The sequence below is a fragment of the Poecilia reticulata genome, linkage group LG9, assembly GCF_000633615.1.
Source record: "Poecilia reticulata strain Guanapo linkage group LG9, Guppy_female_1.0+MT, whole genome shotgun sequence".
NCBI lineage: Eukaryota > Metazoa > Chordata > Actinopteri > Cyprinodontiformes > Poeciliidae > Poecilia > Poecilia reticulata.
In genome coordinates, this window is record NC_024339.1 from 5163383 (window position 1) to 5282634 (window position 119252).

Genomic DNA, 119252 nt, shown 5'->3' on the forward strand with positions numbered 1-119252 from the left:
GTGTGGCTCCAAATCCAGGCCTCCATTGGTTAATAAATTTGATTTCCATTGATGATTTTTGTGTGATTTTGTTGTCAGCACATTCAACTTTGTATAGAACAAAGTATTCAATGAGAATATTTCATTCATTCAGATCTAGGATGTTTTATTTGAGTGTTCCCTTTATTTTTTTTGAGCAGTGTATTTCCCACCAATGACAAAAAAAGTACTATTCTGTAAAGTTCACCAACTGCACAATTTTTAAGTAGTAAGTAGTGTAAGATATTTCAAAAGAGCAGAAGAAATGCAATCTTTTTTGAACAATAACAATATTTGTTGTTAATCTGTTGCTAAGAGATGATTGTGTTTTCTAGTAACCAAGTGCCACGAAGCAAACGTCTGATTTTTACTTCTGCAACATTAAACAATTGTAAATTTTGTAAATTTCTTGATTCTAAGCAGATAAACAGTATTTCAAAATAGCTGATGTTTTATATACAATAGTTAATTTTGTTGCTAAAAGATGAGCGTTTTTTTTTTGTTTTTTTTTTGGTAGCAAACTGCCACAAGGTGTAAATCAGATTTTTACTTTTGTGACGAATGTCTGTTTTATCATATATTTACCACTAATGACAAAAAAGTACTATTCTGCAGAGTTCACCAACTGCACAATTTTTGTTAAGTAGTAAGTAGTGTAAGATATTAAAAAAGAGCAGAAATGTAATGTTTTTTGAACTATAACAATATTTGTTGTTAATCTGTTGCTAAGATTACTGTGTTTTCTGGCAATCAAGTGCCACAAAGCAAACGTCTGATTTCTACTTCTGTAACATTAAACAATTGTAAGTTTCTTGTTTCTAAGCAGATAAACAGTATTTGAAAATAGCTTATGTTTTATAAACAATAATTAATTTGGTGCTAAAAAGTGAGCAGTTTCTTTTTTGGTAACTAACTGCCATGAAGTGTAAATCAGATTTTTACTTTTGTGACGAATGTCTGTTTTATAATATATTTACCACTAATGACAAAAAAAATTACTATTATGTAAAGTTAAAAAAAACTGCGCAATTTTTGTTAAGTAGTAAAAAGAGCATAAGAAATCTGTTTTTTTTTTTAACTGCAACAATATTTGTTGTTAATCTGTTGCTAAGAGATGACTGTGTTTTCTGGTAACCTAGTGCCACGAAGTAAACATCTGATTTTTACTTTTGCAAGAGTTACCAACTGTAAATTTCTTGTGTCTAAGCAGATAAGTAGCATTTCAGAAGAGCTTTTGTTTTATAAACAACAGTATTACTTCTTTGGTGTTAATAGATGAGCGTTTTTTTTTTGTAACGAACTGCCACGAAGTATAAATCTGATTTTTACTTTTGCATTGAATGTCTGTTTTAATATATTTGCATAACAACAAAATAATAACAAAAAAAAATTGCATAATAACAAAAACAAATTACTTTTCTGCAAAATTCACCAGCTGCACAATTCTTGTTATGTAGTAAGTAGTGTGAGATAAGTAGTATTTCAAAAGAGCAGAAGAAATCTTATGGTTTTTTTTTAACTCCAACAATATTTGTTGATAATCTGTTGCTAAGAGATGACCACGTTTTCTGGTAACCAAGTGCCACAAAGCGAACATCTGATTTTTACTTCTGTAACATTAAACAATTGTAATTTCTTGTTTCTAAGCAGATAAACTGTATTTCAAAATAGCTTATGTTTTATAAACAATAATTAATTTAATGCTAAGAGATGAGCCTGTTATTTTCTTTTTGGTTTCTTTTTTATTTATTTATTTATTTTTTTTGCTAACGAACTGCCAAAGTGTAAATCAGATTTTTACTTTTGTGACGAATGTCTGTTTTATAATATATTTACCACTAATGGCAAAAAAAATCACTATTCTGTAAACTTCACCAACTGCACAATTTTTTTTAAGTACTAAGTAGTGTAAGATATTTCAAAAGAGCATGAAGAAATGTAATGTTTTTTGAACAATAACAATATTTGTTGTTAATCTGTTGCCAAGAGCTGAACGCGTTTTCTGATAACCAAGTGCCACAAAGTAAATGTCTTTATTTTCTTTTGCAAAAGTAAAAATCAGAAGGCAATGCATTAACATTAGCAGTAGATAATGCCCATATTAGCAGTAGCCTTTTCCCTAAAATAAGCTTTTTAGCTTTTTTGTGTCTTTGTTTCCTTCTTTCTTTCCTTTTCTTTCTCTTTTTTATTAACCACGTTTACCACAATGAATGGAGGAAGTCAATAGCTGTGTCCAAATGGGGTCCTTCGAAGATCGTGAATACCACCAACTGTCCCCGCCCCCACCTCAGCGTAACTCATGTTGCCTAGCAACCGTGACAGCGTGAAGCAGAGAGGGAAGAAGAAAAAAACAATGCAGCCAAAGTTTGTTTTTTAGTCATGTATTACTCTTGATTTTTGTATTATTCTTCGCCTTTTGTAGTAAAGGATGTTTCATAGAAGAAAAAAAAATCTGTTAGTTTGATGCTAAAATATTCAAACATGTATTGCACTTTTCTATAAGGAATAAAGCAAATTACACATTTTCAAATAATACTCTCCAGATCTAAGATAAGCCATTACAGTTAAATAAAAGTATTATGTTAAAGGCTTAACTTTAATCAATCAAACCAATTTGTCCGGGAATAAATTAAATATTTTAATAAACCAAACATTTTGCAACTAGATATTACTTGTCTGAATAATATCTAGTGGTGTTTAACTTCCACTCATTGGGGAAAGCTAGAGGGAGTTTATGTAACAATGTGCCGGGAGTTTGGTCCCAGTATACTGAACCTGAAGCGCTCGGCCAACTGACTGTTGGCGAGGGGAGCTGGCTGTTAACGCAGCGGAAGAGGATATCTCCGAAAATGTCAGAGCAATATTTCAGTTAGGTGATGAACAAGCAAATATTTGAGACTTACTATGTTACATTCTCACCTAAAAATGTTGTAAAAAATCATGTTGTGTCTCTTAAAGTGCAACAATAACCTGGTTTGGACCTGCAATGAATTTTGGAATATGGTGGGCCGTGAAGGATACACCGGACCCATCCTTCAAATCTGGGGAAAAGAATGACGTATTTGAAGGAGTCTTCAAATTCAGACTGGCCTTGTTGCCACACTATGATGTAATTGGCCTACAAATCCATCCTTCGAAGGATGCAGACAGCACTAATGTAAGACAACATGCTAGTTATAGCCCACATGCCACTGGTAACATTTAGGCTAACATTAGCATTTTGGCTAATTTTATCCTACACACTACTTTTAACATAGTTAATGGAGTAAGACCATGTTACTCAACCTGCTTGTGATTCTCCACATGCTATTGAGTACATTGTAGCTTACTTCAGCATTGATGCTAACCTTTAAACCAAACCAAACCAACTTTATTATAAAGCACTTTAAAACAAAAACAGCTGATACAAAGTGCTGTACATTAAAACACAACATAACACTTCTAAGATGGTATCTATTTTTTATAACTGACTAACTTTCTTAAAAATCCTTAACTCAAAATGTACGTGCTTTGTTATATATTTCTTTCATTTAACTCCAGGGCATTTCAGTATCCTCTATAGATTATTAACTTAATTTCATAGATTGGAGATGCGACACGTTGTTCAATGAACCACGGTCACAGAAAATGTGAAATAAGGAGAAGTGTTTTACATTCAGTAACTGCAAACTGCATGATGACCTGAGTAAAAATGTTCAGAAACTATACAAAGCCGGCAGCTTCTTTCACAAACACTTTGAGTTCAGACTCCGATGTCTTTTTTTCCTGTCAGAGAGGAGAGTCACTGCGAAGGCAAACTACCATTGTTACGTCTTTCAGCCAAAGTAGTTCAACCATTTAATAGCCGTCCTTTGTAAACTATACCTGACTGCACTTGTTGAGAGCGAATTGTGGTGGAATCATGTAATCTGTATGACTAGCAGACCAGAAAGTTTACAAAAATAAAACCACACACCAAGACTATATGTAACCGTTTCACACTCGGCAGAACTTGTGGTTTGTTGACATCAACACACAACGGACGAGTCAGACTAAAGTGCGTATAGAGGGGTCAGATCAGTGCCCTTCAGTCACAATGGTTCTGTTTATAATATAGCAATTTGCAAATTGCTATATTTGCAATTTGCAAATTGATGTAGTGTGGGCATGATTGACAGCACTAAGGCCCGCCTCCTTGCTCTTACTGGTTATTTCCAGTTTGCACTGGGAGAAGGCAGAGAAGCTTAATTTCTTTCATAAATTATCTGTCACAATAGTGACAGTTTCAACAAATATGTAAAAAAATATATCTATTTTTATAAAAGTTACATACTTCACACAACTCACAAGGCATAAAACTTTGTAGCACAATATAATGTGACCAAGGCAACACCACTGCTCTTTAGATTCCTTCGGATATCGGAAGCAATGATCCATTTATATCATAAACACTAAAATCACAAAGTACTTCACAATGACAGAAACGCACAAAAACATTTTAAAAATTGTGGCAGTTTAGTTAAAAGCCTGTCGGTGTAAGTCAGTGGAGTTCATGCAGGGACAGGGGCAGATGGTTCCAGAGTCTCAGGGTCACCACCAGTTTTAAAATGACCTCTGCTCTGATTATCTTAAAGTCCAAAAGGAACAGTAAGGCTCACACAAATTCTGAATATATTCAGGAGCTCTGCCACAAAGTACCCTGAACGTGACGACCAATATTTTTTAAAAACTGTATAACATATAATATGCAGGGAGCCAGAGCAACGTCAGTCCAGAACAGGACTGACGTGTCTTCTTCTGTTTGTCCTCATTAACACACTTGCTGATGCATTCTATACAGTCTGAAGAGAATTTAAATTTGATTCGTCAACACAAGTAAAAATACTATTACAACAGTTCAAATGAGACAAAAGCGTGAAATACCATCTTGATTGTACTATTGCCTCTTACTCTGTAACATAAACAGAAATCAGACTGGTAGAGGAATAGAGTTTAAGAATTTGATTCCCCACCTCCTCCCGATAGTTTCTGTTTCTGGACCCAAAGTTTCCCAATCATATGCGGACAAATGAGCCTAGACTTTTGACCTCAACAAACTTTTACAAACATAACCACCAAAACAGTACACACTAATACACTCCTCCACCCCCGTCTAACATTCGTAGTCAGTCTGCAGCCATTAAGGAATAGGCAGCAACAAAAACTGGAAAAAGTCAGCAGGCCCAGAAAGTGTCAGCACCTGATCCTGAAACCAGGGGCGATGTGGGAATCTACCATGTATTTTCAATCTGAACCAAAGTTTTAACCCTTGTGTTTACAAATGGGGTTCAAGCGACCCCACACCCGTATCACTTGTATCATTTGCCTCAGTCCTCGTACGTTTGCCTCAGTCCTCGTACGTTTGCCTCAGTCCTCGTACGTTTGCCTCAGTCCTCGCACGCACAAGGGTTAAAAGGATTCAGTTGTATCGAAGGCGTTGTGCCTCGTCGTTCCCAAATAATTGAGTTGAAGACACCATTGTTCACCCGGTTCATCGACCATGCTTGTGTCCGACCTACGAGGACGAGAGGATTGCGTTCTTTGACTCATAAAAATGATCAAAAATGGATCAGAGGTGCTCCAAAACTTCCATAAGATGCAGATGGAAGTGTTCAGTGTTTCTCAGAGGGTGGTCTGCAGCACAGCAGGGCTTTCCTCTCTCAACCTTCCTCTAAAGCCCTACACCTAGTCTACAAAATTAGGTGTAGGGCCTAATTAATCTGCCTCCCAGGGCTGACGAAACAAAATTACATCATATTTTTCACAGCTCTTGCAGTTTGTTCCCGATCCATTTTACTGGGTAAAATTTGTTTATGACGTCAGAGAAATAAGAAAGTGGTGTGCTCTGACGGAGGAGATCTAGAAGTCCTCCATATTGAATTCCAACTTGAAGATCGAATTTTTGTTTTCTGAAAGATAAGATTGCAGCTTGTATCATGATTCCATCCAAGAAAATCAGTCTAAAAAGATCATTAAAATTGATATTCACACCAACTTCTGATTAGAGGTTGCGTTCCCATTGACCAATAAAATTATGCAAATTATGATTAAGAAAATATATTAGTTCAATGGAAAAATGCACATTTTGAAAAAACTTGTTTGTTTTCTTTTACAAAAAGTTTTCCCATTGTGATGAGGCAGTTTTTTTCTGCATCGCAATAGATATATTCAGTAAAGCCACAATGGAAACACTGTTTTTCCGCATCGAGTCACATGATCAACAGCCGGATGTTACTACTGGCAGAAATAACAACGAAGACGACAGGAAGTGGCAGGAAGAAGATGTTTTCTGATGACCTGTCTCGTGAACAAACTTCATTCTAATTTCATTTCTTATTTAATAAAACTGTCGCAACTGAAATTTTTCAACATTAGTGGAATGTCGATAAAGTTTGCCGCACATTTGTAATGGAATCTAAGCTCTTGTATTTTATTGTTGACGACGTGGACAAAAACATTGGACTCTGAGTCTCTACCACACAGAGAAAACTGGTTCTGGGATCCCAGAGAATGTTTGTTAAAACGCTAAAACAATTTCTAACTCTTGAATGTTTAAACAAAACAGGAGTCCATTCCTGCAGAAGTTTATTTAATTCCTGTAGGTGACAGAGGAGAGACTGCAGGTTGAGATAAATAGGTCGGTGGCTGCGATCCAAAAACTCGCTAAAGGAAGAAGCTCTGTAGGTGATTCATTAATATTGTCCTGACCTACAAACACATTGCACAGCCAGTTCCGTCCGATTTTTCACTGTTACACAGACCTGTACTCTGTTAACAACCTCCGGGTGGAGGTGACAGTGAGGGAGGCGACACAAAACATTTGTTTCCCAGGGGTTTTACCCGCAACTTTTTTTCTTTCTTTTTTTTATATCAGGATGCATTCGACTCGGTAGACTGCAAGAACTGTCTCTAAAATTATTTACAGTTTCACCTTAATGATGCACTGGTGTTTTTTTCCCCCTCCAAGCTGAGTTCATGACAACAGTTGAGCTCCTGTGGATGGAACCGGGGACGAAGCGCTGAGGCGTCGCTAACCGACGTGCGGCTGAGTCTGATGATCCGCAGTCATTCATTATGGATTTCTGACATCATTTTATGAGCACCGCTTTGTTTTTCACTGGTGAATTTAATTAACAGAAAACAGCGTTACAGCTGTATATTTATTGTAAATACTTTTTTTTTTTTTACGTTTCCACAAATATCTCATATTTCAGAACAAAATGTATCCATCCTCTTTTTGCAAAAATGTTATCTTTTTCTTTATCTTAAAATCCTAAAAAATAGTACTGAAACTGTAGTTTGAAAAATGACAACTCGTGTAGACATTTCTCAAAACGTTTCACTTGTACTTTTTCCAAGAGGTCATGTAACGCTTGCAGCTTTACTGGTTTAGAGCTGGACTCTTTGGATCTGTTTGTCTTTCCCATTAACTGAGTAATAATTGTATATTTCTTCATACTACAAGAAATCTGTTCCATTGACAGATTATTTCACGTATAGCGATGTGTGTGACGAGGTTTTCCTCCAGTCGTGATGAGTCGGATCCTTTTCCTCTCATCTGTGCTCGGCTCTTTCCAGGAATTTGACTCAATCCGATTTTCTGTAGAAATCGTCCGTCAAACGCTTCAAATTCACCGGTTTCCTCTCTTGCTTTTCCATTGTCACACCTTGTTGATATGAATATTGTTCATCATTATCATCATCATCATTATTATGATTAAAATGTCTATGATCAGGTTGTGCGCTGGGGCATGATGCTGCCACCCCTGCATCCTGCCTATTATTAAACAGCAAATTTCAAAATTACAGTTTCCTTCCAGCGTTTTAGTTTGGTCAGTCAGTTTCAGAGGGGTCAGCAGTTAGAGCTCCCTCTAACTGCTGACAGGAGACTTTCTGCTGTTATATTTCACACTGTGGGAAAAAAAGATTCTCTTGTTTTAACATGAACATTTTCAAACTTTACTTGACAAACACAAGTTTTTCATTCAGCCAGTCAGGACAATGGAGTCCAGATGTTTTGTGCAGTGGCTTGAAGTCACCAGGTTGAAAGCAGACAGAGGACATGTTGTTGTTTTTTTCATTTGAAAATGCTAAATGATTTCATTTTAAATGATTTTTGTTTTTTTTCTGTCTCTACCACTGTGTTAAAAAGTTGCTTCATAAATCTCCTTGTATATCCAAGATTATTTATTGAACTCTTCAATAAAGTGGAATATTTCTGAAAAGCCATTTTATTTTAGGAACTTTATCACTACGTGAAACATTGTAAGCTTACACACACAGATTGATGCTTTCTGGCTTTTATTTCTGTACATCCTGATGATTTTCCACCTGCACGTAATGACAACCTGTCATTAAAAGTGAGTATATAACACCAGACAGAAATAAACAACTATTTTTAGGAACAGAAATGTGAGCTTAATGAAACAAATGAAGTTTTTAAAAGGTCTGATCATCTGAGCTCATATTCAAATTTACTTAATATGACTGGAGTTTATGACTTTTTCACTCATACTGCCATGTAACAAGCAAACTTACATATAGTGAAACTTGGTGGTGGCAGCATTATGCTGCGTCGGTCTCCTGAAGGCTGAGAAACATAAAACAAACAAATAAAACATTCCTCTCAGATTTTATCTAAGAATTTAAATAACCGGTACAAAGCCATACAAATGCAAGACACACTTTTCAGATTTTTACCTGTTAAATAAAAGGTCACTTGTTTTCTGTTTCTGCTCTTCCCTGTGTTGGTTTGTTACCAGAAATTCACACAAACTACATGACGTCTTATAAAACAAAATATCTATGAAGAAAATAAGAATAAAAAAAAACTTTTCCCATGAATCAGAGGGTCTGGAGGCCTTCCAGAGCTGCTGCACGGCATGTGAAGAGGCCTGAGAGAGAAACGAGCAAGAAAAAAAAATCTGCAGCAGAAAATCTCACTAAGTAGAAATGAAAGGGATGAATAATTTTGTCAATTAACGCTGAATAAACCTCCGCTGTTCAAATATTTGCATTTATATATATGTTGTACACATAACAGCATATATATAAGAAATGGTCTATAAGATCATCTCTACAGTGCTGCTGAAATAAAAAGGCTCTGGTGATGTGATATTCTCCAGCATGTGAAAAAAAAGAAAAAAACACATTAAAACCAGATAAGAGGATTCTCACTGACAAAACTAGTGATCAGGTCAGTGGGTGGATTTTAGATGCTGCTGCAGGCATTTCCTCCCCCTGGACTATTTTCTCTCCATTCAAGGCTAAGTCAGATCCATTTCAGTTCGGGTGACACAAAAAGCTTTTGAGGCGAAGCTGTGAATGTAGGGAGCTGGGGGGAGGATACTCCGTCAGCTAAACTTGCTTCACCTCAGAACCCCCAGCCCCCACCCCCCGCCCCCCAAACAAACAGCTTTTCCTGTCTTCCTCCTAGTACTGCTGCATTAATTTAGTCACTCAATATGAAAACCAAATAAACATCATCATACTCTGTCGCTGTGTACGTAGGTTTGGAATATACGTAGCTTGTATGAAGAGAAGAGTGCTTTTTGCAAATATTGTGGGACATTTTACCAGCAGAACGAGTCAGATTTGTGGCATGTTTCCATGTGGACGTTTAAAACAAGTGTAAGGGTTCAAAAAACATGGAAAAGTTTGACTTTTGATCCCCGTGAGGCTTTCACACACTGGATGGGAAGGAAACTATGTTACCAAGAGAATTTCCATCGTCTCCATTTTGAGAAAAAAGAGCTTTGATAAAATCCTAATCTCAATCCATAAAGGCTGAAAATCACGTCGGTCTTCCCTTTGTAGCTACAACAGCTCCAACTCTTTATTGAGGCGCCTATAACTGTCATGTCGGATTCTAATTTTCTTGCCCACATGCAGAACACAACTGAGAACACCGGGAATATTTTGAGTGGTTTATTGTAAGGAAAACAGAACAGGGAGATGACAGGTATTAATTAGATCCAGGATCTCGTCACTCGGCCCACGTCAGCTTTGTGGTTTGGAGCGGGTCCGAGCCAGGAGGGGGGAAAAGGACGTCTGGGAAGTCCAGGGTAGATGGAAGGGAGTGGAAGGCTGGAGAGGCTGCGTCGGAGGGCGGACTGGTAAGTGGGGAGTTCCACTGCTGGGCGCACCGGCAATTTTCTAGATGTGGTCAGAACAGAGGTGAAAACTCTGCGGCCTGAAGTACTGAACATAGGTGACACACAGTGACTCCCTCCTAATATAGGAGCTGAGGAGATTGGCATCAGGTGCGTCGGAACCGGAGCTGTAGGCCAACCCTCCAGGCAAAACCCTCAGGACGCTCTCTGGTGGACAAAAGGGGAGAACGCACACCCACCATCCCACAACCCTGAATCCCAACAATAACAAAGTTTTATAAGAATTTCAGAGCATTTTTTTCAGGAGAGCATGTCTGAGGTCAGACACTGACGTTGGGTGAGAACCTCTGAATAATCCCAAGAGTTGAGGGGTCAAGAGTGCAACCCACTCGGTTTCCTCCACATCAGATTCTGTTATCCATATGTAGAGATCTTCCTTTGTCTGATTGAGCACAACTGAAGTATAGCCGTCTTTAACATGCTAATTTCAGTTGATTCATTAAATAATAGCAATGTTGATCGCATTCTTTTTTGTTTGTTTTTTGTTTTGTTTGTTTTTTAATTACTAAAGTCCCAAACGGGAACCTTTGAAATTAGCATGTTTCTGTTTCCAGGTTGGTAAATCTGATGTGGATGAAGCGATGGACGACACAGCCGTTTCTCTCAACCTCCGGTGGACCAACGTCTTGTGGCCAACATTTTTGTAGATGTTGGCCACAAGACGTCATGTATTTTGTCTGGATTTCCTGCTTCAGAAAACAGATTACAATCTGATTGGACGCCGGAGACGACTATTGTTACGTTCAAGTTGTGCTAAAATGAGCTAGCCTAGAAGAAGCTATTCAAGCCTCAATTAGCATATCAATGCTAAACATGTAGCAGCATCACAGACGTCCCCAATGCTAATGCCGGCGTCCACAATCCACATTTCTAAAGGATTTTTTTTTTCATAAAAGTTACACAAAGGATCAGAGGAACTAAGTATGTAATGCAACTTCCTGTCGCCCAACTTTGAGAAGACGCCACCAAACACAAACAGACAAACACAAATCTGTAAGAGGGCAAAAACCTTTTTCTAAGCGCTCTGAGCCGAACTGAAATGAGTTTGAACTGAACTTTTTTTCTGTATCACGCACCGGGATGACTCCGGCTGTGAACTGCTGCAGTTTACATGGACAGCACTGAATTGAAATCGATTGTTGGCGGCGCAAAGCTAAATGTTTATGACATGTAAACAAACTCTGTTTACTGAAATAGTGAACCTTGACGCACGTCGAGGTTCACTCGCTCAGTCAGAGAAACCTCGTGCAGTTGTTGAAGAAACTTTTCTAGGACAGAGCTTCGTGTTATTTCCTCGTCAGTAAAGCTGAAAAATGTATCGTTGGACAATTTCTCACGGCCGATGGAGCCGCGCTGAACATTTGCCAAGAAGGAGAGGCTTTCTGACCGTACGGTTGCATAACAATGATCTTTTGTCAGTCAAGCTAATCTGCATCCGGCTCCACAACCCACTACTTTAACCTTCAGCTTTATCTGCTTTCATCTATTCAAATCCAAGATGCAGGCAAATACACAAAGTACTCCATGCATTTAAGAAAGCCTCGGGCTACAATCACAGATGGAGTTGGTTTCTAACAACACCACTGCAGAAGAGCGAAAAAAGGTTGATGACCCCAGATCATGGTCTGACCTGACATTCAGTCAGTGTTAATCCTGAAAAAAATTTTAAAAAATAAAAATTGGACACCGAGACTTAAAGGAACTGCTGCCAAACCTTAAACAAGAAAGAATGCTGCGGTTATGCAGAAATACTTGGGGAATAAGGTATTTCACCTTCTATCCTTTCTAAGATACATGTGCTTTGATATTTTCTGCAACCAGATAGTTGAGTAGCTCCTATCAAACTCAGAATATTTTTTAACCATCAAACTAGATAAAGTTGTTTTTTTTTAACTCAATTTTTTTCATGTGTTTTGCTGAAAGAGAGAGTCTGAGGAGATTCTGAAGACTCAGGACATGGCAACCCAAATATCAGCCCAGAAGAAAAAAGTCCTTCATCTGAGAATGTCTGTGTTTCAAAGCAGCGCTCACATGGATTTTTTTGTTTTGTTTTGTTTTTTTAACGACCAAAAAGACATCTTTTAGAATTTGTGCAACACATTATGTCGCTCGCTTGCCTGAGTGTGATAATGGATTTATAAGAAAAGTTGACTTGGTCCTTGTGTTTACTGAAGAGGCTCATTCACAGATCAGACCTTGAGCCTCGTTAAAAGCTGGCGTTTGGTTCTGAAAAACCTGTTTGTTCCAATGCCATGAAAGGAAGAGAAACGAAAAGGCATCAACCTTCCCCTTTCCACTGTCTCCCAGACCTCCACGGGTTTCCTTCATATATATTTCCTTTGTTGCGTTTTTTCCTCGCTCTTCTTCAATGTAACAGTAAAGTTTTTTCCTAAAACGTGCAATAATTGGTTAATTATTCCAAGTATTTGATACATTGGTTTAACAGAAGTTAACACAGTGCCGTCTATGGAAACGTTCCTGTAAGTTTCTTTTGACCAGGTTTGCTCTAAGGCACAACTTTTGATCCTCTCCTCCATACAGACCTTCAGCAGACCTCTCAGGTTTTGGGGTTGTTGCTAGGCTGTTGCTAGGATGTTCTATTGTGTTCATTGAAACGTTTGTATAGAGCCACTTAGTTGTTGTGTTTTGGCCCGTAGTTATGCTAGAAGATCCAGCCTTGACCCATCTGAGGGATGGCTGTGTTGCCAAAAATCTTGAGAGAATCTTGTGCTACTGGGATTGTTCTTCTTCTTCTTGTTCTTCTTCTTCTTCAAATTATGTCAAAAGTTCTGTTTTGGTCTCATCTGACCACATGACCTTCTCTCATCCAGATGGTCATTGGCAAACATCCTGCAGGCCTGGAAATGTAATGACTTGAGCAAAGGGATGTTGGGTGTTACTATGGTAACCCTTGAGCCTGTGATCCCAGCTCTCTTCAGGTCATTGACCAGAGTCATCCTGTGGAGTGTTGGGTTGATCATCATCGTCATCATCAAGGTGAGATCTAAGACGGCGCTCCAGTCTGAGGGAGATCAGGCGTTTTTTTTTCTGTTTTATGATAGTTATGTTGTGGTCAGGTGTCTTTTGAGCAGGTAACAGGTTCAAACTAGTGCAATTAATACAAGTAATGACTGGTACGGTAGGAAGATTTCTTAAAGAGGAACAGATTTCTTCCTGGTTGGGAGGTGATCAAATATTTATTTCATGAAATAAAATGCAGATTATTTAAAAATCATAGTGTGTTTTTCTGTTTGTTTTGTTAGATATTCTGGTTGAGGTTCATCTATGATGGAAATTCCTCTCTGTTCTTTATTAGTGGGAAAAAAATTGAAAAGTTGGCACTGTATCAAATAGTTATTTTCCCCATTGTATATTTATTTCTCTTTGCTGAACTGGTTTGTAATACTTTGGAATGGTTTTACTATTAAATCCTATTTTTTGTTAGATTTTTTTTAATGAGATATATCAGACATCTAATTACTGAGCATTCTTTGTCACTAAACCATCCCATCTTGTTCTTTTGGATCACTAAAAATGTATTTAAATTCATATGACATTAATGTGTTTGTTTACATATTTTCTTTGTCAAGTCAGGATTAGTAGAGCTAAATATGCTTCCAAACTATTTGATATTTGGCAAAGCTTTTGTGTTGTGCTATCTTATTTTTTTGTTGTCTTGGTGTCTCCTTTGTTTTCAATAATAAAAAAAGCACTTGTCTAAAACTAGATCCTTATGTTGCTTCCACCCTGTGGTTATTCATCAGAGTGCAGGAACCAAATCGGTGACGTGATGCATGTTTGGCTAAAGCCGGAGCTAAACGCCCGGCTCCTCATTGCTAACCATCCCGGCGCTGTGATGCTCCAATTAAAACAGGAATCGGTTCCAGAATGAATAAGAAATGAAGCAAAAAAAACCAAAAAAACATTTCACTTTAATATTTTTTATTTATCGCGCAACATAAAACAATATTGTGGGGTTTTTAACCACATACACTATGTATTCACATGATACACCATACAGCTACAAAGAGAGGGAGAGAGAGAGACTGAACAAAAACACTTCTTCTTTTTTTTACATACTGCATCATTGACATAAAAATAAAGAACCAAGAACAATCCTACAAATCAAAAAAGGAATGTAGCTGCCACTTGTGTAGGTTCATTTTCATCTTTTCATATGGGCCAGGGTTCAAGTCTCTGTTCCTACTTTGGAGAGTCTTCAGTAAATCAGGTGTTTATAATTTTTCAAAGTCGGGCCATAGATAATGAGATGCATTTTTTTTTTTTATCTATATTTGTGTGGTTCAGAACATCAAACTATACAAGGTTTAGAAGTAAAAGATGGGCGTGAGTAAAAAGGAAGTGCATGACTAGGGAGTAAAAGAGGGAAGCAGTACACAATTCTGGGATTGTTCAAATACCTTAGCATTCATCTAACATGTACATTTACAACATCCTCAAAAAAGATTATTCTAAAAGCCTTTGGTACTCGCTGTACCAAATATAAATCCCCAGATAACAGTCCTTATATATTCTGATTCTACTTCTCATCCTAGTTTTACCAGCTTAAAGTATATTTATGGAATGAGTATTAATAAAGGAAGTGATCTGCTGTCGGAGAGCCCCTCGAGCCCGGCAGAGAGAGATGTAAAAAACGTGTAGCGTTGTAACAAGACTTATTCATAAAGTCAGCACCAGGGGGCAGCTTCGCGCACTTCGAAACTGCTTGGATTAAAAATACAGTTTTATTGACATTCGAGGAGCTCGGAAAACAAATATTCATTTTGCATTTTTTTCCTATGATTTTTTTTTTTTTACACAGTGAATTTTTAATGTGTTAACATTGTAGCACCGCCTGTCTGACCTGCCCCTACACCCACCCCTGCTTTTTATTCCCCTCCCCCCCCAACAACATCTCAGAGAACCCCCCAAACAGAACATTTAGAGATTTACAAAGTCAGATGAGAAATGTTGGACACAACATCCTCAGCACCATTAAGAATGTATAACTGTGGGTTATGTAATATGAATATCAAAAGGTAAAACAAGCTGCACCAGTAGAACTCCTGCTAGCATCATGCTAACTCTGCCGTCTGGATCCTTAAATAGTAAACGATACAATAAGGAGTTAGTTAGCGACACGTCTACACAAGCAGGGAAGCAGATGGTCTGCAACTCAAGTGGGAATGATTAGCTTTAGCTTTAGCTTATCTCACCGTCTTCCGATTTAGCCTAGCTTGACTCTAGAAGCTAAAGTAAGGCTTTCACTCGTCAATGTCGCTAATTGTCATGTGAAAATGTGGGCACAGAACTGCAACCCAGGGGTTCCAGTTTGTTGTGTATCCTCTTAGTGGAGTGACTGAGTGGAGTCGTGGGGGGAGAGGGGATGACGGGGTGGCTCCATGGTGAGTAAGCTATCCGTCACATACCACACATCAGATACCTGGGCTCATGAATGAATTCTCTAAAAGCGACAGCGCTTTTGTCGTCTACAGGCTGACATGGGGTACAGTACTTCTGAAAGCGAAAAACAGCAGTGTAACTGAGCAAAAAAGATTACACACAACACATTGAGACCAAGTGTTGCAAAGGGCTTTCTGAGACTTCAACACCCCCCGCCCCAACCCCACCCCGTCCCATGTCATCCATGGTTTTAGTTTACTATCCTCACCAGTTAAATAATCTTACCTAAATAGTTTAATATTTACATTTTTTTACCTCTCTCTTGAGAAAATGAAAACAAAACAAAAAAACAACTAAGCTTCAAGTTGTCAATAATCGGCTCTTTCTTTTGTCGTTAAAATCAAGATTAAAAGTGCTTTTATAAATCTTTTCTTCTCTATTTACAATTTGTATTAGCTATATAAAAAAGATGAAAAAGAAAATAACATCAAAGACAATCATCATCATCATCATCACAATGTAGTAATAAATAAGAGTAAAAAAAACAAAAAAACAAAAAGCAAGTTAAAATGAGTGTAGAAACCTAGAGCACACAAAGGGACATGCGGGATTTTCTGCCCTCAGTAGCAAGTCGGGATGGTTACCAGTGTCTCTACGGCGTGAGGTAGAGAGCTGGAGGCCTCGCGGGGCCCGGATCGCGGTCCTTCGCCCCGGGCCTTGACCCAAACAACCACTTCTATAGAGTTGTCAGTCGCTCGTTTTTCTCTTTTTCAACAAGCAAACTACAGGATTGTGAAAGAAGTAAAAAATAATAAGTGATTAAAGTACTGAAAATGCTCATCAATCAAGTAGTCTCTCTCTTTGGTTTTTGGGTGAAAATGTGTTCTTTCACACAACACACACCTCCTCATACACTTATAGAACACAAAGCGAGAGAGTATTTGATGTTTTGCATTTGGGCGCCTACTCCCTGAAGCTACGGTAACGTCCGATGGTTTGCCTTTTACCTCTCAGTACTGTTTTTCCTCAGTGGAAAGCGCTGCTGATGTGTTTACTAAGAGATGTCATGACTGACTGTGCTTTCTCTGCCCTGGACAGTGGGCTCTGTTACCGTCTGCCAGCATAAACACTAAAAACTCCTCAACGGGAACCTGTTCTTGAGCCCAGTGGCAAAGCTGCGACCCCCAAAAAAACCACCAATTTGATTGGCTGGCTCTGTGGTAGGAAGGCGCCTGCAGTAGCACATGCCTCGCTCTGCCCGAAAGATGACAGCACCATACAGAGGAAAGGACCGGGCCCTCTGTAGTAAATCAAGTTTAAAAGGACAGCACCAATGTATGTATAGGAGCACCAAGAGCACTGCAGTCCCAACAACATTTTCCTTCTGCTAGAGCTCAGGATGAACTTTCCAGATGCATCTCCAGACTTCAGCCTGATGAGCTGCTTTATTGAGTCTTACCAGTGGCCACCAAACGGGGAGTGAGGGCTCCCTCTGCTGGCCTTGGGTGGTTAGAGCCTGGTTTCTGAATGGTTCTCAAGTGCTTGTTTGAACAGGCAGTCACTGCTGCCCTCTAGAGTTCACTCTGGAAAGTTTTCATTGATAATAAACAGATGTAGGAAGATAAAGAGCAAAACCCATGTGGAAATTGCAGATCTGACTCGAAGAGCATTTGCAAGTTGTTTTCTTTTTTACTTCTGTGAAGAAATAAAGTGATAACTCAGTTTTAAGAGTAGGAAATTATGTCAAGCAAAAAGCATTGTCATTAAACGTGCCTTCTGCGCGACATAATTATCGCCCAAGGGTCTTTTAAGACAATGAAAGCCTCTATTTTGGTGCCCCATCTGTGTCCAAATAACAATAGTTACCCCTCCCACCCCCTTGCAAACACTACTCGAGCCACTTTTGAGCACCAAAATACAGCATCAAGTGCCACGAAAAAAAGCTGATGGAAAACCGATCGGAAAGAGAAGCTGAGCACCAGTCGAAAGTTGGAGGAGTGCAGATAAGCAGGAGGAGCGCATCACTTAGCCGCAGACAGCCAGCCACAGAGTTTTTCACCATGCTCTTGTTTCAAATGGATTATTTTCATGATTGGTTTCATTGTTCATGTTTGTCTTATTTCTGAAATGTTTCATTAACCATTAGAAGAAGAGACTAAGCTAACTCTCTCCATGAAACCTCTTAGGATTCAAAGATTATTCTTGGACTTTTCGTTGAGGTATAATTTTCTGATAAAAATCTTAGATCAAATCTACTTTTTTTTGCATGGAACCATGATTAACATTTCTGTTACTTTTCTGTCTGACTGGTCAGATTACTGCTCCTCCTGCAAATAGAGTTAACACGGAGAAAGGAAATCAAACAGAAAAAGGGAGTACAGTTTTTCCATACTTGGAAAAAGCAACGGTCTGAGTGACTCAGACTGATTGATTAAAAAATAAATTTTAAAAACAACAAAAAAACAACTATCCCATTAATAATAACATTAATGAAAACAGCAATAATAAAAAAAAACAAGTGTTCATTATAATAATACCTGTAATAACATCATTGACAGTAACAATAGCAATCATAATAATAGCAATAATTAGAATCATTAAAATTTTATAAACAAGAAAAAGCAATGGAGTTCCTCTCCGGAAACAAGAGAGGAAGAGCACCACAGGCAGTGTGTCTGCAGCCCAAACCACTGCCTGACATGAGGTAAAAAACAATAAAAATGTCCCCCACTCCCCTTCCTCCCTACAGACTATGGAGGAGGCTGGATGGAGAGATGCTAGACTGTGAAACAGCAAAGAGACATTTCTCCTGCTCATTGCCTTCTCTACTTGTCCACTGCACCACTTTGGTGCTTTCAGTCTTTCTGTGTCTGTCTGGCCTCAGACAAAGTGGCTGTAGGGCCCAGTGACGCGAGTGAAGGCATAGGGAGACACAGTAACCATAGAGGTGGTGTAGAATGTGTGAGATAACCGTGTCACTGGCCCGTCTTTCTTGTCTTTCGACTGTCCAGGTCCTGGACTGGCGCCTGTTAACAAAGATCCCCACTTGCGTTTCTTGCCGAGTGCCTTGATGTCTTCCTGGGAGAGGCCAAGGAGAGCTGCTTCCTGCTGCCTCTGCAGTGCTCGCTCTGCCAGCAGCTTCATTTTGGCCTCCCACAGAGCCAGGCCATGCATCGGCTGATTGAGGTTCTTGTGCTGGTAGAAGACCAGGGAGATGCGGGTGGGATGAGAACGATCGGGCTTCTTAAGCGGAGTGGTGGCGTGTAGTTCCCGCCGGGCGCATTCGATCAGGACTGAGCCGTGAGCTGGCGCTACTGCTACGCCTCCAATTGCAGGATCCAAGAAGTTGTGTTCGCTGTCAGACCACACCTCGTCTTCTTCACGATGCTTGAAACTTTCAACATCGCTTTCGGCTCGGCAGGGATCGCAAAGGACCTGATCGGACTGTTGCAGCGCATCAGGAAACAGGCGACCCTCGGGAGCGGGGGACGGGGTGCTGCCTGCCAGAGAACCTCCACAAGACTTCCAGGCCTTTTCTTGGATCCCGAGGGGAGTGGAACACCGGTTCTCCCCAGTCTTGGACCAGATCTTGTCGGGATAGGCTCCTGCAGGATTGCTGTGCTTCAAACCAGGGCTATATGCAGCAGGACTGAAGCCCCAAGGATTTGGCTGGGGGCTAGGAGCAGGACTTGCCCAGTGCCTGGGGGTAAGTTGTCCTGGAGTCAGTGGGCCTGGGGTGGCTGGGCCAGGGGTGGCTGGGCCAGGGGTGGCTGGGCCTGGAGTGGCAGGACCTGGGGTGCCAGGTCGTAGAGTGCCTAAACCTGGGGTACTTGGACCTGGGGTTCCAGGTCCAGGGGTGGGTGGACCTGGAATGCCAGTGACTGGGGTGCCTGGACGTGGAGTCCCAGGTCTTGGAGTTACTGAGCCTGAGTGAGAGGTAACAGGTTGTGGTGTACCTGGGTACGAAGCACTGTGACGTATGGCGCCTCGGTATAAGTTACCCTGGTGCCCCGTGCCAAGGTGAGGGGATGGAGGTGGAGAAGCAGGTACCTGGAGTGCTGGATTGGTGGAAGCTATTTGGGGGTTTGAACATGGATGGGAAGTCCACTGCTGAGGGTACGGAGAGGACTGGCGCTGCTGGGCATGCTGGTGAAGCTGCAGCTTGTCTGAATTTAAAGAAGAGACGTCAGAACTTTGTCTACGGTTTAGGTGGCTGTCCCAGTTATTTGAAATAATGCTCCCGTTAATCTTATACCCAGGCCACTGTGCAGGCTGAGGGGTGCTGCTTGATGTGTTTGCACAAGCCTGGCTTGGCAGTGCCCCTTCATAGACTGGTACATCCATAGGCTCTTGTTTGATGAGCGGAGTGCCTCTGTTGGATGGCTCAGAGGAGACAGAAGAAGGACGGGACAGGCTATAGTTGGCAGGCTGGGCGTAAGCGCTGTTGTTTGGTTGGTTGTGTTGCTCTGGGTGGCTGTTGGAAGGCAAGTGGCCCTGAGGGCTCTGAGCATCAGACTTTCTTTCTGCCTGGACAAACTTACTTCGACCTTCATAGGTCTTCAACTTAGGACGGAAAAGAGCATTGGGGGGGTAGTTGAAGAAGCCGTAGGGCATTGCAGGCAGACTGGGATGGTAGCCATTTACTGTGTCTGCGGCAGAGGGCTGGCCGGCTGGGGAATGGCCCCCTCTTGCATAGTAGGCAGGATTTTGATAGATGTTATTGAATGGGTCTGTTGCCTGCACAGGGTATCCATCTATTGATCCGTTAATGGGCTCCCGTTTGATGTCCGGCTTCATCTCCTGCTTTATGATTTCTGAAAAGCAGATTGCAAATACATGAAAGTCTTTCAACACCAGGATACATATTCAATTATTGCTATCCCTTTCACTCTACACTTTTGCTAATGTGTCATACTGATAGGTAATTACAAATAGGTCAAAACTTTAAGTTCACTTCAGGTCAGATGATAACCGTACCATTACATCTTCAGTTTTGTACAACCAAATTCAATTTTGTGTGACAATCAAAAGAATCAAAGAGAATGACTAACCTTTAATGCCTGGGGTTTGGGGAGAGCTCCTGATGCAAAGTTCAGTCTTGATCACCGTTTTCTCTGGTGTCTCCCCTGCCTGCTGTGTGAGTTTACTTTTCTTCTTCTCTGAGGCGGCCTTCTTGGCCTCCAGTCGGCGTTGCCGGCAAGATTTAGCAGGCTCGGGCAACTTGCGTACCTCGCGACGGAAAGCTTGAAGTACCTGGATGGCTCCGTTTTGCATCTTGCGGCGCTGGGCCTCTGCACTGCCAAACTCATCTGTCAGTGAGACGGTGTACAGTGGCAGCACATGGAGCTGCTCATCTTCAGGGATTTCCCCCACTTTTCGGTTGTCCTCCTTAGTCAACGTACACACCTAACAAAGCACAAAAAGTAAAATGTGAGCTAGGCAAAAACTGCTTATGAAGTTTTTTTAAGCGCAACATATATTTGGTACTTTGCAAAAGAATTGATAATCCTTAAAATGTTTCACATTTTATCATGTTGCCACCATAATTGTAAAGCAGAAGAAAATTTGAATACGGTTTCTGAAAAGTGATATGGGCATTGCATTCGGTCCCTTTAACCATGATACCAATTACAAATTCATAATTGCCTTTAGAGATCACAGAATTACTACATGAGGTTCACATGTGTATAATGCAAATTCAGCATAAATACAAGTGTCAGGGGTAAAGTTGTGGAGAACTTCAATGAGGGATAAGTTAAACCAAGCTTTGGACCATGAAATGAAAACTGAAAAATCTACCAAGACATAGCCATCCATCTGAACTAACAGGACAGGCAAGAAGAGCATGAACAAGAAAATTGCCCAAAAGACCATACAGTAGTAGGGTAAAAGGTGGGAAAACCTTTTGACAGGACCAGTGGTTGTGCACTCTACAAATCTAGATCTTGGCACAAGAAAACCAAAATAAGTTCCATTTGCAATTTGCCGCAGGTCATGTAGAGGAAACTGCAAATGTGTAAAAGAAGGTGTTTTAATTAGGCCAAAACTGAACCCTCTGGCTGACACTTTAGCCTAAAACTGTCAGCCAGATTGTTACAGGTTTTTCATTAATCCAAGAAGTGTTCAGCAAACAAAGCCCCTTTTCTAACTGCTGACCAGCGTTTTGCATGTTTCTACTGGTATTTTCAATTCAACTCATATTTATTTAAATAGGATTTCATATTTATCCGGGGGGGGGGGGGTGATTTCAATGCACATGAATAATATAAATAGTCTCAAAAGTGGAGGCTCAGACATCCATCCATCTATCCATTTTCTTTACACCCTTGTCCTTTAATGGGGTCGGGAGGGTTGCTGGTGCCTATCTCCAGCTAACGTTCCGGGCGATAGGCGGGGTCACCCTGGACATGTCGCCAGTCTGTCGCAGGGCAGCTCAGACAGTAGAATTCCTAAAATTCACTCATGGTAATAGATACAAGTAGGCAGTAAAAAGTGCGGTGTGATTTGTGACTGTGTAGTGTTAAGTAATTATCTGGCCTAAGTGCTACTTAATGTTATTCCAGTGGAGAAATTCACCCAAATCTGCCAGGTGTATGAATAACTAAACAGACAAAATGTGACCAGTGAAACATGGTAACGTCATGCTAGCGGGAAAAAAAAAAAATCATGAGCAGGGACAAGGAAGTAAAACAGACGATCCTGGAAGGAAGTTGCAAAACACTCAGACAGTAGAATTCATAAAATTCTACTGTCTGAGAATTTTGTTTAGGGTCAAGCAGGACATTGACCCTAAACATGTCATCGTCCTCACTTACAGTCACTTAAATTCCACTGTCCTGGAGTTTATGAATGTATCCCTTCTCTGGCATGCCTCACATAATTAATTGAATTACAATCTCAGCATGTCATCAAGTTCTGCAGAGGCCTGGTAGTGAGCCAATCAGTTAATTCAGGTACATTTTAACAGAGATGCATCTAAAAAATTGAGAGCAGGGACTTTTGGGAACTGGAGACAGAAAAGAAATCATATTGATATGTAACAGTTGTTTGCCACGTTATTTTTCTTACACTTCACAATGATGCACTACTTTGTATTGGTCATACTAATGTTTATAACGTGACAACTGTTGTGCCTGTGATTTGTGCTTTTTACTGCTTTAAAATGAACAATAGATTCCAAAGGAATGCTGAGTAGGTTTACCACTGTGCAGCCATTGTGCAGGTTGTGCTGGTCCTTATGAGCGTGGGCACAGAAGTCCATGCAAGCTGTAATTCCAGAGAAGGGACGGCCTTCCTTCAAACCCAGCCTGCACTCTGGAGCTCGCTGCTCTGCTGCACACTGAAGTGGAGGGAGAGAAAAAAACAACAACTTATAAACTCATCATAGAAAGGGACCATTTAGTGAACCTAAGTTTCTTGCAGTATTGAGTTTGGGTCCTGGTTAGTTATCGTTTTAGTTTTAGAAGTTTGACAAAAAAAATTAAAATCAACCAAGATAGAATTGGATTAGTACAGCACAAGCGAAACACTTGAAGAAAAGGTGTTTGACATAAGTTGGTGATCTGCCCTGTGCAAACACACCTGGTTGCTGTATGCCTGTGGAGCCAGTCGCTTGTACAAAGGAGCCACCTCAGTTGCCAGATTTTGGAAGTTGTCCCTGAGTTTTTCCTCCTGACAAGGAAAACGCATTAAAAACATCAGAAACTCCACAGATTTCCAGGTTTGCAACAGCATTGCTTTGAAATTGGTGGTTTTGATTCGATGTGCACCTCTTCGGGATGATCTCCTTGTAGCCTGAACTTGCGTGGCGTCTTGCTTCGGGCGTACTTACAGCCATTAAAGTACATGCTCCAGGAGCAGCCAAATGAGAAGGAAGCTCCACACTTTTCAGAGTCTTTTCCCTGACAGGCACAGGTACGACTGCAAAGGCGACAGAGACCACAAACTCTCAACTTCACTCATCACTGTTAGTATCCAGTGAATTATAAACTTATTTTTCACACTTTAAACATGTCAGTGGAGAACATCGGGCTGGTGCTGGTCAGTTTTACTGCAGTATTATAAAAATGTTTGCTGTAGAAGTCTTTTGCACAATGAGGTGCCATTATGAAAAACGCTGTGCAAACAATGCTGATTTAGAGAAGTATATTTTCTTTATTTTTTATGGTATGACAGTGAATGTTTCTATGTCAACTATGTAATGGATGCCTGCCTATAGACTGTAGTCTAGAGCCCAAGTCGATTCAATATCAATAACAAACCTGATATAGATGTCATTTCTGATTCAAATATGTGGCTAAGGCCACTGATCAAAATGTCCTGTATCGTTGAAAGGTTATGTTTGAACTTACAGCTAAAACACACATAAACTACAACCTCAAAAAATGAATAAAAACAATTCTTACAGTATTTATAGACACGCCTTTTCAATTTGTAAGATGACTTAAAGTCTGCTGCCTTACAAAACCTTCTGAGATGTTATCAGTTAGCTATGCTAATGATACTAGCACCACAAAACAGTCAAAATGTCACCAGAATGTGTTTTTGAATTTCTTTCACTGATATTGCAATCATAAACTATATTTTTAAGTTATGCCAAACATTTACAGAAAATATACTTGCTCAATTATTTTTGTTGCTGGGTGTAGCAGCTTTTTACATCATTCTACCAACATATTAAACCCCAGTAGAGTACAAAATTTGAAGCTTTTTTTGAACTTCCATAATAGTCAGAAGCACACTGAATCAGGCATTTACAATATTATGAAAATACAGAACTGCAGTGTGGTGTTTTCACTTTTACAAGCGTTTTCCTTCAGCCTACTCACTCGTCATTAAGCCCGCAGCGCCGGCTGGTGGGGTTGCCATATTTGGTGAGGGTGTCTGTCACCTCGTGGTAAAGCTTGTCGGCCAGGGATCTTGGGATGCCTTCCCAGGCTAAAATAACAACGATGATGACGGCGTTGGCACAGTGGTGGCCGGCACGCTGACGCACCAGACACAGCAATTTCTCTTTTTCGCTGCCTCGACGAATCACCTGGCGAGAGATTGAATTCGGCATAACTTTCATTCCATGTTTAATCAAAAATAAAGCACACAGTAAACCCTACAAGTTAGTGTTAGTTTTGTAGTTGCTTTGTTTGTCCAGCAGATGTCCAGCACACATAAATTATCTACTGAGGAAAGAGTAGATCACAATTGCAAAAAAGCCTCTACCCTAAATATGTACAGTCATTTTACCCAAATATTTACATACACTGTGTACAAAAACGTCGCCTTTTTTTTCACACTGTGCAACTTTAAATCAGATTAAACTTCACCTACTTCAGATAAGGTAGAAATACTGAAATTGTGTCAATTTGCAAAATGTCAGAATAAACAAGATAAGATTTTAGAGATTTTTTTCAGAGTGGAATGTGCGTAACGACAGTATATAGGGTCATTCAACATCTTTATGAGGTTTTTTGCTTTTCATCTGATCACACCAATATATTTTCACCCATTTCCTATGTTTTCTTATTTGTTGTCCTGTGACTGGATATTCCTGTGGTCTCTGTGTTTGTAATGTAACTGATGTAATTGTTTGAACAGATGTAAGTGGGACCTTCAGGCATTTGGATGTTGTACCTAAAGGATGACCCAGACTTCTGCAGCTCCATAATTCTCTTCTTGAAAACTTCCTGGATTTTGTTAGATTTTTTTCCCACCATGTCACACAAAGACACATGCAGCATTTAAGATGTCGCCTTAAAATAAATCCACAGATGGGCCTCCATTTGGCTTAGTTGTTGTGAGTTAACCAATCAACCTTTTATGAAGCTGCAACTTCATCTACTGGGCTTTTCAGAACGGTTCACTTTATGTGAATTTCACACATAATGTGAATTTCCTCTGCATCCTCCAAAATATGCACAAATACACATTCCTTCCACACAAATCACAAGTTAATTTCCTGTCCCAGTTGCTAAGTGGGGCCAAACATTCCTGAACACCTCTGCTTTTTCAAATGTTCACTGGATTATAAGACTATCAGAGCAATATTCAACAGAAGATTTTGAAAAACTTGAGTGTTTTATGAAACGCTGACGGTTATCCCACAGAGATTGTGTCCTGGTTTCTACTACACAGTGGAATGATGCAGTTCTACTTACCCACTTGGCAATAGGACAACCATGTGAGCTCTTCCCCTCTTTGCCTGTGTACACCACCTTCTCAATGCGAATCGCTTCTCCCTTCTCTCCGTATCTGCAAAGAGGAAAATAAACAGTTTAGCTATAGTTTGCAAACGAACAATGGAAAAGTCAATGTTAAGTAGAACTTCGTCACCTGCATTTGATTAGGGTTAGCCTAATGGATACCAATGTTTTGAAGTGTCATGTTTTTAAACCACTAACGTTAATGTATAGTATTTCTTCAGTATGAAATAGTTTTTATACGAACATAAAATAACTTTAAAATAACAGTTTGTAACATTTTTAGATGGGTTGGAAAAATAACATGAAATGTGTTGTTTGCCTACAGGAGAAGCAACCAGTAGTATGCCAGGCTAATGCTATCTTGAAATGATTTAAAACTATGAAATTCAAGGAAGCAGTGAGTAGAAAGTATGCCTGATGTGATGTCACATGGCACTGCTATAGACGAAGCTGACGTTAGCTTTTTCTGTGTTGCATCGTTACAGTAAATACAGAAACTCGTGTTAGCAATTGACATTAACAGAAAAGCTGCAATCCTCTGGTATCATTTAATAAACATTCTTTAAATAAATAAATTCAAAATGATAAATGTTTAATTAAGAAGAATCTGTATTCTCTTTTATTTGCTATTCTAAACAATGAGTGAAATCTCATTGGCTAGCTCAGTAAGCACACCGGATCTGATAGGTAGTTCATCATGCATAATTGTATATAGAAGCAGTTTACAGAATGATTTCCTTTTAAATTACTTGTATGTATTTTATATTATTTCACTTCAGAACTCTTTGCTTATCACATTGTATTACAGTCAATACTTCCATGGGGATTATTGAAGGATATGATAATGTGAACAGCTGAATATGTGTTGTTCAGTGTTCAAAAAAAGAAGAGTGAATGTTGGGTAATGTGTTTTAGCAGCAGAAAAGTTGTATGAATGTCTACAAATGTGATCTAAAGTGTTTTAACTCTGATGACAAATTAGGTAGATTGGCAAAACATATCAACCAAGGACAACTTAAATAACTTGATACAACAAATATCACAGGTTGTTTCTTTAAATTTAACACAAAATCACTTTTAATGACTAATATAGCCTCAGAGATACTCATCACCCCTACCTCCCTTATCTCTTTGCACTACACAGGAAGCAAAGCTCCCACAGAGCTTCACTGACTCACCACCATGCTTCACTGTAGATTTTCTGTTCTATTCAGGGTATGCTTCATTCCTCCTCCTCCAGACATGCCACTGATCTAAAGTCCCCAAGAATTCCTGTTTTTATTCACAATTCCACTACAAAATCTTAAAACACCCATTTGGCTCATTCAGACAGTTGTAATCTAATCTGAGCTGATGTTATTTTTGGCTCAGTAACGGGGTAGCTCTTGGGGTGGAGGTATGGAGCCCTTCAGTCTTAGAAGGGAAACTGAAAACTCAAGCTGCAAGTCTGTAGTGGTCAGTCAAGGGTTTCTGACAACCCGAGTGGCTTGGAATGTGTACTTAAGTCTCACCTCTGAGACTGATGGCTTCGAGTTTGCTGTCATGTCCACATGGTGTAGTCACAGTTCCTGGAAGTTTAAAACTTGCAGGTACTATGCTTCCAGGTTATTTTAGGCTATCTTTACAGGAGACTGCTGCCTGGAAACTGTTTTTCAGATGTTGTTTGGGGAAAGGTTCCACATTTGTCATCTGCTGTTGTCATGCCAGGCCACTAGATGGCACTGTGATTTTAGTATGTCATTGAACGAGACGTTCTTTTGTTAACAGCGACCCATCTCCAATTCCCATTGATGTAGTGCTCATGTAACACATATATTCTTAGTCAGGAAGTGTGTTGAACTGGTGACGTTAAGTAACACACAGCACAATGCTAGCCATGGTTGTTTTTGTTGTTATCTGCCAGTAGAATAAACCCTGCAGCTGTGCTTTCTGAGCATGTGAGCTTTCACACCTGCAGAGTACTTCTCACCTCTGCAGTGAGTGGTACAGGAAAGTTTCACTGGTTTCTAAAAGTACTAGAGTGAGAGACTCCAGTCAGCGGTGTCGTGTAACAAAAATGTTACGGTTTAACTGAAGAATGGCTCCGTGTAGACGGGTTCTCAGGGTCTTTTCTATCTTTTTGTTTCCTTATCCATGTTTGTGAGACTCAACAATCACTTCTCTGAACTTCAAAAAGTTCAGAGAATATGACTAAGATATCTGTCTTAATCATATTTCTAACATGCAATGAAACACTGCCATGAGCACTACAAATATTAAAGACTTACAGTAGTTTTTTGAAGTAGGATTTTAAAATGAATTTGGATAAAATATTAGCTATATTAGTTTCATTTAATTATTCAAATGAACAATTGTAAATTTTGTCAATAAACTTAATTTGAAGTGAGAAAATAAAACCCTGATGTTTGTTGCCCATGTCTGGAAAACTGGACAACAGTGGTGTAGAGGCATACAGCCACTGTAACAAGACTGAACTCTGCTACAGTAGCCGGCGTGAAGTGTGTGTTCACAGGACTCTGAGATATTCACACAAAAACGGCAGAGTTACCCAGAACCCACAGGTTTCTGCACACAGCCAGCATCAGGCCTAACACATGGAGACGTGTCTGCGCTGATTTCAGTGAGTATAGCCGAGTATTGTTTCCGGGGGGAGGGTAGTGTTCTCCTGTTAGGTGCGCAGGAGGAGGAATGGAGGTCGGAGGTTTGTTCTGGGGTGGGGTCAGTTCATCAGAACCTGTCACATGTCCGTTCACAGCTCATATCAGGTCGTCCCCCACTCCCACGCCACCCCCAGCTGGATACCTGCCATTGTGAAACCCGCAGCCCTGAGTAGATTTGGCGTGACAGTGAGGACAAGGGGCTCCTGCTGAATAGGAGTCACCCTGCAGTAGCTAAGAGGGCCTGGGGATTAATGGCCGTTACCACAGGGATGGTCCTGCTCGGTTCAGAGGTGGGTCAAAGGTCGAGGCAGGGACAATGGGGTCTGTGCATCTTGCGTCATTTCTGGAACAACAAAGAGTGGGCTCTGGTGTAAACCCCCCCTTCCACCCGATCCTGAAAGTTAAAGGCTGAAATGAACCCCTTAACCTTTTGAAAAGTTAAACTGTGTCATCATTTAGATGCAAGACAACAGGCTGTGACCCACAGTGTTCAATAATAATGCTATTCCTAACAACATAGGACAAGGTGAATACACTGCATGTGACACTAAAGTCATGGTTTGTTTCAAAATTATGTAATAATCACTTCATTCAGTATCTATCCTTCTTCTTGTTCTTGTTCTCATTCTCAGCTGTGCGTCACACAGTTCTTGCTAATGCTGATGATGCTTATATCTCCCATTCCACCAACGAGATTCTGGGTCATGGATTCCCCTGGGACATAACAAGAGGAGGCGGAGGGAAAGAGAAGCGAGAGAGAGAGAGAAAGAGAGAGGCAAAAGCATGTAGGAGGAAGAGGTAGAAAGGGAGAAATGGCACACCTCATCTCCATCAAACTTCGTATGGAGGCTACTGTAGGTCCTGATCCCAGGTGATTGTAGTACGGCCCTTCATCTTTCTCCAGGATATGTTCTTGGGAGAGAGAAAGTTCAGGGTAAGGTTTATGCACACACAAATATATCTAATAACACAAGAAAATACATTTAAATATAAAAAAATATTCCCAAATGACAACAATTAGTTTTTTTACACTACTGTGAACAGCAGAGGGCATTGCACTTTGCTTTATATCATTTTTCTTATCATTTCTTTTCTATACGTTACTTGAAATAATATTTTTGTATGAAAACTTTTTTTTTCTTTCAAAAAATAGAAAAGGGATATTTCTAAACTTTAAGGGAATAATGCTCTTCTGCATAGAAAGACTAGAGTTGATAAAAAGATGGACAGAGGTAAACACAGGGTAATCCTCAAAGAAAATCTGTGAAACTGCGACATACTCTTCCTTCCAGCAGGACAGCAACCCTCAACAATCAACCAGATAGGATGGATCCGTTTGATTAAAGCATAACCAACCTGACTATAATTGAGCTTTTTGTTTTCACAGCTGTAATAACTGAAATAGTCGTGTACTGTCTTTACTGTTCTGCAGCTGGTATGCCTTAAAAAAAACTCAATGGCATCATCTTTGAAGCTGAGGCTGAAATAGTATGTGCATGATTACAACATCTAGTTCATACCAACACACAGGAGGATGTATATATACTCCCCCATGCAAAGATAGTGGTGTGTGAATGTAGGGTGTGGTCTGCTGTTTGATACTTTGTAAAGCAGAAGCTTACATTGTGTGAGTGTGAATGACATGTACTGCTGTGTTTGATCCTAGATCATCCAGGTGAACTTCTACCTCAGACTCTGCTGGAGAGTTCTGAAACGGTGCTGCATGTGGGAACCACTGCCTTGCTTTCACCAGTGTGTCGATTGCATAGCAGCTAACTCTATAATTTTGTCCAAATGTAAATTCTTTATCAGATCACTATCTGAGCAATGTGCAGTTCTCAGATATGTGTGAGTGTTTCTGGTTAAAAAGGCAAAGTGAGGTCACATTCTCTTGGCAGTACATGGAGGAAACAAGGCGTGGCTCATGGGAGGGAGTGGAGGAGTCATACCATATTCTTGTGTGAAAATACTAGAGGTGTGTGTGTGCTCAAATTATGGTTTTAAAAGCTATAACTATGTCTCCAGAAGCTGTTTAATTCTGGTGTGGTTGCATCCTGCAGAGAGCTGATTAGATACTGGATCAGGAAACTACTGACATGCTTAAACTTTGATTAGTGTCAGTAAAATGCTGTAAATTTCTTTATACCTTCCCTGGGAATCCTCTTCTGAATGGCTAAGTTATTCAGACGGTAGCTACGGCTACTGTCCTGATGAAGAGGCTGCATGATTTTAAGAAAACCTCTCAGAATGTGAAATCAGGAGTTGGAATAACTACTCAACTGGGAAAATGTATTATTGGAATGATGAGTGTCAATACATGACTTCTAAATCCAATGGCAAAACGTAGAATCCAAAGTAGTCTTTTGCAACTGCGATTCTGCTCTTACATTGACATGATGACTGAGAATCAAAATATTGTACAGCAATATTTTAAAAAGCCAACTGACTTAAACTGACCTGATTGTAATACAAATATTAGTATTAATTCACATTATTCGTTTCCACTGTACAGAAACATAGTCTTGGAAACACTGTAAGCAGGATGCCAACCAGAAGATAAGACTGAACTGCTCTCTGTTTAACAAAGGTTTGGATCTGCTTGCCTGCCAGCCCCCCCCACAAAAAGCTCCTTCTGCCAACACAGCTATTGTTCCTGCCTGCTGCCTTCAGTGCCTCACTGTCTGGATGATCACAACTTTAAACCACAGCAACACACACATTCTCTGACACCAAGTATCCAGGCAGGAGCTGGTGTTAAGGTGAATCACTTATGCAGACCAAGAACTAAAGGTGGCTGCAAAACATGTATGCTCCGTAGCTTCAGATTACATTTCTAACTTAAATGTACCTCCGCACCTCGATGTCCCTCTGCAATACTTTAAAGGGGTCTGTCCACAGACAGAAACCTGTCAAAATCTGTGCACACACTTACCCACACAGGTACAGGTTGGGAACTCTGACTGCGGGTCCTTGATCGGAGTATCCAGCAGGTTCTTGGTAGGGGTGTCTAGGTAGCGCAAGGGGGAGTCGAGAAAGCCTTTTAGAGATGGTGAGGAATTTAGGCCATCCTTTACTGGTGTGCCCTCCTCAGAGTAGCATGTGGTGGATAGTACCGCTAATTCTCCTGAAGCTTCAATTTTAATTCGCTTAGGCAGTGGAGAGTCTTGCATGCCCAGTGCTTCTTCTAACATTCTTTGCTGCAGCTGCTGCTTGTCCAAAATAGTCTCCTGGTTCTGAGAAACATTGACAGGCCTTGTATGTTGACTGCCCTCATTGGAAGGCTGACTAACTGTTAATTCACTTTGGGTATCTGAGTCACTCTTGCTAACTTCCATTTTCTGATCGTCTAATTGAGGTGTGGTGTTGGCTTGAGGAATAGGGACTGAGGAGACAGACTGGGTGGTGTTAGATGATGCAAGACTGAGGTCTTGAGGACTGATCAGGGATTGATTCGCTAGTATAGGGGCCGGTGTGGTCTCCTCCTTTCGCGGACTTGGGGATGTGTCTGGGGCTAAGTTTCCAAATTCAGCCTCGAACTGGCGGATCAGCTCTTCGTACTTTGGATCTATGTTAATGAGTTTCTGCAACGATGAGGTGTTGGATGGAGCTGTGGAGGTCAAAGGTGTGGCATTGCTGGTGTTGGTGGAGGTTAAACTGATGCCTGCTTCTTCTGATTTTGAGATGGCTGAAAGAACCACAGATGTGGACGAGGGGTCCGTGACAGCTGGGGCGTTTCCCGTTGTAACACTGGAAGGAGTTGGAGAGGTGTTGGAAATGCATACCTGAGATTGTTCTGGGGCAGGGAGACCTGCTGCAGAAGCCTGAGCGGCGTTACTGAGGAGGGCCAAAGGGTTGAGAGAGCATATTTGGGAATTGGTCAAGGATGGGGATGTGTCCATCATGTGAACTGGTGGTTTTTGTATAGCAATTTGAGCCTGAGGGAGGAAGGTTGGCATGGAGGCTTTCTGCTTGTTCTTCTTGATGATTATCTGTTTGGGTTTGGGAAGAGCAGGACCTATAGCCATTCCACCCACTGATTTCATAACAGGAGACCCTTGGGTGTTTTTCCTCCTCTTGGGTTCCTGTTTGATTGGCAGAATTGACAAACCTTCAGCATCCATCTGGGGCCACCATTTTTTCAAGTCTTGACAAGTCATAGGTGCACGTGGGCTTGGTACTCCAAAGCCAGGTGGGTGGGTAGAGAACAGGTTCCTCCTGTGATGGAGGTGATGTTGAAGAGCTGCCTGAGTGGAGTGACGTATGGCTGCTTGGCCAGGAGACATAGGATTTCCAGGGTAATGCTGACCCTGCTGTTGACCATTAGACATTTCATAACGTCCAGTTGAGGAAGTGTGATGATAATGCTCACCAGAGTCTGGCTCTTGTTTTATTCTGCCCTGGACTTGAATGCCACCATTCTGATTCAAGCTAAGCTGCTGTGTGAGTGGAAGCTTAAAAGAAGCATTTTTCAACTTGGTGTCACCGAGCAGTTGTTTAAGCTCTGACATGGGGTCTGAGTTATTTGGAGGCGCAATTGCAAAGTGAGCATGGGGCTCAGGCTTTCTGAACATCCATGGATTCCTCTGTTCTGGATCTTTGTCAGAGCCCTGCCGCCACTGCTGTGGATTAGAACTGAAACCTGGAGCTTTTCCCTGACCTGGAAATGGAGAGGTAGAGGATGGGAGAGGAGAAGCACGGGCTGGCTGGCCCTGGGACTGGGGTCTATGGTGTTCGTAAGACGCTGCACCCTGCTGGTTGGTATGCAGCCCTGGAGGGACAGACTGGGACCGTGATGATGAGTTGTCATTAAGAGAGGAAGGGATCAAACTAGGTGTGTTTTGGTGGTTATGAAAGTTGTTTCTGAAACCCTGACCTGGAGCAGTGACTGTTTGAGGACTGGATAACTGTGTGAGTGCATCTATCGCAAGGGCAGTCTGAAGACTGATGTTTTTCTCCTTGGCTATGGAGAGCACCTGGGGGGAGCAAGGAATAGGGGGTTTGGAGGAGGGCACTTGGTCTTGGTGAGAGTACTGATTAACTTCCTGTTGCTGTTGCAAACACGAAGTGGGCATATGGTGGGCACCATTCACTTGTTGGTACATCTGATGTTGATGTGGCAAATGGGGTTGCTCCAAATGTGGGGTCTCATCACCCATTTTGTGAGATCCTTGATCCCTTCTAGTTGCTAATTTAATTTTCTTTTCCAACCACTCCATGTAGTCTGGACAACCATGCCCATCACAGTTGCAATTAGGGGGCTTGTGCCCATGTTTAGCTTGGCTCAGTGCTGTCTGTAAGATGTCAAGGTCTTCCAAAGGTTCGCAGCTTGTTTCAGGAGCACCTGCAGAGACTCTGGAATGAGCACCATCAGCACATGTCTCTTGGGTGAACTTCTCATATAACTTGGCTGTATTAGGCTGCAGGACAAGGCAAGATGAAGAGGAAGAAGGAGGCAAAGAGCTAGCCGTAGCAGAAAAAGCTACCAGATTCTGGGCATCTTCTATATCTGCATAGTGGACTCCCTCAGCAGGGGTTGTACCACTACTGCTGCTCCAGCATGATTGCTGCTGTTGGGTCTCATTGACCTTGCTGTGTCCTGGCACCCAGCTTTGCCTTTCAGGCACACCTCCTGTCCTCTGCTCGTCTGTTTCCATAGATGCCTCATCGTTGTTGTGGTAGGGGTTCACCCCATTGGCCAAATCCAGGCTCAACGCGCCTTCCTGGAGGCGCTCATGTGAACCAATTTCCATCTGGCCTCCGTTTGTGAGGCCATCCACTGTAGTGACTTTGTGAACAGTCTGAAAGACAAAAATGCAGAGTGGTAAGTAAAGCTGTACAAAGCAACATTGTACACGCACAAAACAAGTGGTGCAAATAAGAGGTAATGAGCTGAATATGTTCAGTTGTTTATATCACAAATATGGATATGAAATTTTTTTAACATCTTGTACATCAACAATAGAGACAACCAAGTAAAAGAGTAATTCCATTTTCTCAGGATCAATCCAAGGTTTCATTGGAGCTTTTCCCTGACTTGATCTTACATATTTAATACTTTCAATATTACATAGTACCTCACGATCAGATCAGTGAAGACTATAAAATATGAGATAAATTATCCACCATAGAGTGGTTTTACATCAGGCATAAGACGAGTCCACACTCTGACAAGTAGCACAACAGTTTCACAGTTGGACACTGTGCTTTAGATCGGTTGGGTTATGCAAAGCAGGCAGCTGGAGTGCCTAACTTCTGCTGATTGTGGCAGAGGTTAGGCACTAGATACACAATGATAAACGGTGAGGACTGAAAAGTAGACGGACACTACCTGCCTCGTTTTTTATTTATAGGAAAAATATTTTCGGCCCAAATTTATTTGTACCCCTGGCAGATTAAGAACTAAAAATATTTTTACTCAATCAATAGATCTGTTTCAGCAAGGAAATGAGATGAGCATCTACAACAATGTAAAAGAAGTATTCATTTTTGAAAACCTATTTATACCCGTCTAAAGAATCAATAGGAAACTTTTACTTACTCTCACTCTCACAGCTATCAAACCAGGACTGGACTTTATTAGAAAAAATATGTAATTGCAATAACTATACCAGTTATGATCAAAGCTCATGTGTATGGGTCTAGTCATGTATGGCCATTAAAGCCAGTTAAACTCTAGTCAACTGCTCAAATACATCATGGTTATGCAGTGAGTGAATGCACGACACATAAATTATAATGTCTGACTAAATATTGCATCCAGTGAGTCTTTGGTGATTGCATTTCAAAATACTAAATCAAGCTCTAAATCAAACTATTCTCCACCAATATTTTTGATGTTTTATCCCAGGTTGCACTGATTTCAGTTTTCTGGCTGATCATTGATCACCAACCTGCTGATTTCAATTTTAGCCGATCCCAATTATTTTAGTTTCTAGTCTCCCCTCTAGTGCAAATGTCGCAAAGTTGACAGAAGGTAGATGATCAGTTTTTCATGTATCTCCTGATCACTAATCTTCCAAAATTAAGGAAATTGAGGAAAATTTATTGGCACTTAGCTCCCTCCACTGATTCTCTATCAGTTTGGATTCTCTCTGCATTCCTCCTAAACAGTAATACTACCTTTAGTAAGAAGAAATATGTTAAAATAAAAAGATTGTTTTGATATCAATGATGTTAGCCTATCAATAATAATACATAGAACAAAAATAAACAATACAATTTTCTTTGCATAGTTTTTGAGCTTTTAATATAAACATCACATTAGTTACAAAGCAGCAGTGATGGCAGTCTAACATACTTTTCAATCTGAGATGACAGGTTGTCTGTAAAACAAATGAACATTTTGTCCAAGCACAGTCTTGTGTTGAAATATTATTGTTACTCAGTCATGACAGTCACATTAAGGGATTATCCATTCGTTGAACAATTATCCATTCACTTGATTATCTCAGTTAATAAATATGTTACCTCAACTTACAAATTAACAGTGATAAAAAAAAATTCAGGTGTTACCAGCCTAGTGGATGTAATAATGACAAAAAATGTAATAAGTTCACTTAAAAAAAACAAAAAACAACCCTGATAAAAAAATACTAGGAGAATCAGATAAAGTGAAAATGGTGAAGTACATGTTGTTGCATCACTTGACCTAGAAGGCCTCCTCTTCTTCAGTCAAATTTGACTGGGCCAGATTGTTTTAGGAATAGCCTCCTTTAACAGCAGGGGGAATTCAAAGGGTTATTCAAACTATAATATTTATAAGGATAAATAGTTGAGAGTTTTGCTCATGTAAAGCTCATTTTTCACTACTGTAGTGATTGTCCAGGAAAAGATCTGCTCTGTGTATAAGTACTAAGAGACCTGTTGCTTTTTCCAAGCAACAGGTCCAAAGCCTTTTTACAGCTCAGGCAGGTTCAGCTGGTATTTCCAGGTGTGGACTCATCATGAGCTGACAGTACAGCCACATATCTAACTTCCCCTGCATTTGAAAACCAGTAAGTCACCATGTTGGTAGCTCCAAATTTCAAAGTATTTCATTTGTATCTGTTTCTTGCAGTGTTCAGCCCAGTCTCACTTATTTTACATTATTATCTACAAGTCTCGAGAGCCAGCAAACAAATATAATTCAAGGCTAGGTTCAGAAATCATTGACAGAGTTCATGTTGTGTCTAAACAGTGTTTTCTAACATGCTCAGTGGCCCTTGTGAAAAGGAAACACTGGCAGTGTTACTAGTTACTTTAGCACTAACGCAGAAGGCCAACAGACGGGAGTGTTATTCAATGTTCTGGAAAATCTTGTCATCAACTTTTAGGTTTAATAGCTCTGGTGTCAGACCAGTCGGAAACTTAAACCTACGATGAATTAATGTACTGCCAGGTCATGCAAGCAAACACTCTATGGTGTGGAAGTTGGTACTGTGGGAAGAACACTCCACATTAGCTACTTTACGTTTTACTGGGTTGTTTAAAAGAAATATGTATCTTCTGCAGAGGCATGTGGACAGTTCCTTCAGGTTGAAGAGAGCTAGACTTTGGCAGACATCAGTCATTTTACTCCTAAGCCGCCTTGTTCTGTCATAGTTGTGTACAGAGATCAGATTTTAGCTTTATCAGCTTATAAAGACCTGCTGTTGTCACAGCAAGTTGATTTCTCCATCCGATTTGTTGGGCAACATACTTCTGAAAATTGTTTTCTCTCTTGCTGCTGAAAAATGGGCTGCACAGTGGCGTAGTTGGTAGAGCTGTTGCCTTGCAGCAAGAAGGTTCTGGGTTCGATTCCCAGCCCCGGTCTTTCTGCATGGAGTTTGCATGTTCTCCCTGTGCATGCGTGGGTTTTCTCCGGGTACTCCGGTTTCCTCCCACAGTCCAAAAACATGACTGTCAGGTTAATTGGCCTCTCCAAATTGCCCCTAGGTGTGAGTGTGTGTGTGCATGGTTGTGTGTCCTGTGTGTCTCTGTGTTGCCCTGCGACAGACTGGCGACCTATCCAGGGTGTACCCCGCCTCTCGCCCGGTACGCTAGCTGGAGATGGGCACCAGCACCCCTCCCGACCCCACTGAGGGACAAGGGTGTAAGAAAATGGATGGATCGATGGATGCTGCTGAAAAATTCTTGTTCTGTACCACATTTTATTAGAGAAGGAGTCTCAGTGGAAACTCAATAAATCAGATTTGATTGTCTAAGTATGCGATTATTTTTAATGTGATCAATATATTTTGACTGATGTTGACAGTTTCCCTGTTAAACATAATTTCTTTTGTGGTAAATGTACATTATAAAATTCCAAAAGTCTAAATCATTAACTCTGTTTCCATCTAATTGTCATAAGAAGTTTGAGCAATCAGTCATGTGAGATAAAAGTTTGCTACATCAGAACTTTTTTTTTTTTTGGAAAAGCTAAAAAAAAAAACCACCTCAAGCAAGTGTAAAAACTGTTTTGTAAAATGGAGGAAGCTATTTTGACCTTTTCTAGTGAGAAACTTCAAAATACGCATTGTCCACAAAAAACTGATTGAAACATGTCTTTGTTTTCAATTGCTATTGACATGTTTTACAGTGACTTCTGTCTCACACAGTGTGATAATTCTGCTAACACAAATAAACAAGAACGCTAAAAATAATATTGTTTTATTGACCACAAATCTTTGATCAGTACACATATATCATCACTCATAAAATACACTAGAAACTGCCAAGATACCTTAGACTCCTACTTCTCACTGAAGGTCTTACCCTCAATACCAATGTGAAGTGATATGGAGCAAAGTGAATCCACTAGCATCCTTCCAAGTCCTGTATGAAGGTAGAAGAGAGTCTAATATGCAGCGCCTCCATCATTTGAATATTATTGAAATGAGTCTTTGAAGTGGGTAATTACTGGGCAGGCGGTGTGCTTGTGCCTTTTGAATCCACCTTCTGTGCGGGGGGTTCCTGGGTCGGTGAAGGGGTGGCGTCAAACAGCCGGCATGTAATACGTGAGAGGCCCCATGTCTGTACTATCAGCGGCATCAGATGGGAAAGAGGAAGGCGGGGGGGAGGTAGTGTGCGGCAGTTATGAGAACTGCAGTGTGTTGAAACAGGCTGACTGCAACACTGCACAGTCTAACATCCCACAACCATGCACTGTCAGTCACACTGACACTCTCCTTTCCTGTTTTTCTCAGTTACACACACAAACCTGTGGGGGGTTCACTTCTCTTAAGTTGGAAGCTTAGAATGAGTGTGATTTAGAGAAAAGGGTACACCTCACCAAATATTATCCAATGCATGCTGAATTCTCATAGTCTGAGCTTTAATTGTGTTTGAAGGGACTTTTAATTGAAAAGTGCTGACATCTGCTCTAGTTTTCACCTATGGTGCTCCTTAACAGACTGAACAGACCATGTGAAAAATATTTATACCATGACAGAACTGAGAGCCTCCGTCCTTTCCTAAATGCCTCCCTTTATTTTACTTGCAAACACACACAAACCATTGTGCCGACTTGACCCATGGCACAAAGTACCATGCACGCATATATTTCCATCCAACCGGAACAAATCTAGTCAAACCTGGTACACCAGACAGACTGGGTTGCCAGGTTTGTTTGGGAAAGAAACAAGTGCAGTTTAACTGACTCTCCACAAAAAAATGGAGGGAGGAGACAAAGCACTGGAGAATACTAGTTGTGGCACTGAGGGGGTTAAGTTCAGCTTCTGAGCAGACAGCTGAACCTAAATCCCACATACACAACGCCACCCCATCCTCCCTCCCCCTGCCTTCCCCCCACCCTTTCCTCGGCTGGCGTGACGAGCAGGAACATGAAGCAGAGCCCCTGACAAAATTAAGCCGGCTGCGAGCCTCGAAGATCCACAACGCATACTTACGCTGTCCGAGGTGTCCAGACGGGCTGCCGGGAAAAAAGAAGAGACCAGAGGAGGAGACGGAGAGGGGCATGAGACTTGCTTGCCGGTACGGTGATCCACAAGCAATCTGTCCTTGCAGGGTTGTATTCCCTTTTTTTTGTTGTTTTATTCCTTGTCGTCTGTGCGGCACACAGACACGGCGAGCACCAAAACACGCATACACGCAGTCACGCGCACACACGCAGTCAGCAACGCACGCAACCCACACCTCCCCCCGGCACGGCACACACGTTACTCATTCTCTTGGCTCGTCTTAAAGCTAAAGCTTTCTGTTCTGTCCTTTTTCCTTTCTCATTATCTATGTCTGCTCCTCCCTTCCCTTTTTCAATATCCTCTTTCTCTCACTTGACTACACATGCAGTCGGCTTCTCTTCGCAGCCCCCACCTTCCCCTCTCTTTGCTTCCCTCCCTCCGTACCTCCCTCCCTCTTGTGCAGTCTCCCCCTCCATCTCCTCTCCTCTCTCTCTCGTCAGTGTGTGCTTAGTGAGAGGCCATTATCTGAGCCGCGGCAGGCACGTACGTACAATGCAATGGAGGAGTGTGCAGTGAGCAGAAACACAGAGAGCAGTGGGGGATAGTCGCTGGTAGCAGCAGCCTAGGAAACAGCTTGGTGCAGAGGAGCGCTTACCAATGAGAACACCTCTCTCAGACTATATCCACGCCCTTCAGCACTGCTTCCTCTGCTGCATTCGATGGTGTTACATTGCAGGCTGTGTCTATCTATCTGCTAAAGCTCCAAAAAATGACCATTTTGGTTTCGTCCGAGCACCTCTGCTTTCGATGGAGGAGGCGAAACGGTGGCTGCCGAGCGAACAGATGATCTCAATTAAGAGGCAAAAGGGAAAAGAAGCAAAGAAAAGCAACACTATTTTCTATACGCGCTGCAAACATCATTCGCTCTTCCTCACTGATTTTTTTCCATCCCTTGTCGGAGCGTTTAGTTTCGACAAAACTAGAAGGTGCCGGTAGCGTCTTGATCATTCAGCGATCATATCAAATCCCCCTTTCTTGCAAACTCTTCCGTCTCCCATTTGTGGCTTTAAGCAAATCCTACTAATTGACGATACCTGCACAAGAGGGCTGGTAGATAAAGGGCAGGCTGTCTTGCTGGCCCATCTGCAACAATCCAAAGGATGCGGAATGGGTTCCTTGGAGCATCTGATGTTAAGACCAAGCATCAAAACTCAATGAGGTCAGCTAGTCCATCTATGCTGGGGGAAGAAAATGGAAACCCGATGAGAATCGTACAATCAGGTAAAAGAGCGAATGCACTGGGCAACGGAGAAGAAACCTTCAAAAACACTCTGACAACAGCGAGTCGGGGAGAAGGATGATTCTGGAGGAAGTCAGGGAGGGAAGTCTATAGAGACAACCTGGTCAGATATAATTTTGACTTTCCCTAACTAGAAAGAAGAGCTTTGCAGAAAGAGGACATATAGACAGGATCGTCAGCTTGCAGCCAAACGAAGATAGTTGTCGCCAGTAATCAACCCACTGCATTCGCATATAGAGACAATCCAAAGCTTCTGTCTTCGCCGGTCTTCCAGTCTACAATAACACACCTCATATCGCTATGCCTTAGCTTCACTGCCATTATCATTAACAGCCTCGTCGTGATAGCAGACTGTTTCCTCTCGCTCACTTGCTGGCTGACAGGCCTTGTCGTCCTCTCCTCTCTCCAACACTGCCGGAGTTTAGAGAACCGATTTAACCAGGTAGACGAGGTGGAGGACAGAGAAGGGACATAGCTGTCTCCCCATGCAGATCGCTCAGAACCCCTGCTTGGTGTTTCTCTTACATTACTCAGCGTGTCAGCCAGCCACACTCTGCTATGACTGGATTAACTTCAGATGTCTATCCCTGCTTCACTTATTCTGCTTTTCCCCAGCTCTCTTGGTCTCCCCAAATTTCTCATTTTCTCGTGCTTTTTCAACAGCCTCCGACTGCCTTTCTCGCTCAGTTCTTCTGTTCAGTTTCTTGAGTCTGCTCTCCTCCTGGTGCAGCTCACTGCATTACAGCTCCGACATTTTCTGAGGCACCCGATCTAGACCGAACACCGCCTGCCTCCGTTTTTGCCTCACATATTCGTACAAACGCACGCAGATGAGCACCAAACCAAAAGAGAAACACGGCGCAGCCGAAACTGTCAAAGACAAGGGGAGAGGAGAAGTAGAGCGCTGGGTCATGTGACGGCTGTTCACCAATCAGCAAGAGGGAGAGCAGAGAGTAAGAGAGGTAGGAAACACAGACAGTGATGACGCAACCGCCTCATCATCGATGTTTCCCACCAGGATGTTGCCTCCACCACTGGGTGGGCAACAGTAATATTGGCTCAACTAACCCTTTCCGTGCTATCAACAAGCCCACACACCAACCGACACTTGAGTACACCCAACCGGTTCGTGTTCACTCGCTTTGCTCGCTCACTCCCTCAGCTGCGGTGACACAGCGTTTCTAGCTCAAGGCTCAACCTCACGCTCTCCGCCCACACCGTGCTGCGCACACTGAAAACAACAAGTTCATTTTTCAGTCTGGGAATGCTTGCGTTCTTATCTCCCGTTTTGTTATTTTACAGTTTAATTGGGATAGGAAAAAAAGGACTTCAGCTGAGATCAAATGCAAATAAGAAAGCCATTAAAAGAGAATAACATCATGTGGCCGAGTAACACTAGAGGACTTTCAACAGCATGAACCCCAGAAAACCCGTCTCTGCCAATGCCTGGTGACAAAAATGCAGACCAAAATATTAACATAAAGGGTGATGTCTCAATGATAGGAATGTGTTTTCTACCAGCCCACAGAAGATCATGAAAGACTCACACAACAAACAAAAAGATTGTTCTCCTTCAGCTGTGTACCAGCATGTGTGTATCAGGATATGACTTCATCTGATGAAGGTGGTTGTTGTGAACTACAGACATATAATTGCGCTACCCTTTACTGCCCGTTGCATTTGTGCTTGAAACTCACTTTTAAGTAGGAAAGGGATTTCTCTGCTGTGCTGACAGGATTAGGAATTCAGAAAAAAGTGATCAGACCACAAGTTTTCTTAACTGACTTTGATAGTAAGGCTGCATATTACATTATCACTGACAAATATATCATCTTTGTAGTACTGTTTGTCTTTCTGCCATCCACCTATTTAATGATAATTAATGAAATGTTACAAAATAAACAATGAATAAATAAAACACATTAACATATAATGTGAAATGTTGTGATAATACTTTGTTCACATATGGCGAGGACATATGTTCAATTTAATCTTTTTGACCGCGATGAATATAAAATAGAAAATGTTAGCGATTATGTGGAACCTGAGAATAATTGCACCTATTTCCATGATGAATGGAAATTAGGATAAATGAAATAAATAAATAAATGAAATTAGTCTCATTTATCGTTGGGACTAATAAAATCTTATCAGATGTTCTCAAAAATCCACTTTAACTGTTGCGGCCTTCATACAAATTTAACAAATGTAAAGAAGTACTTCCATCATTTCAATACTACATTTAGCGTCCCAGGAATGTCAGGAGCTTTAATTAAAAATGACGAAACAGATCATTTTGCAACAGATGGATACGAAATATATAAACGAAACAGAAAAACAAAAAATGGAGGAGGTGGGGCATTATGTGTAGATAGAAAAATACACAGGAAACAGGGACATAGCGCGACAATAACAACAGACGACATAATGGCTAATTAAATTAGAAATGGGAAAAGGAAATAAAAATACTGAGTAGTTGCATTTATAGATCTTCTGGATTGATTGTTGAAATATTAACAGAATATATTTCTAAGTCATACAAAAAATGATTCTTATCTGTTGATTTTAATATAAATCTGTTAAACACAAAGACTCAAACACAGAAAACTTCAAAAATTGAAGGTAAATTAGCAGTTCTTATGAATTTTAGTTGGCATGTTAACAAATTAGCTTAAAGTGTAAAGATTGCAGCATTTCATTTCTTACCATTAAAGTTAATTGTTATTGTTTTAGATACTCTAAAAATATTGAAAATGAAGTTCCTTCAAAGAATCAAAAAAACATTTTTTAATGCTGTTGGCATTTTTATTTGCTTTTCAATCTGACTATTAACTAGATGTAACTACAACTGGACTGAATGAAAGGAAACAGATAGTAAATGAATGCAACATTAAAGACTTGGACAAAATCAAAGTGTTTCTCCTAAAGGGCCTAAAGAGTCTGCAGCTCCTATAAAAGCTGCCGATCATCCTGGGTGTCAAGCTCCCACAGTAGTGTGAACATTTTGGGTTCTTATCAGAACGTGGTTTTAGTGACAGATTGACAGACAACATAGAAATGATTTAAAGGGAGTGTGTGAACACACTGATGAGTAAAACCATTAGCTGCTAATGACGTTACAATTGGCGTCTGATTAGTAGCTCTCAGGACCGCTTTTGATCCTCTGCTGTTCAAACGTGTAAACATTCAGACTTATTAAACCATAACAGAATAACTCTGTTAGCAGAGATTCAGTAAAACATGCTTTCAAAATACTCAGTTGTGAAGCAAAAAAACAAACAAAAAATAAGGATTCTAATGTTTAAAAACATATAGTAAACATCTTACATCATTCTTGTGTTTAATTTTTGAGCTGGGTGCATCGTCTCACCCAGAGTTAATGTCTAACTGTAACCTTGCCCTTTTCAATGCCTAATGTAAGCAGTTAGGGTTGTAACAATAATACACAGCTGCAGAGAGCAAACACCAGACAAACCTGACTGAGATCCCTTCTAGTCAGTCCAGTAAGTTACAAAGGTAACACAGACAGTTTATGATCTAAAACTCAGATGTAGTTAATGTTTATGTATAGGGTTAAATAAGGGTTAGCTTTAGGGCATTATATAGGCACATTCTTCAACTGCAAAAGGCTCTAGAGGAAAGGTTCCTACACAATTAAGTTCCCAAAGACTTTTAAGACATTTTAAAGTATATAAACAAGATGCAAGCTTACGTATTAAAAAGGCAACAAGCAGACAATACAATCTATAAAATTAGGGATCTCATTGCAAATTCTTCATATTACAAGGTAAAAAAAGGCCCAACAATGTTCTGAAATGTTTTATATACATCTATATAGTCAACCCAAAACAGATGGGGATGTGACCAAACTTTTAATTGGACTGTGTAAGGATTTTCAGGATGATGTCCGGACTTCAGGAGATTATTAAAACAATAAATGTCACTTACATAAAACAAAAATGAGACGGGGAATCCAACCTTTCAGGAGACACCTGGAAGAAATACTGTGAAGGATATAATGTTTGTACTTATGCAGAGCGTTTTGGGTGGAAGTTATCGCCCCGGTTCAGTAAAGCCACCGTACGGGTTCTTCCTGCTGCTGGAGGCTGCGTCATTCCCAGGAAGTTATCAATTATTTTGGGAATGTCCAAAAATAATTATTTTCTGCCAGCATATCTGTGCAGAACCAGAGACTATATTTGGAACTCTTACATTTAACTGGGAACAACGCATTTTGGGTTTATACACTCAAATACTGTAATGTTAAAACTAAATATTTATTTGGAAACTGACTTTAGCTGGAAGAAAAGAAATTTTTTAAAAAATGGCTTAGTGTAGATGAATAATATAGCATCTATAATGTATTTGTGATGGAAAGAATCACTTTCTCAATGAGACTTTAGCAATCCAAATTTGAAGACGTCTAGAAAAATGGAAAATTTATTTTTCCCTGAGATGCTCTTCTTTTGTTTAGGTCTCTCTTTTATCTTTTCCCTTTCTTTCTGCAGTACAGAACGGTCACGGTATTTTCTTTTTTTTTGTCTAAATCATCTTTTGGCAAAACATGACGTAGACCATTATTTTAGGAAGGTGACATTATGAGATTTAAATAGAAAAAGAAAAAGATTTTGGCATAAAGTGGCTAAAAAAATGAAGGAAAAATGAGATTCAAATTATTTCCTATGTTCATATCCAGGTTGGAATTTTGTTTTGTACTTTTCTGTAAAAAAAAAAACTTTTTGCAGAACATGTTGAGGCACATTTAAAGGAAGAACGAGTAAATTACATATCGTCACCTTCCTAAAATTAGTGGCATAAATCATTTTCTGGCCTAAATTATCATTTGGGGGGAAAAAAGGTGATGATTTTTTTTTCAGAAATCACTTTTGGCAAATAATGACGTAAGCCTTTATTTTAGGAAGGTGACGGTATGTTAAAAAGTTAACAAAGGAGAGCTAGCAGAGCACACCAAGTGACTGACTCTGTTTTGTGGTTTCAAATCTTAAATTTTGCAAACAAAACACATAATTTGCACACCAATTAAAATGTCATGTAGATGACTCCTGACTGTTTTAAGATGTGGATATTTTGTGTGCTGGTCTTTTTTCTTTGCTCCAATAAAAAAGAAAATTGACTAATAATAAGTATGTCTGAAATGTCAAGCTTTAAATAACCAAAGACTGAAAGCGAAGACAAATATACTTTAAGTGGAGAGAATGATGGTCAATTGGATAAAGAAGTCTGGAAATACAGATATTATTCCAAAGACTCATTTCCTTTTTCATGCTTATACACATCTGGAATATACATAAATCAAATCCTAGATCTGGACAGACTAGTGAAGTGGATACTTCTTTGATTATAAAACTACAGCAAAATATTGAGAATGAAGTTACTTCAAAGAATAAAAAAAATTTAATTTTTAATGATAATGGCATTTTATATTTGCTTTACAATCCGACTATTAACTTGATATAATTACAACTGGACTGAATTAGAGGAAAGAGATAACAGAATTGTAGCTGGAAATGTTTCTGCATGTTGTCCTGAAATGACTTTGCTTGCTATGAACTTTAATAACCCGAACTGAACTGCTTTGAGACGACTTTGTTTCCAACACACGCGCTGATAAGCGATTCACAGACATCAGCATAAAGACAGGGTCATTTCACATAAAACATATTACTCAACGTTTCTGGTCTCTACCACAATCAGGTCGGATTATCTTAAAAAAAATAAATAAATCATCAGCCAAATACGAATTTGTCTTCAAGATGACTTTTCTTTAGATTTCATTACAGCAACAGTTGAGATGACTAAGTTTTCAACAGCAGACTCTTGTGACTAATGATGTTACAACTGAAAACAGCCTGAAGCCTCATCTTCTAAACAGATTCAACTCCACTCACTTCACACGAGAACCAAGCATTCGGTCTGAAGACGCTCAAATTAAACTGATCTTTTTCACTTATTGGGTGAAAATGAAAACACACTTACGTTGAATCGGCTGTAACCCGGCATTGAGAACGAGAGCGAGTGGAAAGAGCGAGAGAAAGACTCCTAATCTTGCATCGATCACCTCGACTCACACAGAAGTCAAACTGTCATCCAAATGAGCTGTCTCCCGCCCTCGTCTCAGCCTCTTTCTCTCCATCTCTCTCTCTCGCTTCTCTGCCTCAGGCTCGGCATTTCTCAGCAGCACGGAGGAAAGGTTCTGGTAGTAGGAGGGATGACTGAGAACAAAAGTCCATCCTCAGTGGTGTGTGCAAGTTGCTGTTTATGACTAAAGCCTGACTCATCTTTCTCTTCGAAGCTAAGCACTGAAACAAAAACTCTCACGGAAGGCAGCTTTTGAAACGTTACCAGCACCGCTGCAAATGCAGGTGGAGAATTGAAAAGAAAAAAGCATAAAGAACAAATTGTTCTTTTCTTTTTATTAATGTCATTCAAATATTAGATTTTTTTTGTGTGCATGTGTGTGTGTGTGTGTGTGCTTCTTTTTATGACTCTTTAAATGCTGGCTCAGAACCATTAGTCAGGAGGGCTACCCTCTTCCTGTCAGCTGACACTCTCCTCCTCCGTCGCTCTGACTCTGTACATTCCCCTCCCCAAGCACAATGTCCTGCAGTCAAACAACATCAAGGTCATCTGATCCCACATCTCTTTATCTTTCTGTCGTGGCCGTGCATGTGCGGACACGCACACACACGTACACGCACACACACACATCTCACACACACACACACACAAAAATATACATTTCACATGTGCATGCGAAGGTCTCGGGTTCTGTGGTGATTTTTCTCCATGCATTCAGCCGGTTTCCTCACACACAGTAAAGGATTGTTCACAGAAGGTCAGTGGGTTCATTGGTGGGAGGGACGTCAGGTTAAAAATAACAGTAACATGAAGTCTTTAGTGATGCTACTCTGATCCCCTACCATAACAATAACTGCTTTGTTGTTGTTTTTTTACCATAAAACTGCCTGTTTGCTGCTTTCCCCCCTGCACCCCTTTTTTTTGATACCTACATCTTCCCAGACTTCCACACAAAACGGTGTACGCTCAAGGTGTGCGCAGTCATATCTGCTGACATCCGGCACGTGCAAGCCAGCACGATTCAGCTCAGCTGGGGCAAGCCCCGCCCCCTTTCCTCAAAGCCTTACACCTCTCTTCACAAAGAAAATGAGAGGAGGGGTTAGGGCGAGAGGAGGCAGGGAAAATAAACAGAAAGGTGGTGATAGGTGGAGTGGCCCGCTGAGGTGGAGCTACAAAAAATAATAAAAATAATTAATGAGTAGAAAAAGAAGAAGAGAGGGGGGGGTTAGGACAGCCGCTCTTTGTGCTTGAGGGTGAAATGAAAAGAAGGAGCGGGATACAGCCGCGGTGCACGGATCAGCCGGCGCAGGGGGACCCTTGGATGTGAGACAAAGAGCAGCGGCGCAGGCAGGAGGGGAACAGGTGGGACAGATGGAGTCGAAACGCTTTCAAACAAAAACGGGGACGCCGTGTACCTGGATGGCAAATCGAACTGGGCAATACTTCCCCCTGTCAACAAGGTCCAGTGGCAGCACTCGGTCTGCTGACACATGTGGAGGTGAAATGTTTTGAAGAACAATACTTTGGAGCCCAACCACAAGTTTGTCAGAGCGCAGAGAGAAAACAAGAGAGCCCTCCCTCAGGCATCCACTGTGGCCTCCGCCGTGGCTGGTTGCCAGTGTTGTCTCTCATGACTGGGGCTAAGATTAGCTTCCCATATGCTCCGGTCTGGCATTGCCGGACTTAAAGGGACCAAGACGCCACTTTGTCCTCTGCAACACTGTACACAAGGGCTGCAACTAACAATTATTTTAGTAATCACTTAATCTATTGATTATTTTTGATGATTAATCAAATAACAATATGCATATTCTATAGATTTTTCTTTTAACCACTTTTATGCAATATTAGTCATACATTAAAGGGGAAGTCTTATGAAAAGTCAACTATTTTTAGATTTATATTACGCTATAATGTTGCTCCCTCATCAAAAACAAACCTGCAGTGTTGCTTTGATTCTTTCATGCATGCTTGAGAAATCTTTTAATCTCCATGGCAACGTGGTGGAAAATTACTATAAGTTAACATCTGCTGATCATGTTATATGAAATGCTTGTGAACTCTCACTAAAAGAACTATTTGGGTTGCATGTACAAGGTTGGAAGTTGTTTCCCACAGCTTCATGAGAACCAGACTGTCTCACCCATTTGTTTTGAATTCCTTATCCATGGTACAAAACTCATGTGTTGTCTCTGCCTGGCAGAGCTTTCCATCCAGAATTGCTTCATTACTGATTGTCCTATGAGCTCTCGGAGTTGTGCATAATTCATAAATAAACCTGATTGAGTGATTTTACCTGAACAGTGCTTGGTAATAATTTTTTCCAACCACCAACCACTCAGCTGTGCAAAACGTCTGGTTTTACGTAGCCCCGCCTTCGAGGTGCAGCTCCTCCTCCGAGCTGCAGTTTCCAATCTTCAGACCTTTCACCTCACATAGCAGCCCTCTCCCACAACTCCCCCGCTCAGCTCCTTCAGACTAGCCAGCAGCAATTAGCAAACAACTGGTGGAACTAAGCGTCTGCTGAGCTCATTATAGGAGCTACTTCCCAGTAAAACGCTGATAAAAACATTCTTAAAGGGTTAATAGAGAAGCCATGTTGTGATGACTTCCTAAAGGCGGAGTTTCAAAAAGTGCAGAAGTTTCTTAAAGAGAAAGAGGCAAAATTTTAAGGCATTAAATTACAAAGTTAAATTTCTTTTAAGTCACATTTGATATCAATAGCATTTTGTAACAACTGACGTAACATAGTTACTTGATTGTGCTATAAAATGGCACTATGTGCCTGGAAAACACATAATACTGCCCCTTTAAAAGATGCAAATAAACAAATAATTCAAATCCGTTTTTAAATAAACATTTTATTGTTTAAAATGCAATACCACGGCATAGCACCTAAAGCTAAAACTATGCCACTTGAGGAGTATTTACAGGGCGTTTTTTAAATCCTAAATGCCAAATATATATATTTTTGTAAAGCTTTGGCTTAATTACTGCTCTGAATATGTTGGTTTTTTTCACCAAATGCTGGTTTATGAGTCTGTATATTCTAGTTAACAATTATTCGATTACTAAATCAGTGGACGATTATTTCAATAACTGACTAATCATGATCTATCCAATTAATCATTCCAGTCCTCGTGTAAAGATTTCTTTATAAAAGCTCTATGTTGACAGCAGATGACGGCTGGAGACAATTTCTGAGAACTGACTCATTTCCAGCTTTCCACTGTCTCTCATGTCCTCCGATAAAGAGGTTCCCCCTGAATCCATTTAAATAGGCCTCGGCAATCACGATTTTCAAGTGTGTGTTTTCTATAGTAGGCGCTGAAAGCTCCAACAGCTGTTGAACTGTATTACATAAAACCTGGCAGCGTGTGCCAGCCGAGGGATTCGGGACTGTGTAGAGCGCGCGCCTGGTGGGAGCAGCGGAACAGGCGCCAGGGAAGTGAGAGTTAAAGGACCAGAGCAACAGCTGAGGGCTCCGCCCCCTTGCCTTTCCATTCATTTTTTATTAACTGCGGCACCAGGCAGCCGACGGCCTCCCTTCCAACACGAAGCCCAGGCACGACCAAAGACGCCAGCTACCAGCTAGCCGTTACTCATCTGCTGCCACACAGCGTATCGATCCAGCTGCAGAATTCAGGCCGGCATTGAGAAGAACGCAACGGATTTGTTAAGTGATGTACTTTATAGGTTAGCGCGGTGTTAAATATTGATGACTAAAAATGAAACTGTAATGAAAAATTAAACGTTTGGGTGACATGTTGCACTGGAGCATGTGTAAGCGTGAGAAGTTTCATAATCATTCGATAAAAAGAGTTGTTTGAAAATGAAAGAATGAGAGCAGGAGGCGTTTTATAGCTTGAGAACAGCTTCGTATCAGAGCGGGCTGCCAGTTCGATGTTTGTTTTTCACCAGCAGCTAACAGATAACCTTGACTTTAATCTCGACCTTCTGCAAAAGTATTCATACGCCCTGAACTGTTTTCACATCTTTCAACCACAAACTCTAATGTGTTGTATTGGGATTTTATGTGAGATGAAAACAAAGTTGCATAATTATAAATCTGATGGTTTTCAGAACTGTCTATGAATAAAAGCCCAAAAAGTCTGGTGTGTATTGTACTCATCTCTCTTGAGTTATTGTTTTGTACTGATGCTGTCTTCATGCTACTCAATACATTACTTCTGACCAGAACAGCTCCTCTGTTCCTGCTAAATGAAGGCATTCCCTCAACATGAAGCTGCTACCACCATGTTGTAGTAATAGCATTTGCCAAACAAGTCAATTTTGGTTCCATCTGAACGTGGTGCCTTCTTCATGACTTGCATGTTGAAATGTGTGGTTGTAATGTGAAAACACATGGAAAAGTTCAAGAGGTATGAATAATGAATCAAAAAACGACACATTTTGGATGAAACTCCAGTCAGAAACAACAATTTATTTGTATTAGAGCTTAAGTTTGTTCTTGCCATCTGTATGTTTTTACAAATGGAAAGGGTTTTGATAAAGACCAAAAACCCTTTCAGATCAGAGGAAAGGATTGAGCTATTTGTCTGTCTGAGCCCGAGACCATCTATTAGCTCACAAGGTTTGTGAATGCAGGTGGGGAAGCAGACTGCGGTTCTTCACTGAAGAGTGGAAACCTTACAGAGCAGCAAATACATCAAAACCTGCCGCTCAATGGAAGAGCTTATGTCAAACCCTCCACTTCCTGAATCTGTACCATATAGCGAACCACTTACTACACACACACACCCACACAAAAACACGTGGGGCCTGGCTAGATTAGTCATGTGACCAGCTTTTTAATGCTTGGGCTAAAATTATAGCGATGATGTCACCAGACATTCAGTGTTGCCACGGAAACTAGGTCAGCGTTAACCCTTTGCGAGCACGGCCGGGGATTCCACACATATCATTAGCGAGTATTCCAGGTGCCATCGCTGCTTCGCTCTGTTCCACCTAAGCGACGAATGAAGTTCATCACACGTACGAGGAGGAAATCCTGTGCATGGGCGTGGAAAGACAGGCAAATTCTTGTGAATACAGCGTGTCTGCCTTATAACCTGTTGTGGTAAACCCATTAAATACAGGTCGGTTTCCTGAACAGCGCAGAAACTGTGCTGAAAAACTGAAAAGAAGTCATAAAAAAACACCAACTGTCTGCAATCCAACCGCAGCTTCTTTTTTCTTCTCACAAAGCTCAACTTGTTGAAGTTGTTGTGCAAGGGCGGAAAGCGCTTAATGATACAGTACGGGTGCTTATTTGGATCGTCAAAATGAATGCCCTCTGCATGTGGGGTGTACGCGGTGTTTATCTTCGCGCGACCGGGGAAATGTTTGAGTAGGAAACGGATCTTAATGAGGTAAACATTCCACCCCCGGGCAAGCACAGCAACCTCTCCGAACAGGACAGCCGGAGGAAAAAGGACGCTGAATTGTTAAACACAGGAAAGCACACAGAAGACTGTGTTCCCTGTAGACCAGATGGCGATATATACTTTAAAGATAAAAGGGCTGTGTATATGTGGACAGAGATTAAAGCAGGCTTAGAGATAAGCTGGATGTTCAAAGATCCGAGCAGGACTTATTTATGATGTTTAAAGGTGATGGACTAACCCAGATTTGATGTCACTGTAGAGACGAATGATAAATCTAAGATGTAGGCATTACCAATGGTCTTTCCCGCCAATGTCATGTTTGTTTCCAGTTGTCCGTTTTCACTTAGTCGCATCGCCACGCTTTCCCTCTTCACAAAAACACACTAGCGTGTCCCGACATGGCGTGTTGTGGGGAACGCGTTTCTCAGCAACAGCGCGCCGGCAGTTTCTGCGCCCGGCAATCCGACACGTACGCATGCGTGACCCACTAACTTTTACTCCCTTTACCTCATTTGACTCCAGAACCCAGGAGAAGCAGGACGACTTCCCCTCTCCGGCTCTCGAGCCAGCACGCAGGGTTCCGCCTCCTCACTCTTTCCCTCCCTCCCTCCGCTCCTTTTTCCTGGTCTCTTGTAGTATCTGCACATGCCTGGCTCTGGCACCAATCAGCGGGCAGCGTGGGACGCTTTAAACTCAGGATGCCGCAGCGTCATCGCCGAGACGCTCAGGCGGAATCGTGGTGACTTCTTTCAATGACTTTGGAGTTCAGATACCTCACAGTTGATCTAATCCACCTGTATTCGCTTCTGGAGGATGAGGTAATGAGCTCACGCATTCGCGGCGAAGTGCTGCAAACAGTCAAATGCCAACCCAACAGCACAGACTGTCAAAGCTGTCCTTTGTCAACTCGTTGTGTGCAAAGACGCTCAAACTAAACCAATGATGTACACACGGGTAGACATGAGAACTGGTCACTGCGTTGGCTAAGCTCGATGTTAGCTCATGAGTTAAGCCAGCAGCAACATGTGATGAGATTATGGCACAGAGATGACAGATGTAGACACAAACACAAACCCAAGGTCCTGTCTTACCTCAGCTGCTTGCTCAGGGAGTCCCACACGGTCTTGACTGTTGTCTTCAAAATATCCCACCTTTTCAGCCAGTCGAGGAGGAGAGGGGCGGGAGGGGGGCAGAGAGAGAAAAATGGGCAGGGGAGGGGGATGAAAGATTAACAATCAATAGAACAATGCGACATGGGACTGCTCTACGTAAAAGTACCAACAGCTGCATGACGCCAACTCGCAATCATTCCTGGCAACGAAAAAGCCTGAGCGGAAATCTTTTCTTTGATTTGTGCTCAACGTGAGCCGGCGTTTCCCCCCTCCGCCGCCGCCGCCGCTTATACAATTATGTAATGTATCCATACAGACGCCGGTGCGAGGTTATGGACGCACATTGGCTTCGCAACAGGAAATATTATGGCAGAGAGTGCACGAGCGTCGGCGAATGGGATGGAAGAGGTGGAAAAGACGGAAACACGAGCGTGTTTTTATTTTGCACAGCGTGTCTGTGTTGTTTTCATTTGCCCCGGTTGTCTCCGTGGTAAATGATGTGTTTTGTCTTGAGCTTCTCCCCAGTCCAACTAGCCTACACACACACACACACACGCGCACGCACCCACACACACACACACACACACACACACTCCCCCCACCGCTCCATCCCCACCTCTTTGCCTCCACCCACCTATCAATCCTAAAATAGTCTGGAGAGAGGAATATTTACCCTCCAAGCCTCTGCGCTGCTTCGGTTCGTACTCCTCCGTCCGCTGACCGAATCCCCATAAGAGGATCTCTGGCTACCTTTCTCGTCCTCGCCCCCTGCCCCTCTGTCCCTTTCTTCTCTCTCCTCGTCTCCCCACTCTTCCTTCTCAGTCTGTCTTTCGTCTGCGTTCCAGCAGCCCATTCAGGAAGCCATCTTGTGTTTTTAATCGGGTTTTACATGAGCCCTCGTATGCACGTTCTCTTTCTCTCTCTCTCTCCTCTCTCTCTCTCTCGAYGCGCTTGCTCTCTGTTGCACTTCCCCCCTCCCTCCCGCCCGTCTCTCTTGCTCATATGCCAATAGGTCTACCTCGCAAACACATGAACACACACACACACACGAGGGATTTTTTTCTCTCTCTCTCTGTGACTGCTATCACTCCTTCCTCCCAATCGTTCAAGGTTTTTTCATCTGTCCTCCCGCATATCTGATGTCCAAAACAGCTGCCCACTCCCCTCCGACCCCCTAATCTAGCTACAAACATATACACTCATGAACTAAAGCGCACACGCACACACAAACGTGCAGAGCTCACCCCGAGAGACGTCACACTACAGATATCACACAAAGGCGGCCTGTCCACCAATCAGAGGCCAGGCGGGCTCTGCTGCTAGGGTGAAAATGAAGGAGAGCAGTCGAGGCTGCTGAGAGGAACAGTAGAAAGAGGAGGTTAAATAAAAAAAAGGTCCTGTGTGAGTGTGTGTGTGTGTGAGTGTGCAGTGCAATAAAAGAAAGACTGACATAAAGAGACAAAGTAAAGGTAGGTGGGAGGTGTGTGCGTGTGGGTGTGTGTGCGTGCGTGTGCGTGTGGGGTGTGTGTGTGTGTATCGGGGGGAGGGGAGATGGGACCTCTCTATGCTTGTCAATTATCTCCTCGAACTCGCCTTCCCTAAACAATGCCTCTGGTATGTGGTATCGCTGTGCACCATCTGTGTTAGGGCTGCCTGCAATAACTGGACTGGACTGCACAGTTGCAGCTCCACGCACACACACACACGCACACACATATTCACACAGACCCCTCTCGCCGAGACCACCAACGCCAGTCTGACAGACGAAAAAGCACAATTACGCAGCAAAAAGTCCTCTGTGCTGACTCAGAGCAAGCAAAGGCGACACGAACCACTGCAGATGCACTTTTTTTTTTCTACGAGTGTTCTTGGAAGCCATCCCAACAGGTTGTCAGCTGGGACTGCGTATCTGCTATCTGCACAGCAAACACGTGGAAAAACATGTCTCGATCCTTCACTTTAGGGGGAAAACACAGCTGGGGACTCTTTTTTTTTCTTGTAAGCTCTTTGTAATAGTGACATACCAGGCATATTTTAGGCGGCCTGGTTCCCTGATGTTTACATTCTGAAGATGAAAGACCTTTTCTTTTATTGGCATCCTATTTGTTTATTAATACTTGAGCGAAAGCCACAGAAAAGAAGCGCAGGGGAAAATTTTATTTCGTCTTGAGCGGCAATCAGGAGATGTGGCAAAGGTAAAGTTGATGTTTTTTCCAAACCTCACAGGAAAAAAAACACTGTTTCTGAAAATGAAATGGGAAGTTTTACTCTAACAAACAAGAGCTTCGATTTTGAAGAACAGCATTGACGTGTGAAGAAGGAGGGGGGGCGCGAAGACACAGTGACCGCATAGAGTCGGGCGAAAGTCAGCAAAAGTTCAGGGAGGCCGGCGAAGACGCTGCGGATCGAAGTGAGACGGACAGACGGCGAGAGGCTTGAAAGACTATGTGTGAGAACCGAGAAGGAGGAGGGAGCTAAGTGTGGCACGGTGAAGCAAGGCAGCAGCACAGTGACGCAGCATTTGTGGTGTCTGTCTTGACGCTCTCGCATGGCACGGGAAATCCCCTCCTCTGACGTCAGGTGGACCACGTGTGCGTGTGTGTGATGTTTATGTGTGAGAGAGGCGTGATTGTTTTGAGCTGGACAGCGAGAGGCTCTCTCTGCTCTCTTACAGGTGGACAGCAGTAGATGTCGCGCCGCAGTCGGAGCTGACCAACGTCTTTGCGGTACGAATAGATTGAGGTCAAATTATCTCTGGTTAGATTCACACTCTTTGAACGTTCCAACATAAACACCATAATTGCATGTGATAAACCAATGAAAAGTAGATCAAAATTGTGAAGTGAAAGTAAAACAATGCAACAGTGTAGTATAACTATAATTGTTTTACCCAGTTTGCCGACAATTTCTGCCTACTCTGCTTTGCAATATAATTCAGACACAATCAGATTAGATGGAGGCCGTAATTTCATGTCAGTTTTCAAGTTTTTTCACATATTCTCAATTGAACGCTGCTTTGATTGAAACTATTTCAACGCGGCTCTGGCTGTATGACAAAATCCTTTATTTCTCAAAATCCTTACGGATACAGATTTGTTAGATTTGTCTAAAGGCCCCTCTCATACGTGGGTGTACTTGACTCATCTAAGATCCGTACGTACTCAATGTGAACTCAAAGCAGACGTTCACCGGACATATCTGTGCAAAGGTAAATTTATCGGACGGTGAACTGCTCGGTGGAAAACGGAGTTCACATCAAACTGTTTGGTTTGTAAAACCAGGCTGGCAGTCCTGAGAGTTGCCACAACCAGTCACAAGGACCAGCAGACACTTTATGTGCAGGTGTGCTGTCGCTGCGCTGGTGGAGAAGAAACAGGGCTAGGCACTCACCACGCTTGTTACCATCCATTTGAATTATGGAAAATGAAGTTATTTGTCATAAGAAATGCAGGCAATCAGTACACACGACTTGTACGTGCACAGAGTCCGTGCAACTTACAGAATGCGCACCGCATGCCTGAGTATGTAGGAGCCTTAACAGCTTTCCAGTCAAAAGACTCTTCCACCTGAGCTCCTGATCTGGAGCTCCTCCAGAGTTACACGCCGGGAGACGCTTAACTCCAAGCATTCCTTTGAACAGGGAACCATAGCTGCATTACCATCGACCATAAACTGGAATCCCGAAAATAAATTTGCTCAATGGAAACACAGCAATTTAACAAAACACAAGATATTCGTTAAAACGTTTTTGCGCCAGGATGAGATGAGCTTTTTCAGCCATATCAACATTGGTGTATGTTGCAAAACTGCAATGGAAACAGTTTCTTGGAGTCACACAAGTCATGGCAACTTGAATCAGTGTGCTTTTTTCAGAACGTCTCCTCTGATGGCTGATGGGTAATGAGCGCCACGGCTGAATTATGTATCCCATGTTGACATCCATTGCCTCAATTATTTATAGTGAGTTACTGCATAAACAAAGGTATTCACACGTGATTTTATTTGTATTTCTTATTTAAAGGAATCAACGCAATTCGTAATTTTGACATTAGCTGGATACTGAAAAAGGTTTTGCAGAAACCACACCTTTCAGATATTTTATCTAAAAATTTGAAAACCATACATCATTACCTTTCCACTATATGATTGGGAACTACTTTTTGCTTTTGTTGTATTACAGTAATACACCAATGTTACATCCCAATAGAGTATTTCAATGTTTGAGGTTGTAGTGTTACAAAATGTGAAAGGAAATATGAAAAAGTTAATATTTTTGCAAATCAGAATAGGATATAGGCAGTGGAAATATTCTAGTTCATATTTTGATATATCTAATAGTTAAATGAAGATCATTCTTTTATGTAATGCAGCAGGAACAAGAAAGAAAAGAAGTCAATCCCTGACTGGGGACAGTCATAATGATCTTACATATTCCTACAGACTCACAGAATCATTACACATATTCATTACTATTCAGCTCATGGTTTCTTACTAGATGAAGAACCCACTAACGTTTAGCAACCAACTCGTCTCCGCAGATTGATAAACTCACGCAGACTCATTCACATCATGTTTAGAGTTGAAAGCAGCCTCAAGTACATTGTGCAGAAAGTTGAACCAATCTTACACAGGCAAGTGCTTAAAGCTGCTGCTGCTACAGAGCAGTTTTCACAGTAAAAAAACAGAGAATGTGGGTGGCAAGCAGTGAAGAACATAGCTGCTGAATGCACACAGATGTCAGAGGGCAGAGGTGGAAGGACCATGGGGGAAGGGATACAGATGTAAGCAACAAAACTTGGCTTCAGCAGTTTTATGAGGAAAACATCCAATTTCTAAAACTCAACATTTTGTCCTTTAGAGGGAAAAAACTAGGTTTAATCCTTGCTTTCTGTGTCAGGTAGTTTTCAAAGTCAATTTGATGTAAATTCTGTCCTCAGTGTCATCCAGTAAGGTGAATCCAGTCTCACTGTACAGTCATGTGCAGCCAGAAAGTGAACCATGTGTGCCGACTGAGGATGCACATGGATCCTATTTGGAAAACCCAACGGATGAAGCGTCAACAACTCTTAAGAGTTACAGTGAAAAAGCAGTCGCACCGCAGAATAATGGTGCGTACATGCAGGGGAGGCTTTAACACATCCATCACTAAGAACTGAGGAGTTTAAATGTCTTGGTGTTTTGTGTGTAACTGAGCACAGGATGGGGCAATAAAAGTCCAAATCCATGGGACAGGGCTTGGTCAATGCCTTTTATGTTTTTTGTGACATAAAAAAGGAGAATAACATAAAAAAAGAAATTCACAACTTTTTCCACCTGTGACCTGTGACCTCTACATTGTAATTTAAGAACAGGCTTGTCATGATCCGTGTTTCTATGCGTTTATTTTTGAGTTTCTGTGTGATTCTGTTCCCTGTTAGTCCTGTCTCTGCGTCTTTTCCCGTTGATTGTCTCCCAGGTGTGTCTCGTTCCCGTGATTGCCCCGTGTGTATTTAGTCTCCCCTGTTGTCTGTGTTCTTCGTCGGGTCCTTGTCTATCGCTTGTCATAGTTTGTCTACTGAATGTCTATTCCTTGTTGGTTGATGTCACCTTCTCCGTGCTATCAGTTTCCTCGTGCTGTCTCCCTGTTGTTCCTTTTGAGAAGTCCTTATCATTAAATTCATCATTTACCGCTACATCCTGGGTCCTGCCTGCGTCTTCACTCATCGGTAAACACCGCTTCCTGACAAGGCTGAAGTATTTTAGGGGAGAAGTAAAACATTAAAAAGACTAGAATAATGTGGCTGCATATGTGTGCATATACTCAGCCTTTGTTGAAACCCCTTTTGATTTCACTTCAGTCTTTTTTTATAATGTCAGCATGACACATCTTGACAACATTTGCTTACAAAAGCGTTAACAAAAGTGAACCAAATGTGCGAGGTTGTGAGGACGCCTCCTCTGGACAACACTCTGCATTTCACGAAACAGACTTCTGATTGAGGTTTGGGTACTAGATAGATATTTTAAAAACTTCAATCTTCTTTTGTTGAAGCCACTCTTGTGGATCTCTAGACTGATGCTTTCTGTCACTGTAAAGCGTAAAGATGAATTTCCTTCACATCCTGTGCTTTCTAGTAGGGATTTGTGCTAATAACAGCAGTTCTTTAAAACTTTCCCTCCATAATGACTAAGGATCCTGTTCCGGCTGAAGAAAACCAACCATTAACAGGATTGCTGTACCGTACAGTTATGAATGCATTTCTACCCTCTGGGTTGAGTCAGTCATGATACTGGTACCACAGTACTTCCCCTTTATTTCAGACACTAAGGACTTATTATGTTGGGCGAATGCAGTCTTATCAAATGCATAAAAAACTGAGTCCAAACATAGATTAGCATTGTTGTTTAATTAGCAAGCCACAAAAGAGTAAGCCCTGTGAATGTGTAAGTAAGTTAGTGTGTGTTAGATCAGGTTTTTTTCACAGCTAACAGAGCTGCGTGTGTGAGTGTGTGTGTGTGCGTGCGTGCGTGCGTGCGTGCGTGCGTGCGTGCGTACGTGCGTGTGTGTGTGTGTGTGTTAGGAGTGGGGGGAGATTTTCAAGTGACTTCCTCACTCCAAGGTAATTGTTTACTAAAGTAATGTGCAATAGAAATGAGACGATAAACAATTTGACCATTACTTATTACATCAAGGCTTATTCATTTACATCCATGGGAAAAGGAAAGTACTCCTTCCACCCGCACACATTCTCTCATTTACTAAAATTTATTTACTAAAATGTAATTTACCAAAATGAAGAAAAAATGGAAAAGATGCTGCTTCTATTGGATTTATAATGGTGGGAAGCAGCCAGGTGACGCTGGTCAGATGCATCTGATTCAACAGGGCATCAGCAAGTGACAAAGATGAGCAATTATTACTCCCAATCAATGTTGGAAAGGTAATAAAGCTATGTCTGAATTGCTTAAAGTTCATCACTTCTACAATGAGAAAAAAAACACATACAAGTGGATGACCAGTGTCCAAGCAGTGGTCATCTCAACAAGTTTGACCCAAGGACAGACCGGGAAATTATCGGAGAAATTAAGAGAAACCAAGAGCTTTATGTCGGACTCCACAGGACTCTGATAACAAGTATTAAAGTTCCTGACAGGACAATTGGAGAAAGCCTGAAAGAGTATGACTTTTTTGCCAGAATAACTTAGGTCTTCATATTTCCATCTCCCTGAAGGACAAGCACATCTGGAACTACACCCTTTAGATAAGGAAGATCACAGCAGAACAAAAACACCTCATGATGATGATGATGATTTTGAAAACTTGTTCTGCAGCCATGGCACCTGGCCACCTTCCAGCCATTGAGACAACCATGAACTATTGTGTGTACTAAAGTAATCTACAGTGAAATGTACGGTCATCTCCTCAGCAGCTAACGCTTAACCAAAAACGAATTGTTCAGCAGATCCCTCACAGCACCATCTCTAAAACAGAAAGCCTGAAAAGGAAAAACAGAGGTGTTGCAACGGGTCAGTCAAAGTTCAGACTTCAACCTGATTAGTATGATGTGGTTGGACCTGAGACGACTGGTAGAAACAAACCCTGATTAATTGATTCACTGTTGAGAAGATTGGGCTGCAATTCTCGAACAATGACGTCAGAGACTGGGAGCATGTAAGAGTAAAATGACATACAGTGAACCCTCGCCTATTTGTGGTTAAAGTATTTGGAAATTCACCTTTTCATGGATGTTTTTTTTAAATCTAATTTTTTTAATGCAGGTTGGGAGGCTGAAATACTTCGCTGCAACTTGACTGTTGCTTGCATAGCAGCCAAACCAGGAGCACCGTTTATTTTTGTTGGCGCGGATTCATTGTACTCCAAAGAGCAGAGATAAGGAAGACCATAGCTTCTATCGGCTTCTAAGATGGCTTCCACCAGGCATATTAATGTATAGCAATGCATATTGATATATATACTAGCTGTTTGAACAATAGGCAGCTATAAGCATTTTTCTGAGGTATCTCAAGTATTTATGTATTCTAAGTATTTGTGGGAGGTTGTGGTCCCTAACCCCAGCAAATAGTTTGAACTGGCTTTGTCTATTAAATAACGACATGACAAAATTTAGTGTTTATTTCTTAACATGGCTTATTAATACATAAAACTTTGGAAGGTGTAATGTTTTTTTGGAACAAGGTATCTTTTTATTGTTTTATCGTTTAGCAACAACAAAGAACTGATCGACTATTCCATAAAATACTGCATTGCATGTGTGAATATTAATCCCTATCATCAAATAACATTGTAACAGATTGGACAAACATGCAAGAAATACAAGAACGACTCAGTGGAGTTTTTTATAGAATATTCTTGGATCTCTACAACAATCAAGACAATCCAACGCTGACAGAATAACCTGTTAAGAATTAGTTGGTTTGACTGAGAATAAGGGAAAAGTTTCTATAATCCTAAGTTTCTCAAAAAATAAATAAATAACCAGGTGTATTATCTCTTGAAATCATACAGCAAAAGCATGATACTAAACCGTCAAGACCCGCCGCCTTACCAGTCAGTCTGTTACATATCTTGCTGCCACTTCTGAAGCCTCGACCCAAACAAGACAAGCCAAACTGGAAGAGCAATAACAGAAACTCTGAGTTTCTGTTATCGGCTAAACAAACACCATGTCCCATTTCAGCTTCAGTGTGCACTCTGTTTGGGTGAGTATTAAATAGGTTCCCTAAAAAGTAAATTGATGCATTTGTGCCTCTAACAAATGTGTCAAGTAAAGTTTTCTTTAAGCCATGAAGGTTTAGTTCTGCAGTTGTCAAACTGCGTTACTTTTGTTACATTTAGTGATACTTTAAGTGATATTTGCTATTTACATAGCAAATACAAAGTAGATTAGCAACAACGCAAAGGTAAAGAAGGCAAAACACAATGATTAGGCACAATGATCTTTGTTTCAAACAGACACTACTCAAAAGAGAAGAACAATGAACCCAAGAAACCCGACTAACCCATGTTGTAAAGTCAGAAACCATCAGAACACTGGTCATCATACCACTGGATATACAAGCTAATATTGAAACGAGTCATATACTGAAGGTACATGTATACTAGTAGATGATGTCCTTGTGAATATGTAAAGTATCACCATGTTTTAAAGGCACAGCAGCCATGCTGAATTTTGAGGTGAAGGTTAGTGAGAAACTTTCATCAGTTCCAGCTGGGTTTCACTCTTAAAAAACACAAACATTTTCTTTGGGAACCAAAAGTTTAGATACTGTTTTCAGATTGCACTCATTACATGTTTTTTGCTGTTAAGTTCTTCTTTAGAAGCATGAGAATATTTTATAAGTTGAATAAACAAAACACGCTTGTTTTGCTGTTTATCAGCCTGTGCGCTGTGTGCAGTATGTGTTTACTCCTCTGGACATGCTTTTGTGGTCTATTCTAGATTTTCCTGCTATCCTCCATCCCCCGGTGCTTAAGATGCTGCTGCATATCCAAACACGCACACACACATACACACGCATGCACACGTCCATTAAAGCACAAGAGAAACACTTTAGGAAACTGCACTCTCTCCCTCTTTCTTTACACCCTTCTAAAACACACACATTACACACGCACACATCTCACAAAACAGCCTAAGGTTAACCCCCACCCTCACTGGAAGCTGCAGAGGTCAAAGGACAAAGCGCAGGCAACGGCAGGAATTCTCCGCCGTTGCTGTTCGGTAACCCTAACAGCCTCAGCCATCCAAACGCCGTTCCCTCCGTCTACCATTAAAAGAAAATAAATAAGTAAAAACACTCCAACACAAACATTCAAAACATTTCCCAAATTGAACAAATTATATTATTCATTAATCTGCTGTGTAAACGTCTGATTAAAAAAAAAAAACAAAAAAAAAAACATTTCAACCCATTTTAACAATGCACACGGTGTTCTATTGCTGTGTAAATTGTGCGTCTGTATTTGCGTTGGCAGGACTACTACTTCCATCTGCTCTGGCACCATTAAATGGAAGCAGAAGCTGGTTCTGTGTGTCTGCCACAAAGACGGGGGGGAAAGAACTCCTATATTTTGCGAGTAGAAAACTTCCAGTTGTAGATGGCAACTTTTGGTCCGACTGCCAGGTTTCGTCACATAAGGGAGGACTTTTGCACTTGCACCCTCGCAGCTTTGGCTCAGTCTCTGCAGAGCCAGCCTGAGAAAAAGCAGGTCCTGACTCGCTGGTGGGAACACCAGCTGACATTTGTTGGTCTAAAATGAACATCCCTGAAAAGATGTGCTGGATGCCTGGAACAGTGTGTAATGGATCTAACCATTCCAAGTGGACAAGATGTTCTCTCCAGTCATTTTATGTCCCCAGAAACAGAACCATAGGCGTGGCATGAAAACGTTTCAAGGCCTCCAGCTCAAAGTCGAGAACGCACTAGTCGGTTAACTCGGTGAATATTAAATGACATCATTTGTTTTTTTGAGTTGTTTTTTTTTTTTAACTCCGATGTTAACACAATATCCTTACAGGCAGCTAGAAAGATCAGATCAGAAATCGTACCTCGCTCACGTCGCCTTCGCTCCGTCTCTTCTTCAGCTGCTCACATTTGCGCTCCTTGCAGATCTGCTTGCCCGTCTTGCGGTTCAGACAGTTGGCGCAGGTACCGCAGTTCTCCTTGCGAAGACAGGGAGCGCAGGTGCCGCATTTCTTCCTCCTCTTCTTCTGGAGGTCGGTAGTAACGGCCCCCAACGAAGACATGGAGAAGAGTCCCGCTTGCTGGTGTTCGGCCTCGATGTATTTGCTCAAAGGGGACGTCTTTTTGAAACATTTTCTTTGCAAATATAGAGGCCGAGTTTCCTCTGCGTCCACGGAGAGCTGAAACGTGTCCTCAGTTGGCGGGCCTGGTCCTGCCCTCGGCCTGGGCATGGTGACTTGACTGTCGTAGTTTTTACTAGTGCTAAAAACAACAGAGACTAAAACACATGGATTTAAAAAACAGTTCAGTGTATTTAAAAAAAAAGGAGAATTTAAAATCCAAACTGTGTAAAATCCTAAATGGAGCTTTAGGCTTTGACTGCAACAACTTCAAAATGTCGACCCTAACAAAGAAAAAAAAAATGGTCAGATGGAAGAGTGCTGAGTCTAGATAATCAAGAAAGTCGCAGTCCTCCTAAATGTGTGGGATGTTACCAGAAGAATCGGCTCAGTGTTCACGTCGTCTTCCAGAACGACATGAAAGCGATGCGATGTTCCCAGTCGCCCGGGTGGCCCCGGACGATCCGAGCACAAACTCTGAGTCTGGATACCATCTCTTTGCTTTGAAGAAAGTTCTGGCAAGCAACCACGTTGTTGGGCACGCTGCTGGAGCTTCAAGGCATTGTCTACCCAGCCTGGGTACTGTCTGGAAGTGTGCAGAGACCAAAAAAAGAAACACAAGAGCGAGGCATTTCCTACTTAAATTAACCACAAAGTGGTAGCTTGTTCCATTTTTTCCATCACAAGATGTTAGGATTAAAAAAAAAAACTCTACTGATCACAGTCTTTTCATCTGCACTTTTATTTGTCTTAGGAGTTCTAGTTTAAACCGCACACAAACAAACCCTCGTGACTCCTGTCTGGACATCGTCTGGTTTTAAAAACCAGCTGTCGGGGCTTTGAATCGAGTTGGCCGTTAGCCACGCAGCCCTACGTGAACGGTTTGAGAAGATGTGTTTTCCTAGCAGAGCGCACATGGACAGGGTGGTTATGTGTCCCTGAATGACGGAGGGGGACGACAGGCTAATGCCAGGAGAGGACTCCTTTGTTTGGGGGTCGCGCACTCCAGTCAAGCGTCAGTAAAGAGAATTGTGCAAAGGAAACCTAGTGTTTTATTTCTAAAGCCTGGGTTCAGTGCTTGCAGCGGAGCCAGATTTTCTTGTTTGTTAAAGTTTTGAAATAATTTAAATGTTGCACTGTGGAACACCATTTGTAACTTATAATACCAAGTTTTGTTTAATGATTTAAAAATGTTTATGTTTCATAGACATTATCTGAGGTTTCATTGTCATCACTGCCAGAGCTGCTGTGTGACTATCTGAAGGCTGCGATCCGCAGTTCGTTCTTCCCTCAGCTAACTTGTCTCCAACGTGTGATGTAGAGTAATCTGCTAAATACATGTCTCTCACTAGTTTCCCTGTGGAACTACCCCAGCGTTCTTGTTAACAGGTAGAAGCAGGAACTTCAAACTTCCTCTTTTTCAAACAGTTCCACTCTGCTAAGTGTTTTATGTGAACATTTTATATTAACTGATTGTGATACGTTGCAAGTTTTACATCTGATGTAACTTAAGGGGTTCAATCAACAGTGTGTAGTGATAAAAAATGTAATCTTAACTGAAAATGAGCAAAGTCTCATTGGATTTTGATTTAACCAACTAACTTGGCCCATGTATGTTTTCACTGGTGTGCACCACATGCCTTTATTCATCGCTTTTGATATTCAAGCTGTGACAACCAGTGATTTGAAGTAGTTACCATTATTCTGACCACATCAGCTAAAAAGAATATATTGACTCTAAAAAATATTAATTGTTTTGGATTTGTGGATTGTTCAGTGGAACGAAACTCCAAATTATTCACAGAAAATTAGCCTATGCGTGGATTTTTCACAGAACTTATTAAAATATTCTAAAGGAAAGCTGAAATAGCTAGGTGCTATGCTACTTTGCATGCTAATAATTGGCATTAGCATGCAATCATTAGCATCCAGGAGCGCCATTTTCCTTGGTGTTCTCTTCTGTGTTCCAGTGTATTTATTAATGTGTATTAACCCCTTAACCTGCAACGAAACGCCTGCATGCCATTTTCCTATTGTATTTTCCTTACGCAACTTATGCAGGTGTAGGTTAGGTATCAAATTGTGTAGGATATGTTGGACCCAGAGGGATATGTTGGAGCTGTGCTCCATTAAGGCTGGTTGGTTGTTCAGGCAAATAAGTTTGGGTCATTATGTAACCCCAAAAACACTCGTTTTAAGCTGTAGCCATCATTCACTTTTTGTAAATGTTAGTTGTACCCTTATGGGTACGGACTAACCTTAAAATGGGGCACACAAAAGTCGTATTTGTAAATACTGAGTGAGAAGAAAAAACTTAAAGTAATTTGTGTGAGTGTCAATTTTCAAAGTTTAAGTTAGCTAATGCAGCTAACTTAAAATGAAATGATAAATACCTGTAATAAACTCATGTCAACTGTTTTAGCACTAGGACTTAAAGTTTGAGTGTCAAGATAAAGCCATAAATTTTTACCTGCGTCTTCTTGTCCATTAAGGTACGACGTCGTCGACCTTTATTACAACGACGCCACATTTTAAGTTATCTACTACATTAACATTAACTTCCCTTGCAACATTATAGAGACTTTTACAATTCAATTTTACTATTCGACCAATTTTACGCAAAGCTGTTATCTGGGCCAACATGTTGCAACTATGCTACCAGATAAACGCTGACTCAACGGGTCGGGGCATTTAACGACAACCAGTAAATCACTGAGCACGTGGTCTCATCTGCGAGCGTGTGGAAAAGTCAGTAATGAGCGCGCGACGCGACACCACCTCCGTCACGTCAGTAATGAGCTCCCCTCTGCTACTGTTATGATTACAGTAGGTCCACGTGCTTCCCAACAGAGATCCCTGCAGGGGGTCCAGGGCAACCAGTACAGATCAAAGCAGTAAGATAAAGACTAACACCCCGCCCTCAGATTTTACATTAGGATACCGCTTGTTATCTGCGCGCGGATACACAAACCCCAGTTGAGCTGTGAGTGGGGGCACGCGGCTCATTACTTCAGGTGACAGAAATCGCACTTTCACCGCCAATACACAATGGGATTTACATCAACTTGCGTCATACTGCAGCAGAAGTCCGGTTACTGTATCAAAACGCTGAAGCTTTCACAATTATAAATCAGACTCCATTATTATATGGGGGTTTATATCAATATTATTATAACCTATTCCATACTGCTTACAAATGTTAACTGGTGCCATTCATGCTAACATGATACGGTGACCCCAAAATGTACATTTAGAATACAATTACCAAACTTACCTCAAGACGTTTTTATATTCCTCCTCAAGTTAAGAGTTTCAGGAGTGCCTCTTCTCACTGAATAGTTGCTTTCTTAAACTAACAACAAAAAATCTCACTGACGAGGGGGTTAAAACAAGAAGGATAAAGCTCTATCCTATATGACATAACTCTGCTTTTAGGCTCCTGACTGGTCGATGTTGCGGTCAAGAGAGTGAGAGAAAAAGTAGGATCTTTTGGAAAGGGTTAAAGTCTCGAGGAAATTATGGAGTGGAGTCCAGCCGGAGCAAATTGGGGGAGTGATGACGTCACAGGACGAGTTGATCAGGGTCCGAATGGCCCCAAGAGAGATAGGAAGTGGTGAAGTCACCAGCGGATGATCTAACATAGATTTTCAAGAGTTCTTGATGACAAAGTGAGCTGCGGTTTCCTCTGGGGGAAAATGATGGGTTATGAACAAAGTGAACTGTGATGTCATGAGTGGGTTTCAAACCAGACGTCGCTCCACCGTGACGAGACGAATGTGGATCTTTCAGATTTGAAGCCTCAGCCAGACGTGTAATGACTGGCTGTGGTCAGGGGAGGGGGTGTAAGGGTTTAGATAGCGCAGCTTCTGAGTCAGCAAGAACTCAGGTTCGACAATGGGTGGGTGTACATCTAAAGACTGTTGTCACTGCCAACTAATTATACTGGAGATGATGTACAGATGTGGACAAATCAGTTCGATTCATACTTTTCTTTTTTGATTTGATTGGAATTTCTAGGGACGTCTACTGTATTATGTGTTTTCCAGACAAACAGTGTCATTTCATAGCCGGATCAGCTAACTCACCTTCAGTTATGATAAAAATACTATAAATGTCAAATATGGCTTAAAAGAAATTATTTAACGCCTTGAAAATTAAATTGGGTCTCTGTCCCTTCTTCTGGGACAGCATAAAGCTTAAAGCTTCTGCTCTTTCTGAGACTGCCTTCAGGAAGTCATCACATTTATTTTTATTGCAGAACAATTAGATTTTCAATATTAAATTAGCTCGATATCTAAATGTCTTTAAATGCCATGTCATTGCTAATCTCTGGAGTATTCCTTTATGTTCCTGCAGGTCAACGGACCAATCCAAGCAACTGTCCAATGTCAATAAATGCTCAGTACGTTCATCGGGCAGGTTGTGAGATTATATCTCATGTTGAAATTCACAACCTCTTCTGCATCTCCTTCTTCCTCTATTTGCTAAAACATGTCGCCATAGTTACTATGCTTGTACCAGCCCAGATAGAAACTACAGGGAAACTCCTCACTAAGCAATATGACATAATTCATAAAATAAACAGACAAAAAGATCTGCTAGTGTAATCGTTCAGCTTTAACACTTTTTATTTCTTTTATTCCACCATCACAACACTCCATTGGAGGCTGTATTTATTTTCAACAGACAAAAAAAAAAGACACTGTAAACACAAAATGCAAACCATCAACATTTCCTTGGAGGTACTCATCATATTACAGAAATGGATTATTTTTGATCGGCTAGCTACCGATCAGCATGCCAGCACAAAGTAGAGAGAGCGAGGATGCAGAGGCAGGAAACAATCACCTGCCTCCATATGCAAATATGTCTAAAAGCTCGGTTGCTGTGGCAACATAAAGAATTGCATCTTAGCATACACACATTACGCAGTTTTCCTGGCAGTGAGGAATACAACAATAGGAAAACATTCAGTTCTTGAACGTGTAAATTCTCATTCTTCAACATTGTATGGTAAAATAAAACTGAAGGAAACAGTCTGAACTGTGAGATTTTCCATGATAAACAAACAGCTTTGGTCGCTCCAGTGTTCAAGACAAAAAAGAAAAAAACTAAACAAAATCTGAGAAAAAGAACAAAACAAGGTTCAATAAAGCAACAGAAGGATAAAAAATGACATGTAGTTAGTTGTGAGGACACTTTGAAGACATGATGACTGAAGGAGTGTTTTCAAAGCAGCAGTGTGTGGATTGGTTCCCTCCTTACTTCTACAAGGAACCTCCCCTCCAGTAGTTTAAGTGGATAAACCTCAGTAGGAACCCCAGGAATCCACCGGCTCCCCCTTTCACCCCTTCCTCCCCCTCCTGCACGACCTCCTGGGGGTTTGGACCAGCAGTCTTTATGTTCGCACCTGGAACTTTCCGGCCTTGGTCATGTACTTGATGCCTTTGAAGGGTTTATACTTCTCCCCGTACATGTCCAGCCGGTTCACCTTCAGCCCTGTGCAGGGACACAAACCAGGGTTAAAAGCTGGAGGGTTCACACAACTGTATGTTTGGACTTTTGACATTGGAGTGGCTCTGAAAACACTAAAAACAATAAATCATGTGAAATACTTCTAAAGAACTGATCAGATAAATCCCTAGAGTAGCATGTTTTAAATAACATTAAAAATGTTAATATTAAAAATGTCCTGTGAAGGTTTAAAATAAATTATTTTACAAAAACAAGTGTGAAGTTATCCTTTGATCTGAGCACATTTTAACAGTGAGGAAAAAAAATAAAATGCGAAGAAATGAGAAAAGAAAAATCGGATGCCACTTGATTCGTTGCATACCATATGAAATAACTAGAGACACACCGAGCCAACATTAATATGTATGGGTCCCAATATTGACAAAAAAAGCTAGATCAGGTATTGGTGATAATGTATCCGATCCGTAACGGCAGATCTGATCTATTCAGTCTAATTCTATGCTTTGTGTTTTACATTATATTACATCATATTTAGAATTCCCAGTTGGACTTTCTGAACCATTTGAAAGCAGGTTTGTTGCCGTTTATTTGTTACATGTTTGACCTGGATAGTCAACTTTATTTTTTGTCAGTTTCAGTTTATTTATTTTAGATTGGTTGTTTTACTTCTTATTCCACTGGTTGGACGAATTAAAGTCGTGTTGTGTTTCCATGTTTCACCAAGATTGTGAAGCTTTTGTTGTACTCAGGTGTGCTGTACTGGTGCAGTTATTTAGTAAATTTGTGTCTGTGTTTAAAAAAAGATGCTTTTTATTTTAAGTGAATTCAGCACTGTTTTTATGTATCGGATTGGTATTGGCCAATATTAAACCTCAGATATCAATATCAGAAGTCAAAAAAGTGGATGGATGAATCCCTAAATGCAGGGCCTAATGCATCGTTTTAGAGTTGAAGGAACTATGAGCTCAAAAATATTTAATTCTAAAAGAAAATAATTTCTAAATTGGTAAGTTTAACTTTGCTGTTTTGTTCACATATTTACCAAGGAGGGTGTCATATATTACCAATTCTATCCATGCAGATGGAACATCTGCATTACAGTGTCAAGTGGGCATATTTAGAGCATTTGGCACCCCCTAGTGGACATGGCGTAACATTACTGAAAGAAATAAAAACCAAATCAGGCGAGTGTCAGCTGAGAACTGCTTGAATCTGATTGGAGTTGGTGTGTGTGTGTGTGTGTGTGTGTGTGTGTGTGTGTGTGTGTGTGTGTGTGTGTGTGTGTGTGTACCTGAGATAGCCATCTGTTGGATCTTGAACTGGATGTTAATGGTGGGGTTCTCGTCGGGTTTTGAGGCTCCGGCTTGCAGGTTCATTGTGCCTTTAAGACTGGGCAGCTTCTGCGGGTTGATCTTCCCAACATCCCATGTCAACAACTTCCATGGCAAGAAAAAAAAATGGAAAAGAAAAAAAAAAAAGTGTTGAACAAATATATTGTAATATCCCTTTATTTACAATATTCAATTGTGGCCACCATGAAGTGATAATCCAGAAAAAGAAAACGCATGCACATTGGGACGGTTGGGTCTGTCGGTACCTTTGTGACGGGGTCGAAGGTGTACGTTCCTTGGGACGGGTTGAGGTTGGCGTTGAGGACGCCCCGCGGCAGCTGGCTGCTGACCAGGACCGACTCCACGGCTTTCCCCATGGTCTGCTTAGGGCCCAGGGTCAGGTCGAAGCGGCCCTGGGAGCTGCCCTCCCGAAAGGTGATGTTGTGTTTGACGTAAACAGGGATGGCCACCAGGCTGAGGAGGAAGAGGAAGGACAGGAGGTAAACACACGGGATATCATTCTGAAGCCAAACAGAGATTAAAACTACTGAGCAAAACCGAAACGTGTTTTATTGGTGTTTGATGACACAGACCAAAATAAAGTAGAATGAGTGAATGATGCACACTGTTTGGTTTCAGAAAGCATTTCTCAGTTTAACTCTATCAACTATGAATCTAAATGCAGAGCAATCATAAAAAAAAAACAAACTTAAAAGCTGCAAAAGACTTCAGACTACGCCCAGTCAAAATCCAATCTACATTCAATAAAAAAAATCTAATAAAGGAAAAAAAACTGTGGCAAGAATTGAGATTTGATGTTCAGTTCAAAACAAAAGTGTAAAAAAGCTGCTATTATGGTAAAAAAGACAGTATTTTTTAAATTATTGACTAAGGTGGTGCTGGATGAAAATTCATCCAGCACCACCTTTTAGATTTGTCTCGTCAAAAATATTATCAAATGCATTATTTACTTTTTCCTTCTGCTTGGTCTGCCTCATAAAATCCTAATCGAATGTGCTTAATTTATGATTTTAACGCAAACAAATATAAAAACCCCCCATAATACTAAATGGAGTTTCTAGAACATGCCGAAAAAAAGATAAAATATTGCGACTAAAACACAAACTTCTGGGAGCTGACGTGGTAGGAGAGCAGCCGGAAGTTTCCGTCAGGCGGGATGAAGGAGAGGATCCGCTCGGCTTCCCAGCGCTTGAACCGAACGCACGGGTGGAAGCTGACGTCGTCCAGCAGCCGGGGATTCTGGGAAAGGACGACAGGAAACGGGAGTCTTATACATTCCGTTTCTACTAACAGATTTCATTTCTTCACATTTTTTTTTCTTTTTTTTTTTAAAGGCCTAAACACACCATGAAGGAGAGCGTCAGGTCGGGCATGCCGGTCAGCTTCACGCAGGCATCGATAACTCCCTGGATCTCCGCTGTGATGGTGGAACCTGTCGAAAGACAGATCCTGACTGATCCTGACTGGAGCTTTGTTTTTTTTAAACTCTCCGCGGCTTTACCTGACTTATCGATGATGGCGTCGATCTCCTCCACCACATCGAAATAGGCCTCGTTGTTGGTGTACTTGACCCCGGTGCGTCGCCACGGCACCACGGACAGCTGGCCGGTGGGGAGCTGCTCACCCACGTTGGTGCTGCCTGGAAAAACATGAACAAAAACAACGAAAATCAAATAATGAAGTAACAGTCAGTTAGTGGCTGGACATACATTAAAAGGGAGCTGAAAACCAAAGACAGGCCTTCAGAATTACTCATACACAACTTGTAAGCAATACAGGAAAAATGTGGCTTATTATGTGTGAAATAATCAAATCTGAAGCAGAACTTTGTCATGATTAAGGAATTATTGACTTAAAACAAGCCCCTATATCTAGCTGAAAAGTTACTTGTACGTTAATTTGCCTTAATCCAAGTGTATAAAGACATTTACACTAGAAAAAAGACAAAAATTACTTGGTAAGATTTTGTTTTTTTTTGTGGTGCAAAACCACAAAAATCCCTTTGTGTGTTTTAACTGTAAAATGCGCTAAAACTTGCTGGAGGACCTGTGATGGTGTTGACCATGGTGCGGAGGATGGTGGGAGGCTTAATGAGCTCTTTGAGGATGTTGGACTCTGTTGCCAGGGGGAACCCATTGTCCAGCATCTCCTCCAGCAGCTCGTACACCACCACCACGTTGTCCTTGATGGCCGCCTCGGTGCACACGCCGAAATAGTCCTGGAGGCGAGGAGAGAAGCCGGGAGGTGTGAGTCGACACGAAAGCGGCCGACGTAAAGCGGAGAAAAGCAACCCGAGAGACCCCTGACCTGGAACGTGTCGACGACTCTGTGCAGGAACTCGATGACGAAGAGCGGCGGCACCTCGCTCTGGATCACGGCCACGAAGTAGATGCGGTGGCGCAGGACGCTGATCAGGTAGTGGTGCGGCGTGGGGATCACCGGCGGGACGTTCTCCGGCTCGGTGGCGCGCTCCTGCGCCTCGAAGAAGTAGTCGCACACGGAGCGGCTCACCACGCTCTTCCAGTGCTTCTCCAGGAAGATGTCGCCGGACGCGTTTATCAGGAACAGGCTGTGGATCATCTTGGCTGGAGAGGCTGAGGGAGGAGTAGAAGGAGGAAGGAAGACGGGGGGAAATGAAGTCTGAGCAGGACTTCAGAATTAAAACAGCAACGCAAATCAAAACGTCTGTGTTGTGAGTATCTGGGTTAACAAGAATCCAACTAGCATGAGTAAACAGCATGACTTTTTACTGGTTTCCACATGGACTCTTAAGCTGTTCTGTTGCATTTGAGCGAAAAACGTGTCTGAACAATAGTGGGGCTGAATCGTTTAATCAAATTATAGTGAGTAATTTAATTATAGTGAGTAATCCAATTATTGTGATTAATCGAATTACCAATGTAATCGTCAACTAATTTAGTAATCGATTGATTGTTAATCGGCGTGTACAAACTCTAAAAATAGTAATTTACTGAAAGAATAACACAGTAATAGAAGTAATTAAGCCAAAACTGTGCAAAAAATATAAACATTTTCGATATAGACAGACTTTGTCTTTCAACTGTACCTTTAAAATGTCCATATTGACCGAAATTTTGTTGCAAGATTCTAACAGTGATAAAATCACGAAATAATTATTAGTAGTAATAATAATAAAAAGTATCCATGTAAATTTTGCACTTAAGATGAAAAAGCTGATTTGTCTGTAAATCTCTTCTACCCAGAACTCCTCAGGTGGCAGGTTTAGCTTCACCTGGTTCAAATTCTTTTTTTTTTTTTTTAATCATATTAAGCTTTTGCTATCCAGTAAATAACCAACAGATTAGCAGTCATTATAGTTTTTAGCTGCAGTCTGCAGATGCATCCTTTGCTCTGAACTTTTGATTGAACTATAAGCTTCCTTGTGACGTCACCAGAGGTATTTGTCTTGGGAATTGTTCATCTTTATTTAAAAAGAACTACATAGGACAAAAGACTGGCAATGACAAACAGAGAAACGTGTGACATGTTGCATGGGTGAAGAAGTGAGCTGGGCTGACTTTACTGAAAAGTCTAGCGTGTGGCTTTAAATATTAAAGTAAACCTTACGCGTGCCAGTAATATAGGAATTTCAGAGTTTCTAAACTAAAATGAGCTTTTCGAAAGAATATAAGAGGAGATCGTTTTTGTAATCGCGAGCAGAAAAGCCCTCCTCTCCTCACGTGACACACTTCTGCTGCCTGGGGAATATGACACCGGATTCATTCATTAAACATGCGGCAAAAGCTATCGAGTTCGGGGCGGATATGCGCGAAAGTAGCCAGAATGGCTACAATTCGCATAAATTTTCATAAAAGCAATATAGTATGCAACGAAGAAGGAGCTAAGTGCATCTGTAATGACTAGAAAATGAAGGCCTCCATCCGCAAACATCAGGATGCTCTATCCGTCCCTCCTCCTGCTTCAGTCTCATGACAGCGGAGAAGCCCCGTCACTCGGGAACCCGCTCAAATAACGAGCTTAGAGCTTAGAAAAGACACAAATTACCTGCCAAACCACTCAAAAGCTGGCACTGACTTACCGAAGTAATGTTTTTTGCCCCTCTCGAGTAGCCCTTCGCCTTTTCTGCCACAGAAAGACTGCTTCCCGTTAGGTGGAGCAATATACCCTTAAACCATACACGATGGAGGTGTTGAGCGAGCCAATCACAGGCAAACTAGAGGGAAAAGTCCTGCCTACCTAATGCACCGATTGGTCAATAACACGGAAGTGACTGGTGAGAGATTTGGTACTGATTGGCCCGTGTCGGTAAACATTAGAAAAACTGCCCGCGGATTGGTTTAAAATGTAGCTGGTCTGACATTTTGTTTCCAGTATCAGATTTCATCTTGTGGAGTTGCTTTCCGTTCAAACAAACAGGAGTTGATCCTAAGGAGGACGTTCAGTAGAGTAATGGCAGAAGTTTCTGCATCAGAATCGCATGGCCGAATTTTGATATTGTTTTGGACCATATTTAGAATATTCTAATACTTAACAGAAGGGAAAAGAAAGTTATACTCCAACATCAAGTGTGCATTTTAAATGTACTGTTAAATTATACCAACATTTGTCTGCCTACTATGTCTAATGCTGCAGTAAATCTCTTATAAAAAAAAAAAAAAAAACCTTTTACATATTTGTTGAAACTGTCTCATCTTCCTCCCAGTGGTAAAACAACCAATCAGAGCCAGAAGGCGGATCTTAGCACTATCAAGCAGATCTTGTTGTGAATGCTAAGACTAGTTAGCATGGCCACCGATGATGGCGGATAAACAGTTTGCTGTTACTTATAAGTCGTTTCTTCCCATTAGCATATTTAGCAGCTAGTACATGAGGTTCCTTGAGATTGATTGACAGCGCTAAGACCCGCCTCCTGGCTCTAATTGGATGTTTACTACCGGAAGCTGTGCGCATTGCTTCAGAGGGCAGCACAGGAAGATAATCTTTTCATACATTTGTCTCATAACATACTGACTCGGTGATAGTTTTAACAAGCAAAAAAGCACACATAAATTTTTTTAAAAAAAGTTATATACTGCAGCTTTAAAATTACTTTCGTTGAAGCAACTAATATTTTAAATAAAAATCTTGTCAAAAAATGTTTAGTTTCTCTCCTTAAACCCTGACTTCACAATTAAATTAATAAATTAAAGTGAAAAGACCACAATTATAATAAAACTCACACATCCCCATTGTTTAAAGAAAAAAATCCTAAGAAGTCGGATTAAAGTTTCCTGGAGACAAAAAACATGTTTAAGAAGATTTTTTTTAAATTTATTTTATTTTATTTATTTATTTCATTTTTTAACTGATGTGCAAAATGCTACTTGTGGCAGTGAACTGCACACCTTCTTGAACAAACCGTCTCTCAGGGTGGGGGGAAATGGTTGTGGCAGCATCATAATCTGGGAGTGCTTTTCTTCAGCAGACAATTATTCAGATCAAATGCTTCAGATCGGAGCAGTGAAAGTGTTTTTTTGTTTTTTTTTTGACATTGTTCCTAGTCAGAGACAAGAATTCTGGTTAAATGCTCAGTATCTTTATATCACTCATATGAGATGTTTAGCTGTTAAAGGCTGTAAATAAAACATGAGCAGAAATCTGCCCATGATTGAGATATATAACATGCACAGGGGACATCTAGTGGCAGTAGTTTGCCAAAGCAGCTCAGTTGGTTACTGAGAGATTTGTGAAGCTTTAGATCAATTATCCCTGTGACTGATTAAATTGAAGAGCCAGCATTCTGTCAGCAGCACCCAGTTTCAATTCTTGGTAAAAACACACCAGTTGAACCACATTGTTGACTTCTCTGGCTGCAATTTCATTGATTTTCTGGCATCAAAATCATAGTGGAGTCTCTGATATCTGTTTGACTTTTTACCAACCCCTTTAGCTTGGTAGCATCTGATCTGTAGACATCGTGTCTTAAGTTTGTGTGTTCATCCAAATTGTACTCTACAAACCTAAGTTATTCAGCCATATTCTTTTGATATAAAAAGGTTGTCTGCTGTCAACCCCTCCAAACTTGCATCTCTAGTCATGAATCTTAACATTTCACAGCGCTGCCGCCAGGTCTAGCTCCCTTTGATTACTGTACGTTTACATATTCCACTGTGTTTATCTTGGGACCTGTTAGCAGCTGTATGTACCGCTACCGCCTGGAGACAAACTTCCCCTTTTGAGAACAGTAAATCAATATTTTTATCTTGATCTTGGCATGTTTAGCTGAGGCCTGTGTAGTCTGGTGATTGAACTTTTGGGTTTCCTGCCTTTGCTCTGCACACATTGCATGGTATGATATCTATGTGAATATGGGATAATGCACTCCTGGGAAGATTGGCAAGTGTTTTAAATGCTTTCCACTTAAGATTAATCCGTCCCACTGCAGAACAATGGATTTCAGATTGTTGAGTTATATGTGGTATCGTCTTCAAAAGCAGAGGTTTATGTACATTTCCTCAGAATTTGAAGTGTATGACTTGGGTCAAATGCTTTGGGTTTCCTCCCACAGCCTTTTCACAATAGTTTGCTGGAGTTCTGGCCCATTACTCCTAACAGAACTGGTGGATCCGAGTCAGATTTGTAGGCTGCCTCACCCACACACACATTCTACCAACAAATTCTCTATAGGACTGAGATTGGGGACTTGATTGGACAAACCAAAAACTGACTTTGTTGTCCAGAAGCCCCTGCACCTGGACTTAGACTTCCCAGCTTATGTCTTTAGATGTTGCTTCAGAATTTTCACATAATGGTCTTTCCCAACGATGCCATCTATTTTATGAAGCGAACCAGTTCCTCCTGCAGCAAAAAAAACCCCCCAGCCCCACAATGATGACGCTACCACCATGCTTCACTTTGGGATGGCTTTTCTGCCATTTCCTCCCAAATGTAGTGATGGTCAAAACAGTACCGCTTTAGTTTCATCAGACCACTGATGAAGGTCTTTGTCCCTGTGTACATCGGCAAACTGCAATCTAGACACATTTCACTGTGGACATAAAGAACAGTACAGGATGTCTGGGTCAGGCTGTTTCTGTGTCTGTGAATAGAAAGGTGTTTGATACTGAAACTATGACAGGTCCACCTCATGATCTGTAAACTGTTCATGAGGTGAACAGTTTACCTCATGAAACTGTTCATGAGGTAAACTGTTCACCTGATAAACTGATAAAACCTCGACTGATGATGTCCACTTTTTCATAGATGGACAAGCATTCTTGTTTAAAGAAAAAAGGCCAACAGCCGCATAACGTTCAGATAAAATTAAGGGTAGTGCAATTTCTAAGTATGATTTTCAAATAAAGTTCAGGTTAATAACTAGTAGGAACTAAAAAGAACAAAGTGTTTTTTTGTGTGCCTCCAATTAACTGAAATGTGTCATTTAACCTATAACAAGTTTCTAAAGCCATAACATCTGGACTTTCTCCTCATTGTTTAAAGAGACAGTAATCAATCTGTATGTACACTTCTGATTTTGCAGACATTAATAAATTAATCTCTGATATAATAGTGACATTTAGCAGAAAGAAATAATTTTGGTTATTCTAGCCGACCTAAAACATAAGAAGTTTGTTGTGATTTAACTTTAGCCAGTTGAAAAATATATATATATTATTTTGTGTATGTAAATGTTTGGCATGTTTCTGTATGCACCAGAGCCTTTCCATCTCGAATCCTACAGAAGCAGACTTACTTACAAGGCCCTTGTTTTTTCCGTAACATTTAAAAATAAAAACGTCTTCTTTTCTAAAACACGTGGTTTATGTCTACGGGTTTTGGGGAGTGGGGTTGAAACAAACACGCTAACCGAGCCTAAAAAAGAATCCTTCCAGACGTGCTTTGAGGCAACGACCGCTCCATCAGGAAAGAAACGTGAGTGGCTCAACATAATTTATTTCCATTTTATGTTAAAATGTACAGAGTTCTTGCTAAGAAAGAAAAAAAAATAAAAAAAACAAAATGAATAAATTGAAATACATACAGGGACAGAGTAGAGAGCTGAGGCGGCTGAGCACGACTCAACCTTCACTGTGTGCTCCGCTGTCACCCGCGTCTCTTTATTTTGCGCTCTCTCTTAGCATACAACGCAACATGTACAATTACAAAGGATACAAAAAGGGAAGCAATATAAACAGACAAATATACCGAGCTCATTTGTACATGCCTCTTAAATGTAAGGAAGTCATCCTATACACACACACGCGCACACACATACACGCACGCACACAAGTAAAAAAGAAAAACAATAAAACGAAAAGAATGCCAAGTGACCTTTAGATATTTGTAGTCCTTTTGTTTAAAATAGCATTAATATACTACACAAAGATAGAAAAACTCTAGAGATGAGATGGAATGGAGAGGTTAAAGGCATCTTAAAGTCACTAAAAGTGAGTGGTAATTTTTTTACATTTTGAATTTCTTAGTAATTATCCAAGAGGCGAGCTAAAAAAAATGTTTTTTTTTTTGTTGTCGTTTCCTGAAACAGAAGTGAGAAGGTACGGGGGCAGGGGGCGCGGTGGGACAAAAAAATGACAGTACCAATATCAATGTCAGAATTTCCTTTTTATATTATAGAAAAAAAATCTCTACAATAGTTTTCTAAAGACAAAAAGAGTCAGCTTTTGTGTCATAAAAGAAAGCTGCCCAGTCTGATAAAATTCAGAAACCAAATGACGAGAGAAATGAGTACAGAACAGAGCGATACACTCAAAAGAAAGTATGCATGTAGAAAAAAAAATATAAACAAAAAAATATCCTCTCCTCTTTTGACTTTAAATACTGGTACATGGAGCGACCTGTTTACACCAGTCGTCTGAACGCCGTCCCCCACGGGGAGAGTAGGAGCGCTCACCCGTCTCTCACCCTGCTTTAGCTTAAGCGTGCCTCCGTCCGAGGGCCGACCCGAGCACTAGATTGGGCATTTTAGGCACACCTTTCAGAAAGGCTGGATGTCTGCTGCCAAACGTCTAGTCAGTGGGAGTGCAGAACGAAATACTACAGTTTTAACTAAAAAAATAAAATAAAGAACCCTTGATTTTGAGCAGGTCGACTCTGCTTCCCCCCAAGCTGCTAAAAAGAACAAGAACTGACGCTGTACACCGTCGGTCAGTGGAGTGTGGACAAAAAGAAGGAGCTGAATGTTGGACGTTCCTGAGCCAGCCGCCGATTGGCGACGGCTAGTCAGCGTGTGTGGATGTTACATATATATACGTGTGTAAGGGAAGTACCAGAATATTTACATCTAAAATTGTTTCCAAGTGGCAGCAAACTGGAAAATAATGCTACTTGCTTCTTTTATGGATATATCATTAATAAGACAGTAATACGCTCGTCTCTTCTGTCTTTGTCGTGTTTTTTGGTACAACACTGCCCATCTGGGAAGACGGAGACTCCGGAAAACAGCTCGGACGCCGCCTCAGATACCCGAGCCTTCCGCTTTTTTATTTTTAATTGTTTTGCAGGAACCGTCGTCTGACCCGAGCTGCCTCGGAGAGACGCTCGACCTTTTCAAGGAGGCCGAGCGGGGGTGTGTGTGTGTCACCGTTTCAGAATGCCACACATATAAAGACAAAAGCATATAAGAGGTCGGACTGCACACGAGTATTAAAAAAAAAACGAACAGGAAAAAAACAAAAACGACAAGAAAAATAATATTTAACATTATGTTTAACAAAACAGTCCACCTACAAGCTTTCATGGTCTTTTTTTTTTAAGATAAGGCTTCCTATATCAATTAAAAGATTGTGTGCATGGTTGGATATACTCAGTTAACCATTTTTTTAAATCTCATTCGAAGTCTGTTGGAGGAAGGAATTCCTGTATTGTCTCTCTGGGTCATTCATGTTTTTTTTTTGTTTGTTTTGTTTTTGTTTTTTTGGTCGTTCTTGACCTCCCGCACCAGAGGCCGGGGGACACTGTACCCCGTTTTGGCTCTTTGAACGTCCGGGGGGCCCCTGATTCAGCCTCCCGAACACAGCTAGCTGAAGGGAGAACCAAGCCCCAAAAAATTAAAAAACCTGGACAAAAACGACTGCGCAGAGGAACAGGAAATCCAAGCACACTCCGCCTCCGATCAACCTAGCCCCGCCCCCCTCGCTGCCAGCAGAGGCGCCGGACAAGGCGGAGGGGAGCGAGGGGCATTTTAAAAACACAATGAGCGTCAACTCTGGTCCCCCATCTCCGTCGCCCTGCTCATCTGCTCATGTACGGCGACTGTTTTGGGACGCCGGCGTAGCTGTGGTGGGAAGGGCCCGTGTACATCATGTTGCTATGGTGATTGGGCTGCATAGGCTGCTGGGGGTAACCCTGCCCTCCCATCATGCCCATCTGCATCTGCATGGGGTACTGCGCTGGCTGGTTCATGTAGGGGGGGTTGCTGTGGTAACCGCTGTTCATCATACTCTGAGGCATTCTGTAACCGGCGGACATGGCGTTCAGGGGCGTCATGTTCATGGAGTTGTACGGCGCCGGCGTGGGCATGAGGTTGGGCATCATGCCGCGCTGCACCGTCAGCGTCCGGGTGGTGCCCTGCATGGCCGAGCTGCGGCCGTAGAGCTGCTGCTGGTGCGAGGCCGGCGCCAGCTGCTGTGTGGCTTTGGAGCGGATGGAGATGTGGCCTTTGACCGTGGCCATCTGCCCCTGCAGCCGGTGCGACTGTGGAGGCCCCAGACTGATGTTGGTGGCCGGCATGTTGCACTGCAGCTGCAGCGAGCCCAGGTTCATGGAGCTGGAGCCGAGGTTGGCCGGTGAGGTCATCGTGGGCTGGCCCTGAGGAAGGGCGTGGGGCGAGGGGGCCAAGCCCGGGTTGGACAGGGAGACACTGGTGGCGTACGACGTGACGGAGGCGGAGTGCGAGTATGGCATGGCGTGTGGGTCCATGATAGTGTTGGTGAGCTGCTGGAGCTTCGCCAGGCTGAACGTGGCCGTGGACTGCGGGTAGCTCCCTGTGCCAAAGTCCTGGCTCATCCGCTCGTAGATGGCACGGCCTCCTCCTCCACCCCCTCCGCTTTCTGGGATCTCCATGATCATGGGTGTGGAGGCGAAACCGTTGCCCATGCTGCACTGGGACAATGCCTGTTGCTGTGGAGGCGGCGGTGCTGAAGGTTGGGATTGAGGATTGGGGGTTTGCTGCGGCTGCTGAGGCGGTTGCTGGGGAACCTTTTTCTGTGACTGAGGTTGCTGCTGCTGCTGGTTGGTGCTGGGGGGCCTCTCGATCACCCCGCAGCTTTGAGGGGACTTGATACCGCAGCTGGGGGTGTTGGAAGGAGGCGGAGGTGGCGGAGGCTGCGGCACGGCGTTACTAGCTCCAGGTCCAGTTTGCTGGATGAGGCTACAGCTGCCCATTCCCAACTGGGACCCCCCAGTGGCTGTAGAGGGCGTGAGGCTGGGAGTTTGCACAAAGGAGCAACTGTTGGACTGCGAAGACGAGGACGATGGAGTGGCAGAGGTGGAGGAAGAAGATGACGATGACGAAGCTGCGGAGGGTCCTGCCACGACGGCGCCCGACATCGCCCCTCCGTTACCCCCGTTTCCTGTTCCGTTGCCCCCTCCACCGCCCATAGTGGAGTCGTAACTGCTGGGGTTGTCGTAATTCTCTGTCGTGCTCTCGATGCTGCCCAGGTCGCTGAAGCCGCTGTCCACAACCTGCTGCGAGTGGTCCGACACTGACGGCACGTCCATCATCGGAGAAGTCTCCATGTTCTGCTGGGATGGGGCGGACAGTGAGCTCGGGTGTTCTGGAGTGATTTGGGTGTAGCTGCTGCCGGTGCTGCTGCTACTGCCTGTGGATCCGGCAGGGCCCGGCGTACCGCCCCTCTGTCCAGCCGGTGTGGTCTCCACTACGCCTGAAGACAACCCTGGGCTGTTGACCGAGCGGACAGACTGGTTGGGCAAAGGAGGCACTGGAGGGTTTGGGAGTGGGCTGCTATGTTGTGAAGCTCCGCACTCCTCTACTAAAGGCAGACCCTCCTCTTCGTTCTCCCCTGCATGGCTGTAACTCTGCAGGGTCCGGCAGGCGGCTAGCGTCTCCTCACAGTCTTGGTAAGCGCCATGGTGCGGCTGCGGCTCGGCCTCTTCCTCCTGGGCCTCTCCTTGCGTCAGCGACTGCACAGCCTGCATCGTCTCAAGGTCCAGCTCGTTGGAGTGCTGATGCTGGTGGTGCGGATGGTGTTGGCCCAACTCCTCCTTATACTCGGAGTGCTGGTGTGGGTGGGAGTGTGCATGTTGGGGTTCCATCAACAGCGTGACGTCTTTGTCGTCCGGGTGTAGCGACTCCAGCTGCATGTTCTCAGAAGGGACGGCCATGGCAGTGACTGTCTCCACGGCTGCAGCCGCTGCGGCCGACTCCTCTTGCTCCCTGCGCCGCCTCTCCTCCTGCACGGGGTCGGCGGAAGGAGGCGGAGACTTGGCTTCCTGCACCTCCTTCTCAGCCTCCTCCTCCTCCTCGTCTTCCTCCTGCTTGCTGACATAGCTTGGCACCACGCTGTTGTCCATGTCTAAAAAAGCCTCGCCACCTTGTGGTTCTTCTTTGACCGGAGGAGAGTTTGGCCGAGAAGTGGGCTCGTCCTCGTCCTCCTCATCCTCCTCGTCTTCTTCGTCGTCCGAATCTGGTCTTTTTCTCGACTTGCAGCTGTTGCTCTTGTCTTCTAAATGCCCGTCACCTTCGTCATCCGCGTCATGCTCTTCGCTCCGCCTGCTGCCAGAACCCGGTGTGACGGCCGCTCGCCTGGTAACGCTGCTGCCTCCGCTGCCCATGCTGCCACTTTCCTCTTCTTCCCTGTCTTCGTTATCGTCATCGTCCTCCCCGTCAGCTACTTCTGCGTCGTGGGGTTGGGAATGTGGGGCCTGTGGCCCTGACGCTGACGAGGAAGACGAGGGGGACAGTAGGGGACGGGATGGTGGACGGCTGGGCTTGTCTTCCACCCATGCGGTTTCAGTGTCCTCGTCTTCTTCATCTTCGTCCGGCTCGGAGGTGGGCGGAGGCTTGGGGGCGGGCTGTGGTGGCTGGTGGATGGAGCGGTTCTTTGGCGGCCTCCCTCGCCTTTTGGGCACTTTTTGTTCAGTAGGTTTAGGGAAATAGTCGTCGTCGTCGGAGTCTTTCTGTTTGTCAATTTCGTCGAGTCGCAGACTTGCGGTAGTGTGATCCTCTCCCTGGAGCAGCTGGGAGTCTTTGTCCAGCCACTGTCTTTCCTTCTCCTGCTTCTCAGCCTCCTCCCGTTGAAGGTACCAGCCCCGCGGCTTGCGGCCAGGCTTCATTTTGATTTTAGGGGTGTGCAAATCTCCACTGTGGATCTGGCCGCCTTCTTGGTTAGGCCCACCGCCGGGGGGTTTCCCGGAATCGCATTTCGCCCACTGCGGCTTGCGGCTCTTTCCTTTTGGCCAGCCCTTCTTCTTCTTGACAGGGACCTCGGGGTTGACCATTGGTAACTCTGATGGCCTTGGTGCCAGAGCGGATATGGGTTTCAGCAAAGGTGTTAGTTCTGGAAAAGCAAGAAGAAAAGCAAGAAATCCATATGAAAACCCTACACCAGTGTATCTATACTAAACTCCTCACGTCTTTCATAAAAAACAAAAACAATTTGTTTACCATCTTCCTCTGAATCAGAGAGGTTGGAGTGGCGAGCTCTCTTGGGTGTTGGCTCAGACAATCTCAGAGCAGATCTCGCTGGGGGGTAGCGACGCAGTGGGTGGCCCAGGGACGTTTCCTCTACAAGTCTGGGCATAGGCCTCTCAGAGTCTGAGTCTACAAAGGGCTCATCCAACACCTCCGTCGTCTCGGAAATGGTCTCCGTCACCACGCTGCTCTGTGGGTGACTGCTCCGACGAAAACGAGGCCTCTTTAGGGACTTCTAGGAAGGAACAATGCATTTTATTTAGACATGCCAATCTCTAAAGTCTAAAGTCAGAACTCAAGTTTGCAGGGGATTAACACTGGAGATGCACCAGTCAGAATTTGTGGAGTTATGATCTTCAGTTTTTTTTTTGTTTTCAGATAGTGGCTGATTCAGAATTTTTTTTAAGATCTATGATTTAATGAGCCAACATGCAAAAAAGATTCAAACTATTGTTTTTTTTCTTGCTTTCCTGCCAGAAAGTAACTAATTATAGGCAACTTAGTGCCATGTGTGAAAGAGAGCAGTTGGTCTAAGATCAGATTTTACTATTTTATAAACAGTTAAAAATTATTTTAAAAAGCACATTTTAGGATGCTTTTACACCCAGACAATCTAGAACTGGAGTTCTTTTTACTTCAATAGAAGCCCGCCTGCCTTCTGCTTAAGCAGTTTGGATTCCAGATATTAGAAACATTCATTGTTTATATCAAGAGTATTTATATTTATAGTTTAAAAATCCTTTCTGGTTATTAAATGTTAAAATGCCATAGTCGTACTGAAAACAGATGGTGTGTGAAACAGCACAATGTTCTGCTGTGTCCACACAGATCACATATGTGATGGAAAACTATACGTTTAGGGTTGTCACTTCTGTCTCTTTGAATCGCTGCACTGTGAGGTGATAAAACTGGCCCAAATGAACTCTGGTCCATCTAGAGCAGACCAAACAGATCTGGTAAGAAAGCAGACTTAAGACTTAAGTTGGCTTTGTTACATTAACCAACACTTCGGTTAATGGCAAGTGTTCGTAGTGACAGTGTCATCCCCTCAAAGCGTGAAAGTTTGCTTGATTTGGAAATGTTGGCACTCTTTGAAATCTCAACGGACTCCATTTGCCTTCCTGTTATCTACTCAAAGTATTGCTCTCTCCTATGCCGAATGAAGTGCATACATTTTTTTTGAATAGCTTCTTTCATTTTTTTCCTCTGAATTAAATTTTTTACACCTCAACGACATTGAAAACAGTTAACTTCAGAGTATACTTCCCTCCATATCGCCATTTACAGCAAAACTGGTGAGATTGGATTTTTGACTTTCTGAGTGGCCTTCTTGGTGCAATTCTAATTCTGACAGCTTCAGCCAGTCTCTTACCTTGCATTTGAGCCCTATTGCTGGCTTGGTGAGGATGGGCGGGGAGCATCCCCTCTCTTCCTCGTCATCTTCGTCATCATCCTCCTCCTCCTCGGCATCGCTGCTCTCGCTGAAGCAGCTCCTGTCGATGGATGCCGCTTCGTTTAACCTGGACAGGATCGACTGTGTCAGCCCCTCCCCAGTCCCGTCAAGAAGCCTAGGCTTCGGGCCCCTCTTCTTTCTTGGCGGCCGCCCTCTTCGCGTTGTGGGGGTTATGGAAGGGTGCCTCGCCAAGTCCAGAGAGTGAAAAGCTGAGGAGTCTCCTTGTCTATCAATAGAGAAAAGGGACGGTGGGCTGCACGAAGAGCCGGCCGTCCGGCTCTCCCCCAGAATCTCATCGTCTTCATCGTCCTCGTCTTCCATGGGACGGATCTTGGGTGGCCGCCCGACGCGCGTGCTGTTCTTTATCTTGCCCCAGGGGCAGTTTTTGGGTGGACGACCCCGCGGCCGACGCTCGCCATTCGTCGGCAGAGGAGGGTGCGCCGGGTCTGGGAGAGACGGCGGGCCGTGGACGGACGGGGAAGCTGGGGTGCTTTGGTTGATGGGAAACCCCAGGAAGCCCTTCGTTTCTTCATCCTCCACTCTCTGCTGCATCTGCCAGGGTGTTGTTGGAACCTTGTGGTTTGGTTTCATCTGCTCAGATCATAGAAATATATTAAAAATTTATCAAAGTAGGTCAAATAAACCCCCCAATTTTGTGTTGCCTACCCCCTTATGAATGCCATCGTCTGGTCCTTCATCATCCTCCTCTTCCTCCTCCTCTTCTCCATCCGTTTCAGAGACAACGGTGTTTGTGACAATGACCGGCGTCCAGCGGAGACACTCGGGGTCAACTTCCAGCTGTCGCGGCCGAGCCTTGAGGCGAGCCATGTGGTTGGTCACCACCTTTTCCCTTCGCACCAACACAAGCCTGCAAAAAAAAGGAGTGTTACAGTCGTTTCAACTTAAACAGTACTAGACTAACTTGAAATGTTTCTTTCTTTAAACAGAGACTTAAATGTACCATGTCACAAATTTGTTTGTTAACTGCACCGGTACAACCTTTATCTACTCCAGCACCTTCACAAGTTTGGTAAAACATCAAAAAACAACTTTAATTTGTTCGATCAGTGCAATGAGGAGCAGAACAGCCAATGTAAAATAAATAATGAAACTCCAACAAAAACACAAGGTTGACCAACTTTGTCAAACATGTACAAAATAAACTGCAACAAACCTTCTTTCAAATGGTTCAGAAAGTGGAATCTAGACTCTAATGCGATCTAGAATTTCTTTCAGCATCAGGACCGATACAGATGTTAATATCAGATCGGTGCATCTCTACACTTTATTTTAGAGATAAATCAACATGAAAATTTGGGGCAATATAAGTATTTGCAATTAATACCGCTGTTATGGCTGACGAGATATGTATTTCATTACTGTTTCAACATGTTTGGGGAAAAAATGACCAGAAACAGACTGCAACAGGATAAATATAAATATCGGTCATTCATATTGGCTTGGTTTTATTTAACGAACAGATACCGCCATCTTAAAAAGTGACTAATATCAGCCAACGTTAGCGTTGATATATCGTGCGTCCCTGCTTTACTTCTACGCGCGATCACGACGTGCGACAACTTGCGGAAACCCAAGCGGAGCTCAGAACCGCTCCGGACATGTGAAGCCGTGTGGCTTTAAGCCGTCGCTCCTGACCTGTCTCCTCGCTGCTCCAGCATGCTGAGGCTGTGCAGGGTGGTGGTGATGTCCTGCGGGCAGATGCCCGTCTTCTTGCTGAGCTGCCGTATGGTGAGCTGCCGGTCGCGGACCTCGTGGAGACACTCCAGCACCACGCTGCGCCAGTACGCCATGTAGGACAGCCGGCCCAGATCCGACAGAGGTTTTTCCGGGGAGCCGGGTTGCCCTTCCCGTTTTGACAGCAAGTAGCCTAGAAAGAAACGGAAACGATTTTACGCATTGTAAGACCACGGGCGACGTTTTCAGGCATTTTGGGTGGACGGGCGTCCTTACTAAAGTCGATGAGGAAGCGTCCATAGCCCTTGCGCTGGTATTGTGGAAGAATCATGATGCATGATACGTTGTATTTCTGTTGACAGTGCTTCTCCTGCAGAAGAACAGAATAAAAAATATTAGCAAGTTTTTTCTTTGTGAATGGACATCAGGGTTTTTATTCTGTTTTCATTCTTGCAGAAGGAAAAATGTTGATGAATGATCCTTCAATGCAGGATTGCAGGGTGTGTCTGCAGCGTTTATTTTACTTAATACAGTTAGATTTTTACTGCACTTGCAGAAGTATTCCCTCCCTCTGAACTCATGTCATAACCGCACACTTCCGTTTATTTTAAGACCATTTTATGGGCTAGATAAGGTAATGCATAATTGTAAGAAATGTTTGTTTTTTTCCCCCAAAATATTTGAGAAGTATGGCTTGCATCTGACCGGTCCATTCTAGATCAACAACAGGATGTTATCTTGCAGGTACAACTCAAATCTTCTGAGGTGTTAGAGCTGTAGATGTCCCATAACTTTTTTTGGGGAAAAAATTTTACAATGACTGTACAAATTTAGATAAATATCTACCTCAGGAAATCTGTCATATAAAAAAAATAATAACCTCTTTACGATTTAAAATAAAGATAAACTAAATTTAGCAAAAAGAGGATGGGTAGTTTTTTTCCTGTGAGATGGAAAAAGTAATGCTTTTATGTGTAAAAGCACATAAATTCCAACATAATGAAAAGAAAAAGATCTAAATGAATATTACTAGAACTTTCAGTGCAAATATTATAAGAACAATATTAAAAACTGTTTAAAATTTGTTGTTAAATCTAGATTTAAAACATTAGCTGCTTCTTTTAATTCCTTTAGCCAAAGTTATTAAGAGCCATTGTTTAAGGCCCAATGAGCCACTTGTGGCTAAACTTCTGCAACAACTTCTAGAATAAAAACTGAAGTTTGTGGCTGTAAGAAAATATGAAAAGGTTGTTGCGCACTGGTTCCAGTTCAAAGGTGTAAAGGTATTTATCTCAGGAAAACAGCTTTCAGAGAGACGTTCCGAGTCCTGCATACCTTGGAGAAGTAGCCGACCAGATGGCAACCTTTGTTGTCGTTCTGCGTGAGGACGTAGAAAAGGAAGGGCTCCACATCGTAGTAAAGGGTCTTGTGGTCCAGGAACAGCTTGGCCAGCAGACACAGGTTCTGACAGTAGATTGTGCTCACGTTTCCATCGACCTGTGGCGGGACGAGAGGGGAAGACGCCAATGATTAGGACTTTTGGTCTTGTCTTTTGACACCCGGTTGCGTTCCCTGAACACATTACTCACCTCAAAAACAGAAACCTCGTCTTTCCTGTAGATCTCGTTGGCCGGAGGGTGGAACCAGCTGCACTTCTTCATGTGCTGGTAGAGGATGCTGCGGCTCTTCATGTAGCGTAGGCAGAACTCACACAGGTAGAGCTTGGGGAGCCTATGAAGACAGATGAGAAGATGGTTAAACATGGAATAAGTCCATTCAGAGTACAGACGACAGCAAGCGGCAACTTGTGGCACTTTAGAAAATGAAACGATTGAAGGCAACAGCTACACCTATGAGCACCGACTGCAAGTCATGTACATTTTGTGCTGATGCTTTTCGTCACGTTAGCTTACCTGCTGTACTCCTGCGGGTACGGAGACGAGTACCAGGTCTGGATTTCAAACTTGCCAAATTCAATGACTGATGGACAGCGCATCTGTGGATCTGGTGGACCAGTCACGCCGACTTTCTGTTTGGGTGAATGACAGACGAGGAAATGGGTCACAAACAGCTCATCATTGACAAGATACCAACAGCGGTTACCAAATAAAGAGAATGAAGTTAGATACGTCCAACTTCAGATAGATGTTTAAGAAGAAATGGAATATTGCTTAAAATTGGCTCTTTTTCAGAACTAATGTTTAAGATTGGCACTGTTGCGTTAGCTAGATTAAGTTTTTAGTTAGCTTTGTCCACGGCTGTCTGATTGTCTGATAGACGTATTTCACTGGGATATTCCTAAAAGGACACATATTAAGACATGCAGAAACACACATGCAGGTTTAAGATGCCCAGGGGGAACAGGCCTTGTCCCAACTCTACCCTGTGGCTTTAATCCATTAAATCTTTACAGACCAGTGTGACGAGCCCTGAATGCAGTTTATGACAATCATCAAGTCTTTTCCACTGCTACTCATCCAGATTAATCGCACTTTTTACAGTGAAATAACTGCTCTGTCAGCACCAAACACTTCAGCACCCAGTGAGGCTATTCCAGTCAGGATCCAAGTTTTATTAAGGCCTCTGCAAAGCCGGCCAAACACCCACCGTCTCAGGTTTACTGTGACACATAAACCCAGGACATAAAGGAGCAGAATTTATGCTTTGTCTCTTTATCTACCGTCTAACCCGTCAGGGCAGTGACAGTAAAGTTTATGAGCCAAACTGACAAGTGGGAGTGGATGCGTATATACACAAGGAGAAAAAAGAAGAAAAGAGGACAACAACCTAGCGTAATCAGCGAGCAGCACAGTGTTTTGTCCTAGTTTGACCTTCTGCGTGTTGTACATTCGCGTCTTCCCCTCTGAGATAGTAAGGCATGCGTACCTGAAGCGCCAGCTCCTGGATATGTTTGAACAGTTCAATGTCTTTTTCTGTCAGGTTCTCGTGTCCGGGCAGTTTGTCTTCGTCCTCCCGCCAGTCGCTGCCATCCTGATTGTCTGCAAACCAAAACAATGAGCTGACATGAATGCATATCCGACGACACTAGAGAGCTACCAACATTAACACGAACAAATACACAAAGCTCTTGATGGTACGACAACTGAAGTGGTTAATGTTCTTCATGAAAACTTTAACATTTCCTCTACTCTGCAGTTTTACACTTCAAACTTCAAAATTACTTTAAATCATTAGAAATAACTTCACAAAAGCTGCAGATGTTTTCTTTTAAATCATTGCCCTAAAACGAATGAGACAAATTCGAAATCAGTAACAAATACAGAACGGTGCAACGTCTCAAAAAGAGGGATGTAAAGTTTTACGCATTTAATTCAAAGTACGGCATTGATATCTCTGACGGTAATAACAGACTCATCCTCACCACCCCCGTCATCTCCTTCTCCTTTCCGCCCCGCCTTCTTCCGAATGCGGCACTGCTGCGAGTAGTCCACCACCTCCTGCCGCGCCTTGCGGCCCGCCGGCGACGGCGTGAAGAACTTGGTGAGGGCGTCGATGAGGCCCTTGGTCTTGCTGTTGAAGTGCAGGCTGCTGTTGGACTGCTCATCGTCCCCGCGCATCGAAAAAAGTAGCCGGTCGTCGCCGGGGTAACCTTCGCAAGAGGAGCTGGAGGAAGAGTTGGCCGAGGTGGAGCGCTTCCTCCGACCTCGGCCTCCCAGCTTCTTGAAGGGTCGCCCTGGTCTGTGGGGAGAAGGACGGCAGGTTAGCCTGACTGAAGGAGAATAATCACTCTGCTTAGCATGTGTCGTAGCTGTTAGCTTTCGGTAGCACATACGGTATTTTGGAAAAGCATCTGGGGAACTTTTAATTGTATCCATAAACTTTAAAGTAACTTATTGGGACTTGCTACATTACAGCTTAGTCCACTTTAATTGTACTCCGCCTAAAAGCCTCGTCTCGGTTCGGTTGAAGTGAACTCTGGTGCGGTTTGAACGCATATGTGAACGCCAAGCAGGGAGAAAGCAGACTGTAGCGCAGGGCATTCTGGGTAAAAAACCCAAACAAAACAAATGTGAGAATCTAGCTCCAGAGGGAGAAGTGGCTCATGGTGTTTTACTAAAGACAAAAGAGAAATCATGCAACCGCTAAAATTTGACACCACTCTATTTTTTGTTTACATTTTTGTGACAAAGGAACGCTCAGTGTCATCTTTGGAGGCTTTTGTGTCGTTTCTTTTACTGGTTCTTGGTGCAGCGCCACCACAGGCGAGGAGGGAAACAGCTTACTCAAACAGTTTGGTTCATTTGACAGTGCAGTGTAAAAGAGAACCAGCTGAAAATGAAACAAATGTTGCCATTGTCCAATCAAACTGAGTCTGATACTTAGAAGCTGAAATTGTCGCCTATTCTTTGAAAATCAGCTCAACTTGGATCCGACTCTATGGAGTGTTTCTGTGAATATCAAGATTCCTAGTTGGATTCTGATCTGGACTTTGACTAAGCCTTTCAAACATGCGTACATGCTCTAACCTATTTCCTTCTTGATGTTGGTCTATGGTTATTGGCTCACATTGTTTTCTTCCAGGATCAATTGGATTTCATTCAGTGTTAAATTAAAGGTGGCTTCATAAAGCACATATCACTAAGTTTTATTTATAAATATCTTTTCAACATTGAATAATTTTCCTTCTACTTTACAGGAACAGGCTTCTGTTGTGTTAAATTCCTGAAACAAACTGATTAAATGAAACAGTTTTAATATAATTAAACGTGGAAATCCCTGTGGGTTTGTCCACCATACTTTGCGGCCAGTGTCCCCTCAGTACCTGTTCTTGGGCCGCCCCAGCGGCGCGCTGTATCGCCGTTTGATCTGTGCTGCCTTTTCGTGCAGAAGCGTCTTTCCCTTATTCCTGGGTTGGCAGATTTGACAAATCCACATGCCTGAGAAACAGAAAAGCAAAAAGAAACGACTGATTGCAGCTGAAACTCAGGAGATGGTTTTAACCTCCATTAACCTTTAACATTTCTCTTTTCCCCGTTTAATTTCATTTTCTCTTTTCATGCTCATATTCCGGTCAGCCTTGTTTCGCTCTTTAAAAGGAAAAGAGACTAACTGGTAATTTAGGGCACTGAATGTTTATAGCTAATTAAAATAGAAACAGAGTAAACTGGAAGTGACTCCTCAGAGCTTTTACGGGTGTTTATTTTTTTATTCCCTTTACAGGAAGAATTTTGTTAATTCCTCAATTTTCTCAAGCTCACCACAAGATGACGGAGCTGCATTTGAGTTAATTGCAAACATGAGAGCTAAACATAAAAATGCTGAATGGTGACGTTTCCAGCTGGTTTGGGTGACCACTTTAAAAACTTTACACAGCAATTACGAATTTGACACTATTACATGGATTACAGGATTAATCGATGTTAAAATGTTGCTTTGGCAGTGTGATGAAGCCATGAATGCGTCTGATTCTGGTTCTAAAAATCAGACAAAGAAGTCAGTTTCTTATTGATCAGCCACTCAACTACTAAAACAAATACAGAAAAATTAGAACAACATTTTTCCTCATTAAATATCTCAAAACTAAAGAAATTTCTCCATTTCTGGTGTAATAATTTCATCCACCAGCAGCATGGACAAAAATCAGACAAAGGTTTGATGCCTGGATGGAAATAATCTAATAATTCTTCATTTTCTGTTGAATTCAAAGCAGCTCTCTCCATCAAATGGTCTGGAGAACATTATTTTTTGTATGGGAACATAAAAAAGAAGAAGAAGAAGCAGGTCAGACCTTAAACTGGATCACCTGATCGCTGTATCTTTATCATTTACCTTTGGGCATCCGTGTGAGAGGCGGATCGCAGCACTCCATGTGGAAGCCCCGGTCACAAGAATCACAGAACAACATGTTATCCTGCAGAGCCAAAAAGACAAATATCAACACGTTGGATGATGATGGATGATAAACTGATTTGATCAAATGTTTAGTTTTTGAAGTCTACATTTTTGGAAAACCTTGATTTAATTTTTAATTTTAATTTTTTTTTTTTTTAACCAATGCACTTCTTGGCACGTAAGGGCTACTGTCTTCTTTGCCAAGTGTGTTTTAAAGTTTCAGGTCAACTATCATTAGGGCCAGACTGTGACTATTAATTTTTAATTATGTGAATAAAGTCATAATATTCCAATGATAAAGTTGTAATAATAAAAGAAGGAACTAGTAATTTTGCAGGAACCCCAATATGAAAAGTAACAAAAATAAAAATTAGGAATGTTGAGCATCTTTTCGAAGTTATACTAATAGTTGATACAGTTTCTGAATCTTTTAATACATCAGCATCAAATTATCATTCGTAGCAGAACGTTGAAACGAGTCTGCACAAACTCTGCTTTGTCCTGGTAATTTTAAAGTTTTGTTTTTTTTTGTAAAACTGCCTCTTTTTTCTGGCAGTATGACTGTAATCTTGTAAATAAACAAACATTTTTGAAGCCTTGAACTAATAGTCCATCACACATCTCATAGAAGAGCTGACGGGAATAAAAACACTTGAGAATATTTTCTTTCATTTCTTGTTTTAGAAAATAAAAAGGACAAAAAAAATAAATATAAATAAATAAATAAAATCGATTGAAATCAGTCTGGTATGATCTGGTATTTCTGAGCCATACTGCCCAGACTTAGCTGCATAGATCTCCTTTTACTACTAAATCTTTGCTCATAACGTCAGTCTAGTTCTGCCTTTAGAGCTAAACTCTACACGGTAGTGGAGCTCATTAATTCTGCTACCCTGATATGTAAAAAAGTTGTGAATTTGGTCACACGCTTTGAAACGATCAAATAAATTATTTCATCAAACGTCGCCCCTCTTTGCACGGCAGAGCAGAGGAATCGCTCGGCGGAGCAGATCCCCCTATCCGACTCTGAGAGCGAAGAGGAGCGCGCTGAGGGGATGCCGCCTGTCTGGCTGCCAGTCGGCCATGTTTGTTTCTCCACTCACCGCATTCTTCCCCTGATCCTGACAGCTGCTGCAGGTCTTGCATTCGATGCACTGCCACCACAGAGCTTTGACTCGCGCCGTGAGCTCTGGGGAAAACTTGAGGCAGGACGGGTGGCCTGTAGGAAAACACACACACGCAGATGAATGATTGTAAAAAATAAATAAATAAAAGATGAAGGGGGGCAGGACAACTTTGGGATCTGAAAGCCGTTGGAGGATCAAACTCAGCTGCAAAGATAGTGATCAGACATGAACGACAATCTGTCAGAGCTGAGGGAAGCAGAGGATCTTTTTTAGATTATGTAAGTCTAAACGAGTGAAACTAGATTGATTTGCTTCAGATAAACGTGTGCATCCTGCTTTATCGACACTAACCGCTGAAGCAGAAGATAAAGAAAACAATGGCTAAAAAAATACATTAAAAAAATAGCGCAACAGGAAACTCATATTCCTGCTGCGGGAAACAGATGGATCAACTAGAAAACTGATGGAAAGGTAGCTGAAGTTTGTGCAATTAACAGTACTGTTAGCGACATATTAAAATATTAAAGCCCTCTGAGGCTTGTGGTTGGCCAACTGCGATTAGAGGTGGAGATTACTGAAGCCGTCAGTTCAGAGGGAAAAGCTGAGAGCAGCTCCACTGACAGCTGAGAAGCAAAATATATAAAGATGTGGAAAGATTAACTTACACTCCTAATAAAAGGTGTGTATACAGCATTAAAGTCAATTAATTTGCATCTACTCACTAGAAAATAAAGAGCAGCTTTTACATCTCTACATTCTTTAACTGGAGGAAATAAACTTTCCTGTTAGGACAGAACTGTTTAAAAACTGAAAGGTTTTATGGAAGAAGGCAGATTTTGAGTCTGGTCGGCCACATTCATACTCTGTTGAATGATGAACCTTTTTCAGCTGCAGATTTTTACTGTACTGCTTTTTCTGGGGCTTACAGATCTTAGAAGGAGAATCAGTCCCACAGCATGACACCTCCTACACCTGGCTGAACAGAGGGCAGGTGGTGCTTTTCTGCACACATTTCCCCTTTGTTTCAAACTAGAGCTACAAATAAAGCTTAATCCAGCAATCAATTATTCTGATGATTAATCAGATAAGAATTAAAAATTGCATGTCCTATAGTTTTTATTTAACCATGTAAGCATTTTTATGCAATATTAGAAATACTTGCAAATAAAGAAATACTTTAAGAGTACTTTTTTTTAAAATAAGAAAATAAACATTTTATTCCCTAAAATGCAATAACATGGCATTTATTGAATTTGCATAAGGTGAAAATAAAACATCCCAAATGAGGAGTTTTGGCAGAAACATGTTTACAGACAAAGGCGTTTTATCTTAAATTCAAAATGTGTATTTTGTACAGTTGCAATTACTGTTCTGAGTCTGTTGTTTTTTCAGCAAATAGCCTTTTTTTGAGTCAGTTAACGATGAATCAATTACTAAATTAGTTGACAATTGTTTCATTAATCGATTAACCAGATTAATCGTTTCAGTCCTACATCAAATCCACCTGAGAAGTCTGTTGCTGAGACCAACATTCGTTTCACTGCTGACCTGATAACTTTTAAACATGGTTAAAAGTTTTTCCCCCCACTGAACAACTGTTTCCGTGTGACATTATGCACGTCTTAACCACAGATCCTTACACATCCGTCTTGAGTTGTGCTGTGTAGTCCAGCTTCAGAAAGCAACCCAGGGTCCATACATACTTCAGCTCATAATGGGTTTGAAAACTTTTTTGTCTGAATAAAATATTTGACAACATTTACTTCCAACGTTAAAATCAGGAGTTTGGACTCACCGCTGTTGCCACAGTCGGCGCAGGAGATGAGCTCCTCCGGCTTCTTGTCGCGGTTCTGCTCCTTGGTCCCCAGACAGAAGCTGCAGATGGGGATGGGCTCCGCCACGGGCTGCAGGAAGGACACAACCGTCTGTCAAATTAACGGCTTTAAACAAAAACAACACCGAGGCCTCGCGTCCCGCTACGGTCAACGAGCACCGCCGCATATATTAGTACACTAACGGACACCACAGAGCGTGTTTCTGTGTGTGAGCAGCTAGTTCAGGGTGATGAGGAGCGTGAGAGCTGCCGTGACGACAGGGATTGTATTATTTATGTGGCGCCGCCATGTGTCGGAGTCTGATCACAGGACGGTGGTTACGCGCCCTTGACTAACGGCGTTAGCTGAAGTGGTTTAGGTGGATGTTTCTGACCGCAGAGTGTCTGCAGCTGGGGAGGCTCAATGAGGAAACTTTAAAATGTACAAGCACGCACAAAACAAAGAAAAAAAACAGAATGATGTATGACCAGTGATGGTGGAAGGAACTGCAGGTGTACCTTTACCTCAGAATAGAGGATCGTCAAAAGAGCGTTGGTACGGCTGGTGTGTGTTCAGCTTAATGTGATGCAGGAATGTAACCAGTTTGGTGCAATCAGCTGAACTTTAGGTTTATATATGTTATAAAAACAGAATCCACACTGAACTACTAAAATGTTGTTCAACTTTGACACTGGTGACAGTCATGTTTTATTGGCCCTCGCTTATGTTTAGCAAGGTTTCCCTCAGAAAACTTGCTGAGCCCGGTGGCTGGGTGCTAGGGCTTGAAAATATCACTTGATATTATGTGTTATCAAAAGATTGGAAGATTTATACCTGAACATCAACTATAAAGTCTTAAAAAATGCAAACATTTTAAAAAGAGCCTGGTGGTCCGCCAGGCTCGTAATGCACTGGGGGAAAACCCTGTTTATTATGTTTCTCATCCAGTTTTATTTCAACATATTTTAGCGCTGCATAATAATGTTTAGAACTGCAACTAGCGATTGTTTTAGTTGCCGATTAAACGATTATTCTGATGCTCAATTGTACAAAATGTTGGCACAGATTTTTCATTCAAGCCTGTTTTATACAATATTATAGATGCATTAAAAGATTAAAATAAACTACTGCATTCTTTTTTTAAATCAGAAAATGAACATTTTATTGCCAAAAGTGCAATGACAGCATTCTTTTAGTGATCATTTGTAGCAAAGAGCGTAGCTAAAAAAAATACTTCAACCTGTGAAAAGCTTATCAATACAGTGGAGGGCTGATCAATTGACTATATTATGGTTTAACCAATAAATAATTGAATAGTTTTACATAATTTGAACTGGGTGAGGCTGGAATTATGCAACTCAAGGAGGTTTTGAATAGAACATATTTACAGATTTGTTTTTAATCTTAAATGCATCTATTTTTGCAGTTTTGGCTTAATTACTGCACTGTGTGTTGTTCTTTCAGTAAAATTGTCATTTTTAGAATCGATTACCAAATTAGTTGACAATTATTTCAATAACTGATGCATCATGATTAATCAGATTAATCATATCAGCAGAAATAAAGGCAATAATTTTAGTAATAATTCAATTAGAGAAACAAATGATAACTAATCACGTAGTATGTAGAAAGGAAGAAGTCTGGATGAAGTTATGTGGCGATTGAAATCAGTAGATTTTCAGCTCGACTGCCTTCCAATCGATCTGAAAATCTAAAACCTGATGCAAACAATGAGTCATGTGCAGATTAGCTGTTGCTGAGGAACAACGACTCGAAGTTAGCAATGTTCAAATCAAGTCAGAAGAAGCACAGAAAGAGAACAAGCTAGTTGGGATAGCAGACTCGTCAACTTTGGAGTCGTTCAGTCCTGATTTTAAAAGGGTAACAACATGGAAGAACGTTCCAAAGTCTTGGAGCCTCTTAAGAACGTCTCTGTCCAGAATGAGGAACTATCAGCGGATCTGCTGAAGATGTATGGATGCTACGGTCCTCTGGTCTGGTGTTTAACCACAAAGAAATTCAGATGCAACAGATATAAAGGTTCACACAGTTATTACAGCTTCTAAAGAAAAATCAGACTGAGATGGAAATTAGACATAATATTCAGATTTCTGCATTTTCGAAGAGCCTAAATGTGAGCAGATTGTTGAACCGAACTTCAAAGACAAGCATAATACCCTAACACAATTACTTGCTGTTTTCAGTAAACTGCAAGTGAAGATCTGCATTTAATCCAATACGCTCCATGTGTGCAGACCTCAAAAACAAAGACTCTTTATGAGCAGAAAGTGTCATGTGGGGAAAAGGAAAAAAAACAAAACTATTTTCAAAGTTAAAATAAACCCCAGTAGAAAATAATCATAAAAAAGAAGAGAGAGTTGATAAATTCCTGTCCAGTTTGTCAGACAGTGAGCATCCGTGTCAGAGAAGCAATAAAGATGGAGACTTGGAAAAGAGACACAGCTCTACGAGTAAGATGGGGAACATTGTGTTTAAAAAAAGAAAAATAGAAGAAAGTAAGCAAGTCAGCTACAAAGGCTCAGCTTTGTAGCTGAGCGGCAAAGAGAGAAAAGGCCTGGGCGAAAACAAGTTGCATGACATCTGGGCCGGTGCTTGCTAACAGCCGTGTGGGGGAAAAGCTAGAAACAAAGGGAAGGAAACGTCTTCAACAATCTGGCGAAGCTGAAGTGAAGCTTTTTGATCGCTTCGCTTTTATGTTGGTCCGATTCCCACAGTTTGAGTGCAAACATCTCACGCTGGAGGGAGGCGCTTCTGTTCCAACAAAAGCAAAAGGATTCAGACTGTAAGAAGCTAAAAAAAAATACACCAATCCCAAAACCTCCTGCAGCTTCAAAAACCACTACAATTACGATAGAAATTATAAAATGGAGCTGTTTTTAGTAAGTATTTTTGTAATCAGCCTTCTTTAGTCACTTTTAACAAATGTAAAGTTATTTCACACAAAGCCTAAACTGCATAGAACTATTAAAAAAATCAAAAACATTTTCCATATTTGCTATTAAATGAAATTCTTCTGAGAATTTCATTTAATAGCATTAGCATTAGCAGCTGTCAAACAGCTGCTAATGCCTTAGACTCCTTTATGAGGCTTATGAAACCAAGACACCAAGCGTGTTGTTATCTCACACAGTTTCAGTTGTCATCTGCAACAGGAAATGGAGACGGCAGTAAACGCTCGGCTGGATTTACATAAAAGAGAAAGTTTATTTTAAATTGAACTCTGTAAAAGATCATTATGCGTTTGTTAAGCCGTCAGCGACCTGCGGTCAGTCGATCCCAACGCCCGGCTAGCAGACAGCAGCGTTGGCAGCAGCGTAAAACGAGACGGAAAAATCTCGCCGAATTCTAGAGGTCGCCGTGATGAAAGCAACTTTTAAAGCATCATTTTGTGCGATAAGAGCTAATCGGTGTAGATAACAGAGAGGTGGAAGGTTTTGGGGCTTCATCTAACAATTATTTTTGAAATAGATTATTCTATGGCAACTTTTTTTAACGCAATTGATCAATGAATTAATCTGATTGCTTAGATTAATCAATTAACCCGATCATTGATTAATCTGATGATTTAATCATCAAATTGATTAATTGAATTAAAAAAATTGGCATGTTCTGCATATTTTTCATTTAATGTCTTAAGTTTTTGTACTATGCAAAAATACACTAAAAGAAACACATTAATTAAAGAATTGAACATTTTATTGTCCAAAATGCAATGACAGCTTTCCTTTACAGAATTTGAACCAAATCTGCCAGTTGAGGAGTTTTAGGTAGAAGATATTTACAAAGGTGATTTTACCTTAAATGCAAAATATATTCACATTTTGTGCAGTTTTGGCTTAATTATTGCTATGAAGGTGTAATTGATTCAGCAAATGGCCCTTTTTTAAAAATCTGTGTAGTTCAGTCAAAGATTATTCGACTACTAAATTAGTTGACTGTTACTTCAATAATCAATTAATCACGATTAATCGTTTCAGGCCTAGATGGTTTACAGATCGATTCCGAGGTTTTTAACATTACTTTTAAAATGCTGCCTATATCTGACTCCGGAGTGAACTGAGCAAACCACAACAACAACACTGACGTTTCACACGGCACTCTGGTGTGGGAAACACGAGAGAAAAAAGGATTTAGTTTTGTAAAGTGTAAAACACAAAAATGCATTCATGTCATTTTATTTGATCCATCTCTGTGAAGACGTGCAGGAGTGTTGGGTTGCATTGGACTGCATTGGGGGCAGTCCAATGCAATCCATCTTGCTAACAACCAACACCTTCCGCCGGTGCACAGCTGTGGCAAACGACGGCGGAACGTGGTGTCAAAGTCACATCGAATTCGTTTTAGTTGTTCCCATTGGAATCGCATTCAGAAAGATTGGACACGAGTTGGATTCTGGACAACACATAGACGTGACTCAAAAAAAAAGGAAAAAAAAAATCAGTTTTGATAGTTCACATTCATTCTAACAAGTCTGTCCTGGTAACTGGCCTCAAAATAAAACTAAAAATTCTGATTTGATCCACATTTGCCTGCAGTGTGAACACAGCCTTAGTGACTCTGCAGACAGAAAAAGACATAAATTGGTATCAGTTATAATTTAAATCAGCAGGTCGGCCTTTTAAAAGATTAGTGATCCTCCAGAAAACTGCCATCGATTCACCACTACTGTAAATATATCCACAACCATCAATAAACTATCGGATCCAGCTTCTCTTGATGGAGATGTCTTTCCTTTCTGCCAGTTTACTTCAACTTCCATTTTCTCAGTCCATCTAACTACTGTGAATTTTATGGTTGCAAAGCGAAGAGATATTTTATGTTTATGTTACAGCTGCACATTTACCAGCACTGTAATATTGCTGTACACCACATAAGACAACCTACTTTGCCTGTACTAAGCGTGAGTTTGACAGACGACTCGTTATCCGGGGCTGGACAATATGCCTGAAAAACATATCGCAATATAAGCGTTTCACTTCAATAGATGGATAATTATTGATTCGTATTTTGTGTTAAATATTGGAAATTCTGCTGATTTTTAACATTCCTGTTTTATCCAGTTTTCACTCAACATAGTATTTTTAAGCAGCTATGAGGCACTGTGCTGCAAGATACTGAACAAGTTGTTGCTAGGTAACCAAGGAGCGAGTTAGTTGATGCCACCTAGCCGTGATAGGTTGAGAGGCTAAAGGCTTTCCTCTACCTACATCCCCAGAATGCTGTGCGGTTCTAGCTCGGAGTTCAGTGAAATTATTGAAAATCCTATCAAACGCATTATCTATTGATACTGATCATGTGCCTATTGCAATATATATTATTGATTTACTGCCCATCTTATCTGGGGTCTACGTTTGCTATAAACCCAAAGCAGAAAGACCTTAACATTATTTACTTTTTATTGCAAGAATAAAGAAGTAAAATTACCACAGACACCAGTATTATTACCAATTTTCATCATCGCTCAGCCCTACTGTACACGGGTTCCGATGTCGTTGCAAAGTAACAGGCTTTAGAGTCAAAGGTGATTTAAACAGAAGCAAAATTCTCCAAAAAACCTCAACATGTCAAAACATGAAGAAATCAGAGTAACCAAAACTGAATAATTCTGTACAATGCATATATTCTGTTGGAAAAAACAAACAATGGATTAAAACCTGAGAAACTCATTAAGTCTTAAGATAGCCTTTGTCCAAACAGTGCAGCAGCAAAGAAGCAGGTAGGCACGTTGTTTTGGCTGGGAAGAGACAGGGACAAGAACTTGATTTATTAGGTTCATTTCCTTCTGACTCAGGCTGCTTGCAACACACACACACACAAACACACACCGCTCCCCGTTACACCTAATGCAGCACAGCACCTGAGAAACACAGACAGGGACGTGGTGAAAGGAGGAAGAGGTAAACACACAGCAGAGGAGGAAGGAGGAGGATAAGCAGCAGCTTAACAGTGAGAGGTTTTATTTTTTGGGGGTTTTTTTTCCCGCCCCGATAGTGGAGAATATTAAACTATAATCCTGCACTGGGGTGCAATTAAACTGAAAACTCTCCATATGATCTGAAAACATCCTGAAAATAATTCTTGAGCTTAACAGAACAAAGCTGTGGAGCAACACAAAGCCACAAGATGTGAAAAAGAAACAGAGGGAACGCAAAAAAAAAGAAAAAAAGAGAGAACGAGTGAGCGGGAAAATAAAGAGAGACACGGAGAGGAGACAAAAATAACAACCCAGAGGGCAAAAAACCAGAGAAAATCTGCAGCAGTGGCAGCCTGGGTATGACCAACACCTCAATCATTCCTGACATTTAACCCCTTAAACGTCGCAAACGCGAGTGTCACCTTGGCTACAACTGGGTTCAGATTACAGGCTGCTACTGAAAATTAATCCCCAGTAGATACTTAAAAAAAAGAAAAAAAAAGAAAGAAAAGCTAATCCTGCTTCAGTGGCAGGGATACAGGAGCTGCAAAAACACATTCCTCCTGAGAACTGCTCCTCCTCGTTTCAGACTTTTTCTACCCTGGCTGCCAAGACGGCAGTTAGCAACACGACGACACTCCGTAGATTTCTCACTGTCACTGTTTCTCATGGCCGACATTTCTATGAAGGACTGAGAATGTTTTGGTGGGGTTTTTTTATTTTACTTTTAGGTAAGGATTTTCAGGAACCGAATTCCTCCTGAAGTCCCGCCTCGTGGTGACGGCTAGCAGCTAGCTAGCTCTTCAAAATAGCGCCTTATCTGAATTCAAAACCCGTCTGGTGGGTAATCGGTTTTTCTTTAGAAACACACCCAGGTGGTGTTAAATCATAGAAACAACTAGTTTCTTTACTCAGCTTTATTCCGCCATGTGCATCCTCCGCACAGACATGCAGAGAGCAACGAAGAAGAACACAAACCCATTACATATGCTCCTGGCATAACAGTGCCCCTAGTGGGTGGACATGTAATACAAATAAAACAAAGGAGTAACAGGTGGAAGCGCCAGGTGAGCGGGACCCGGTCCGACCTCGCCTGACTCAACCGCCCACGGTGTGTCTCGAAAGCGCTCACGGCCCTGTGCGCATGTCTGGTGTTTGGGATTCAAAAAAAATTATAATCTAATATATATATATATATATATATATATATATATATAGTTTTCAAATATTTTCCATCAGTAATGTGATATTAATACTCTAGAATTGAACTGGAAGAGAAAGAAATCAAAAGACGGTCAAAATGTAAAAGTTACAATAGAAGTTATGTTATTAAGTTTAAGTTTATTATAACTTTGGTTTTATCAATACTTCCACTTTGATTTTTTTTTGTCACTTTGTTGACCCTCCTGGGCCACCGTACTTTTCTGCACACTGCAAAGATCACGAAATTGTGCAGTTTCTAGTACCAATATCTTTTACAAATAAAAAAAACTAACTTAAATGTAGCTTTTCAGCAAGAAGTCGAGATTTATTTTAACTAAATAATTCTTGAGTATAAATAAAGTACCAGTTCCACAGGCAGATTTCTTCAACTTAAAATTAAAAAGATGTCTTCTTATGCATGGAACAAATGTGCAATTTTTATCTACAGTGAAGAATTTTTTAGTTAAAACAAGCTTACATATGTTGAAAAGTTACCTTTTAGTTTTGCCTTATTCAAATATCTGCACTAGAAATTAAACCAAAATTACTTAGTTAGATGTGTTTTTGCAGTGCAGATGGAAGTAGACATTTTTATCGAGGTGAATGACTTTGGCTGCAAAAACCTTCAGGTATGATGGACTCTTTTCTTTTTTAATCCAAATTAGCAAAATAATGACAAGATGAGCTGAAAATATAATTTTTTTGAGTCCAGAATGTAGTTTTCTGTTAAACTGTTCAAAACAAAATCATATTACACTTAGAAAACATCCTCAACTGATTCATCATGATCTCTGCATGAGCAATGATGATTTAAAAAGTTTTTATTTTTGGTAATATTTGCAGCTAAATGTTGCACTATTACAGATGCTGCAAACTGGGATGAGAAGTTACAGAAAACACCAAACTGAGCTCCAGTATTCCCTACTAAAACAGAAGCTTAGAGAAAGACAAGAAAAGGAGAGAACAATGCGGAAAAGAAATAATAGAAGAAAAAACAAAGTCAAGATGGACACACAGCAGAGCAAATTTAATCAGTAAAAATCTCAAATTCCTGAACGCCAACCAGCTTCCAGTCACTCTGTAACTTCATGAAATATCAAACTCCCCTGTCTTCCATCAGCTCTCCATAAAAACATTAACTCTATATACATAAATATCTAAGTAGAGGTTAGCCAGGGAGCAGAAATCTTAACGACAGCATCAAACGGCGGGCAGCTGGCCGGCCTCCAGCCGTTACTTCCACAGCTGCTCCACACATTGGCTCTGCTGCAGACGCGCTGCCAGTGCCAGATGCCGCTCACTGACTGGTGGGCTCAAGGTAAACGCTCCCCACTGGGTGATAATGCTGGAGGACCTCCATTTGTCTCTGCACCGAATGGGATTTTCTTTGACTATGCCACCGTTTTGATCTAAGCCACTCTGGCATAGCTCTGGATGTACGCTTAGGGTCCGTTTCCTGCTGGAAGGTCAGTCTCTGGTCTAGTCCAAGTCTTTTGCAGGTTTTCATTTAGTGGTGGAGTGTATTTTTTTTTATAAAAGCAAAAAAAAAATCCTTTGCTTCATTCTTAAGTACTTTGTGTTTAGTACATAAAAATAGAAATATTAATGTTTGCGGTTGCGAGCTGATAGATTGAGGGGAAAATAGCAAAGAGGTTCTGATACTACGGCAATGAGATGTTTACAAGAGAATAAATATTTTCCTTTCTTTACAAAAAAAAAAAAAGAAATTACAAATTACAGAAAATATCAGAAGAAAAAAAAAAACACTTGCTTTCATTTCAATCACCCCTTATGGGAAATAACATGGAATCAAAGCTCAAAGAAATATGCGCTGTAAAACACGGCTGTAGGCAGAAAATTAGCTTCTGACAGGGGAGCACCGATTTGCAGGCCAGTCAGTTTACCAGCCAGTCTGCTTATCAGTGCCGATTTCCTTCATTTTGGAAAATCAGTACTCAGCCAAAAATATGCAATCAGTGCACCCCTCATTTACGAATTAAAAAAAAGAAACATTTCAGAATCTCTAGACATTATGACCGGATTTACAAATGCAAACAAAATCCCAACGACATGCTGTAACTGCAGCAGAAGACGGGAAAGAAAACACATCACAGCAGTAAAAATCTGCCGGCCAATCAGCATTCGCTATGAGGATGCGACAGCTCCTGGAGCTGAAGATACGGTAGCCACCGAGAACGAAAGACATATTACATCAGGGGAAGGTTAGTGGGACGGTTTGAAGTGGGGGGGGGCTAAATGTGAGGTGTGCGTAGCGAACGCGTCAGGTTTTTCACACGTCCTCGCCGTGACACGGCCTGGCTACGTGGAGAACTCTGGTTCACCCCGCTCCAGCTGTTAGGGAGAGGGCAACCGGCGGGCAGGAAGGCTGCCTTCACCTACTGTGATTGGATGAACAACAACACACACGCTAAAGTACATAACCACACACACACACACAGCTGAACGTTAAGCCCATCCCACCTAATGGCTGCTCAGGGAGGCAATGAGCTTTGCCACCTATACATCCATGACCCCTCGTTGACTTCCCTCACCCATTTCTCTCCCCCTTCGTGACCTGGCAATGGCACCCTATTAGGGGAGCCAGAAATAGGCTTCGGGATCCCGTTTGAATAGAACGCCCCCGATGCAACCATCAGCTGCAACCGAATGCACAAATCTTCCCGCAAATGGGGTCAAAGCTAGTGCTCAGCCATTTGTTTTGATTTCCCTCCGCTCGCCCTCTCTCACTTCTTTCCCCTGGAAATCATATCTGCCAGCGATCATGCGAGGCGATGATGCACCAGTGGAGAGCCCAGTGAAGCAGGGTGTAGGGACAGGGGGAGGGGGGAGTGATTACGCAACAGCAATCTCTGCCTTTATTTGTGGCGCACAGTTTAATCTTTTTGACACATATGCCGCTCACACCGGCGGCGCTGGCGATAACCCACGCCGAGTCGACGGCGATGCTGGGAAAACACAACAGAGTGGCGACAGGAAAAGCTATCAGACTGACTCGAATGCCAACGTCCGGAACTCTGCGGCAATTTTGTGATTTTCTCTGAAGGCTGGAGGAATGACTGACTTTGCTGCCTTCTAGAGTGCATCTGGTATTTTGTGGATGTTTGATAGTGAATAAGGAAGTGAATTCTAACAGGGACCGGAAGATATTTAAACTTTATTTTAGTAGGTAAAACCTTTCGGAGCCATTTATAAAAGGAGTGCCGGTTAACGGCGCACCGATTGGAATTTTCTGGCCGATTGCTGATTTTTAAAAAGCCTGATCAGCTGATTCTAACTTTGGTTGATACCCGCTCCAGCTCCAGCATAAGTTATTTCTGTAAAATAACTTATGCTGTCAGGTAGGCTTAAAAAAACCTAATAAAACCAGCTCAGTTTGAGTATTTTTTCTTCTTCGAAATACACAGCTTTGCACAATCGTTTCAAAGTCCTCCCACTAATGATAATTTGATGCTCGTGTGTGAAAAAATGAAATATTTCTATTAAGTATTCTCTCAGCAAAGTACAATTTCACAACATGCTCAACATTCTTCACTTTAACCGTTTTGTGTTGGAGTTACTACTTTGCTCTCTTAATAAGAGTTTAATCTTGTAATTAAAGATGTATATATTAGGCTCTTCCTAATGTTCAACCATAAACTTGAAATAAATAGAAACTTTAAAACACATTTGTCAAAGAGGACAACAGGCCTTAGACTCTGTGAGTTAATCAATAGAAATCGATTTATCACCCAGCCCAGACTTTGCTTTCACAGAGATTGGTTTTACACACAAATCTTGACCGATTGGCCAAAATGTAGAAAATTGGGGCCGATCAAGCGGTTGATCGGTGCACCCCTCATGTCAGTCTGTATGTTCTGTGAGAACCACAGAGTGCAGCTTGTGTACAAAGCAAACTTTTGAGCCAATCTGCTCACTTTCAGCACAGTTTCACACCCAAAAGCGATATCCTGTAACAACTTGTTGATTCATTGAGTTTATTTTTTAGAACTGCAAACCAGCATATTAAAAGTACAAACGTATTACTTAAACTAATGTTTGCCCACCTAGCTCCAGAGAAACAGGTCACTCTCCGTTTTCCCCTAAGAGGGTCACCATGTTGGGCCGACCCCGCGTGACCCCCGGCCTGCTGTCTGGGCTAATCCTTTCGTCTGGGTTTCTGCTGTTGGCATCTTCACTGTGTTTGGCACCCCGGATCTTAGACAAAGCTCGCAGCGAGCCGCAACACTGGTCAGATCGACGAAAGCTGGGTAAGGGGCCGATAGCGGAAAGCGCTCAGGTAGATTTAAGACGCTGTAACTCGGGGTAACGGGTCTGCTGAGGTTAGCAGACGACTGCTCTTCCTGATCAGGTTACAGAGGTGGGTGTGTTCCCTCTCTCCTCTGTCGCCTGCATGTCTGCCTCCCCCCTCTTGTTCTGTCTCCCTCACTTTCCTCTCCCTCTTTCTCCTTCCAGAGGCCAGAAGCTTGCATCATCCAGGCCTCGCCCTCTAGCTCTGCTACACGCCACCTCCTCTTTTCTCCTTCTTGTCCGCGTTGCTTCCCTTTTCCCTCGCTTTCCTTCTTTCTTCTTCGTATCTCCTGACAGATGCTGACAGGGAGCAGCCTCCTGCAGCTGGTCTGCGCTCGCTGCAGGAGGCTGGGAGCCACATGACTCTCCAAGCCTGACCTCATCTTCCTCTTTTAACGGGTGAAAACAAGTCTGCCGGCCACGGACGAAAAACAAACAAGGCATACCTGTGAAGGCATTACTCACGCGCCTGTCTAAAAAAGAAAAAAAGAAAGAATGAACAACATGGCAGTGGGACAAAGCCTTAAAAAATACAGATTTCAAACCAAACGATTTGGCGTTGACGATTCACGTCCCAGTTTAAGTGCTCAATGTTCAAATTACTCAAAATTATCATGCGAAAGCTGGAGTTAATTTTACGGCAAAAAAAAAAAAGTTGATAACCCCTAACTTCAAAACGACAAATACGTTTTAAAAGCCTGACAATCATGTATGAAGTTCATGTTCTTTGTGTCCAAACCGGGTCATCCGGATTGGTTTAAACCAGAAGCTTTTACAAACCAAACGAGTCATTTTGCCCTCGGTGCGGCTAAACCAAACCTGTCTGGAGCCACAAATGTTAAATAACCTTTTATAAAAAGAAGGCTTCCGTATTTTTTTACAATAGGAAATTTGTGGTTACTTTTAAAAAAATGATAATTTTTTCTGTTTTTAGGTTTTCAAAACAAAAAAAAAACATAAAATGCATATTTTTTTTAAAAAAAAAAGAAAAAAAGATGAATACATTTTCTTCTATCAGATGTTGATGTTAGTGGAAAATGATTGAAACAAAAGGAAAAGAACTTAGTTTACAACATTTTGATGAGAAAAAAATTGGTATGCCTGATATATCAGTATTAGCATCGATATTGGCCGGTATTAGCAATGTTTTTAAGATATTGTAACGTCTGATAAATAAAACTTGTATAAAACCGATATTAATAACAGATACGTACTTCCATCATTTGTTTTTGTGGGGACGAGGATGAGGTCACCCAATAGTTACGCAGCAAAGAATTGTGGAGAATTTAACTGAAGCAAAGAAGCAGTGATGACGTGTCATTCTGCTGTCAAAATTTAATGCAGGTTTTATTCCATACATATTTATTCCATGCTGTAAATTAACTTGTTTTCATGTCAACCTTTTACTAAACTCTGCTTCAGTTATTAGCAATACTTATCAGTCCTTTAAAACCCAAAAAGCTCAAGATAATCAACAGATAAAACTGTAAAACGCAGCAATATGAGGCACTAAAGAGACGTCGCAATAAGCAATAAATCGCATGATAAATTAAAACAAACTCAATAAATTTCATCTGAATGATTTATCGTTTCTCTTTTCTCTCTCTTTCTACCAAAAACTGAATGACGAGAGTCTTCAGTCTGTTGCTTTGGTCTCAACTATCACTTTTTTTGAAAGGTGATTTTGTTTACAGAGACTTCATAATTAATTTTATTTGTTGTTTCTGTTGTTTTCTTTATTTATTTCGGATATTTCAAATGTCTTCCTGTTCCAGTGTTAAATGTTCATTAGAATTTAAAGGTTGTTGATCTTTGAGAATGTGTTCTTGTATTATTATGCCATTACCATTGTATTACTACATAATGGTCTCAAAACAACAATATTATTATTGTCTATCACAATAACTTCTGGAACAATTTATCGTCCAGCAAAATTTGTTGTGGTGGCCGGCCTGATGCCAACTGGCGTAAATCTGAAAGTAATGGTGTTTACGTCTGGACTGAGATGCGTTTGGTGCCGTTACCTTGTCCTTCTCGTGAGGCAGCAGTCGAACAGGCGGCAGCGTTTCCAGAGACACCGTCCCGGTCCCGTCGTCCTGGCAGCCACCGCCGCCTCCGCTGCGGCTGACCAGCTGGAAGGTCTGCCCCTGCTTGACCACACGGCCGTGCGCCACCGCTCTCTTCAGAGCCACCCTCAACTGCTGGTGGAAGAGGCCGGCTCCTACGGAGCCGCTGCTCGACAGGTAGGCCGCCACGTCCGCCTGGCACTTCAGGAAGCGCTCCACGTTCTTCAGGCTGGAGCCGCCGGGTTCGTGGAGGCCCTCCAGCGCCCGCTTGATCAGCTTGTTCCAGTCGAGTCCTGGTTTCTTGCCGGAGTGCGAATGAGATGTGCCGCTGGCGCCATTATTGCTGCCGCCTCCCGCTGATGCAGCTGCGCCAGCTCCTACTCCGCCGCCGCCTCCGCCACCTTTTGGCTTCGGCAGAGACAAGCGCCCAGGGTTGTCTGGGTCTTTGTAGGAGTTGAGGCCCTTGTTGGTGACCTTAAGGATGGTGCCGTCCTTGACGCTGAGCTCCAGCTGCTCCAGAACCGTCTTGCGGTCCAAACCGTGGGACATCGACACCGCATTGCAAATGCGCTCCTCCGACGGTCGCTGCTTCTGCTTCTTGACCTTCTTGATGGCCTCTAGGATCCATTGGGTGTAAACCGGGTTGGCCAGCTTCACCATAGCTGCGGCCTGGGCAGATGCAGTGGCCCAGAGGCCTTACCGCAAGGACCGCAAACAAAAAACAACAATAACAAAAATACAAATAAAAAAATAGATACCGTGAGCCAAGTAAATGCCTGGCCTGCGCCGTAGCGCCGCCGCCTCCTCTGCGTCCTCAACCAGCTTACTATCCCTTGTCCTGGGGCCGCACAGAGAGTCCCTCAGAAGCTGAGTATGAGCAACGCGGAAAGGAGCTGTTGATCATAGCACAATCTCCCACGAGCCGACCCGCTGCCTGGTAAAATACGGTCCGCCTGCCGCCCGCTCCTAACCAGGTGAGCGTGCCTGGCAGGAAGCAGGAGGAAGTGGAAGAAGCAGCTGATCTTTCTTTTGAGAAATGAAACCCTCAGAGAGCACAAAAATACAGGTTGATTTCTTAATTTAGAGGGTAGAGCTCACAGTGACAAAAAATAAAGTCCTTCTTCCCTTAAAGTGCTAAAAATGTCTGTTTTCTGCCAGCGGTGAAGTAAACACGTCGTAGTGCAAGTTGACAGATTCGATCAAGGTCTCCCGAACATGAGATTAGTGTTACAATGTAAAGAGAGGAAGGAAGCAGAGTAGATAGCTCCAAATCCACCGATTTTTTTTCCTTCTTCTCTTGTCTCCACTTGTTCTTCTTTCACTGATGTGGGATTCTCATCTGTGGAGTGGAGGAAATTTCTCTCCACAGGGAAGAAGTCAGGTTTGATCACTTTCAAGTCCACTGTGCCTCAACAGCTGATGAAAACTGTAGAAAACATTGAAGAGAAACAAACTGTCAGAAAACAGACAGCAAACATGAGAGTGGGTAAAAATATATATATATGGCAGCAGACCCACATGCAACTTCTCCAGATTTTGTTACCTGCTAGCTATTCCTTTCAAAACCGTAAAGATTCACCTTCTGTCAGGCATATTTTTACAACAAGCATGCATATCCTGAATGGTGTTCGAAGTATATAATTAAAGACAGTTAAAAAAAAAAAAAAAACAATAAATAAAGTTCTTAAGCAGTCTGAGCTACTATAACACATCTGTTGGATCAAACCACACTGGCCACATCAAACTTACTCAAATCCCCAAGCTTCCTGCTTCTAATAGGCTTAATATATCCTATCCTATCCACTAATGGTTGCCCTGATGGAAAGATAGTACGGTTTACTTCCCCTGTGAGAGTGGTCAAGGTGTAATGCCTGATCAGTGTAAACAAAGCCATGCTTTCCTTTTCACATAAACAATTCAAAGCTGTGAGCGGAGCTTCGATACGTATGAACATGCTAATTACTCAAAATATCGTCATTACGAGACAATACAAAGTATATAATTGAGTTTTAATGTAGCTAACGCTAAACGGCACTTTACATAAAAGGTGCTGAGTCCCAGGGACAAATAAAACAAACGAAACACTCCTGAAACCTGGACAGCCAGATCCAGCCACCTGGTCAGCTGGGTTGCTAAATGTAAACACCATGAAGTCAAACGCACACACAGCTAGCAAACATTAGCTCACAGGCTAGGTAAAAGACCAACCAGTGTCGTTTGTTGCATTGTTAAAGGGTTATTATTACGTTGTGTTGTTCAATTATAATGACATACTTCCAGTCTGACGCGTATTTACAAACAAGAGTGCCCCGTTAACCGCTGCTGTTTAGGAAGCTAACGTTGTAGCCCGCGAGCTAGCGTTACCACACTGTTACTAACGTAACTCGCTAACTCGAGACGTAAACAGCATGTAACGAGAGAACAGCTAACACTCCAGCGCAAAAAAGACACAACATTCCCGCTTTGGTGGCAATTTCCAGCAACACAAATAAGACCAGGAATCCTATTCTGAATGTCATGATACTAACGTGAGACTGCGGCCTTTATATAAGAGGCACAATGCAACTTGCAGACGGCCATCTCGGCTAGCGGGCAAGTGCAACACTGAAGGTATCTGAGCGGCGGACTCTGCAGCATTATGCTACGCGGCCTAGTTCTCTGCACACAGCACGGGCGAGCAGCCTCTGCCCGCTAAGACATCGTTCCTGCAAAGCGGGTCTCCACCTATGCTGACTTCCTCCCTTCACCAACCGCCCTCTTGTGTTGCTTCAAGCCTGCGGTGAGGTGGAGAGACAAGGCCGCCACAGCGGAGCGCCTAGGCCTTTGGTTTCCCCTCCTCTCTTAACCCCCCTCCACTCAGCCACCCACCCACCTCCGCGAGCACCATCCCTCCGTACCCCTCTCTCCCGCTACCTCTCGCGGTTCCCCCTGAAAGCCAAAGCTGGTCCGGTTCTGGTTTCCGAGGGAAGCTCGGGTAAAGCTCACCCTGGTAGAAAAAAACCCCCAAAAAACAAATCTCCTCAAACCCTATCCGACTTCCGCTGCTACTCACCGGAATTTCGTGTCGAGCCGCTGCAAAGAAGGTGCCAGAACCGTGGGGAACGAAGACAACAACAAGGCTAAAAATGCAGCCAGAGGACCAGGGGCTCTAGAGCCGACGCCATCTTTGAGTGAAATAGGAGCACGGCTGTTGGGGGAGGGGGGAACACTGAGCCGTCAGGCAGGGCCGAGGGACCGTCTGCATGGTGCGAGGCGCAGATCCAGAGGAAGAAAAATCCACTGCAAGGCGCGGGGGCGACGTGCTGTTGCTATGAGAGGGGTGTGGATAACGCTTGAGCACATGAAATGGAAGAAAGGGACAGATGGTGGTGGTGTTGGAGGGAGAATGAAAAAAAAAATAAAAAGAGATGGTAGGTGCTCATGCAGCAGAGATTCAAGGGAGCGTCTGCCTTTCTCTTAAAAGTTAACGTTAGAGGGTATTTAAAGATCAAAGTAAGACACACTTCCTCACTGCAGTGTGTTGTAGAACCTGAGCATGTTTATTTAACTGGACTGATCAGATGTTGCGGTGTGCAGGTATTTGTTACAGTAGGCATGATGGAGCATGTTATTTATCTGCCAGTGCAGAGTAGTTTGCTGATGCACTGCTGATCATTGTGCAAATAAAGGGGGGAAAATAAATAAATTATGCAAAATATCTACTACTGGTCCATCAAGGTATATTCAGTGATAAGACACCCTATATTAAAATAATTTATGAGTTTTTAAAGCTGCCAGCGTGACATCAGATACAGTATCTGGTGACAGGTGGAAGCAGCACAATGTAAAGGAATGATAATGATCTTATTGCATTTGAATCTGCGCTGTGCTCAATTTAATTGTAATACCCATCAAAGAACCCACAAAGTAATTCCATATTATTTTCCTCAGTTTTGCATTCTGCTGTGCTGCACACAAAAATGGAACAACGGCCATTGCTTGGCAACATACTATATTTATTGGGGGACAAATATTTGTCTTCAAACATTTCTTACCTAAGATAATTTGCAATGTCAATCTGTAGTTGGGCAATAATGAAAAAAAAAACATATATAATACAAAGTGGAAAAATTTTAGGTAAAAATATAACCCAATTAAGAAACTGCAATAAAAAAGAGCAAAATACTCTTTGGGACCTTTGAGAACTTGTATTCACATGGTACCAGTTGTACCCTTACAAAGAAAAATTGTTTAGGCTTGAAAGTTATGCTAACACAGTCATCATTTAAAGCACATTTAATAATTAGCGCTACTTGTGAGCTGAGAAAATAACAAATAAAAAACCATAAATACATCAGCAGGTAAAAGTCTTTTTTACGTGGATGCTCATGAACATAACATTAAATTTGGCTTCTCCACCACTTCTATAAGTCTTCTGAATGCAAAAAACCCCCAAAAAACAATGAACAATGTTGAAAGCAATTAATTATTGCTGCAGTTGGTGGTGGAAATGGGGCCTCTGAATGAAATTCTGCCGAGGGCCTCATGGAATATTTTGCCGACTCTGACAAACAGCTACAGTGTATATTATTGGCTTGATATGGTTTCATTTGTGACTGCGACATAATAACTTATAAGCTGTGAATGTTGTACCTCAATATGTAAACAATAGTGTATTTGTCAACCTGTCTGGTGTTCAAGTTCTCTTGAGTACTCAACAGTTTCAGAGTTATATTAGGGCCACCTCTGCAAACAAATTACTTTAATGTGTTGCTCAGATTTAAAGCAAACACAACAGATGACATGTTTATATTAGTGAGGAATAGCACATGTACTACTTCTCAGAAGTGGTTAATCTGCTAAGTCTGTAGTAAGAAATTAATCAATTAATCACACGATAAATCAAAATTAGCTTCATAATTTCAATGGATCAATATATTTTAAAAGGCAACTTTGCTTCCTTTTTATTTATTGTTTTTTTGTTGCATTTTATTTTGGATATTTATTAAATTCCAGTTGTTGTGTGGAGTGTTCTGTTCAAAATTTAAGTTTATCACTTTTTGAAAGGGTAAACTTGCATTATTGTGCCAATATATTATACTTGAAAATGATCTCAAGACAACAATGTGATCATTTGCTGCGATCATTTCTGGAACAATTTAATCATCCAGTAAAATTTGAAATCATCACAGGCTTTCTGTGGATACTGTAAGTTACTCTCAACTTATTTGTTTAATAAAATGCTTCTTCAAGCCAGGGCTTATCTTGATACCGTGGCACCTGTTTTGGGAATCTGGCAGCAGATCTTCATTTTCTTTTATAGTGTAAAGCCGAACGCTCCCTCCGTGTAAATTAAATTATCTCGGGCTTTGTGTAAAATGATGTGTACAGCGGTCCTCAGAGACGGATTACGGTGCCTTATAGGGGACAATTAGAGTTGATGTTTTCCCATGTTGGAAGTGTCTTGTGAGAGGGTGAGGCCCTGTCAGCGCAGGCGGTGATCAAATAAAAGCGGCTAAGGTCACACTTTACCTCGCTGTTTATCCCCCTCCGCTTCTTCGGGGACGGATAAATCACATCCCGGCGACAGGACACTAATTATAATTAACGGCGGTGTTATTACAGAGATAAATAGTGTGAAGCGTTAACAGTCGAGCAGCTATTAGTGCACCTCCTGAGGACTCACATTACGTTCAGTGTACAGTAGTGATGGACAATACTCGGGAGAAGCTCGCGCCACTACGACCGTGGTTGCCGGCCATGAATAAATAATACCGTGGTATCATGATCCGTGTTCACCACAACAGACACGAGTGGTGGGGTGAGCGCAGGGCCGGTCCAAGTCTATATGGGGTCCTATCCAGGTTTTATTTGGGGCCCACCATACCTAAATGTCAACACCAAATACTTTATCGTTCCTAAGCTTTTTTATGTGTGCAGCATACCTGCTATTGTTAGCATTGTTTGTAATTAGCTTACATCCGACCGATGTTGTTATCGCTATTGACTTTAAGAAAATGTTTTTGGATTTTGAAATGCAGAGTGGCGTTTAAGTGTGCCGTATTATTTTAAGTATTATCAGCTGATAAACAGTGAACTTATAGTAGACAAATTCACAAGTTTATATCTTCCCAAGAGAGGCAGCAGCCAACTGTAGGGATTAACGATTAATGTAACAACTAGAAAAATAATAGAACATTTGTGTTAGTGATACATCCATCCATTTTCTTACACCCTTGTCCCTAGTGGGAGAACTCTAAGCAGACAGACCCCAGGCCGGGAATCGAACCCAAGGCAACAGTGCTACCAACTGCGCCACTGTGGAGCCCTGAGTGATGCAATCATTATCAATAGAAGAGTTGTTTTCTGAAATCTAAAATTTGGCCAATGTTGACCAGAGTTTATCGCTTCTAATTAAAGTTGGGACGATATGAGATTGTCATGGTGTGACAACTTTGGGTAAATAAACTGCACTCTATTATTTATTATGCTATATTAATTTAAAATATGATCCAAATGTTTGTTTGTTTTATTTTTAATCTAAAAACCTTTTTTTTTCTTTTGAAAAGGAAGAGCTATTCCTACTGCAGCTGGAGAATAACACATTAGTTTAACAGTTCTAATAATGTTATCCATAAAATGAGTTGTAATAGGGATTCTCTTCACAGAGGTTAAGTTACCATGAACTCAGGCTGCTATAGTTTGCTGGAATACAAACTGACCACTTTTCCTTACTTTCCTCTACTCCCTAAATTACATTATTTATTATTTACCTTAACAGTGGTTACATGAGAGTTCCTTTAGTTGCTCCGCTGCATCTCCTGCTGCAGCTAAGCATCCCCAATCATGACACTTCCACCTCTATGCCTTTCAGCTAGTATGGCTGAAAAGCCATACTAGCTGAAAGGCATAGTATTCAGCAAATTCCATGCTGAATTTGGCTCACATCTGAAATGTCACCTGCTCGGATTTTCCAGATAATTCAGTTTTACATTCATCTGTCCGAAGCACATCATTCCAGCAGTCCTCATCTTTGTTTACGTCATTTGTGACTATCTGTAGTCTGGCCTTCATTTTTTCTAGAGGGAACAGAGCAAAACTAAACTAAACTAAATGAATGTAGGTTTAAACAGGGCAATCATCCTTCAAAATGTTGAGTAGTCATGTTTTCATCACAGGCGCCTATGTGACTGTAGTTATTTTAAGTGGGAATATATGTGTGGGTGTGCTAATTTATTCTACACCTCACCAGAAATTGCATATTTTTACTTCTTTTTTTTTTTAGATTTTTTTTTCTATTTTTCTTTTATTTGAATGTTTTAATATTGTTCAAATTGGTATTATATATTCAAATGTCAAACATTCACCGTTGTAAGTACTGAGGGAGAGGGGAGTTAACGTTGAGAGGAAGCTGAATGTATGAGAAATCAACACATAAACAGTTCGGTAGAATAATGACACCACAACGTTTTACATTACATCACTGTATTCTAAAGCTCGGAGGGCGAAATGAATCATTCGCTTTATGTTGCTTCATGCCAGTAAAATAACATTTGAAATGCATTAATTTATTTGACAGGAACTATTCACGTTAATTAACATTTCAGGAAATGGGCCAGAATTAGCCAAAAGGCTAGTTTTCATGTGCTGTGGGGTCAATGGGCAATTAATCTTGCTAAAAAACAAAACAAAACAAAGGTCATACAAAACAAGGTCAAGATGACTTAACTACACAAATTTTGTCTATAAATACAATCACTACAAGCAGTAAATACAAGACAAAGGAGGAAAAATGTGTAAGAAATCAAATTTAATCCTTCATTTAGATGGCAAAACACAAGTGGTCACATGAAATTCATGATTTAGCTCAAACCTGCAGCAGTGTTTTGTTGTTTTGTTTTAACAAAGCAGAAGGACGGTAATGAGAAGTTAACCAGTGTAGCTGAAATAACTCTGTTTTTCAGGAGCGGAAGGACGACCGATAGCATGGAAATCCGGAAAACAAACCTTGACTGATGTAAACGGTGTGATTTTCTGTTTTGGTAAATTACAACATTCTTGAAAACTGGATAAGTTTCCAGTTTGTATTTTTACACACTTAATACGGCTGAACGGACTGGAAGCTCCAGACACTTGGCTTGTTTTCACTTTTTGGAGGAGAGAGGGAGACGAGTAATCCTTCGCTTCCTTTCATCCCCCTTAATCCGCCTTTTTTCATTTCTGTTCTCTGAGCATCCACCTGCTAGGGGCCCTGAGCCGCCAGCAAGGCCCGTCAGTGTCCACCTGCCCCCCGTGGCCCTCCTACACACACACACACAAAAACCCACACACACTCCGTCCACCTGGTACACAGCACTGCTTTCTGCCCACCGCCTTAAGGCTTAACTGCTGGACATTTGCCAGCCTGAAGAAGTAAGACTTATTTGCTTTTTAAAAAACAATATGAATTAATCTGAGCTCTCTTTATTGTTGCTGCTGCACTTATTAATTGTAAGCTGGATATAAAAGCGTTCGCCGGCGGTCTGGAAACCTCGTCGCTAATGCATATAAAATACGGTGGGACCAATTTCCTTTAAACTCAATAAAAGACACTGTTTACAAATTGAATCTGAAAAGATGTCTCCCGTATCACCGAGATCTCCTGGAATCTGGCCAAATTAATATTGAAATTGAATCCTTGGCAACTCCAAGTCCTCTCTGTACGGCTAAAGTTTTAATTAATGAGACTCAAGTGCTGGAACTTATCAAGTCGGTCTGGCGATACATGAATAAATATTTCTTTCTGACTTCTCCCGCATTAGTTTGTCTTCATAAAATAAAGACATATGAATGTGTGTGTGTGTGTGTGTGCGCGCGTGTGCGTGCGTGTGTGTGTGTGTGTGTGTGTGTGTGTGTTACACAGTGAGAAATATTTGAGTTGTTTGCTTTCCCCTGCATTAAAAAATATAAAACCAACTGAATTTGGGCTTATGGTGACCATGACTTTATTTTGCCGTTGTTGGCTGGAAACAAGCAGACTTGTATAAAGTACAGTGAGTTTGGGCCCATGTTGGCCACATGGGCGGCTGTAAGCAAGCAACAGTCAGTCAGATTCAGAGCGCACACGCACACATACATACACACGTGTATATATATATATATATATATATATATATAAGTTCCTGTTTTTCTGGCCCCACGGCTGCAGTGCCTCGCTCAGATAGCCAGCCAGTGTCCGGGTCTCCCTTCTTTTCTGTGTGAAACCAGCAGAAAAAGCTTCCTGCTGGGAATGGCTGGTTGCCAGGTTGCCAGGTCCCCAGACCCCGATCCAAC

At 41.8% G+C, this 119252-nt stretch overlaps 3 protein-coding genes across 5 annotated transcripts; all 3 read right to left on the reverse strand.

Moving 5' to 3' along the window:
* Positions 1-14133: 14133 nt before the first annotated feature.
* tet3 (tet methylcytosine dioxygenase 3) lies at positions 14134-54185 on the reverse strand. 3 transcript variants are annotated; one of them, XM_008417664.2, is made up of 11 exons: positions 53916-54185; positions 53222-53281; positions 31400-34265; positions 29289-29379; positions 25763-25856; positions 24440-24648; positions 23381-23531; positions 23193-23282; positions 22813-22950; positions 20663-21017; positions 14134-20425 (listed from the first exon to the last, which is right to left on the reverse strand). In XM_008417664.2, exons 1-11 carry the CDS (start codon positions 54093-54095, stop codon positions 18492-18494), a joined length of 6168 nt encoding a protein of 2055 aa, XP_008415886.1. In that variant the 5' UTR covers positions 54096-54185; the 3' UTR covers positions 14134-18491. The 3 variants fall into 3 exon arrangements, with proteins under 3 accessions (XP_008415886.1, XP_008415887.1, XP_008415888.1); XM_008417665.2 differs by lacking the exons at positions 53222-53281; positions 53916-54185 and adding an exon at positions 46642-46993; XM_008417666.2 differs by lacking the exons at positions 53222-53281; positions 53916-54185 and adding an exon at positions 39333-42533.
* Positions 54186-68651: 14466 nt separating this feature from the next.
* Positions 68652-75043, reverse strand: ap3m2 (adaptor related protein complex 3 subunit mu 2). The gene is made up of 9 exons (XM_008417661.2): positions 74935-75043; positions 73182-73468; positions 72921-73092; positions 72376-72513; positions 72221-72306; positions 71980-72113; positions 71120-71327; positions 70814-70958; positions 68652-69546 (listed from the first exon to the last, which is right to left on the reverse strand). The coding sequence occupies exons 2-9, from the start codon at positions 73452-73454 to the stop codon at positions 69446-69448; spliced, it is 1257 nt and encodes a 418-aa protein (XP_008415883.1). The 5' UTR covers positions 73455-73468; positions 74935-75043; the 3' UTR covers positions 68652-69445.
* A 4395-nt stretch (positions 75044-79438) lies between these two features.
* kat6a (K(lysine) acetyltransferase 6A) lies at positions 79439-113319 on the reverse strand. The gene is made up of 17 exons (XM_008417660.2): positions 113014-113319; positions 109920-111387; positions 96431-96539; positions 94612-94727; positions 93446-93527; positions 92439-92553; positions 91038-91354; positions 90542-90654; positions 89569-89684; positions 89245-89386; positions 88991-89152; positions 87932-88025; positions 87617-87848; positions 86627-86828; positions 85880-86551; positions 84481-84742; positions 79439-84373 (listed from the first exon to the last, which is right to left on the reverse strand). The coding sequence occupies exons 2-17, from the start codon at positions 110619-110621 to the stop codon at positions 81087-81089; spliced, it is 6723 nt and encodes a 2240-aa protein (XP_008415882.1). The 5' UTR covers positions 110622-111387; positions 113014-113319; the 3' UTR covers positions 79439-81086.
* Positions 113320-119252: the final 5933 nt, after the last annotated feature.

What these genes read in the sequence shown, in the direction of transcription:
- tet3 (XM_008417664.2), bottom strand. Translation starts at nt 54,095, where the DNA reads ATGGGCTGCTGGAACGCAGACGAAAGACAGACTGAGAAGGAAGAGTGG. An exon ending in TCCCTGAGCAAGCAGCTGAG is followed by an intron (nt 34,266 to 53,221) that starts GTAAGACAGGAC and finishes TTTGTCTTTCAG; the next exon opens with ACTGTTCACAAAGTCACTAC. An exon ending in AAGGAGATCATCCCGAAGAG is followed by an intron (nt 23,283 to 23,380) that starts GTGCACATCGAA and finishes TTTCCTTGTCAG; the next exon opens with GAGGAAAAACTCAGGGACAA.
- ap3m2 (XM_008417661.2), bottom strand. Translation starts at nt 73,454, where the DNA reads ATGATCCACAGCCTGTTCCTGATAAACGCGTCCGGCGACATCTTCCTG. An exon ending in CATGGTCAACACCATCACAG is followed by an intron (nt 72,514 to 72,920) that starts GTCCTCCAGCAA and finishes ATGTTTTTCCAG; the next exon opens with GCAGCACCAACGTGGGTGAG. An exon ending in CCAACAGATGGCTATCTCAG is followed by an intron (nt 69,547 to 70,813) that starts GTACACACACAC and finishes GTCCCTGCACAG; the next exon opens with GGCTGAAGGTGAACCGGCTG.
- kat6a (XM_008417660.2), bottom strand. Translation starts at nt 110,621, where the DNA reads ATGGTGAAGCTGGCCAACCCGGTTTACACCCAATGGATCCTAGAGGCC. An exon ending in TGCCTCACGAGAAGGACAAG is followed by an intron (nt 96,540 to 109,919) that starts GTAACGGCACCA and finishes TCCTTCCTGCAG; the next exon opens with CCCGTGGCGGAGCCCATCCC. An exon ending in AGAAGGAGATGACGGGGGTG is followed by an intron (nt 90,655 to 91,037) that starts GTGAGGATGAGT and finishes TTTGGTTTGCAG; the next exon opens with ACAATCAGGATGGCAGCGAC.